The sequence below is a fragment of the Podarcis erhardii genome (assembly GCF_964252035.2).
Source record: "Podarcis erhardii genome assembly, chromosome: 13".
Lineage (NCBI taxonomy): Eukaryota > Metazoa > Chordata > Lepidosauria > Squamata > Lacertidae > Podarcis > Podarcis erhardii.
In genome coordinates this window covers 41,244,136-41,364,680 of record NC_138502.1, presented here as the reverse complement: position 1 = coordinate 41,364,680, position 120,545 = coordinate 41,244,136, and the positions used below count along the sequence as shown (strand labels likewise).

Below are 120,545 nucleotides of genomic sequence, written 5' to 3'. Positions count from 1 at the left end.
CCATTGACTTTGGGGACTGGGAACTTTTAACTGACCAAAACAGCAAGATGAAAATGCGAGCAGGACTTGAAATAAGAGCAACACTGTTTAATTATTAAGATAGGTTAAAATGGATGTGTTGAATAGCACAGGAGAAATATGCAGCATTCAAAGTTAAACAATACTTTATAAATTTATGTAGGGATATTTGGGAGTATATTACATTGCATTTTTATATCTTATTTTCTTTCTTTCTTTATATGCATCTTTGTTCTCACTTCCCCTCTCCCCCCCCCCTTTGCATCACTTTATTTCTTTATAATTGCAATTATTTTGATTAAAATATATTTTTTAAAGAGGGTAAGTATGGAAACCATAGGAGGGGAGGCCAGGAAGTCAACAGATAAAGTAACATGGTTTATGTTACAATTTGTAATTTTTTTGTGAAAAATAAATAAGGTTTTTGTTTTTAAAAAAGAAAAATAGACCCAAAGTTTTGACTTGGCCATCCTGGGGAAACCAATGGGGAAGCAAGGTTGGCTGGAGGGTTAATGCAGTGAAAGCTTCTATCCTAGTATCTAGGTGCAAACAAAGCCTAATACAGTGGCACCTTGGGTTAAGTACTTAATTCGTTCTGGAGTTCCATTCTTAACCTGAAACTGTTCTTAACCTGAAGCACCACTTTAGCTAATGGGGCCTCCTGCTGCTGCTGCGCCGCCGGAACACGAATTCTGTTCTCATCCTGAAGCAAAGTTCTTAACCTGAAGCACTATTTCTGGGTTAGCAGAGTCTGTAACCTGAAGCATCTGTAACCTGAAGCGTCTGTAACCCGAGGTACCACTGTATCTAGGTGCAAACAAAGCCTAATAGCCTGAAGACAGCACAGTCTTCATTCCAAGGAAACTGAACCCGGGGTAAGCACAGGTACCCCTAGAGACTGGGATGTTCACAAGAGTCCTTTTTCACCATACTGCCCCATTTCCTCATATGACGAACAGCAGGTGCTCCATCTGTTTATCTCCAAATGGCTCTTGCCTGCAACCTCTTATTGTGGGGTCTCAGCAAAAGCCGCAGAGGCCTGTTCTTCTCCTGTTTTTTTGGTTAGCCTTGATGCCATTTTGCTTCTGTACAAAGAGCTGCCTGCTTTAGAATTTGTGAGCCACAAATATGTGAAGACCAGATAACGTTGCTAAGCAATTTTCAAGGAAACCTCCCTCTGCCAGGCAACTCTCCCCTTCAAGCTCTCTGGGGAGGGTGTCCTGTTTTGATCAGTGCAAGGAACCTTGAAAGGGGGAAAGGGAGGGGGATGGCTATAAAAAGTATGAAAAAAGCCCGCTCTGTTTTACTCAGCTGAATAAACAAGTGATTATGGGAATCTCCTCTGTCTACGGCATTTATTTGATTTTCAGTGACCCAGGCAGCTTGGGCCCGATTAGCGGACCCCAACAATATGGACAAGACAAGATCCTGGGTATAGGGACTCATGAGCCAATGTAAATTATAAGAGAGTGGTCTCAGCCAAAGCCTCCCGTTCTGTTAAGGTGGATCGAAAAGGTTGGATCACCCCATCAATTTGCATTTCTTAGTGCAGAAAGTATTGATCTGATGTGTAGAGATCTTTCCTATTCTAATTAATTCAAGAGAGTTCTGAGAGCTTCTCTGTGTTAAGGGAAAAAAATCCGGGGTGAGAGACTACTCAACAGCCCAGCTCGTCAGGGTGGAAATCCCCTGCAGGTCTATGCGGTCAGTAAAAGAAGGAAATTCCAGCCAAGTAATTTGGAGCAAAACAGTGGTCAGTAGACTATGATCTTTACTGTTGTGCAGCAGGTCCCCACAGGAGTAAGAACCCCGAGCTTGAGGTGACATCTTCTTTTAAAACTTCCCTCTTTCCCCCAGAATACGCTTGGAGCAGCATCATTGATACATCATCACTACATAACTAGCATGTCACAAATGGGGAGGGGTATACAAGGGTTAAGGAGGGTTAAACCATAGAGCCTAGGGCTTGCTGATCAGAAGGTTGGCGGTTCGAATCCCTGCGACGGGTGAGCTCCCATTGCTCGGTCCCTGCTCCTGCCAACCCAGCAGTTCGAAAGCATGTCAAAGTGCAAGTAGATAAATAGGTAAAGAAAGGGACCCCTGGGACACGGGTGGCGCTGTGGGTTAAACCACAGAGCCTAGGACTTGCCGATCAGAAGGTCGGAGGTTCAAATCCCCGCAACAGCGTGAGCGTCAAAGTGCAAGTAAATAAACAGGTACCGCTCCGGCGGGAAGGTAAATGGCGTTTCCGTGTGCTGCTCTGGTTCGCCAGGAGCAGCTTAATCATGCTGACCACATGACCTGGAAGCTGTATGCTGGCTCCCTCGGCCAATAAAGCGAGATGAGCACCACAACCCCAGAGTCGTCTGCGACACTGGTCCCTTTGAAAAGGTAAAGGGACCCCTGACCATTAGGTCCAGTCATGGCCGACTCTGGGGTTGCGGCGCTCATCTCGCTTTATTGGCCAAGGGAGCCAGCATACAGCTTCCAGGTCATGTGGTCAGCATGATTAAGCTGCTCCTGGCGAACCAGAGCAGCACACGGAAACACCGTTTACCTTCCTGCTGGAGCGCTACCTATTTATCTACTTGCACTTTGACGCTCACCCCGTTGCGGGGATTTGAACCGCCGACCTTCTGATCGGCAAGTCCTAGGCTCTGTGGTTTAACCCACAGCGCCACCCGTGTCCCAGGGGTCCCTTTCTTTACCTTAACCTTTATACAAGGGTTACACAAGTTCAACATTAGGTCACTTTATCAGACACCTTTCGCAACACCTCTTAAGTACCCATATCCAAAAGAACGATAAAACTCTTTACATATCCTTGCCCTCATGATTTGTCTGGAGATGGGCATTCAGACCACCTGACTTGCTAAACTGCCTCTGCGGATGTCCTGTATGTGTTCTCACACTTTGGGAATTATGGTGGGATGCCCTGTTCCAGCTGCCTACGTGACTTCCTGCTTCTTGGTTCGTGGAGGGAGGTGGAGCCCAAATTCACCTTTCTTTAAGGGTTAAAATGGCATTGGAATGAGGAGAGTCGGTTGGTTGGTGGATGGATGGATGGATGAAGTATGGATTTTCTACGAATATATAAAGCTAGGTATCTTGAGCTGTCAAGTCAAAAGAATACCTTCAGGCATTATATCTGCAACACTGTAAAAACTTTAAAGATGTCATTTCTGTAACAGCTAAGTAAAAGAAACAAGAAGAAGATTCATGATGATTATTCCTTCAGAGAAGCTGAGTACAGCTGGCTTAAAATAGTTCTCTTATCTCTTCTTCAAGGATATGCCGACTATACTGTAGTAAGAGGTCAGAAGGAGCCTGGGTTTCACTTTCTCTCTCTCTTCCTTCTGGTGTGGTGTTCTGTACATAGTATGCTTAGTGTTAAGGTTTAGACTTATTATAAGTTATTGTAAGTTTAAGTCTGCTGCAACTGGATCTTTTATGGACCGTGCCAATCCTGAATGTATTGGATTTGTGACCATTATGCTTATTTGCCTTCAGTAGCAGTAAAGCTCTGCTGGATGAAATATTAATTGCCTCTGGTCTATTTTTTGGGAATTCTGCAACGTGTTTAAGTTTTTACTCTGCTAACTATACATTGGGATTCTACTCTGGATCACTATTGAGTAGAGTTCCATGACACACCCTGCCCCACAAAAAGATATGGCAGAGCTAGGAAGATCATACACAATAACTCCAGTAAGATGTGCACCAGCAGTTAGTACTTGCAGGAGGTTGGGGAAAGAGAATGACCATCCTTGCCCTCCCTGATAGTCGCCTTTTGCTGCTGCCAGCCTCCTCTGGGAGTACTATTTTTATTGATTGAATGGTTCCTTGAATTTATATACCGCCCTATACCTGAAGGCAGTGGAAGACAGGAGTGCCTGGTGTGCTCTGGTCCATGGGGCCACAAAGAGTTGGACACGACCAAACAACTAAACAACAACATACCCAGAGGTCTCAGGCAGTTCACAGAAAAGAGAAACATAAAAACGCAACATATATAATCAAAATAAAACAACAACCCAATAACACCTCCCCCCCCCAGAAACAGCTGTATGCTGTCTACCACCTGTCCTCTATGAACTATATTTAAGCAAGGATCGGAGCAAGGACAATTGCCAGAAACTGCATTGGCCCTTGAACTCTTGTTTTGCTATACATATTTCATATGCTATACATATGAAATATGTTGTACATACTTCATACTTCAGCCTAGATTGTTCGTTTATATCCACTGCATTTTTTCTAAAAAAATTGTTTAGGGGGTACTCTCATTTTGATTCAAGAAAACCACCATTTTATAGTTCAAACCGGGGAAAATAAATATAATAATTGTACAAAAGTACAAAGATTCACAAAATGTTAGAGGTAAAAAGAACACAGTTTATATTCATGCTGCGTCTGCAAAATCGTTAATTTTTGCCGGGTTGTGGTGGTGTTGTTGTTTTGGAACTTCATCTTCTGCATGTTGATATATTTCCGACGTATTCCAATGTTTTCGGGGCCGTAAGCCGCTTTGGCACAGCAGATCGCGGGGAAAGCGGCGGATAAGTCAAGCGACCCATCGACAGAGAAGCCGACCCATGGAATCCTAGAGGCGCCGCTGTAGGGGATGATGCGGAACTCGCCCACGGGGCCTCCCAGCGCCGCTCTACCCTTCCGGCGTGCTTTTTATGGTCGCGGCGGCTTCCGCTTCCGGCGTAAACACTTAAAGGCAGGTGTCTGAGGCGGCGCCGCTCTTAGGAACGGAGTCGGCGGCTCCTGCTGCGTCGTGGAGATGTCGGACTCAGACAGTGAGGAGGACGAGGGCGGCGAGAGCCGGGCGGCGCCCTTCTCCCTGGCCGGCTTCCTCTTCGGCAACATCAACGAGCAGGGCCAGCTCGAGGGCGAGGGGCTCCTCGACCAGGTAGGGGGGCGCTTCTCGGGGGTGGGGGCTTACTGGCCCGGGGGGGGCAGGGGACGAAGGGGGGGCTGGCTAGCTAGCCGTGTCAAGGTAACGGGGGAGGGAGTGGGGCGGGGCGCGGGGCACAGTGGGAGGGGCCGGGTTGAAAGGGGGAGGGGGACACCTGTCAAGCTGGGTCGAATTGGAATGGGGGCGGGACAAGGGGGGGCACGGGGGAAAGGTAGGGGCGGGGGACTGGCTAGTCGGGTCGTGGTGGACGGGGGAGGGGGGGCTGGCCACACGGGTGGAGGTGGGAGGGGGGTGCAGGACCGCAAGCTGGAGGAGAGACGGGAAGGGGAGCGGTGGGCTGCCCAGCCATGGAGACGGAGGGGGGGCGAGGGCTGCCCAGACGGGGGAGCAGGGGGCTGCCAAGCCATGGGGGGGGCTAGGGCTGTGCAGACGGGGGGCAGGGTTGCCCAGCCATGGGGAGGGGGAGGGCTGTGCAGACAGGAGGCGGGGGGGGGGCGGGTTGCCCAGCCATGGGTAGGGGGGTGAGGGCTGTACAGATGGGGACCCGAGGGCTGCCCAGACCGGGGGAGCAGGGGGCTGCCAAGCTATGGAGGGGCTGTTGCCCAGCCATGCTGGTGAGGGCTGCCCAGGGTTGTTGCCCAGCCATGGTGAGGGCTGTCCAGATGGGGAGCGAGGGGCTGCCCAGCCATCGGGGTTGGGGCAAGGGCTGCCCAGACAGGGTGAGGGCTGCCCAGCCATGGGGACGGGCCCCGAGGGCTGCCTGACGGTGGAGCAGGGGGCTGCCAAGCCATGGGGGGGGGGCTAGGGCTGTGCAGGGGGGGAGGGGCTGCCCAGCCATGGGGATGGGGGAGGGTTCTGGGTCAAGCTGGAGCAGGGAAGAGAAGATGGAGGGAGGGAGGAGGGGAAGGGAGGCAGCAGAGAAGGGATGGGGGAGTTCGCACATGTGGGGTAGAGTGATCCTTAGATAAACTGGTCTCAAACTATTCAGGGCTTTATGCCAACAGAGTAACACTTTGAACCTGTTTGGATGCTTCCAAGGGAACGGGGGCAACTTGCAAGCCCCCAGCTGGCTCCAGCCCACTGGCCAGTAGCCAATGATCTCCTGTCCTTGGCTCAGCATGAAACAGCGATCCACAGCTTCAGAAGACTTCAGAAGTTGGAGCACGCTCTAATCAGCAGTATCATAACAGACCCTGGCCTGGTAGCACATGGGCAACTAGTGCAGATCTCTGAGCAAGGCACAGCGGTTTGAGTTAGAGCATCTACTTTGTATGAGGAAGGTCACAGTATGGTCTTAAGGTTCTTTCCCTCCGCTTCCAGCCAAATCCTATTTTCTTTCTGTCCACCCCCAGGAGTCAAAAAAACATTTGGCCGGACTTGGGGCATTGGGTTTGGGGAGCCTCATAACAGAAATCACAGCCAGTGAAGATGATGCTTCTGAGTCAGACGGAGCCCAGTTGGATGAGGAAGGTAGGAGAACGTTTTTGTCTTAGGACTGGGACAGAATAGCTCTCTCCAGGCTGGTGCCTTTTGTATGTTGTTGGGAGCCCCATTAGCTCCAGCTGATGGCCAGTGGTCAAGGATGATGGTACTTGTGGTGCAACAACTTACTGAGGGCACTAGTTTGGGAAAGGCTAGGATATAAGGGCTTTGCTCTCTCAGGGATCAAGGCTGACTCCTGTTTCTGTATTTAAAAAGAGGTGCAGCTGGTTAATTCAGTGTTCTGGCATTGCTTACTCAGGGTTTGCAAGTAATGGCTGAACTTAGTAGCAAAGCAGTAGCCTCTACAAGCCGCCTGTAAAGTCCAGCACCACCATGATAGCACAATATTTTATTTTAATTTGGATACCACTCTTCATCCATAGATCTCAGGGTGGTTCAAACATAAAAATACAAAATAAAAGCACAACATACACAATAAAACAAGAACAAAAAAACCGACAAACCAATGAACCCCCTTCAACCTCTCCCACAACCCTATGTAAAAGTTGTATAAGATGTTAATCTGCCAAAGGCCTGGTTGAAGAAGAACGCTTTCACGTGGTGCTTAAAGGTGTATAATGAAGGCACCAGGTAAGCCTCCATGAGGAGAGCCTTCTACAGGCAGAGACCAACTGCAGAAGAAAGGTTTGTTCTTGTGTTGGTACCCTCCTGACCTTGTGTGGAGGAGGCATACCTAGAAGGGCCTCCATCAAGGTCTGGGTATGTTCTCAAGGTCTGGGTACGTTCGTATGGAGACAGATCGTCCTTGAGGTATTGTGGCCCTGAGCCATTTTTTAAAAGATGATCTTTAATATTACATTTTAGAAGGAAGAAGGGAAGTCAGCTCTTGAGAGCAAGAATAAATCTAAAATCTAAAAAGGTCCTGAGCCATTTAAGGCTTTATAGATCAAAACCAGCACTTTGAATTGGGCCTGGAAACTAACTGGCAGTCAGTGCAGTGGGGCCAGAATTGGCATTATACACTGAAACCCGTATTGCCCTGGTGAGCAATATTATTCTTGAATGTGGGTGCGGAAGCTGGGATAGAAAAACGGCGTGGCCTGTTGGGTCTGTAATTTTTCTGTGTTCTTCCCTGTTCCTCTCCCTGCCGCCAGGCTGGGTTAAGAGCACCGAGGACGCTGTCGATTATTCTGACATCACCGAAGTGGCCGAAGATGAGAGCCGCAGGTACCGGCAGGCAATGGGCAACCTTCAGCCAGTTCAGAGGGCAGGTAGGTGGTGGCAACAGCTGCTTTCCTTTGTCACAACTGATCTTTCACCTCTTCAACTGGTCCTTGCTAACCTGACACTCGCCCTGGCTCCCTGTTGCTCTTTTTGTTTAGCATCCTGTGTATGGGGTGTTAGGGGAAGGGTAGTACCTCTGGTAGATGGGCTACCAGGATGACCAGCCCCATCTGCTCCTCACCTCCGTCTTCAGCATGTGCAGAAACCATTGGGCCCACTATTGTTCTTGTCCTCTCAATCTGCCGGAGCTTGTTTTTGCATGCATGGGAAGTCCCTAACCAACCAGGGGTTTGAGACCTGTCGGCTACCCTTGCCTGGTGTAGCTGGCCAGTTGAAACCAATTCCAGCGTGTGGCTGCTGTCACATGCTGCCACATTCCCTTTGTTTTTGAATTTACTGTGCACCCATCTGGGAATTTTATATTAACAGAACATAGGAAGCTGCCTTATATTGATTCAGATCCCTGGTACATCTGGTTCAAATGATACGCGGGTGGCACTGTGATCTAAACCATCAAGCCTCTTGGGCTTGCTGATCTTAAGGTCAACAGTTCGAATCCACATGTTGGGGTGAGCTCCTGTCACTTTGTCCCAGCTCCTGCCAACCTAAGCATACCAGTGCAAGTAGATAAATAGGTACCTGCTGCGGTGGAAAGGTAAACGATGTTTCCATGCACTTGTCACGGTGTCCTGTTGCACCACAAGTGGTTTTGTCATTTTGGCCATATGCCCCAGAAAAACAGTCTGCAGACAAACGCCAGCTTCCTCGGCTTGAAAGCAGAGATGAGTGCTGCACCCCATAGTTGAATTTGACTGGACTTAACTGTCCAGAGTAAACTTTTACCTTTTTTACCATCTAGTTCAGATGGTGGGAATAGAAGATCTGTTTGGATGATGGAGGGTGCCTGGATCTTCTTGGAATGTTTAATCCTGGTGGTTTTTAACAAGGACAATAAACTGAAGTTGTGATGTGATGGAAGGGCTGCCCACCACTCCGTTCTTTTCTTCCTTTCTTTAGATGATGACGATGATGATTATGATGCTGACTCCGAAGATATTGACTCCAAGCTGATGCCTCCCCCGCCACCACCTCCAGGGCCAATGAGAAAAGAGGACGAAAAGGATGCAACTGCTTCTGGTGAGTAGGTACTCCTGGGAAGTGCCTGTGAGCCCTGCAGGGCCCAGGGGTGAGCAGTATCATAGGCTTGTAGAATTGGAAGGGAACCCGAGGGTCATTTAGTCCAACCCCCTGCAATGCAGAAATCTTTGGCCCAACTCGGGCTCAAACCCATGACCCCGAGATTAAGAGTCTCATGCTCTACCCACTGAGCTGTCCCAGGTCTGAAACAAAACACAATGAAAAATAGTGGGTGGAATTCAGTGTAGCAATACCTCTTGTTCTGTTAGCATAAGGATTTTTGCTTGTGTCATGTAACTCCCCCCATGTGCACCCCACACCCAGTCTGTTCTGGAGGGGCTACATCGGCAGAGGAGAGGGGTAGGATGTTCCATTGCACAAGCAGAAATCCTTGCGCTGGCAGAACATTCACACAGTGCCACTTTGGATACAACCCTAATCTGGGATTTCCCTTTTGCCTTGCTGCCTCAGCTGAAATGTGGTTTTATTTTGATGTACTTTTTTCTGGCTTGCAGTTTTTCACTTTAAAGTGCTTTCAGCTTTGTGAATAGGCAGTATGCAAATGTGCTTCATTTATTCAATAACCGTAGAATCTACCGGAAGTAGGAGAATTGGATCTTGGAATTTAAAACTCCCTGAGTGCGGAGTCCATGGAGTTTTTGATGTGTCCAGGAGGATTTTCTTGGCGTCTCTTCCCCTCCCACTCACTTGACCCTTTTTAAAATGCAAGTTGAGAATTTCAAGAAATACTGCACTTTTGTCTTTGATGCCTGGAATAAGGCATGTGACCCATAAAGCTTTCTGTCATGTTGAGGTTAGGAAGTAGAGTCTTTCTTTCTTTCTTTCTTTCTTTCTTTCTTTCTTTCTTTCTTTCTTTCTGAGAGGTACTCTCTTCCAGGGTCTGAAGACAACGATGGTATCATCCTTCCATCCATCATTGCACCTTCATCCGCTGCCTTGGAGAAGAATGACTTCAGCAGCTCTTCGGATTCTGAATCTGAGTCAGGGTCCCAGGACTCACGGAAGGCAGAGTCCAGCGACAGAAGTCTTACGCTGCCACTTGCAGGGATAATGCAGCAGGATACCACCAAGCAGCTGCCAAGTGTCACGGATCTGTTCCCCGAGTTCAGACCAGGCAAGGTAGGGCTTGAAGGTTGACACTCTGCAGAAAGGGGGGCGGGGAGGACTGAGTGAAAGGCCATGCTTTGTGCTAAAAGGATGGAGGGCTCCCCCTGTGCTCTTTCCTTTATTTTATGTCATATAAGTTAGTGGGCTATTTTCTCGGGTTGATGAGCCCCATGTAGGAGAAAGAAAACTCTGATCCTAAACCTCCACTGCCCTACACAAATCTGGGGTGGATTTGCTAACATGGTTGGATGGAACATTGTACACCTCCTTCCAGCAACTCCTGCAGCCATACTGGTGCCAGATGTATTGCTCTGCATTCCTTTGGCTCACATCAGCGAGGCTTGTTGTCTGGGCAAAAAGGTAAAATAACAAAATTGAGGAAAAAAATCACAGCCATACTTAAAAGCATAAAGGTGACCGACTCTGGGGTTGCGGCGCTCATCTTGCTTTATTGGCCAAGGGAGCGTACAGCTTCCAGGTCATGTGGCCAGCAGGACTAAGTCGCTTTTGGCAAACCAGAGCAGCGCACGGAAACGCAGGTTACCTTCCCGCCCGAGCGGTACCTATTTATCTACTTGCACTTTGACATGCTTTCGAACTGCTAGGTTGGCAGGAGCAGGGACCGAGCAACGGGAGCTCACCCCGTCGCGGGGATTCGAACCGCCGACCTTCTGATCAGCAAGTCCTAGGTTCTGTTGTTTAACCCACAGCGCCACCCACATCCCTACTTAAAAACATAGAGGATTAAATGCTAAAACAAATGAATTGTGATGTTTAATACAGCTTCACTAGGTGATGACAACATTGGTCGCTGGGAACCCACAAAAGCGGAGTTCACAGGCATATGTTACCCAGGCTTCTGTCGAGGCATAGCCTCATCTGAGATTTTCACATGTGTAGGAATCAAGTCTTATAATCAGCAGGATTGCAATCTGGAAACCAACCAATGGCCTTATCAGAAGAGCAAACGTAACATCATAGGAACAGGCTTGAATAGCAAATTCAAATATTTATCTGTCAGTTTCAGCAGATTCCTTCACACCTCATTACAGACATTTCTGCTCTTTTACAACACCCTTTCACTCAATATTTTCTTCGCACTTGCTTTTACTGCCAGTAAGCTAGCTTTCAGAAGGTGCATCAATGTATTTATCCATCACAGGGGCACTTTTTTGTTGAGGGGATTGCAGCTCTTCCCACCCCACCAAAAAACTGCCCTTCCCTGCTACTGAAAATGCTGCCCCACTGCAGTTAGGCTTGGAAAAAGCCTCCTATTTTATAGCGGTTTTTCATGCCTGGTTGTGGCGGGGCAAAGGTTACATTGACAGAATGGATGTTTGTGTCCGTGGGTGTAGAGGAGTTATCTGAATAAATAACACTGCGTGTCCCCCACAAGCTGAGGAGGCTCCCCCACTCGTCCTGGTCTAGCATCCCCATCTGCAGAGGGCTGCCTCTCCAGTGACCCAGAGATGTGAACTTGCCTTGGACACAGCTGAGTGACCAGAGGCCAGTCGCTTGCGCCTCCCAACCTTTCCTCCACTCTGCCAGTGTGGTGTAGTGGTTAAGAGCAGGAGACTCGTAATCTGGTGAACCGGGTTCGCGTCTCCGCTCCTCCACATGCAGCTGCTGGGTGACCTTGGGCCAGTCACACTTCTTTGAAGTCTCTCAGCCTCATTCACCTCAGAGTGTTTGTTGTGGGGGAGGAAGGGAAAGGAGAATGTTAGCCGCTTTGAGACTCCTTTGGGTAGTGATATATCGGGATATCAAATCCAAACTCCTCCTCCTCTTCCTCTTCTTCTTCTTCTTCTTCTTCTTCTTCTTCTTCTTCTGTGTCTCCCCTTAGGTGCTGCGCTTCCTGCGCCTCTTTGGCCCTGGGAAAAACATCCCATCGGTCTGGCGCAGCGCCCGCAGGAAGCGCAAGAAGAAGCACCGGGAAGTCACTCCGGAAGTGCAGATCCTGGATGGAGAAGCTGCGGTCGAGACAATTGTGGAAGAGAAATCTCCCTGGGAGTACGAATATGCCCCGCCTCCTCCTCCGGAGCAGTGCCTTTCAGACGACGAGGTGAGTCTTCAGGAGCAGAGAGGATGATGGAAGCGGGGTGGGGTGTCACGTCACATGGCTTTGTTCCTCCAAGAGAGGAACAAAGAGACTCCAAGAGAGAGGGCGGGGCTTCCTCTCTGCCTTGCAGTAGACTGTCCCCCTGCCGACAACAGCTGGATATAGTAACAAGGCAGGGTAGTGGTGGTGGGAAGACAGTGAGTGGTCTGAGGGAGCAGATTGGTAGGAGGAGATGTTGGAAGCTGAAGAGGCAACAGGGTTTAGTGAGCAGGAAGAGTCTGTGGCAGAGAGCATCCCAGAATCAGAGGCAGAGGTGGAGGCTGGAGAAGATAAGGCTAAGAGGCAGAGATGAGGCAGGCTGCTGAAGATGCCAAGGGGGGGGGGGAGTCTCTCCCTCCTGCTGTGACCAGCCCCCGCCCCCGGTCTCCCAGAACCCATAAGGTGAAGCAGAGATAAGTTGGAGAAGTATCAGGTTGCTTGGAAAGGACCCGGGGTAGGAAGGGCCTTAGAGAGCAGTGGGAAGGCTGGAACCTTCAGTCTTCACAACTGCCTCATGGGGGCAAGACCTACTGGGAAGAGTTGCTGTTCTCACTGGGTCTGAGCTGCTTAGTTTCTTTGAATAAAGAGCTAACTTCACGGGCACCTTGTTAGTTATTTCTGACCTGCACCTGACACCTGCCTTGACATCATCTCAGGATGATCCCAGTTCCGTCTCCCTTGACCCTCCAACACCCTCTTGTGCTCCAGATCACCATGATGGCACCGGTGGAGTCCAAGTTCTCCCAGTCTACAGGAGATGCGGACAAGGTGGCCGACACCAGGCCCAAGGTGGCTGAATGGCGCTACGGGCCTGCCCAGCTCTGGTATGACATGTTGGGCGTTCCTGAGGATGGCAGCGGCTTCGACTATGGCTTCAAGATGAAAGAGCGCAAAGAGGAGGAGGAGAAGGAGGAGGTAGTGAGTTGGGGGAAAGGCTTGAATTTGTCTCTCCGGAGGCAGGAGGACGGGGCCTTCCTGCCAGTGCCTTGGCAGTTTTTAAAATTTCTTTGTGTAAAGTTTTATTATTATCATTTCATATTATAATGCGTATAAAACAGAGAACAATTATAACCATGAAAAAAAATTAAAAGATGGAAAAACAGAACTACAGTGGTGCCCCGCAAGACGAACGCCTCGCAAGACAGAAAACCCGCTAGACGAAAGGGTTTTCCATTTTGGAGGCGTTTCGCAAAACGAATTTCCCTATGGGCTTGCTTCGCAAGACGAAATGTCTTGCGAGTTCCTGCAGGTTTTTTCCCCCTTTTCCTAAGCCGCTAAGCCGCTTATCAGCTGATCCGCTGATAAGCCGCTTATCAGCTGATCCGCTAAAAGCCGCTAAACCGCTAATAGCGCTAATCCGCTAAGCTGTCAATGGGCTTGCTTCGCAAGACGAAAAAACCGCTATACGAAGAGCCTCACGGAACGGATTAATTTCGTCTTGCGAGGCACCACTGTACAAAACAAACTTACAATGACCACATGAGTTAAAACAACAAAGTTCAAGTAAAGACTTATCAACGTTCTCAGATAATGAAGTTTTGTCAGGCTTATGACAAGGGTCGGCTTGAAAATGACAGTTCCGCTCAGTGCTATTTTTCTGTAAAAAGAGGAGCTGGAACTCATCATTTATACCTCCCTCATTCTCTTTGGAATGGCAATGGCACCCACATGAGAGGTGCTGGAATTGAGTTGAAAAAAAGGTTTGATTTTGCTCTGTATGTCATAAAAGAACGCCAAATATATTAAAAGTGCCTGGAGGTTCTAGTCCTTGTGGAAATCTCAAATTATGTACAGTTTTCTCCATTACTGCTGTATTGCGGAATGTGTGGTACCAGGTGTCCAGTGCAAGGTTTGGGGCAGTTTCCCATTGAGTTGCAATTTGTGCTGCCAGGATCGTATACAAGACCAATTCTTTTGGCCATATATCTGCATTGGCATCGTCTAATATATTCAGCGACATTCATTTTGGACAGCAGGCTAGTTTCCATAGTACAGTGGTGCCTCGCAAGACGAAATTAATTCGTTCCGCAAGTTTTTTCTTCTTGCGAGTTTTTCGTCTTGCGAAGCACGGTTTCCCATAGGAATGCATTGAAAATCAATCAATGCGTTCCTATGGAGACCGTCCGGGGACAGAGGGGAAGCGCGTCTTCCCTGCTGTCCCCGGACCTCTTTTGAAGCAAGGGGCGGCGGGGAGATCACTTCTCCCCGTTGCCTGCCCCGCAATCTCCGGGGACAGAGGGGAAGGTGCGTGTTTTAAAGCAAGGGAAGGGGCGCGCGCGCCTTCCCCTCTGTCCCCGGAGATTGTGGGGCTGGCAACGGGGAGAAGTGATCTCCCCGCCGCCCCTTGCTTCAAAAGAGGTCCGGGGACAGCAGGGAAGACGCGCTGCGCTTCCCCACTATCCCCGGAGCTTGCGGGGCAAGCTTCGTTTTGCGAAGCAAGCCCATAGGGAGATGCGTCTTGCGAAGCGGCTAAGAAAACGAAAAACTCCTTCGTCTAGCGAGTTTTTCGTCTTCCGAGGCGTTCGTCTTGCGGGGCACCACTGTAGTAATCATCATTTCGTTTGAAACCCTTGACACTTTTCTGTTCTGCCCTTGCAGAGTGCTGTGGTGGAGAAGGATGCGCTTCTGGCAGACGAGCACTTCCTCATGGTGACCCAGCTGCAGTGGGAGGATGACGTGATCTGGAACGGGGAGGACATCAAGCACAAGGGGACCAAGACGCAGCGGGCTAGTCTGGCTGGCTGGCTGCCCTCCAGCATGACCAGAAATGCTACTGCTTACAACGCCCAGCAAGGTGAGCTCAGCAGGCAGCTGGGCCAACACGGGCCATAGTTCAGTGTCAGAGCACTTGCCTTGCATGCAAAAGGTCCCAGGTTCTGTCCCTGGGCAGGTGTGAAGGACTCCCTGGTCCTGAATGGGGCAACTCTGCCCCTGAAGAACCAGGTGTGCAGCCTGGGAGTCATTTTGGACTCACAGCTGTCCATGGAAATGCAGGTCAATTCTGTGTCCAGGGCGGCTGTCTACCAGCTCCATCAGGTACGCAGGCTGAGACCCTACCTGCCCACGGACTGTCTCGCCAGAGTGGTGCATGCTCTAGTTATCTCCCGCTTGGACTACTGCAATGCGCTCTACGTGGGGCAACCTTTGAAGGTGACCCAGAAACTACAGCTAATCCAGAATGTGGCAGCTTGACTGGTGACTGGAAGTGGCCACCGAGACCATATAACACTGGTCCTAAAAGACCTACCATTGGCTCCCAGTACTCCATCCCCATCGTTCAGCCCGGACACTGAGGTCCAGGTTTGAGGACCTTCTGGTGGTTCCCTCACTGCAAGGTGAAGGTACAGGGAACCAGGCAGAGGGCCTATTCGGTAGTGGCACCCTCCCTTTGGAATGCCCTCCCATCAGAAATAAACAACTATCTGATTTTTAGAAGACATCTGAAGGCAGCCCTGTTTAGGAAAGTTTTTAATGTTTGATGTACTATTGTGTTTTTAATATCATGTTGGGAGCCGCCCAGAGTGGCTGGGGAAACCCAGCCAGATGGGCACGGTATAAATAATATTTTTTATTATCCCTGGCATCTCCAGGTATGGCCAGGAAATACTGCCGGAAAGCCCAGAATACTGCTGCCAGTCAGTCTACTCAATACTGAGCTTGATGGACCAGTGGTCTGACTCAAGATATGGCAACTTCCAGATAATTATGTGTCCCCAAATGCTGCTGACTTTTTTTGTTACTCTCTTGATAATGGAATTATTATTATTACTGTTACTCCTTTTACATATGCCTCAAGGTGATCTGTAGGCATACAATAAGAACGGCTAAAAATGGTTTTAAAAATACTACAGCTTTAAAAGCAATGCCAAATGAATACAGCAGAGACCCTTCATCTTGCTGCAAAAGTTTATTGAAACGAAAATGTCAACAGTTTGTTTTTAATGCCTGGTTTTATTGGGACGTGGGTGGCGCTGTGGGTTAAACCACAGAGCCTAGGACTTGCCGATCAGAAGGTCGGTGGTTTGAATCCCTGTGACGGGGTGAGCTCCCGTTGCTCGGTCCCTGCTCCTGCCAACCTAGCAGTTTGAAAGCACGTCAAAGTGCAAGTAGATAAATAGGTACCACTGCGGCGGGAAGGTAAACGGCGTTTCCGTGCGCTGCTCTGGTTCGCCAGAAGTGGCTTAGTCATGCTGGCCACATGACCCGGAAGCTGTACGCCGGCTCCCCTTGCCAATAAAGCGAGATGAGCACCGCAACCCCAGAGTTGGCCATGACTGGACCTAATGGTCAGGGGTCCCTTTACCTTTACTGGTATATTTAACAAATATGCTGTGTTACATGAATGGCGCAGAGGTTTTTGCTGATTCACTTGGCATTTAAAGATCTTGTCGAGGAAATAAATGAGAATTGCCCTGGAACCTTTCTTAGCCAGCTGCCGGTTGGTTTCAGCAGAGGCTCCCTGACATTACCAATGCCCTCTTGCTTCTGTCTCCAGGGCTGAACCGCAGTGGGTCCCTGCTCAATTTGCCTGTCCCTATGATGCAGAAGCCCAGCATGTCCGGAGTCATGGGCCTTGCCAAGTGCAAAGAGAAACAGCTCCCTGAGCAGCAAGGTAAGGAGGAGAGGAGGCTTGTGGCTCACAGTGAGGAGATGGTATGTGTAGGTCAGCAAAAAGGGAACTGGTGATAATTACCTGGCAGACTCTGGGTCTGATGTATCGGCTGCAGCCCTGCCCAAACATTAAACTTAAGGTTTCTTCAGAGGAGAAGCGGCACCCCACAACAGATCTCTACACCACCCGTGACCCTGAAGAGCTGTTGAATCCTGGCATCCCTGCCCCAGGACCAGAGATCCCCACACCTGGGTTCCTAGCTGGCTTTCTGATTCCACCCTCGCCCATCTCTCCCAGCAGCACGGGAGAGTAGTGAGCCAGGCAGGAGCTTCAGAGAACACAAGACTACTCAGGCGGCTTTAAAAAGGGATGATGATGATGATGAATTTTGTATACTGCCCTTCATATGTCTCAGGGCAGTTCACAATTTAAAACATAAACATAAACGGTGCGAAACATTCTCTGGCCAAATTCAGGCACTTGCTTCTGCTTTCGCTCAGAGCATGCAAGTCTTTCTTAAGTAGCCCCAGCGAAGCTGGGGATGGGACGACCCAATTCTTAACAGAGATAAGTGAAATCCCAAATAATACTGGGAGCCGAGGAGCACGCATTGCAGCAACATAATCCTATGTATGTCTAATTAGCAGCATGTTCTGTTAAATTCTGTGGGACTTAACTCCAAGGTAAGAATGTATAGAATCATAACCTCAATCTCTCTTGTCACTGCGTTCACCCACTAGTGGCTGCATGACCTACTTTCATCAATTAGTTGGTTAAGTATAATAATTTTATTGACCATTAAGGTAAATGTGCACAGGATTCGACAAATCTATGGAGGGTTAGATTGTCAAAGGCTCCTAACCCAGATGGTTATGTTCACCATTGGAGGCAGTATTCTTCTGAATACCCGTTGCTGGAAACAGCAGCAGAGGGGCTTGCTGCTGTGCTCATGTCCTGCTTGTGGACTTCTGGTTGGCCACTGTGAGAATACAATATGGGACTAGATGAGCCGTTGGCCTGGTCTAGAAGGGCTTTTCATAGGAGGCCTTGAGAGAGCAGTGCCTTGGCATTGAGTGGCTTAAAGTCCAGCGTGCCTTAAGTTAGCAGGTGGCGCAGTCGGTGCAAATGGGAGCACTTGAGCCCTATGGGTTTCCAGGAAAAAGATGGCAAGGGTGTGCTCTGGTGAGGAACAAGCAGAAGTAGGGAATTCTACTCATATATGGAATTCTATTCATATATTGATCCAGAGTTGAGTCCCAATGTATAGTTAACAAACTTTAACATGTTGCAGGATCCCCACAAAATAAACCAGAGGCAATTGTATTTCATCCAGCAGAGCTTAACTGCTACTGAATGGGGAGGGGTATACAAGGGTTAAGGAGGGATGCGGGTGGCGTTGTGGGTTAAACCACAGAGCCCTAGGACTTGCCGATCAGAAGGTTGGCGGTTCAAATCCCTGCAATGGGGTGAGCTCCTGTTGCTTGGTCCCTGCTCCTGCCAACCTAGCAGTTCGAAAGCACGTCAGTGCAAGTAGATAAATAGGTACCGCTCTGGCAGGAAGGTAAACGGCATTTCCGTGCGCTGCTCTGGTTCGCCAGAAGTGGCTTAGTCATGCTGGCCACGTGACCCGGAAGTTGTACGCCGGCTCCCTCAGCCAGTAAAGCGAGATGAATGCCGCAACCCCAGAATCGTCCGCGACTGGACCTAATGGTCAGGGGTCCCTTTACGTTTACCTATGTCTTGCGGACGGTGCAAAAACCTTGTGTTAAACGAGCAGCATTGATTCTACACAAGATCTCCACCTGGAGCCATTCTCCATTGACAACGTGCTCTTTCTCCTTGTCTCGTAATGGCAGAGTCTGGAGTTGGTCTCTTCTGGTGCTACTCTGTGGGGTGGGGTCTGCCTTTTGGAGAGGGTGGCAGGCCTCATTTGGGGGAAGAGGAACTTGACGGTATCCTAGTACTCCAGAAATAGAGAGATGTGTCGTATGTTGTGTTGTTGCAGCATCTCTGGATGAAGACAAGCCGTGGTATTCTATTTTCCCCATTGACAACGAAGAGCTGGTTTATGGCCGCTGGGAGGACAACATCATCTGGGATGACGAGGCGATGGAGAAAGTCTTGACCCCACCCGTTCTGACCCTTGACCCAAATGATGAAAATATAATCCTGGGTATGTCCACAGAACCGTAGTGCTTTCCCTTTGGGCCTACTAGTGGTTGACGAGAAAAGATCTCTGGCTTTCTGAAGCATGGTGATTTTGTAACTGGGCTTGAAGGTGAAAAATTCAGGTGGGCTGGGGGAAATTTTTTCCTAACCAACCACCTGTCCAAGGGCGGTGAAGCTTGTGCTTTTGCTGTCTCCCAGGAAACTACCTCGCCTAATGAATTCTGGGAATTGTAGTTAATATGAGGAGCCTGAGGATCTCTTACAGAACTTTCAGTAAACTGTAATTGCCAAGGTTCTTTTGCAGCAACCATGACAGTTAACTGCCTCCCGCCCCCCGCCCCCCCTTATTTAAATTTGCATTGTAGCTATTTCTATACTGAAATGAGCAGTGGGGCTTAAATTGCAGAAGTAGGGAGTGAGGTAACCTGTTATGTAAAAGATCCCATAGGGAGGAACCATTGCCTCAGGTTTAAAAATCCCCATAATCTCTGACTGTTTTAAGTTTAATGGCAATTTTTAAAAAATCAGTCAGGCCATTTAAAAAATAATTTTGCAAATGTAACAGAATAAAAATATTGTTAGCTGGTATTAAAAGAGAGAATATTCTATCAATCTCGGCTTAAAATCATAGGTTACTATAAATAGTTTCATGTCCTAAAAATTATGATTATAATCCCTGCATTCAAATGGGCCTCTTTTATGTATTTTTTTCTGAAATGGAAATATCCTTTTAAATTACGTTTGTGGCTAAAAACTCGTTTGCTTTATAAAAACAGGTGCAATACATTCGTTTGACTGTGTTGACATTTATGTCAAAGTGTTACTTAAGAGAAAAATAAAGAGCCTCGCTATCTCTGAGCTAATCAGGTGCTCAAATGAAAGGTTAGATAACAAGGTCCATAAGAGAATAATACATGGTAAATAAATCTACCACAGAAATTAAAGCCATTGCATGTTGACCATTTGTGTAAGCTTCTAGTCTAGCACTGAGCAGGATATTGACTGCTTAGCACACTCTCAAAGAAGCACAATACTGTCCCCCACTGGCATCAGCTGCCTCCAGAACAGAGGAGCTGACAGACAGCTAAAATGGACAGTACTTTTATCTTCCAGCAGTGTAACACTGTCACAGACATGGAGATGACAAAGACACCTGGCCACCACTGGAGTTTTCTTGTATTTGAAGTGGTGCTGGGGATATCTGCAGGCAAGCAGTCAGAGTCCATTCTCTTGTATGTTCCTTCCTAGAAATTCCTGATGAGAAGGAAGAGATGACGTTGAACTCTCCTTCCAAAGAGAGCAAGAAAGAGTCTTCCCTAAAGAAGAGCCGGATTCTCCTGGGCAAGACAGGAGTCATTAAGGAAGAGACTCAGCAGGTTTGTGGGAATGGCTCAGGTCCCCCTCCCCCACACATAAGAATGATGAACAGTAGACAAATTCCGACTCTTGCTTCCCTGTCTTGCAACTCTAGAATATGTCTCAACCGGAGGTGAAGGATCCCTGGAACCTCTCAAATGACGAATTTTACTATCCAAAGCAGCAGGGGCTTCGTGGAACCTTTGGAGGCAACATCATCCAGGTTAGAAACCAGTAGGGGCAACTCTCTCCAGCTCTGTGTGTGCATTTAAGTATGCAAAATGCAATCTCCTGTAGAATTCCATCATTCTGAGAACCACGTGCCATTGAATGGTGTTCCTTGCCTTCGTCGTACGACAAGGCGCCCTGTGCAGGTATAGCTGGTGACTCAGCTTTCGGTTGGAAGTTTGCAGGCCCTCTTCCCAAAGCTCTGCATGCTATAGAAAGCAGCAGGTCCGTGGTACCTAACACCAAGAAAACTAGCGCTAATATGCCCAGGAACCTCACCAAAATGCTGGAGAGGGTGCACCTCCACAGGCACATACCTCCACATGTGGTGGGAGTGCCCCAAAATCCAACTATTCTGGACAACAGCCATACAAGAAATAAGTAAAATAACCAAGCAAGTACTAGAAATCACCCCAGAATTGACCTTACTAAACATCTTCCAAGACAATAATGCCCACTTTCACCACAAAGAACTCATAACCCACCTACTTTCAGCAGCCAGAAGCATCATAGCTTCTGGAGAGACCTGTCAGGAGTAAGCAGGGACCAGTGGTACCAAATAGTATGGGAAACAGCCCTACTAGAAAAATTAACCAATAAACTGAAACTGACACGGGGACAAATAGAAGAAGACGACTTCACCCCGGTATGGCTCACTTTTATCACATACACAGCCCAACAAGACAATGACAAAAATCCACCAACAGCATACAAATCAATATGGCTAACCTGATCCAAAACACCCACCCACCCCACTCACACATGAAAACAAAGATCACCACAGCCCAACCACAAAGGAATAACCACACCCTAGGCCAACCCCAACCTCTCTCACCACCAAAGGAACACAAGTGAACAGCACAATCAATGCTGACACCAAACCCTACATATAGTAAGTAAAATAGAAACATCGCCACCTGACCCCACCCCTGCCCATCTCTCCCCCCCCACCTCTTTCCCTCTTTTCTTCCTAATGTCTCAACAAATGAAACTGATTTGTAAAAATGTTACATGGGGGGGGGGAATACGAGAGAGAGACATTGCAAACACTTTTGTAAATCAAGAAAATCTTTAAGAATAATAATAATAAAAAGATAGCAGCAGGTCCTTTGGGCGGACACATCCCTCAGCCCCTTCTCTTCCTGTGACCCAGGATTTCCCTGTTCTGGGATTTGGAGGTGTCCCTGTGGATGGCGGTAATGTGCGTTCTGATTTTTGTGCCCCTTGAGTGCCCGCGCACATGTGCTTTTTTTTGCCTCGGTGCAGCACTCAATCCCTGCGGTGGAGCTCCGGCAGCCCTTCTTCCCCACCCACATGGGCCCCATGAAGTTGCGCCAGGCTCACCGGCCTCCCCTGAAGAAATACTCCTTTGGGACCCTTTCCCAGCCTGGCCCTCATCCGGTGCAGCCGCTGCTGAAGCACATAAAGAAGAAAGCCAAGGTGAGGCCCTCTCACTTCCTGGTTCTGCTTTGACAGCTGCCACCTTGGCTGCTCTTCACTTTGAGGGCCTTCCCTGCTCTTCCTGGGATCCGTTGGGGTTTCCGTTGTCTTTTGCTCTCTTGATAACCACCTCCTTTTCTCTGCGCCCTTGGCTGCTCTTCAGCTTTGAGGGGCTTCCCTGCTTTTCCTGGGATCCGTTGGGGTTTCCGTTGTCTTTTGCTCTCTTGATAACCACCTCTTTTTCTCTGCGCCCTTGGCTGCTCTTCACTTTGAGGGGCTTCCCTGCTCTTCCTGGGATCCGTTGGGGTTTCCGTTGTCTTTTGCTCTCTTGATAACCACCTTTTCTCTGCGCCCTTGGCTGCTCTTCACTTTGAGGGGCTTCCCTGCTCTTCCTGGGATCCGCCGCTTGGCGTGTGGGTTTCCGTTGTCTTTTGCTCCCTTGACAAAACTCCTCCTTGCTCCGTGCCCAGATGAGAGAACAGGAGCGGCAAGCCTCTGGCGGCGGGGAGATGTTCTTCATGCGCACCCCAGCCGACCTCACTGGCAAGGACGGCGACCTCATCCTGGCTGAGTACAGTGAGGAGAACGCCCCCTTGATGATGCAGGTCGGCATGGCAACCAAGATCAAGAACTACTACAAGCGGGTGAGTGCGCTGGGGTTTGGCTGCCGGGGTTTTCAGCTTCTGCAGTCTGAACCTGCCCTTCTGACTAACCCTGTCTTCCTTCCTGGCAGAAACCGGGCAAGGATCCTGGTGCCCCAGACTGTAAATATGGAGAGACGGTGTACTGCCACACCTCCCCTTTCTTGGGCTCTCTTCATCCGGGCCAGCTGCTCCAGGTGAGAGATCTGACTTTTACAGGGGGGATCAGGATGGAGTTGGTGTGTGTCTGCCATCTCTCTTTCCTAATGAAGGCATTTTGTGTGCAGCAGCAATATTAATTCATAGAATCATAGGGCTGCAGAGTTGGAAGGGTCCACGAGGGTTGTCTAGTCCAAACTCCTGCAATGCAGGAATCTCATAATAATAATTTTTTTAAAAACTAAAACTAAAAATAAAAAAATATTTTAATTAAATTTTAATTAAATTACTTTAAATTAAATATATTATTATTATTATTATTTATACCCTGCCCATCTGGCTGGGTTTTTCCAGCCACTTGGGGCAGCTCCCAACAGAATATTAAAAACACGATAAAACATCAAACATTGAAAACTTCCCTAAACAGGGCTGCCTTCAGATGTCTGCTAAAAGTCAGATAGTTGTTTATTTCCTTGACATCTGATGGGAGGGCATTCCACAGGGCGGGTGCCACTACTGAGAAGGCCCTCTGCCTGGTTCCCTGTAGCTTCACTTCTCGCAGGGAGAGAATCGCCAGAAGGCCCTCAGAGCTGGAGATTGGTGAACGATGGGGGTGGAGACGCTCCTTTATACTGGGCTGAGACTGTTTTGCCCAGTGTGGGGCTTGAACCCACAACCCTGCGATTTAAGAGCCTCATGCAGTACCAACGAAGCCATCTCAAATTCATTTGCTTATTTATTGCAATATTAATAATCCACATTTCCTGAAAGTATAACGAGAGCAGTATGCAACATACAAGTTTATAATAAAATCAGGGAGAGTGCCAGGCAAAAACTTCATTTTAAAAAATAAATAAATTGGCAAATACTGATAGGTTAAAAATAAATAAATGTAAAGTCCTGTCTAAACAATGCAGCTTTCGGAAGACCCCTAAATGAGGCAGGAGTGTTTACTGCCAGGTCGCTCAGATGCTTTCACGAAGCCTTGGCCCTGGCAAGTAAAGTTGTGATGGACACTCCGTTATGGCTAGGGAGCTTGTGTCTTGTGCATGGTTGCTTCTTACCCAAGGTACCAGCAGAGGATGGAGGCTGGGGGTGGGAAAACAACTTGATTAAGGCATTTCAGTTCATGGCAGACTCGTCCTTGGGCTGCATTCATTACCCCACCTGCCAAACATATGCAGGCAAGCAACCAGTTCTTCCGCTTTCTATTTTTTTTGGACACCAGTCACCTTTGGGGAATGGAAAATGACTTGCTGTGTGTGTTGCAAGCTTCAGACTCTGACGTATAAATATTTTTGTGGTGCTTGCCCATCTCGGAGCCTGTTGTGTTATCTTGACTGTTTCTTGGGCTTGGTGGATAATCCCAATGCATCTCAAGGACTAAAACTGGCCTGTAAGGTTATTCCAGATTTCTTTTCTTCCTCTGACTGCTTTTGCAGTTGACCAAAAGGTGGCCCCTTTTTCTTCCGCTAGGCATTTGAAAACAACCTCTTCCGGGCTCCGATCTACCTTCACAAGATGCCTGAAACAGACTTCTTAGTTATCCGGACGCGACAAGCTTATTACATCCGGGAGCTGGTGGATATCTTTGTGGTTGGACAAGAATGTCCTCTCTTTGAAGTTCCTGGACCCAACTCTAAACGGGCCAATACTCACATCCGAGACTTTCTACAGGTTTGTTTTTTTGTGGTTTGTGTAAATAATCTCTGCGGCAAGCTCAGGGAAGAGGAAAAAATATTTTTAGCAAGTTGCTTAGCACATACAATGGTGTTGTCTCAGCTGTTGCACATGGGCCCGTGCAAAAGGGCACCTTAAAAAAGGTCTTCATATTTGAGATCAGAAAGGGATCAGCTCAGGTTGGCTAGTAACCTCAGAGTTCTTGTCCTCTCTTGCAGTTTGGTTCACTTGTTAGAGACTACTGTTGTTGTCTTAAAAAAGTCATTAGGTAAAGGTAAAGGGAGCCCTGATCATTAGGTCCAGTTGTGACCGACTCTAGGGTTGTGGCGCTCATCTCGTTTTACTGGCAGAGGGAGCCGGGATACAGCTTCTGGATCATGTGGTCAGCACGACTAAGCTGCTTCTGGCGAACCAGAGCAGCGCACGGAAACACTGTTTACCTTCCTGCCGGAGTGGTACCTATTTATCTACTTGCACTTTGACGTGCTTTTGAACTGCTAAGTGGGCAGGAGCAGGGACCAAGCAATGGGAGCTCACCCTGTCGCAGGGATTCGAACTGCTGATCTTCTGATCAGCAAGTCCTAGGCTCTGTAGTTTAACCCACAGCGCCACCCACGTCCCTTAAAAAAAAAAAGTCATTAGTATTTTCCAAAAAAACAAACAATCAAATTGAGCAAATCAAATCAAAAGGTCCTGCACAACATAGAGAAACCCCAGCTGGCCAGTTTGGGCCTTGGTGGGCAGAGAGGAGCACCGGGCTGGGCCTTCCGCTCCTGCTCCTCCCCCTCCCGTGACAGCTTGCCCCTGCTTGTAACTCATACTGTTCCTTGGGCTTCCTTGCCAGGTCTTCATATATCGCCTGTTCTGGAAGAGCAGAGACCGGCCCCGAAGGATCCGCATGGAGGATATTAAGAAGGCCTTTCCTTCCCACTCGGAGAGCAGCATCCGCAAGCGGCTGAAGCTCTGCGCAGACTTCAAGCGCACAGGTAGGCTTTGCTCACTTCGCGGCGTCATGCAGGTGCCCCGTTCTGCCGAGGTGGCCAGTCGCTGAGCGTAGCATTGTTTTTCTGAGAATGGGCCACAGCTCGACGTTAGAGCACCTTCGTTGCCAGCGGAAGGTCCTGTGTTTTATCTCTGCCATCTCCAGTTAAAAGGGTCGGGCCATGAGTGCTGTAACTGGAATGCCTTCCGACACTTCCCACGTCTGAAATGTCGTCTGCTTGCTGGTCCTGCTCAAACCTCCTCCTTGCTCCTTGGGACTATGAGAGGAGGGAGGGAATATTTCCTAGCCTGGCTTATTTGGGACTCCTGCTTGTTTCAGGGATGGACTCAAACTGGTGGGTTCTAAAGCCAGATTTCCGACTACCCACTGAAGAGGAAATCAGAGCGATGGTGTCTCCGGAGCAGTGCTGTGCCTATTACAGCATGATCTCTGCCGAGCAGCGCTTGAAGGTGAGCCTATGCCTTTTGTGAATATCCCCAGTCCTTGTTGGTTGCTTGCTTTTGCGCTTTGCGAGGTATTTTGAGAACTGCAACGCCATCTTCCTCCTGGCAGTCTCCACCAGTGGGAGAATCATAAAGGCAAAGTACCGTACTTTTCTGTGTATAAGACTAGGTTTTTTTCTTTTCAAAATTATGCTAAAAAGTGGGGGTCGACTTATACATGGATAACGCATAGGGTTGACGTTTGATTGGTCGCTGCGTCAAGGACTGATGTTGATTGGGTGACGCTGTGGCAATTGGGCGGGCGATTGGCAGCTTCTGTCGGCAAGGGGACAGATGAGAGGCGGATTTTGCGCTGCATGCGGGTGAGCGATTTTTGGCAATCCCCCCTTAAAAAAGCTCAACAACTCAGAGCCATCTCCCCCCATTTTCTTAAAATAGGGCTGTCTTATTCATGGGGGTGTCATACACAGAAAAGTACAGTATATGTTGCAGAACCTGGTCAGTGGTGGTGTAGTGGTCAGAATTCAGACTAGGACCTGGGAGACGGGGGTTCAAATCCCCATCTCTTTTTTTTTAATTTTATTTTTTTAAAAATAATTTTTATTAACCGGCCAATCAAATCAAATCAAATCAAATCACATAAATTCCGAATTACAAAGCCGAATTTTAAATTTTGTTGAGGGAACCCATATTTCAAGATCCGAAGGGGGATTCTGATCATCTTCTTGCCACTGCGTTAATGTCCAAATCAGTCCAAACAAAGTTCATAATTCTATCCAGTCTTATCTTGCTGTTTTCACATCACATCTTGTTCATATATTTTCTCTTTTTTCTTTATGATCTCTTCTGATAGTCTCCTTAAGCCGATAAACACCAATAATAATCCCGTGTGAATTTTTCCGTTCCTCCGTTCCTCAAATCGAGATGGTTTCCATATATCATTGCCTTCATAGATAACAGCACTCTTTCCATCATTAATTACAGAACTGTCGTTCTTAAGTCCCACTGAGGAGTTTCACCCACAATATAAAAACAGCTCTATTTCTCTATTTCTTCTCTCAGACTTAAGTCCTCCGACAGAACTTCCCAATATGGCAACGGAATTTTTAACTGCGTCATTCCAAAGCCCTTATACATTCCACGCACTTCTTAAAACATGCTTTGGTTTGAAAGTTTATCTCCACACAGCCTTAAATCCACAGCTTAAGTCCTTAAAACGGCATTTCTGACTTGTGAGGGGGGGGGGATTCTTGTTTAATCACATAAAGGAAAGAAATGAAAGTTTTTTTCCCCTCCCCCATCAGTCCCTTTGCCATACCGAGTCTTGGCGTATCTTCTCATGATTTATACTTGTTCCTCCAACTCGTCTTGTTTTATCAGAGATCTCTTCTGTTAGCAGTCTTTACTCCCCCTTCTTCCTTGAGATATGTGCATTCGCTTCATCCAAATTGTTTCTTTTGAAGTTCTTGCAGCTAGTGGCGCGGATCAGAGACGGCGTCCAGGAGCGCCGAAATCCCACAGGAGGTGCCTAGTGCCCCCATCCCCACAAATTCGGGGGTGGTATAGGGCACAGCAGGCAAGGGCAGTCCCCCACCACAATCCTGGGGGGGGGTAGGGAGGCTATTTACTCCCATCACAGCCTCCAATTTACCTCGTGTGGGTCGGAGAGATGTTATTGTCAGCCATCTTCTGATGGTCCCTCCCTCAAATCCCCATCTCAGCCATGCAGCTCGCTAAGGTGACCTTGGGCCAGTCACTGCCTCTTATCCTAACCTTCCTCACAGGGCTGTTGTGAGCTCCTTGGGGGGGGGGGGGAAGTGGGATATAAATGCAGTAAACAAATAAACCTTAAACACATCCTAAATAAACAATACTGTATTGGCCTGAATATAATCTGCACCCGTAAGTAAGCCACACCCTTAAAATTTGGAGGCTTGGGAGCGGCGGGTGGGTGGGCTGGGCGCCGTTGCCTTATGCTCCTGGACTGCTTCCTGGGGGGTGGGAGTCGCGAATATAAGCCGCACTTGAACGTTTCATGATCGGAGTTTGGGGAAAAAGTGTGGCTTACATGCAGGCCAATACGGTAAATAAATTTCTTGTTAAGTTGACCAAACAGCGGGAGGCAGTGGAAGACAGGAGTGCCTGGCGTGCTCTGGTCCATGGGGTCACGAAGAGTCGGACACGACTAAACGACGATAACAACAGACTAGCCCAAGGGAGTAGATGATCCTGTGGCCTCAACTGTCCGCCCTGGAGCGTCATGGACTGACTAGATGCAAGAGGGTTGGCACTAGTTTGTGAGCCCCCAAAGGAAAGAGGGCTCAGAACTAGGGGAATGGTGGTGGGGTGACAATAAGTGGTCAGGGAGGAGGAGGTGTTGGAAACTTGAAGAGGCAAGTGAATTTAGTGAGAAGGAAGGTGGGGCAGAGAGCAGGTCAGAGACAGTTTGTTGAGGAGCGGGGCGAGAAGCAAAGTAGAGGCAAGCTGCTGAAGAAGCCAGGAAGTCTCCCCCTCCTGCTGCAACCAGCTTCTTTTCCTCCAGGTTTCCAAAACATGCAGAGAAATGAAAAGAACAGAGCAGAAATTGGTTGTACGCAGAGGCAGTTTGAGAAAGACGCTGGAGAGGAGGAGCCTTAGAGAGTGGTGGGAAGGCAGGGACTTTTAAGTCCTTGCGACTGCCTCATTGGATTAAGATCTGGGACTCAGCTAGATTGGCAAAGAAAAAGCGTTCTATATGCATTGTATATGTGATATAACACTGTGACACCAGATGGCGCTGTGGAGCCCCGCCTTTCCCTCCTGGATTTCCCTGTATGAGTTTACAACGCGTTTAACCAAATCGCCTCTTTGACGTGTCTGGATCCTGCCTTCCTGGGAAGAGTTGCTGGGATCACTGCACTGTTTTGGTTACTTTGAATGAAGAGTTAACTGCACCAACAGGGTGGGTTTTTAAAAGTGCTGGACCTACGCTTGACTCCAACTCCTGACATTCATCTGGCATATGGGGCTGTCCCACGTGACTCAGAAAATGGCTTCCTAACCCTCTCTTTCCTCAGGACGCAGGTTATGGAGAGAAGTCCTTCTTTGCCCCAGAAGAAGAAAACGAGGAGGACTTCCAGATGAAGATAGATGATGAGGTACCACTGGCAGTATCCAGGGTGCAATAGGGGCCTGCGGGTGCTAGGCCACTGGGGAAGTCGTAAATGTTCTCAGGTGGAGATAATATCTTCTCACGGCCTCGGCTGCCCAGGCATGGAGTGACATGGCTTCCCCTTGTCTTCCTCTCAGGTCCGCACAGCTCCCTGGAACACCACACGGGCCTTCATTGCAGCCATGAAGGGGAAGTGTCTCTTGGAAGTGACGGGAGTGGCAGACCCTACGGGATGTGGAGAAGGGTTCTCCTACGTGAAGATCCCAAACAAGCCAACGCAGCAGAAAGTAAGTGGAAGGGCCAGGTTAGAAAAGTGTGGAGTAAGGGCCCATGGTTGTGAGGCAGGTGCTTAGGAGACTCCTCTTTCTGTTGCTTCCTCCTCTTATTTGCCGGTAAGGAAGGGAGAAGAAGATGAGCTTTCCTATTCTGCCCCCTGAGGTAGTTAGGTGTTAGATTAGGTTCTGAGGGATGTGGGTGGCGCTGTGGGTTAAACCACAGAGCCTAGGACTTGCTGATCAGAAGGTCGGTGGTTCGAACGACGGGGTGAGCTCCCGTTGCTCGGTCCCTGCTCCTGCCAACCTAGCAGTTCGAAAGCACGTCAAAGTGCAAGTAGATAAATAGGTACCGCTCCAGCGGGAAGGTAAACGGTGTTTCCGTGCGCTGCTCTGGTTCGCCAGAAGCGGCTTAGTCATGCTGGCCACATGACCCGCAAGCTGTACGCCGGCTCCCTCAGCCAATAAAGCGAGATGAGCGCCGCAATCCCACAGTCGGTCACGACTGGACTTAATGATCAGGGGTCCCTTTACCTTTAAGATTAAGGAGGTGGCTGAGTTTCCATTGAAATGAGGCTGCATTTTAATTTTAATGTTTTAATGTATTTTTATCTTGTTTTAAGATGTATTTCAGTCAAATTGTTTTTACAGTGGTGCCTCGCAAGACGAAATTAATCCGTTCCGTGAGGCTCTTAGTATAGCGGTTTTTTCGTCTTGCGAAGCAAGCCCATTGACAGCTTAGCGGGTTAGCGCTATTAGCGGTTTAGCGGCTTTTAGCGGATCAGCTGATAAGCGGCTTAGCGGCTTAGGAAAAGGGGGAAAAAGGGGGGGGAACCCGCAGGAACTCGCAAGACATTTTGTCTTGCGAAGCAAGCCCATAGGGAAATTTGTTTTGCGAAGCGCCTCCAAAACGGAAAACCCTTTCGTCTAGCGGGTTTTCCATCTTGCGAGGCGTTTGTCTTGTGGGGCACCACTGTATATCGGTTGTTAGCCGCCCTGAGCCCGGTCTTGGCTGGGGAGGGTGGGGTATATATAAAATTTATTATTATTAGGCCTGAAGTACGTTTCCTTCCCCAAGCTCTTTGCCCAGGCCTGGGAAATGGGAGGGTAACTGTATGGGACTCTGACAGGAAGAATCCTGCTCTCCTCCTTCAAGCAGGACGACAAGGAGCCCCAGCCGGTGAAGAAGACGGTGACCGGGACGGACGCGGACCTGCGGCGCCTGTCGCTCAAAAATGCCAAGCAGCTTCTGCGCAAGTTTGGCGTTCCCGAGGAGGAGGTGAGTAGGCGCTGTCTCAGGCTTCTGCCCGGAGCCTCCCCTCTGTGGCCTCTTGCACTCAGCCAATCTCTCTCTGCAGATCAAGAAGCTCTCCCGCTGGGAGGTGATCGACGTCGTGCGTACCATGTCCACGGAGCAGGCTCGCTCGGGTGAAACCCCGATGAGCAAATTTGCCCGCGGGTCTCGCTTCTCCGTGGCGGAGCACCAGGAGAGGTACAAGGAGGAGTGCCAGCGCATCTTTGACCTGCAGAACAAGTGAGTTTCTTTGGCCTGTACCACGGGCATGGGACCTTTTCTGCCATGCTTCCCCTGCCCATCCCTCTACCAGTCAGTGTTGTTAGTTCTGAGATAGCTGGACCAGTGTCCTGACTATGAAACAGAAGAACCTTTATTTGCACCAATCACTAGCCACAGCAATAAAATAAAATGTACTGAAGATAGAGGTAAAAACTTAACTATGCAAAATACATTTTGGAGGTTTATATCAATAATCCAATAATAGATCTTATTCCAATTGCCGCCGCTAAAAACCTTGCAGTTTTTGCTGACGCCTGATCATCATCATCATCATTTTATTTGTATGCCGCCTTTCTACAGTTAAAAACAATGCTGAAGGCGGCTTACAACATGACAAGATTTAGTTAATTACAAAAGTCATAAACAATAAACAAACCACATAAAAAAATACACAACCAAATGGAAAACAATTTCTACATGAATAAAAATCTAAAACCAAGATTACAGCATTAGTATCACAGTTTAAAATGACATAGGGGAAAAATAACAGCAATTAAAAAAAAAAATGGAGCCCCCTCTGTCCAGCAGCAGTGGCAGCAGTCCTTTATGGAGCCCATCAGGCTCCGCCCTAGGCCAGGTGGTGAGTGGCAGGACTGGGGCCCTCAGGCGCTGAGCAGGCGGGTCCTCTCTTGGTCTGCTAAAGGAAAGGACCCAGTGGCAATGGTCAAGTGACCCGGCATGGACAATAATAGAGGGGTGATAACCCCACTCCTCAAATCTTTATGAAGAAGAAGAAGAAGAAGAAGAAGAAGAGGAGGAGGAGGAGTTTGGATTTGATATCCCGCCTTTCACTCCCTTTAAGGAGTCTCAAAGCGGCTAACATTCTCCTTTCCCTTCCTCCCCCCACAACAGACACTCTGTGAGGTGAGTGGGGCTGAGAGACTTCAGAGAAGTGTGACTAGCCCAAGGTCACCCAGCAGCTGCATGTGGAGGAGCGGAGACTCGAACCCGGTTCCCCAGATTAAGAGACTACCGCTCTTAACCACTACACCACACTGGCTCTCTGGTCCAGACCAGAAGCACATGAGCCACTGACTCAATACTGCCATGTCCACGTGGATATAACTGTTTTTCCAGTGGATTTTTTTGAAATCGACCCTCAAGTTCAGCCGAAGGCAGTATATTCATTCTTGCAAAAGTGAAGGTGCGCCTGTATTTTGGAATTGTTAAATTTTGCAAATTGGGTGCCAAAGTGTCTGTCCTGGCTATGCTTTAGGCAGCTTTTGCAGTCCTAGTGTGTGTAGGAGAGTCGCCAGGGCTCTGGGGTTGTGACTCCTTGAAAGCCGCTGTGATGTTTGTGCTTCCGCCCTCCTGTTTGTGGCTCGGCACCTTAACATGCTACAAACCCAAAGAGGTTGACCCCGGTGGTGGTTTTCTGCTTCAGGGTCCTCGAGTCTACGGAGATCTTATCCACGGACACCGACAGCAGCTCTGCGGAGGACAGCGACTTTGAGGAGATGGGGAAGAACATTGAGAACATGCTCCAGAACAAGAAGACCAGCTCTCAGCTGTCGCGGGAGAGGGAGGAGCAGGAGCGGAAGGAACTGCAGAGGATGCTGATGGGGGAGGACAGCATCAACGAGAAGGAGAGGGGAAAGAAAGACAGGAAGGACAAGAAAGGGCTCTGTGAGTGCCTGGCAGGGGCAGGAAGGTCCCCAGATAGGGGGCAGCTCTGGGATCCAGCTATAGTCTTAATGCAGCAGCAGCTGTGGCATTCCTGGTGTTCTTGGACTCCAACTCCCAGCATCCTTTGCCAGTGTGGCCCAACAGTCAGGGGTGATGGGAGTTGTGGTCCAGATATAAAGTAAAGGTAAAGGACCCCTGACAGTTAAGTCCAGTCGCGAACGACTCTGGGGTTGCGGCGCTCATCTCGCTTTACTGGCTGAGGAAGCCGACTTTTGTCCGCAGTTTTTCCGGGTCATGTGGCCAGCAGGACTAAGCCGCTTCTCGTGAACCAGAGCAGCACGCGGAGACGCCGTTTACCTTCCCACCGGGGCGGTACCTATTTATCTACTTTGCACTTTGACAAGCTTTCGAACTGCTAGGTTGGCAGGAGCAGGGACCGAGCAATAGGAGCTCACCCTGTCGCAGGGATTCGAACCGCCGACCTTCTGATCGGCAAGCCCTAGGTTCAGTGGTTTAGACCACAGCTCCACCCATGTCCAGATATAGCTATAGCTAGCGGTACCTCGGGTTAAGTACTTAATTCGTTCCAGAGGTCCGTTCTTAACGTGAAACTGTTCTTAACCTGAAGCACCACCTTAGCTAATGGGGCCTCCTGCTGCTGCTGCGTTGCCGGAACACGATTTCTGTTCCCATCCTGAAGCAAAGTTCTTAACCCGAGGTACTATTTCTGGGTTAGCGGAGTCTGTAACCTGAAGCGTATGTAACCCGAGGTACCACTGTATAGCGCGCGCTCTCTCTCTCTCGTGCATGTGTGTGTACACAGAGAAAGTAAACAAATGCCACATAACACTGGGATAGTCCAGAGGGCTTTTTCAGATGGTGGGCAGTGTATGAGGGACATAGCATTTAGGTCTTTGGGATTTAAGGCTTACACAGAAAAGGAACTTGGAAAGTGGGAACAGAACTGGGCACGAGCTGAAGGTGCACGTTGCTCAAAAGGTGCATGGTTTAATGGGGGTGGTGGTTCCTGGGTGCTCTCTCCTAAACGTCCATCCCCGAGACCTGCCTTTGCCCCTTCCCATTGGATATTGGAGACACTAGGCATTTCGGTTTCCGCATGGAGAGCTCACCGCCTTGGCTTGTCCCCTCGGCAACGCAGGACGTGTTTTTCCTTGCAGCCTCCACCCCTGGCAGCCTGGGAGGGTCTCACAAAGATGATGACACGGCTTCTGTGACCAGCCTGAACTCCTCCGCCACGGGCCGCCGCTTGAAAATCTACCGCACTTTCCGCGACGAGGATGGGAAGGAGTACGTGAGGTGCGAGACGGTCCGCAAGCCCGCAGTCATCGATGCCTACAGCAGGATACGGACAACCAAGGACGACGAGTTCATGTAAGGGCATTCCAGAGACGCTGCTTTCCTCTTGGGAGTGACATGTTGGTAGGGTGGGAATCTCCTTGCCAAAGGAGAGCGGCGAGAGGCCAGAAAACGTGCGGTGCATTTATATTTGTTCCTTTAAAAAAAGTTGCATCCTGCCTTCGTGCCTTTTTCTACGTGGAATTTTTTTTTAAAAATTACACATGGGTCGGATATAGCAAATAAGAAAATATGGAACTAGCACAAGGAGTTAGGCAGAGTGAATCAAATCGGGCAGCAGCCAGCGTTGTAGTCCAGAGGTGAGGAACCTGTGGCCCCATCAGATGTTGTTGGACTCCAAATCCCATCAGCCATAGTTGGCATAGCCAGTGGTCAAGAATGATGGGAGCTGTAGTCCAGCAACATCTGAAAAGCCCATATGCCTAGTTTTTGTTTATCTGTGTGTGCTTTAATGCTTAGTGGCCGGCCCTACCGTTAGGCCAGGGGAACCTGCGGTCATCTGGAAGCTGCTGGCTATACACAGCTCCCATCAGGGCTTGCCAGCAGAGCCAGTTGTCTGGGATGATGGGAGTTTAGAGTCCCGCAACATCAAAGTCCCTCGCCTTTGTGTTTCCAGCCGGAAGTTTGCCCTCTTTGACGAGCAGCACCGGGAGGAGATGCGGAAAGAGAGGCGCCGGATCCAGGAGCAGCTGCGGCGGCTCAAGCGAAACCAAGAGAAGGAGAAGCTGAAGGGTCCTCCTGAGAAGAAGCCCAAGAAGATGAAGGAGCGGACGGACCTTAAGGTAAGCTGTCTCTCTGGAAAACTTTGGCTGCCTCCGGCTCCTTCTCCTGTGGTCTTTAAATTTTAAAGTAATAGTCCAGCTGTTGTAGGGACGCAGGTGGTGCTGTGGGTTAAACCACAGAGCCTGGGACTTGCTGATCAGAAGGTCGGCGGTTCAAATCCCCGTGACAGGGTGAGTTCCCGTTGCTTGGTCCCTGCTCCTGCCAACCTAGCAGTTCGAAAGCACGTCAAAGTGCAAGTAGATAAATAGGTACCACTCCAGCGGGAAGGTAAACGGCGTTTCCATGCGCTGCTCTGGTTCGCCAGAAGCGGCTTAGTCATGCTGGCCACATGACCTGGAAGCTGTACGCCGGCTCCCTCGGCCAATAAAGCGAGATGAGCGCCGCAACCCCAGAGTTGGCCACGACTGGACCTAATGGTCAGGGGTCCCTTTACCTTAACCAGCTGTTGTGTTTGTGGAGGAAAAATAAGCATGCGTGGCAGCATCTCAGAAACCAGAGTGCGGGCCTTGGCAGGTGGTGCTACCCTCCTCCAAGTCTCGTAGAAGCAGCATAAATTCTGCAAGGCAGGAAATGTGTAGCCTAGCTTAACTCAGCCGTTGTTGAGAAACTTTGCTGAATTTAGATTGCATAGCTGCAGAATCCATATTTTTTTAAAAAAAATCCCAGAGTGGTAGCCATGCAGCTAAAAAAAAATTAGAAGCCTGTGGCACCTTAAAGACAAACACATTTTATTAAGGCATAAAATTTTGTGGGCTCAAACCCCCTTTGTCAGAAGCATTAGGTGAAAGTTGGCAGTAAGAAAGCAGAAAATTTAATAAGTTTCAACTCTAGTTTAACACAGACTAGTTTTTTGCATCTCCTTGCCATTCAGCTCCCACCTTAAAAGTCTCTCCTTTATCTACCTTCCAGCTAAGAACTCCATGCCACTGACAAGGTGAGCTTGAATCCACGAAAGATGACAGCATAATAAATTTGTTAGTCTTTAAGCGTGCCACAAGACTTTAATTTTTTTTAGCCACATGGCTACCTATCTGGGATTTCCTCCCCCTAAATCTGGATTCTGCAGCTATGCAACTTAGTATTTACACAATTTAGCTTTAAGCTGCTTCTGTGTTGCTGGTGGTGCAGTTGATGAAAGCCCTGCCTGTGTCCCTTGAGAACTCGCCCCCCCCCTTTTTTTTGCTTCTGGAGTCAAGCCTTCACCCCTTTGCTTTTGCTTGCAGTTAAAGTGTGGCGCTTGCGGTGCCATTGGCCACATGCGGACCAACAAATTCTGCCCCCTCTACTACCAAACCAACGCTCCGCCATCCAACCCCGTTGCCATGACGGAGGAGCAAGAGGAGGAGCTGGAGAAGACCGTCATCCCCAACGATAACGAGGAGCTGATCAAAGTGGAGGGGACCAAGATCGTCTTGGGGAAGCAGCTCATCGAGAGGTGAGAGGCGTTTGACATCATCTCATAGACATGGGAGCTCAGCATCATCTCACAGATAGGGGAGTCTGCCGGATTAGGGCCATGGCCCATCTGGTCCAGCATCCTAATTTCACAGTGGGGACCCAAAAGTCTGTGGGAAGCCCCCAAGAGCACTTCTCTCCTCCTCTGATCTTTAGCAACTAGCGTTCAGAAGCATTACTGGTCATAGCCATTGTGGTTGGTAGCCATTGACAGAGCATCACTGTCATATGGTCTCCTGTGTGAGCAAGTTCCATAGTTTAACTATGCGTTGCAGGAATAAGTGCCGAATCTTCCAACATTCAGCTTCATTGAATGGCCACAATTTCTAGTGTTACCAGAGAGGGAGAAATTTTTTCCTCTGTGCCAGTGGTTTTCAACCTTTTTGAGTCCACATCTCCCTTGACCAATCACATTCTTTCTGCGGCTCCCCTGTGGAAGCCACTCACCCTGGGGTTCCTTTGCAGTAAGTGGGGATTTCCCCGTTCTGCTTCTGCCCTGCTCCTTTCTGGCACCCTTTTGGGCACGCAGGTAACCACCCTAAATAGAATAACAGGGTTGTGTCCTGTGTTCATCATAATCCAGAGCAGACCCAAAGAATGAATATGCCTAACTTAGGCTTGTTAATTTTAGTGGATCTGCTCCAAGTAGTACTTAGTCAGAAGAGGTCTTTTAGATCATCCAGCTCAAGCATAGGCAAATTCAGCCCTCCGGATGTTTTGGGACTACAGTTCCCATCATCCCTGACCACGGGTCCTGTTAGCTAGGGATCATGGGAGTTTTAGGCCAAAAAAACCTGGAGGGTCTAGTTTGCCCATGCCTGATCTAGCTCAAACGTTTTGCTCAGCAATGAATCCGTAAACAGTAAAACCATGAAATGCTGTGACGCGCCATTCAGGAGCTTTGCAGAAAAGAAATGCCGTTGCCCAAAGATCATCAGTGAAGATGCCTCATGGGTCTGTTTGGCAAGGCTGTTGCCAGGGTGCAAGGCAGTTAACTAGCAAGGTAAAGTAAAGAGTCCAAAACACCCATAAAATAGCATAATCCTTTAAAAATAACCACGCAACAGCTCATAGCAAGTCACTAAACGTCAATTACTAAGAGCAGCAGGAGCAGCAACTGACGCACAAGGAAGAATTGGTAGCACCTTAAGGATACAGCAGGCTTCTTTGTGAGCTGACCCGTGGTGGGGTTACAGGTCTTCAACTTACAGCTCCTTTGACCCCAGACTAGACCCACTGAAAGAGTAAACGGGCTTTTTGCTGTGCTCTTTGTGGTCGACTCAGTCCCTCCCAGAGTGGCGGCTAGACGCACCAAAGGAAGAGGGGCTGCAAGCTACAGCTCGCGTCTCTCTCCTCTCTCCCTGCAGCGCGGATGAAGTTCGCAGGAAGTCTTTAGTGCTGAAGTTCCCGAAACAGCAGCTTCCACCGAAGAAGAAACGGCGCGTCGGGACCACAGTTCATTGCGACTACTTGAACGTGAGCCCTTCCCTGAGACTCGTGCTCCTTCCCCCTGCCCACGGTCTGCCTGGGAGACGGTTGCAGGGACAAGGACTTACTTCAAGCCTCGGTCAGAGGGCCAGTAGGCTGCAAGCTGGCCACAGCTAGAGGGTCATCCGTCCCCTAAAAAGCAGAGACCAGCTGAATGCTTGGCGATGCTCTTTGTCAAGATCTTTGTGCAAACCTTGGAAGGGTCTTTAATACGTCGCTTCTGTCTCTTTCAGCGGCCTCACAAATCGATCCACCGGCGTCGCACTGACCCCATGGTGACTCTGTCCTCTATCCTGGAAAGCATTATCAATGAGATGCGAGATCTTCCCAATGTAAGACCTCTTTCCCTGCGGGGTTTGATTTTGGCCTCTTCTGGTTGTATGTTGCGTGCAGAGACATCTTTGCTTCCAGATGTCAGGAGGACCAGCTATTATTATTATTATTATTATGTGAACAACAGAAAACCTGATTTATGAGATTTTTTGTACAGTGGTGCCCCGCAAGACGAACGCCTCGCAAGACGGAAAACCCACTAGACGAAAGGGTTTTCCGTTTTGGAGGCACTTCGCAAAACAAATTTCCCTATGGGCTTGCTTCGCAAGACGAAAATGTCTTGCGAGTTCCTGCGGGTTCCCCCCCCTTTTTCTAGGCCGCTAAGCCGCTTATCAGCTGATCTGCTAAGCCGCTAATAGCGGTAATCCGCTAAGCCGTCAATGGGCTTGCTTTGCAAGACAAAAAAACCGCTAGACAAAGAGAATCGCGGAACGGATTCTTTTCGTCTTGCGAGGCACCACTGTACAGGGTTTTGTAGGAGATTTTCTACAGGGTATCCTTTTCCAAACTGCCCTTTGTCCAAATATTGTAGGGTGGTTCACAACGTAAAAGTAGAAAATGAGAACACAAAATACATAAGAAAAACAACCGCCCTCGAAGGTGAAATGTGTAAAACATTTCTCATGGGGAGGATGCTTGCTTGTAATGGCTCAGGTAGCCTTTTGGGGGCAGGTGGGCTGTTTTCTGCCCTCTACCTGGTGAGCAGTGCTTTTAATGGGTTTTTAATGCTTTTATGTTGCTGTACCCAGAAAGTGGTGTGCAAAGATGCAAAAGGGAAGCTCACCTTCCTTTCGGGTTTTCCTCTGCTTCTCCCAGACATATCCCTTCCACCAGCCTGTTAACGGGAAGGTCGTCAAAGATTACTACAAGATCATCACTAAGCCAATGGACCTGCAGACCCTGCGAGAAAACGTCCGCAAACGCCTTTACCCATCCCGCGAAGAATTCCGGGAGCAGGTGGAGCTGATCGTGAAGAACAGTGCCACATACAATGGTGATGGCTAATTAGTTTTCATTTTTTAAAAAATGAAATAAACACTTCTCTTCTCCTGAGCTCCTTGCATGAAGTGTCCCAACCTTAAAATACCAGTCATGGCAACTGGGGCAGTGACCTGGTGCTCTTCCTGAGGAGACGAAGGGTGGCTTTTAATTTTCTAAGGCTGTCTGGTACCAAGGAAATTCCTTCTGATGCTCACCTGCTTTACGTTATAACCCATTTTATGCTTTAAAGTGCTTGTCCTAGCTTCATTAGGTGTCCAGCTATTTCCTTGACTGACAGCCTTACATATTTGTAGCTTGCCAGCATATTTCCTTCCTGCAATTTCCCGATTTTCCTCTTCTCTCAGTGTGGCTGATTCCCTTTCCTCTCCTTGTCCGATTTATCAGCAGGACCGGCACCTACCTTGCCTCGGGTGATTTTCAGTTAGAACTGAACTAGTCCTTCTGGACTGCTTAGGAAGAGCTGTGATACCTGCTCCTTTTCTCTGGTTCTGTGATCTCCCAGCAGTTTGCTTTGCCTGTTGCTTCTTAGTCTCCCTCCCACCAAAGGGCAGCCTTTGCCAATCTGATGCCCTCCCAGATCTTTTGGACTACAACTCCCATCAGTCCCAGACCTTACTGGCTTGAGCTGACGGGAGTTGCAGTTCCAAAACAGCTGGGGGATACCAGCTGGTTGCAAAAGGGGAGAGTCTGCTCCCTAAGACTCTTGATGAGTCTGAGTTAGCTCTCCGTGCCACTGGGAGATGTGACTAACCTAGCCATATGGAACCTTAAACTTGTGATTCTCCTTTCAACCTAGCAAGGCTCTCAAGGCAGCTCGCAACAGCGGCATCCCACAATAAATGTTTCTGTTTTGTGGGTAGTAAAAATCTGCCCTTATTCCCTTACGGGGGACACAAGAGCCCTTATAGAGTCCTTTGTAGGTACTCCATCGGTCGGAGAAAATATGAGGCCAACCAGAGAATATTGAGGAGCAAAGCAGCTTGTAAGCCTGATCTTTATTGAACTGTTGCAACAGGGTGCTCCCCTCACATGCAGGAGAGAGGAGGAGGACCCCGAACCAAGGTGTGCCTGCCTTTATTTGGATATTTAAAATTCCCTGCCCTAGAGCTCAAGACCACTCCTCCATACAACATACATACATCACAGAAAGGGTGTAACCCAAGACCACCCCCCACAAACACCAGACCTACATCACAGAAAAGGTGGTCTGCAACAGAAATTTGAATTACAGATAGGTAGCCGTGTTGGTCTGCCATAGTCAAAACAAAACAAATTCCTTCCAGTAGCACCTTAAAGACCAACTAAGTCAGTTCTTGGTATGAGCTTTCGTGTGCATGCACACTTCTTCTGAAGAAGTGCACACTGAAGAAGTGTGCATGCACACGAAAGCTCATACCAAGAACTGACTTAGTTGGTCTTTAAGGTGCTACTGGAAGGAAGAAATTTGAATGTTGTTGTTTTTCCTGTCTGCCAGGTTATCAGATAATGCCTTATCTGATTGCCTTTCCTGGTAGTCTGGCCATTCCTTTGAGATGGTGATTTCCCAATTCCTGAGACAATGGGAAGGCTCCCCCACCCCCTCCCTCCTTGCAGAGAAAACATTTGGTCAGTATGGGAGTCAAAATGGTTTCAGGGCGGTCTCCTGTGCTGCTCCAGACCTGTGGTCCACACATCTATGTATGCGCTTGGTTGGTACATTTATGAACGTTTATTATATATATATATTGTTGTTGTTGTTGTTTAGTCGTTTAGTCGTGTTCGACTCTTTGTGACCCCATGGACCAGAGCACGCCAGGCACTCCTGTCTTCCACTGCCTCCCACAGTTTGGTCAGGCTCATGCTGGTAGTTTCGAGAACACTGTCCAGCCATCTCATCCTCTGTCGTCCCCTTCTCCTTGTGCCCTCCATCTTTCCCAACATCAGGGTCTTTTCCAGGGAGTCTTCTCTTCTCATGAGGTGGCCAAAGTATTGGAGCCTCAGCTTCAGGATCTGTCCTTCCAGTGAGCACTCAGGGCTGATTGTGTGTGTGTGTGTGTGTGTATATATATATATATATATATATGTGGCCTTAAATTTTTTTATTCCATGTGTTTGCAGGCCCAAAGCACTCCTTGACCCAGATCTCTCAGTCGATGCTGGACCTCTGTGACCAAAAATTAAAAGAGGCAAGTCAGGGTGTGGAGGGAGGGAGGGATTGCTTGTGGTTTTGCAACCAACGCAGGACTGCTCACAGTGAAAGTCACTATCCAGAGGGAGACATTTCCGGTTCTACCTGGAAATGACCAGGATTGAACTCTGCCAGTGAGCTGTGGTCCTTTCTAGTGTCCAGCCGATTTTTTGAAGGGGGGGGGGCTATAAAGGAGTTGCTGTGAATCTGTGCGCATTTCTGTACCTTTGTGCCCTTTCAGAAGGAAGATAAACTGGCTCGTTTGGAAAAGGCAATTAACCCCCTGCTGGATGATGATGACCAAGTGGCCTTCTCCTTCATTCTGGACAACATTGTCACCCAGAAGATGATGGCTGTTCCTGATGTAGGTCTGCCCCTGGCATATTGTGGTGGTCCCCTTCTGTGGTTTCTAGCCAGTGGCATTCAGATGCATTGGTGCCTCCAGCTCTGGAAGGCAGAGCATAGCCATTCTGGCTAGTGGCCATCGCTAGACCTCCCCCCTATGAATTTGTCTAATTCTTTTTAAAGGCCTGGTGGCCATCTGTCTCCTGTGAGAGCAAGTTCCAACTACATGCTTCCCGTAGAAGTACTTTCATGCAATGGTGTTTTCATGCGCTCTGCTTTCCGCTGTGGTGTCCCATTGCGCCAGAAGCGGTTTAGTCCTGCCGGCCACTTGACCTGGGAAGCTGTCTGTGGATAAACGCCGGCTCCCTCGGCCTGAAAGCGAGATGAGCGCTGCACCCCATAGTTGCCTTTGACTGGACTTAACTGTTAATGGGTCCTTTACCTTTTGCCTTTTCTTCCAACATTCAGCTTCACCCAACGCCCTAGAGCTATGAGAGAGGGAGAAAGCCCTTTTTCTATCCACATTTCTACATGCTGTGCAAAATTTTATTTCAGGCTTCCTCAACCTCAGCCCTCCAGATGTTTTGAGACTACAATCCCCATCATCCCTGACCACTGGTCCTCCTAGCTAGGGATCATGGGAGTTGTAGGCCAAAAACAGCTGGAAGGCCAAGGTTGAGGAAGCCTGTTTTATTTTCTTTTATTATATATAAAAATTTCTATCATGCTACCTCTTACTTTCCTTTTTCTCTAAGCCAAAAAGTCTGGAGTATTCTTATCCCTGTATTTACTTGGGTTTGGCTAAAATGGTATAGCAGACTGCAAGCAAACCACCACAGGATTTGGGATTTGCTGGCAGGTGCAGGAAATGGTACGATTCCTTTAGGTTCAGCTAGGTGTTCTGCAAAAGCCTTCCAGTGTCTCTTGAAGATGCATGAAGCCCGCAGCTTGTGCCTATTTAATTTCTGTGCATTTGACTTTATGCGCTTGTCAATTTTTAAAAATCCCATAAAATAAAAGGGGGTGGGCATTCAGGAAAAAAGGCTTGTGTAGTTCTACTCACCATTGCATCCAGTGTTTCTGACTGTATGTGATTTTGGCTTTGGGCATGATTCCTGTAACACAGATCCCGCGTAAATTGCGGGCTTCCTGAACTGAATGCAGTTCACTCTGCAAATAGCGGCTTGCTCATCATCTCTCTTGCCCTCTTGCCACTTGCAGTCTTGGCCTTTCCACCATCCTGTAAACAAGAAATTCGTGCCAGATTATTACAAAGTCATTGTCAGCCCGATGGACTTAGAGACAATCCGGAAGGTGCGTACTGTGCTTTTATGTTTTACTGCCTTTTGTAAACCACTTAAGAGGTTCTCTTACGACTGAGCATCAGATAAGTTTTGTCGAATAAGATAAACAAACCCTTAGCAGCGAAGCAAAAGCCCAGGATGGCTGGCTGGCTATATTTTAAATCTTAAAGTACCGAGAATAGAAACTCAGTATGGAAATATATGGGCTGAGGGCGAAGTACAGTGGTACCTTGGTTCTCAAACTTAATCCGTTCCGGAAGTCCGCTCCAAAACCAAAGCGTTCCAAAACCAAGGTGCGCTTTCCCATAGAAAGTAATGCAAAATGGATTAATCCATTCTAGACTTTTAAAAACAACCCCTAAAACAGCAACTTAACATGAATTTTACTATCTAATGAGACCATTGATCCATAAAATGAAAGCAATGAACAATGTACTGCAGTCACACAATCAGTCACTCAGTAGCTGAACTGGGTTCCACACAGAAACAAAAAAGAGCCACAAAAACGGAAAATATATAACAAAAACAGACAGACCCCAGTGTAACACTCAAAACGGAAGTGTGGTACTCAGATTGGAAGCGTAACACTCACAACGGAGCACATTCTGCTTCCGAAAAAAGTTTGCAAACCAGAACACTTATTTCCAAGTTTGCAGTGTTTGGGTTCCAGGTTGTTTGAGTACCAAGGCACCACTGTAATTCTGTTTCCTTAGCCTCAGCCACCAGCTGCTGATTTGGGGGCCAAAAAGTCATGAGGAGAAATAAATAACCCAGAGACATGTGCTGCCTTTGGATATCTCTGGCTTGGGTCCTGTTGAGCGGGGGTGGGGGTGGGGCGTGATGGGGAGTAGCAGCTTCACATTTGAAAGGACCCCCAGAACGCTGAGATCCTACAACGGGGCGTGAGGAAAGAAGTGGCCCCTAGTTGGTCCGGAGGGGTAGAGGACATCTTGCAGGCCAGAATCAAAGACTTCACACGGACTCCTTAAAGTGCTACACTCCCGCCTTGCCTCCTCTCTGTTCATTCTAGAATATTTCCAAACACAAATACCAGAACCGAGAAGTCTTTCTGGATGACGTGAACCTGATCCTTGCCAACAGCATCAGATACAACGGTGAGCGACCCCTTTAGCTCTGTGCCGCATCCGTAGCCCGTTGACGCATGTTTGTGGAGAGTTTTCAGGGCGAGAGTTGAGCCTGACACCACATCTGCTCATGAAGACATGAATAAAAGTCTCTTTTCCTAAAACGTGGCTGGGTCCCTTGATGAAAGTTGCTTCTTCCTTCTGGGCGCTTTCCTGTTACTCTTCTTTAGCTCCTGGGGCCCAATCCTATTCTGCGAGTAGGCACAAACAGGACAGAGGAGGGATAATTTAATTTAAAGCCTCGGGGCTCTAATCTGTCTCCCCCAAAGCAATGTATTTTTCTGTCCTCCCAAGACCCCACCAATTTTGGCGACAGTAGCAAAAGCTTTAACTCCCTCCACTCAGCCTAGTGTCCTGGTGGGGATGTAATTTACTCTCCCCACGCCCCATCATCAGATTGATAATTTGATGCATGTCAAGGGGGGGTTAACCCCTTCCAGCCAGCTGTTGGCAGCAGCTGCATGCCTGGTGTGTGTGCAAGAGTGTGCAAAAGACCACATCCACTACAGGCAAACCGTCCCTGGAGGATTAGCAAGAAAGCCAAGAAACCTTAGCTGCCCCTGGAAGAGGGGACTGGTTTTACTTAAATCCCAAGGGCTATTTTAGCATGCTGTGGGGCAGGGCAGATTCAGGAGTCCTGCAGGGCCCAGAGCTCAAGGAGATGTTGTAAATTTTGGCTGGCTGGCTGGCTGAGACAAGTAGCTTCCCAGGAAAAGAGTCCTTGAAAGATATCACTCTCAGTTGCCACAGTTGCACACTGGCAAAGCTTTGGAAAGCTCTGGGTGTGTACAGTGGTACCCCTGGATGCGGACAGGATCCGTTCCGGAGCCCCGTTCGCATCCTGAAGCGAACGCAACCCACGTCTGCAGGGGTCACGATTCGCCGCGCCTGTGCATGCGCGTGGTGTCATTTTGAGCGTCTGCGCATGCGCGATCAGCGAAACCCGGAAGCAACGCGTTCTGTTACTTCCGGGCTGCTGCAGAGCACAACCCGAAAACGCTCAACCCGAAGCTACTTTAACCCAAGGTATGACTGTATCTCAAAAGCAGTACTTACCTGGATCTCTGCTTCCTTGAAATGAAGAGGGCCACATGGAACTAGTGGCTTTCTCCTGAGCTCAGGTATCAGCGGGTCAGCACTAAGGAGATGTGGTTTGTTCCTTTGTTTTTTCCCCATTTCAGGGCCTGACAGCCAATACACAAAAACAGCTCAGGAGATTGTGAACATCTGCTACCAGACGCTGGCAGAGGTAAGTGGCCCAGCAAGCTCAGTCTGCCAAGGACCGCTTTGAATTCTCGACAGCCTCCGCAAATGCTTCTCTCTCTCTGTTCGCTCCTTCAGTATGATGAGCACCTGACCCAGCTCGAGAGGGATATCTGCACTGCCAAAGAAGCAGCCTTAGAGGAGGCAGATCTGGAAAGCCTTGACCCGATGACCCCTGGGCCTTACACTCCCCAGGTGAGGCTCCACACCAAAGCTTTTTCCCAGGACCCCCTTCTGTTCTCAAATGCTATGGCCCTAGCATGGGGTGGGGCTGCAGCAGAAGATTGCACACGCTTGTGGAAAGGGTTTGTTTTATTAGATTTCTGAGCCACAGGCTTGGCCTAGTAGCACCGGGAGGCATCTGGTTGGGAAGGAGCCTTTCAGAGAGACTGTTGTTCAGCTAAACCAGTTCTCTCCAGCAGCTTAGACAGGGAGGAGTTTCTCCTATCACCTGCTCCTTTTTTAAACTGGAGAGGCCAGAGATTGAATCTGGAACTGGTGGCATGCAAAGCATGCTAAAGGTAAAGGGACCCCTGACCATTAGGTCCAGTCGTGGCCGATTCTGGGATTGGGGTGCTCATCTCGCTTTATTGGCCGAGGGAGCCGGCGTACAGCTTCCGGGTCATGTGGCCAGCATGACTAAGCCGCTTCTGGAAAACCAGAGCAGTGCGCGGAAACGGCGTTTACCTTCCCACCTGAGTGGTACCTATTTATCTACTTGTACTTCAACGTGCTTTTGAACTGCTAGGTTGGCAGGAGCGGGGACCGAGCAATGGGAGCTCACACCGTTGCGGGGATTCGAACCGCCGACCTTCTGATCGGCAAGTCCTAGGCTCTGTGATTTAACCCACAGCGCCACCCGCGTCCTGCAAAGCATGCTAGTGAGCTGCTATTCCTTTCACATTGCTCAATCCCTTTCATGTTGTTCAGTCTCTGGAATCCCACATTTTTAAAAAAGTGGTGGTGGGGCTCAGTAAGCAGCTGATGGGAAATATCTCGGCAGTAGGCCTGGGCGATATATAGATATATCAGATATACAGTGGTACCTATGTTTACAAACTTAATCCGTTCCTGAAGTCCGTTCTTAAACCGAAACCTTTCTTAAACCGAGGTGTGCTTAAAATGAGGCCTCCCGCTGCCGGTGCCCTTCCACCATTCAGATTCCTTTCTTAGACTGAGGTAAAGTTCTCAAACCGGGACGCTATTTCTGGTTTTGCGGAGTTCTTAAACAGGACTGTTAAACTGAGGTACCACTGTATTGCCCAGGACCGGAATGAGGGACTAACCTCGATGGCGGTTTCACTCAGCAGTATATCATTAGTGAAACCGCCGCCGCTCCTGAGTCCCTCCAGCGCTCAGTGTGCTGAGGGAGAAACAAACTGCAGCCAGGTGCTGGAGGCAGAGGGACTCGGGAGCCACGGCGGTTTCACCAGCGATATGCCACTGAGTGAAACTGCCGCTGTAGGTCCCTCGTGCCAGCTGAGAGGGAGAAACAGGGTGCCAATACAGCTTGTTTCTCCCTCCGCGTCTTTAAACTGTTTGGCTGAGGAGAGCGCAGCCGCCCTCGCCTCAGCCAAGCAGTTTTATGGAGCCGCCACCAGTTCGCACGAGCCATCGGCTGGGAGGGCCACCATTAAACTGCTCCCGCTCCCTCAGCTGTGCAAGCAGGAGAAGGATTTGGGCTCCCTCAGCTGGGGGGGGGGGCGTGGCAAGCAAGTGGCTTCTTTCTTCAAGGAGGAGGAGGTTGCTTGCCTGCCCCCTTCCTCTTGCCAGTGAAAGAGCTCTGCCAACCGAGCCCGTCAGGGCGCCCTCCATCTTGGGGAGTGGTCTGGCTTGCTCAGCTGTTGGGCGGGAGCCTCCCCTCACAGCTGAGCAGTGCGCTTGGGCCTGCTGCATTGCCCGCAACCTGCAAGGCACTGAGGTAAAAGAGCCTCAGGTCCTGCAGTGAGAGCTGCAACAGTTTCACTCGGCGCCTGAAGGACTGGGGCCAGTACAGCTCTTCTCAACACCAGTGTTTGGCTGGTGATACACCACGATGTTGAAAGCCTAATATTGCCCTGCCCTACTCTGCAACTAAGACCAGCTGGACACAGTGGTCTTGTACAGTGTTTCCCAAGTTAGGGTTTCCAGTTGTTTTTGGACTACAGTTCTCTCGCTAGCAAGACCCAGTGGTCAGGGATGATGGGAATTGTAGTCTGAAAACAGCTGGACACCTAAGGTTGGGAAACACTTGTCTAGATGGACAAATATTCTGACCTATTATTGTAAGTCAACTTCTGGTGTTATCCTGATGGGACTTTGAAGGTGGCTGGATCTCATGGGATTGGATTCAGCTAAACATTATGCTTGCAGGAGCTGGCACAGTAATCGCAAGCACCCTTGCACAAGGTCCATTTCTGTATCTTGGCCAAGCACAATAGAGGCTCTAATTTGCAATGGCCTAGCAGTCGTCCTCCTGCTTCCTTGCAGCACGGTCGAATTGGGTGTTGGGTTGACCAACAGATAGTGCATTGCAGGTTGAGTCGATTGCCCCATCCTCCTTTTGTCCTCTCTATTCTGCCCTCTTTTCCTCCTGACAAGGGTTGCTGCTGTCTCTTTCCTTCTACTGAACTCCATATAAGCTTTTTGTATCTGGAGCCAGATAGCATACAATCCCACAATACCTGCTTCCATAGCAGTAGGCTCCTATTTCATCCCCTGCCTGACCTTTGGACACTTCCCTGTGCGTGTTGCATATTGGAATCTGTTACCCGTTTCCCTATTGCTTCTGGGTTTTTCCCCGTGAGAAAGGGATGAAATCTCCAGCCAGTTTACTAGAGAGAGAACCACAGTCAGTAAAGGAGGGCAGGAGCCATTACCAAACAGCTAAGAAATTCTGATTTCTTCTTTTCAAACGTACTCCAGCCGCCAGATCTGTATGACACCAACACTTCTCTCAGCATGTCCCACGATGCCTCGGTCTACCAAGATGAGAGCATTCTGTCTGCTTTGGATATTCCCACAACCACCCCTGAGAAGCAGGGAATACAGGTCAGAAAAGTCTGGAAGCAAAGAGGGCAATATATATATATATTGGGAAAGGCAGGGGAGAGAGGGGTTATAGCTTTCCCTGTGGCAGAAGCCGCACGAAAAGTATGCAACAGGGCATGCGGTATCAAGATGGATATAATTTGGCATCATCGTTAATTCCTGGTCAAAGAAATGGGGACAGAGATGTGGGAGGAGGCTTTGTTGTAAAGATTTTCAATAAAAACCAGAATAGCTGGGACTTGTGGAGGAGGAAGCCCATTAGCTCCAAGATGCCTTGGGAAAGGGCTTGGTATTCTTTCTTATTTTATGAATGGACACAGAGAGTGGATAAAATAAAAGCCAATGGTTCACATGGCATAGAAGGGCCACTGTTTAGCCCTTATCCTTTTCAAGCAGAAACTGTGTCAAAGCAGTTCATAAAGCCAACAGCCCTTCTGGGCTAAGCACCAATATGCTATAGCAATACCAGGTGGCCAGTCCTCCTCTAGTTTTAGTGGAGTGTAAGAACTCGGCATGCCACAAATCTGGAGGAGGATTTATATTGTGGAGGTTCCTATCGCACGATGCCTGTATTGTAGGCAAATAGGGGAAGAGGCATTTATTGGAGATAAGGGATGGGACACATGCTCTGGGCCATTTAACTGGGGATAAATACGTTTCGTGTAGGTTTTTTAATGCGTTGGGCCTAAACGTGGCGTGATTTGTAGCAGGAGGGAAAAGAAAAGGGCAAGGGACTGTGTAAACACTAAGCATACGTTGCAGAAAAGTACAGGGCTGTGACAGAACTGTCTTCACCCATTTACCGGAGGATGTGCTGGCATGGCAGAAGCGGGGTATCAAGTTTGCAGCTGTGGGTTTTGAACCCCGGTTCCCCTACGAAATGGGTTTCTGCCATTGCAGGAAGGTGGCTCTCTGCTCTTGGGGAGAGAGAGGGCAGTGGAGGAAAGGACATGTTGTCCGCCAGCATCTTAAGAGGCCCTTTGCGCTTGTAGGCTTTTGTGACTTGGCTTGATACCCTGAGCAAGTCCTGGAGGTGCGAAGCCGTGGGGGAAGCGTAGGAAGGCATTTCAGAAGCAAGAGCTTAGGGAAGTGCCGCGAGTCCCGGGCGGGTCTTTCCCCTCGGCTGCGGCCTGCTTCCGAGTGCCTGTTCCCTTCCTCAACCGTGTTGTCTCTGTTCCCCACTCAGATGCGGCAGGGCCGAGGTAGGCTGGGCGAGGAAGACTCTGACGTAGATATTGAAGGGTTTGATGAGGATGAGGATGGGAAACCTAAGACTCCAGCCCCAGTGAGTATCTTTGATCCCATCCCTAGTTTGTGGGTTGAACTTCTGCCCTCGCGGCAGAAGCTGCGGCAGCTCAGGGCCCCTTCTGAGGGACGTCGGTAGCAGTGGTTGGAAACGCAAACCAGGGCCCATCGTTGTTCTTTAGAAAGAGACGGCCTTGCCGGTGAGGGACGTCCGCGGGTAGAGAGATGCCACACTCGGCAGGCGCTGGCAGCTGCCCTCCCATCTCTCTCTCTCTTTTTAACCACTGGCTGTTCTGCCCTGACAGGAAGTGGAAGATGGCGATGGAGACCTGGCCGACGAGGAAGAAGGCTCAGCGCAGCAGCCTCAGGCCAGCGTCCTTTACGAGGACTTGCTCATGTCAGACGGAGAGGACGATGACGGCAGCGACGAGGAAGGCGACAACCCTTTCATGTGTAAGTTGTCCCTCTTTACACAGCAGGGCCAAGTCAGGTGATGGGTCCATCTCTCTATATAAAGGTAAAGGGACCCCTGACCGTTAGGTCCAGTTGTGACCGACTCTGGGGTTGCGGTGCTCATCTCGCTTTATTGGCCGAGGGAGCTGGCGTACAGCTTCCAGGTCATGTGGCCAGCAGGACCCAAGCCACTTCTGGTGAAACCAGAGCAGCGCATGGAAACGGCGTTTACCTTCCCACCGGAGCAGTACCTATTTATCTACTTGCACTTTGACATGCTTTTGAACTGCTAGGTGGGCAGGAGCAGGGACTGAGCAATGGGCGCTCACCCCGTCGTGGGGATTTGAACCGGCGACCTTCTGATCGGCAAGCCCAAGAGGCTCTGTGGTTTAACCTACAGCGCCACCCGCGTCCCTATCTCTCTATATATCCTGAGCCTAATTGCTGTGCTGGTTGAGGGGCTTTGGGGGGGGGGGACAGAAAGGAGAGGAGGGATAACGCTCCCTGAAAATTGTCCTCGCTACACAACAACTAGGTTTGGGGGGGGAGTAGAAAAGGGGGCCAACAGTTATGCAGTGGGGGCTGGGGAAGAGCTCAGAGGAAAGGTGACTGAAATGAATTGTGGAGGGATGGAAATGCCCCCCCCCCCCAAAAACCTTTCAGCTTTGGCTCTGCCTGTTTGCCAATACAGTGGTATACCTCAGGTTACATACGCTTCAGGTTACAGACTCCGCAAACCCAGAAATAGTACCTCGGGTTAAGAACTTTGCTTCAAGATGAGAACAGAAATCGCACGGTGGCAGCGCGGCAGCAGGAGAAGGCCCCATTAGCTAAAGTGGTACTTTAGGTTAAGAACAGTTTCGGGTTAAGAACGGACCTCCAGAATGAATTAAGTTCTTAACCCGAGGTACCACTGTACACTCCCGCCGCCGGTGCCCTTCCACCATTTGGCTTCTGTTCGTAAAGCGAGGTAAAGTTTGCAAACCTGGACACTGCTTCCGGTTTTGCGGAGTTCGTAAACCAAATAGTTCGTAAACAGGGCTGTTCTTAAACGGAGGTACCACTGTATCTGCTTCCCTACCACTTTCCTTCACTGGAATATAGCCTTTGTCTTATTAATAAATTTGTATACCACCCTATACCCAGATGTCTTGGGGCAACTCACAATATAAAAACGCAAAATACACAATAAAAACAAAACCCACCTCAATAACCCAACCCTCCCCTCCCCAAGACATTTTAAAAGGGCTTTGGATTTCAATCTGCCAAAGGCCTGGCTAAAGAGGAATGTTTTTGCCAGGTGCCAAAAGGTGTATAATAAAGCCGTTTCCTTCCCCTGCCGAGGAGCTTGCATTTTGGGAAAGCCTTAGGATGCAAATGACATAACGTGGCATAAAGTTAGTATGCTTGAAGATTCATGCTGGCACGTGGACCACAGAAGACTGGTTACAAGTGAGTGTGGCTTCCAGGCTGGGGGAAAAAAAAAACTTCACCACTCCCGGTTTACCATATGACACTAACTCTGCCAGTAGTTAAGACAAAATAAAAAAAATCCTTCCAGTAGCACCTTAAAGACCAACTAAGTTAGTTCTAGGTATGAGCTTTCGTGTGCATGCACACTTCTTCAAAAAAATTTTAAAATTTTTTATTTTATTTTATTTTTGAATTTTTTTATTTTGAATTTTTTTTTATTTTTTATTTTTTTATTTTTTATTTTTTTATTTTGTCTTGACTATGGCAGACCAACACGGCTACCTATCTGTATCTGCCAGTGGTTGACTTTAGGGCTGGGCGATGTCTGGTTTTCGACATTGTGATATATCACTAGCTAAACATCACAATGTATCATGATATCTGAAATAAGGATGGAACTATGTAGAGGCAAATGGAGTCATGTCCCAGCAACTGCTTCTACTTAACGTATTGTTACAACTGTTACTTTATAGTATTTTTTTTAATTGGCACATTTCCTCTAAAATATGGAGGGAAGCTGTTTTGGGGAAGACACCAAACACTGACAGTGGTACCTTGGTTTACAAACTTAATCCGTTCCGGAAGTCCGTTCTTAAACCAAAGTGTTCTTAAACCAAGGCATGCTTTCCCATAGCAGTGAGGGACTCAATTTACAAATGGAACGCACTCAACAGGAAGCGGAACACATTTTGCTTCCAAGGCAAAGTTCACAAACCAAAACACCTACTTCTGGGTTTGTAGCATTCTTAATCCAAGTTGTTCATACACTAAGCTGTTCTTAAACCAAGGTACTGTATTTTCTTCTGCCAGTGGAGCTGGGTGGCAGGGCAGAAAAAGGAAGAAGACACAGACACTCGCATGCACACACACAGAAGGGGAGATGGGAGGAAAGAAGCTTCATGGTTTCCCCCCCAGTGTGATTCTTCTACATAGCGCAAACACACATTGTGATATGTGATTTGTTGCCGTGTCAAATCTTAGGGAACCAGTACCATGATGTGGACTTTGAACCAGTTTGGGGTGATATAGTGATGCATCATCGCCCAGCCCTAGTTGCCTTGTTGAACTGCAGAGTGTTTTTGAACTGCGGCTTAGCCAGAATGCTAAACTACTACTTCCGGGTTAGTGCCTCCAGCAATGGCGGAATTCCTCTGATCGGGAGGAACTTGCTCCGTGGAATTCAGGGTCTGGCCGCCACGGCGAAGGCAGAGACCCACTAAAAATCGCAGGCGGGAGAAGCCTGTGAACGTGGGATTCGGCTGGCACCTTTTGCGCCGCCTCCTACTCGCGGGGAGACCCGGTTTCGGGGATCCGGAGCGATGTGGGGTGAGCGGCGCGGTGCTTCGAATTGACTGCTTCTTTCACGGAGTGAAGCCACATTGCTGTTGCCGGAGAGTGCTGACTTTTTCCTGTGGACAATTTGATTGTAAACAACTACCCGTGAGTAGAACGGAAAATTGGATTTTTAAACGTCTTAATTTGGCACCGAAATGTGGAGGTTTCAAACAGGAAGTCCGCCTTCCCCTTTTGTAAATAGATTGAAGCAAAGAATTTGCAAGCTAAAGTCTTGGAAAGTCCTATGTAAAGGATTAAACTTCCATCGGCTAAAATCATTAAACCCCCCTTGGAGGCAGGAGAAGAGGGGGAAAATTTTGGATCGCGTAAGCCTGCAGGAGAGAGTGAAGAAAGTTGGATCACCACCGCTCTGAACCTGGAAATGGACTGCTAGTAAGACTGACGTTTTTGGGAAAGTTCATTGACTGTGACAGTTAGTTAAATAAGAGAAATACATTGCTTTCATTGTCTCCTTCTGCGTTTAAAAAGGAGTAAAAGTAGCTGAAAATTGAAACTAATTTTACTGCTTGAACTGTGCTTAAAAGGATTGATACAAACATAAATTGTTTCCCTCTAGAGGGAGCCTTTGAAATTGTTACAAGAGTTGGGCTGGTGGAATCTCCAGCTGCAAGAGAAAACCATGAGATTGACCTTGGATTGCTTGAGAATGTCGACAGAAGAAGCCTTAGTGATTGCACTATGCAAGATAAGTGAGTCATTGAAACAGCTCCACAAGAAGATGGATGTGATGAATATTAAAATTGATATTTTGGGACAAAAGGTGACTAATTTGGGACAAAAGGTGAACATCTACACAGAAACTATTCAGGAACCGATAAAGGAATCTACTTTGACATGCCAAATGGTGGAGAAAGTGAGGGAGAAAGTTGTAGTTGTTGAACCTAAAGTAATACAAGTGGAGAGGGAGAGAGCCCCAGCCTTACAGAGGCAATTTGATGATTACAAGTTGTTGCCCTCTATGATTGAATTTAGAAAGTCAGATTGGAACACTGCTTGGACTGGAGAAGGAAAGTTGGATAGATCACCTCATGCAGGGATTTATTGACCTTTGGGATCTGGACCTGGGTCAGGAGGAAATTGGAGTTGTGGGGACCTGCAGATTTGGAGGGACTTTGAAACACGTCCTGAAATCTTTTGGATTTTAGTTTTAACCACGGAGATGTGGATGACATGTCGAGAAGGAATAAAAACATTGTTAGGTTGGAGCTCCCCCGAGACCTACTCTTCAGCATCAAAGAAAGGAAATTAAGAACAAGATCAGCAGAAGACAAAGTAAACTGTATGTATAAATACGAAGAAGATTTGCAGAAGGGACCTGGAAAAGAGTTAAGAGCCTCGGACAGAAGATCACCAGGTTGATGGACTATATGGAATTGACGGAAATGACTGGCAGAATCCGAGACCAGGGAGAAGAGACAGTGGAAGAAGATTGGAAAAAGTTTAAAGTTTATTTATAGAAATAGGGTAAAATTAATGAGTGTTAGAAAAATGTTGGAATGAAATTATATGGCCTTAGTAGAAGTGATATAAGGAGTTAAGCATAAATAAGTATTATAGTATTAATGGAAATAAGGTTAAAATAAGTTAAGATATTTATATGACAGAAAATAGTGAAAGATGGAAAGGATTTGCTGAAACAATTAATAGAAGTGGAATACAAAAAGGGAGGTGAGAGGAAGTCGATGAAACAAGGGAATGAAAGATAAGGCATTGAAATGGTATGATGTATGTTTTTAAATTGTTTTTGTTCTGTTTTGTTTAGTTTAATGCGTTAATGTTGTGTGGTGTATTGTTTATGTATTGTATTGTATTGTTTTTTCTTTCTTTTGTTTTCTTCTTTTTTCTCCTTTTCTTTTTCTTCTTGTTTGTAAGGTTTAAAAGTAATAAATATTATTATTTTTTTAAAAAAAAGAATGCTAAACTACTGAGAAATTCAGGAAATCAGGCTTGGGTAACTGCAATGTGGCTACACTTTTCTTTGCCCAGCTATTCAGCTCAGTGAAAGCGGGAGCGATTCCGACGTGGAGTCCAGTGCCGTGAGACCCAAGCAGCCTCACGTTCTTCAGGAGAACACGCGAATGGGCATGGATAACGAAGAGAGCATGATGTCCTACGAGGGAGCTGGAGGAGAGACATCACATGCCCTGGAAGACAGCAATGCCAGGTATCCTTAGACAAGCGTGCTGTTGGAGGCAGTAAGCAAGTGCTTTGCTCTCACGGATGCCGGGTGCCAGTGCCCAGTTCAAACGACTCTTGTGCAAATGCTTACAAGGCCTGGGTCTCTCTGCTCTTTACTGCTCCTCTGTTGACTAATTCATTGCACTTCTGTGCCATCCATCCAACCAAGTTCTCTGGGCCGGCTGCTCAAACAAGAAAATGCTGAATGCAATTCACAGTTAAAATTCTAAAATCCAGGCAGGGGTTGGGGAGGGAAATCCAGCATAGCGGGAGAAAGCCCAGCAAAAACCCCAACCAGAACCATCAGAAAACACAGCAGCTAAAACAATGAGAGCAATTCCTTTTTTTCAATTGCTGTGATGCCGGAAGCAGATAAGCAACATCACCAAATGCTATCAAAACAATCCTTTAGTAGTAACTCTGGGATGCCATTCCATGGCTTCTTTTGTAGATGTGATTCATAGGCCTAGTTATGGGCAGGATCGCAGCCTTGCCTTGCCTTTTAAAATGTATTTGGAATAGTTATTAAATGTACATAAAATTACGAAGCATGGAGCATTAAACCTATGCATTGCTGTTTCAGCTGCCTTTGAAAAGTTTGTTCTGTCTCTAAAAGGCTTTTTAAATCAGAGTTCAGTCTCTGGGCTTCTGCCTGGAACACATACATAACCACATCTAGCACAACAACCCAAATGTTACAGTCTCGAGTGCTAGTTATGGCAGTATTGCTTGCAACAGAGCAGTGTTTCCCAAACTCAGGTCTCCAGCTGTTTTTGGACTACAGTTCCCATCATCCCTGCTAGCTAGGGATGATGGGCGTTGTAGTCCAACATCAGCTGGAGACCAAAGTTTGGGAAACCCTGCACCAGAGATGGCCACCAGCTTAGATGCTTTACGAAAAACAGGACAAGTCTATGTTCTGCCAGAGGCAGTCTGTTTCTGGATACCTGTTCAGAATTACAGGTGGTGAGGGGGCTATTATCCTCAAGCCCCACTTACGGGCTTCTCATGGGCATCTGACAGGCCACTCAAAATGGGATGCTGCACTAGACGGACCCTTGGCCTGATCCTGTGGCACTCCTGACGCTAAAAACATGCAGAAAAGCACCAAGTAAACGCTAATCTGCCAACTTTCGTGTTTCCCTTCACCGCATGGTTTCTCTTCTGTAAAGCGCACGGCAGGCACAATCAATAACAAAAGCATCACCGCGAAATTTCTCTCTTTCTGCAGTTACGGTAGCTACGAGGAACCAGACCCAAAATCCAACACCCGAGATACCAGCTTCAGCAGCATTGGGGGTTATGAGGTCTCGGAAGAGGAAGAGGAAGAGGAGGAGGACCAGAGGCGTGGCCCTAGTGTGTTAAGTCAGGTTCATCTGTCGGAGGATGAGGAAGATAGTGAAGACTTCCATTCCATCGCAGGAGACAGTGACCTGGATTCAGATGAATGAGCCCCTTTCCTGGGGATTGATAATTTGCACCCTGGACTCAAATGTAAAGATTTTTTGTTTGCATCCAAATGTGTCTCCTACTAAACTGGAGACACCTGTTTTGTTCCTTTTTTTATATAATTTGTTATTGTGTATAAAGGGGTGTGTGTACATATATAATAAAAAAAAATTACTAGCAACTGAATGAGGGCTGTTCTTTGTTCACACAAGCACTTATGACAAAAGTCTCCTTTTGCCAGCAAATGTTGTATATTTGCCGATAAGTGTTTTTTCCCCAGCCCGAACTCAGTTCCGACACCTCTCAGGTGGGCGCCATTGCCATTCTAAGAGAACAAGGGGAAGAGTTCATGTTCAGTTCGGACACCCTTTCCCCCCCGCTAGAAAAATAGCACTGGAGATAGTTTGTATTAATTTTTCCATTCCTGGCATTTTTGAAGAAAAATGTTGTAAGCTTTGGAGTTTAAAATGGCTGACTTGCACAACCCTTTTGTCCCACATGCTTTACCCCAAAATACCCTTTTGCTTCCAAGCAAAGATGTTATTGCTCACAGGCTTTGTTTATAGCTGAGCATATATAGCTGAATAACCTCATTTCTTGAAAGCATGGTCTGGGGGGGGGTGTCACCCCTCCTCTTCCCCTGCTCCAACCTTCCAAGCGCTCATCTGGTTGGAATGTGCCCGTGAAATGTTAAAATTGCACATGCTTGGACAATGGGGAGAAGGGCTGTGCATATACCGTATTTTTCGTTCCATAAGACGCACCTAGTTTTTAGAGGAGGAAAACAAGAAAAAAATATTCTGAACGAAACAGTGGATGTATGATTTTTGTGGTTCATGCTGTGGCCACAGAAATGATACGTGATTTGACGGTGAGTTTGGAGTAGCCCAGTGCAAAAATCCTTAGACTCCATGTGGATCCGTGCTTTGTAACCACATTTTTGCGCCATTGTGGCCCCGTGAAACAGTGGATGTGTGATTTTTTTGGTGCAGGCTGTAGCCATGGACATGCTATGTGATCTGATGGTGAATCTGGGGTGACCCAATGCAAAAATCCTGAGGATCCATGGGCTTTTACCTCCCCCCTCCCAGGCAGCCTCCTTTATCTCCCCTCCCAATCCCTTGCCGATCAGCTGCTCAGCGGCTTTGTTTCAACACCCCCTTCCCTCTTTCTAAAAAAAAAAAAAAAAAAAAAAAAAAACGATCTGCTTTTTGCCCCTGGACAATTCGGCTCCAGGGACCATGTATTCGCTCCATAAGATGCACAGACACTTCCCCTTACTTTTTAGGAGGAAACAGGTGCGTCTTATGGAGCGAAAAATACGGTACATGGTTTTATGTGGTTGGGTCATAGCTGCACAAACAAAGGTTAAGCGTTCATAAAAGTTGCACCCACTGCAGCTGCCCTCTTGATTTAAGGAAGTTAATTCAGGGTGAAAAAAGGACACAGGACTAGTTAATGAGGAATAGCTCGTCTCTAAGATGACGGGATTTTAAAAGATGGAACGAAAATATCCATCCATGTTGCTTTGGAGAATACTAGAGATGTGCTGTTCGGGAGTTTTCTTCTCCATTCAGCAGAAATCCAACATCATTAATTTCAACTCGTAGCTGACTATTAAACATTTCTATTGCAGTGACCCAAGGGTCAGTGCTTGGCCTGACCTGCAGCGCAGGTGAAACATCAGGTGGAATTGTGGGAACAGGGGCCTAAGATTCATGGGAGCAAAACAGGAGACCGCTTTTCAGAAATCATCTTTACTGTCTACACGACATACAAGTAAAGGCAAACATTGCTTCAACCATTTCCATGCCTTTAAAGCAGGCATGAATTTCTGGGCATCTTAATTCTCATTTTAAACTGACAGCCTTTATCCCCAATCCTTGAACACTCTTAAATAGTGTTTCGTTTTCAGAAAAACCATCCTTGAACTTTACAAGCACCTCTTACCTGTTGGAGATGGTGACCATCTGAAGCCAGAGATAGGAAATTTTTTTGGCTCCATGGTCCAGATCCCTATCGGGATCTGGCTTGTGGGCCAAATTTAAAAGGTGGGCAATCACTTGAGTTTACAAACGGCGTCAGGGGATGTGGTGCTTTGAAGTCCTGAAATTGGGGCTTCAAAGCACCAGTGGGCAGTGAGGCACTGCAGAAAGCAAGGTCCTCACCTCAGTTTTAACAGTGAAACCTGTTGTAGTCAAATAAACCTTTATGAGAGATTTGGATGAGGTGGTGTTAGGGCTAGGATTAAGAACTATACCTAAATAAAATGTACCTGAGATGTAAATGGTGTGTGTGTGTGTGTGTATACATTCAACTAGTTTCCTCTTCTTGGTTTAATGTGTTATTTTATACTTTCAGAACTGGAAGGGGAAAACAATTATAAAGAAGAAACGGAATAAACCCTCTCCCCGTCCCTATACTTTCATATTAAAGCTTTCAACAACACAGATATCGCTGCAACCATAGACAATGCATAGCTTTTTGGGTTTTTTTAAACCTGCATTTAAATGCTACCGGAAAGAGTATTGCACACTAAATTCATAACGCATTAAATGCCGCTTCAGGATAAGTACTGAAAATTGCTAATTCTGTTTTGTAGAGTACAACAAAATTTCAGTTCCACTTCTTCCCTAGTGCTTTGCTAAGAGATCTTGTGCCCATCATTCATTATTTCCGAACAAGCAATTAAAAGGGGGGCGGGGAAAGTAACCTGTAATTGAAACATAAAAGTGCACAACGGTTCAAATGAACGCAAAATTCATTAATTAGGAGAAGCTCAGAATCCCAGGATGGATTCATCCCAGAGCATCTCCTCCTCTGTTGGTCCACCGGCTTCCACCTTCTTTTTTTCCTTCTTGTGCTTCCTGCTCTCCTTCTCAGAAGATCCCTCTGTATTTCCTCTGTCTTTACCGTGCTTCGATTTCGACTCGGCACTTGAGTCGACATCATCTTTCTTTCTCTTTCTCTTCTCCCCGCCCTTTCCAAAGTTTGCATCTCCTTCGCAGCGCTGTTTTCTCTTAAACTTAGCAAGGGGTGGGCGGGGGTCGCCGTCTTCCTCTCCTGAACATTCTTTCTCCTTTCTGAGTGTCTTTGGCGACTTCTGGCTTCTCCTATGAAAGGCAGAGCTACTATCAGAAGATAGATGTTTGAAGCCATCAATGGATTCGGATGATGGGTTGCAATTGTCACTTTTGTAGGTGGCCAATGGAGATACCTGCTTTTCTAGGGAACCACCTGTGCTGTGCTGAGAAACGGGTGCATTTTCTAGTTTCGGCAGGTCTCTGTACCCTGGCGGCCAGTGGGACAATCTGCTTCTAGCAGAATACAAAGGTGGACATGTTTCTGAGAAAATACCAGAATACTGCTCTGGTGTGTTAGCGTTGCCAGAAAATTGATCCTGGTCAAATCCAAAGCCCCGTTCATGGCCATTCATGGCACCATACTCTTCCATTTGAAACTCTTCTTCTGGCTTTCTGAAGTGGGTCTTTGGTTCCAGCCCCCTTGCTTTTTGCACTTTAATATAATCTTCCAATTCATCTTGGAAGGAGCCGTATGTTTTCTTGGAGTTCGTTATTAGATTGGAAATCATGGTTTCTCTACAAGAATAAAAGGGAGAAGAGATACAATTGTGGCGGGAATGAGCAAAAATGACAACAACATGCTTTTTAACCAAACAATTTTAAAAAAATAATATTAAGTTTTCAACAAGAAAAAGATTACAGAACAGTAAAAGAAAAACACAAAAAATACAAAAATCAAAAATAAGCATAAAGAGAAAAAAGAAAAAAAGAAAATCCCTCTTTCTGATATCTTACCACTCATTTACTTATTTTCATGACTTCCTCACACCTCCCTTTTTTGTATTCCATTTAAAATTTTGTTCAGCAAATCCATACCCTCTTAATTTACCCTTAATTGTTTATCCTCACATATTATAGCTTCAAATTTTTGACTAATATCAATCCATTCTTACATGTTCTTATTTTGCCTTATTACTAGAACCACTTCATTTCATTCCAACGTCATTAACATTCAATAATTTTACAGTGTTTCTGTAGATAGATTTTAAATTTCTTCCAATCTTCTTCCACCAACTCTTCTCCCTGGTCTCGGATTCTGCCAGTCATTTCCGCCAATTCCATGTAGTCCATTACTTGCATCTGCCATTCTTCCAGGATGGGTAGGTCTTGTGTCTTCCAATGCTTTGCGATGAGTATTCTTGCTGCTGCTGTAGCGTACATAAAGAAAGTTCTATCCTTCTTTGGCACCAATTGGCCGACCATGCCCAGGAGAAAGGCCTCTGGTTTCTTCAGGAAAGTATATTTAAATACCTTTTTCATTTGATTATAGATCATCTCCCAGAAAGCCTTAATCCTTGGGCACGTCCACCAAAGGTGAAAGAATGTACCTTCAGTCTCTTTACATTTCCAACACTTGTTATACTTTTTAACCAAACAAATTGGCTGAAGTCAGAAAGAAAAAGTGCCTGTGGACCAAAATGTCAGCTGAATGATTTATAGGACTGCACAGAGATCACCACCCAGTCTTTCTGAGGCTCCAATGAAAACATTAGCACACACTTCCCACACTGAACTGTCAGTCTTGTTTGCGGGGGGGGGGGGAGGGGGAGAGAAAAATGCACAGCTGGGAAAACACTTACTTTATCTGATGCTTGTTTCCTTGCATGTGTGACTGGTACATTTCTATGGACGTGAGACTGACGCTGCATATGGGGCATATATACTTGCCCACTCCAACTGCTAAGAGAACAGAGGGCTGCAGGTTAAACAGATTGCAGTGGTGACAAGATAATTCTCATCTCATAAACTTTACTGCACTAGCCAAAGGCCATGGCATCATTCACGAAGGGAACAAAAAGAAAAGCAACAATAACCATAAGAACATAAGGAACTATAAATTCAACAGACCACGGGCGCGTCTCCTAGAAATTATTTGTTGCATACGATGGAATAGCAGGGGGTTCTCAGATAGAATGTGCCAGCTTAAATGTCCAAATCACCTCTGCAACTGACCGCTATTTTATCTAGTTCTTTTCTCCTGATCTTCTTAGCTGCCAACGCATATATAGTGCTACTTTATTAAGTTACGAAGTCATCAGTACAGCAGCCATTTCGCCCTTTCCACCCTGTTCAAGTGTGTTCCATTCGTAAGCAGGGGTTTTATAAATCGGTCTCTTGTTTCTACCGTATTTTTCGCTCTATAAGACGCACCAGACCACAAGACGCACCTAATTTTTGGAGGAGGAAAACAAGAAAAAAAATATTCTGAATCTCAGAAGCCAGAACAGCAAGAGGAATCGCTGTGCAGTGAAAGCAGCAATCCCTCTTGCTGTTCTGGCTTCTGGGATAGCTGCGCAGCCTGCATTCGCTTCACAAGACGCACACACATTTCCCCTTACTTTTTAGGAGGAAAAAGTGAGTCTTATAGAGCAAAAAATATGGTATATATAGCGGGCATTGCAGTAAATAGTGGTACAGGTCCTCTATGCAAGGTTGCCCACACAGACAAAGCCTCTCCTTGTACTGTACTTTGCTGTACTGACCATCCACCACCACCGAGGGCATCGATTGGAATCGTAATTCTGTAAGAGCGATTCTTAGAATGGCAAGTGGGAGCTTTGTCAGATACATTGCAGTGAAAATGACTCCCAAGGCATGCCCAAAACGTGTCCGAATTCCTTGCACCATCTTTCTCTGTCTATCAGTTCCGGGGGGGGGGGGAGGCCTTCCACTATCTGTGTGTAGAATTACAAAATTCACAATGCTCGGAAACCCTTCGTGAGCTAGGGTCTTCCCCTGCTGCCAAGACAGGCTCCGGCTGACTGAGTGGACGAGACCAATCGTGGGCCCAACAGTCAAGATGGCGGTTTCTGCATGTGCTGCAGAGGGAAGTGAGGGGCCAATGGGGCTTCTCAACCTGGGAAGGTAACCCATCTAGGAGATGGAAAATTCTGATCCGAAACCTCCGTTGCCTTGTGAGATATCTTCAGGAGAAGAAAAGGCTAAGGAGTAAATCATGGGTAGGCAAACCAAGGGCCTGGGGGCTGGATCTGGCCCAATCGCCTTCTCAATCTGGCCCGCGGACGGTCCAGGAATCAGCGTGTTTTTACATGAGTAGAATGTGTGCTTTTATTTAAAATGCATCTCTGGGTTATTTGTGGGGCATAGGAATTCGTTCATCCCCCCCCCCAAATAGTCCGGCCCCCCACAAGGTCTGAGGGACAGTGGACCGGCCCCCTGCTGAAAAAGTTTGCTGACCCCTGGTCAGTAAACCCTACACAAATCCGGAGTGGAGTTTGTAAGGTGGCTAAGACGGCACCTGGTACGTCTCCTTCCGGCAACTCCTGCAGCCAAGCTGGTGCCAAATGTATTGCTCTGCTTTCCTTTGGAACACACCAGCGGGGTGGTGGGTCTTGTCATCTTTCTTGCTGCTAGCAGAGTGACTGACTTCACCCTGGAGATGCACTAATGATTGTCAAAGCAGAAGTTGTGGAGGGAAATCACCCATTTCTCAAGTGCCTGGCGCCATACAGCTGAAAATGTTGATAAACGAGCACACAATTACATCATGGAGCTTTTTCTGGAATGGGTAATTTCTGACTGCAGGTAAGGGGAGGGCATTTCCGACTGGTAAATTTCTATGGATGTGAGACTGATGCTGCATATGGGGCATATATACTTGCCCACTCCAACTGCTAAAAGAACAGAGGGCTGCAGGTTGAACAGATTGCAATGAAAATGGCCCTAGGGCATGCCCAAAACGTGTCCGAATTCCTTGTGCCATATCTCTCTGCCCGCCAGTTCCTGGAAAAAGTCTTCCGCTGACAGCTGGATACGGTGTCGCACGTTCAGAGAATATTTTTTTTAATACAGTGGTACCTCAGGTTAAGTACTTAATTCGTTTTGGAGGTCCCTTCTTAACCTGAATCTAATCTTAACCTGAATCACCACTTTAGCTAATGGGGCCTCCTGTTGCTGCCGTGCCGCCGGAGCCCGATTTCTGTTCTCATCCTGAAGCAAAGTTCTTAACTTGAAGCACTATTTCTGGGTTAGCGGAGTCTGTAACCTGAAGCGTCTGTAACCCGAGGTACCACTGTACAGGGAAGCATTCCAAGAAAACATGGAATCCCCTCTGCCTCAAATGCTGCAGCAACAGCCACGAAGTCCCACGAGTCTGCTGACCACGCAGCTTGGTTCTGAGCCACGCTCAGCTGATACAAAAATGGACTGCGTCTCCCTGTGTCACCTGCTTACCATTGGCCTGGGATTCCGCAGTAACGGCCTCAGATCCCATCTCGCTCATCAGCTTCTTGCGCGCTTCGTTCCTTTTGTGCTTCTTGCCCACGTAGTGTTGGTGTGCCATAAGCGGGTTGTTGAAGGGCGCCGAGCAAAGCTTACAGAATTTATCCGGATCGTCTAGATCCAACTTGGTTTTACAGGATGGCGACGGGTCTTTCACATCAGTGTCCTGCGAGGCGTTTTCAACAGATGGCTCCGGCCGAGATGGAACCACAGAGGGACCTGGGAAATAAGTGCAAGGAAAGAAGGTCAGCTCTCCCCACAAAGCAGCCAGAGAAGACACGTATTGGCCCTGTAAGTCTTTCGGTTACGCTGATAGAATATATTCTGTGCAGCTCTTATGTATCAAGAAGGAATGCCCGACGTACAAATACCGTATTTTTCTCTCCATAAGACGCACCTGACCATAAGACACACCTAGTTTTTAGAGGGGGAAAGCAAGAAAAAAAATATTCTGTGCAGAGCATGTAAGCGGTTCTTGCTTTTCTTGCTTTAAACCCTTCCATCCCTCCTCCTGCTTCGCTGAGAAGCCAGCAGAGCAAGAGCGATAGCTGCGCAACGCCTCTTCTGCTGGCTTCCCAGCAAAAAATGAGGGACGAAAGGGAGCCCTTACAAATGGTGTAAGGACTGACATTATCCGAAACCAGGAAGAAGGGACATTGGATAAAATTAGAATGAGAATTTACTTTTATAAACTACTTTATTTTTGGAATTAGTGTAATACTAATGAAATATTAAAATGTGATGGAAAGAAACTAATTGGCTTTAGCAGAAAGGTAGGAAGGAGATAAGTTTAAATATGGTTTAAATTTTGAAATTTTAAGGTTTTGAAGGTGAAATAAGGTTAAAGAAGTTATTGGTAAACGGAATTGTAAAATTTTCAATGTTAATGATTTTGAAATGAAATGAAGTTCAAGTAATAAGGTAAAATAAGAACATGTAAGAATGGATTGACATTAGATGAAAATTTGAAGTTAGAACATATGACGATGAATTTAAGGGTAAATCAAGAGGGTATGAATTTGCTGTATTAATTTTTAAATGGAATACGAAAAAGGGAGGTGAGAGGAAGTCAGGAAAATAAGTAAATGATTGTAAGAAATTGAAAAAGGGATTTCTATTTTTTCTTCTTTTTCTTCTTTTTTATGTTAAACTTTTGGTTTTTTGTATTTTTTATTTTTTTGGGGGGGGGGTTCCCCCCTGTTAATTGTTATGTAACTTTTTTCTTGTTAAAATCTAATAAATATCATTTAAAAAAAAAAGAAAAGAAAGGTAGCCCTTACAAGGGAGCGCGGAGCAGAGTTTAGCAGCGGCTCTTGCTGGCTTTTCTGGGAGGTGGGGGAAGGGACAGAGGGCAGCCTTTAAAGAGCATGCGGCTCCAGCAAGAGCCTCCCACCTGCATTCGCTCTATAAGATGCACACACATTTCCCCTTACTTTTTAGGAGGGAAAAAGTGCATCTTATGGAGTGAAAAATACGGTATGCCTCATCCCATGTGCATCTATCTTTCTGGATGACAAATACACTTGGTGGTGAGCTGCTATAGGTGTAGCCTCCTGCAAGCGGCTGGTTGGCAGGCCTAAGTCAATACTTTCTCCCTTCCTTTTCCTGCACTGTGTGGAAAGACCAGGGGACAGGCAGAAGTGAACAAGGGATCAAAGAAGAAGGGAAATTTTGCTTTCCTTGTTCCTGTCAGGGACTGGACTGAGGAGGAATGGTGGAGACCCTCCCCCTTCCCCGCTGCACTTCCCAGAGAAGAGGGAGACAGTATAGATTTAGAACAGTGGTTTGCAGAAGGTCACAGTTCAGAGGCTGCAGAGGGGAGAAGCTGGGAAATGTTGGGAGAGGAGCAGGAGGGAGAAGAAGAACCAGGGGAGAGGCAGCTGATAGACTCAGTGTCTTTGGAAAGCATGCCAGATCCCACCCCACGCTCTCCCAGTTCCTGGCGAGCATAGGAGAGCAGAAAGCTCAGATCAGCCGGTGAAGAAGAAGAAGAAGAAGAAGAAGAAGAAGAAGAAGAAGAAGAATAGTAGTAGTGGTTTGGATTTGATATCCCGCTTTATCACTACCCAAAGGAGTCTCAAAGTGGTTAACATTCTCCTTTCCCTTCCTCCCCCGCAACAAACACTCTGTGAGGTGAGTGGGGCTGAGAGACTTCAAAGAAGTGTGACTGGCCCAAGGTCACCCAGCAGCTGCATGTGGAGGAGCGGAGATGCGAACCCGGTTCCCCAGATTACGAGTCCACTGCTCTTAACCACTACACCACACTGGCTCTGCAAGGATTAGGTATGATAGGAGAGACGGAGGGTATGGGACTTTACTCGGGGCAACGCCATCAGTGGAATGGAGAGGCACTTCTCAAAGCCTCTCTCTGGGAATACTGAATAAAGGGACTTGGTAAGAACTCTTCTTGTTATCTACTTCTTGGCTGCTCACAGTGGGAGGAACTGGATTCTCTGAAGCCTGACAGTCCCTTGGATTCAGCTAAAATGTTGCACCACTTTGCCCTGACAGAGGACAGAGTGGCCGGGGCAACCCAGCCAGATGGTTGGGGTATAACTAATAAAATTATTATTATTATTATTATTATTATTATTATTATTATTATTATTATTAAAAACCACTGGGTCTTCACCAGGTTCTGGCTGAGTGTTCTGCACAGGCTGTTGTGCCTGATCTTCCGACAGCCGTTTCAGCTTCTTGGTGTGAATCTTTCCCAGGTAGTGTGATTGAGCAACTATTGGGGACGTGAAGACCATGTTGCAAAGCCTGCAGTAGGTGTTTTCGTCCACATTTGGGTCCATCTGAAATCAAAGCGCGAAGACATTTAATCCACCAGTGCTAAACCGATGGGAAATTTCTGAGAGGAGAATGAGGGGGACAGAGAAAGGGAAAGGGAAAAGGAGAGAAACCGGCATATATGGTACAACAACAACAGGGTTTACGTCGCAGTTTGGGATTAAAAACATATTCCAGGTCTGAAAAGGTTTTGCTCTTAATCAGCAACTAGCCATATAGAGCAGGGTAGAAAAGAAGATCTAACTCCAGGCTGGATCCTGAGCTCCCCCACCCGGCTGGGCCATTCTGATAGGTGGCTAGGGACAACCACTTGCCAATCACCTGATTCCACCATGACGTCAGGTGAGCAACAAACTCCCTTTGGGTGGCAGATGCCACCCTGGGCAAGGATTATTTGCACTGCAAAGCTCCCTGCAATTCAAGCTTTTGATTCAAAGGAATAATCGGGAATGCACTTTCTAGGTATGCTCTTGATTCTTTCTTTGCACCAAAAACATTGGCACTTCCTGAATTTGGTAAAAAGGTAAAGGTAAAAGGACCCCTGACCATTACGTCCAGTTGTGGCTGACTCTGGGGTTGCGGCGCTCATCTCGCTTTATTGGCCGAGGGAGCCGGCATACAGCTTCCGGGTCATGACTGAGCCGCTTCTGGTGCAACCAGAGCAGCGCATGGAAATGCCGTTTACCTTCCCGCCGAAGCGGTACCTATTTATCTACTTGCACTCTGACATGCTTTCAAACTGCTAGGTGGGCAGGAGCAGGGACCGAGCAATGGGAGCTCACCCCGTCGTGGGGATTCGAACCGGCGACCTTCTGATCGGCAAGTCCTGGGCTCTGTGCTTTAACCCACAGCACCACCCGTGTCCCTCTTGAATTTGGTACCTTTGCCTTTTTGCCATGCACGGCATGCTCCTGGCTCTTCTTCACTTTAACCACAGCTTGAAATTTCCCATTTCTGATGGTGACAGGCATAGGAAAAGTGGTCACAGTTTCCCCAAAACTGGCTGTCGGCCCAATCTCTGATGCCTGCCAGGCTTATGCTGAGGATGAGATAACATTACCTGGAAATTCACATACTGTAACTTCTGTTTGCTGGGCTCCTGCCCATCCTTCTGTTCACTATTCATCTGTAAATAAAGCCGGACTTTCTGAGCGTGTCTTTTGCCCTGGAAAACAGAAGGACTGGTTTTATATCAGGATGCACCTTGGGGTTCTCTTTTGAGATAAAATGAGTAAGGCCTGGAATATACCGTTGAAAAAAACTTGGGGAACTGCAATGTTTACTAGAGAATTCCATAGCCAGAAGAATAACAAGAAGAATAAAATCCCTCTTGCATGCCAACATAATATGGACTTGTTAAGTATGATGGAAAAGTCCCATACCAGTGACTGTGATGATAAGAAGGGGTTAAGATCGGAACTATGATCTTGGGAGCAAACGCAGGAACAAAAGCAAAAGATTTTCTCTGGAGCAGCCAGAACATGGGAAGTCCCACTAAATTATTTAATTCAGAATATATACAGTGGTACCTCGGGTTACATACGCTTCAGGTTACATACGCTTCAGGTTACAGACTCCGCTAACCCAGAAATATTACCTTAGGTTAAGAACTTTGCTTCAGGATGAGAACAGAAATCATGTAGCAGCAGCGCAGCGGGAGTGGGAGGCCCCATTAGCTAAAGTGGTGCTTCAGGTTAAGAACAGTTTCAGGTTAAGAACAGACCTCCAGAACAAATTGAGTTCTTAACCTAAGGTACCACTGTAATTGGCCTTTTTATTTTTTATGTGACGTAGCATGATTTGATATGTTACTAATTGCAATGTTATTAATGAAAAATTAATAAACTTTTTTTTTAAAAAAGAGAGAATTCCTTAGCTGTGAGAGAATATTGTCCCCATTTCACAACAGCAGCAATTGCTTGCCAGCTTAACGTGCTTGCGGTTATCTCTAAAGCATTAAATAGCTTGACCCCAGATACTTACGAGACTGTCTCCTCCTCTGCCAGCCTGACTACTACCTAAGCTCTGCTAGAGAGTTTCTTCTTTGCATTGCAATAGTGGCCAAGGCATGGCTGGCAGGGATGCAGGATGGCTTGCAACTCTCATTACAGAAGCTATTCCGTATGAGCCCCATCAGAATGAATGGGAGCCACGGAAGAGCTCTTTGGTGGCCTAGCACAGCTCCCGCACCTTTCTTGTCTTGTTTGGTGCAGGGCTTCCCCAGGCAATGTGCCTGCAGAGGCTCAAGTGTCCACGCAGGACAAGGAGAAGGGAGAGAAGGAAGCATGGCAACACATGTTCAGAGGCTACTTGTCTCAGAACGCCCACAGCAGCTGATGCTAAAATGCTCAGGGGAAAACTTTAACAAGCTGGCTTAGAGAAGAGATTAAATCAAAGTGGCGCGGGATAAAGAAAAATGGATCCCATGCCTTTAATATGTTGGTTCACTGGCCAAAACAATGTTATTAGCAATAGATAAAGGTACCCCTGACCATTAGGTCCAGTCATGGCCGACTCTGGGGTTGCGGCGTTCATCTCGCTTTATTGGCCAAGCATGACTAAGCCGCTTCTGGCGAACCAGAGCAGTGCACGGAAACGCCGTTTACCTTCCCGCCGGAGCGGTACCTATTTATCTACTTGCACTTTGACGTGCTTTCCAACTGCTAGGTTGGCAGGAGCAGGGACCGAGCAACGGGAGCTCACCCCGTCACGGGGATTCGAACCGCCGACCTTCTGATCGGCAAGTCCTAGGCTCTGTGGTTTAACCCACAGCGCCACCTGCGTCCCAGTTATTAGCAATAAATCAAGACAAATATTTTACTTGGGTTGGGGTGTGCGTCTCAGGAAAATTAATAACTGTGGCCCTATATTAACATGTGTTCAGGACTAGGAGAAGCGACTGTGTTGCAGGACAGCACGAATATGCATCTTACATGGGATAATATCGTTACGGCTGTCAGGCAACGATGTAACCTGTTACTTGATCTTTTCCCAATGGGTAAAGATATGTCTTCAAAGGGCACAGATGGCTAGAACAGGTTTCTTCAATGAACAATTTTGGCTGGTGATTACAAGCTCATGGGGATTCTTAAGACTTACCAGCCAAGGGTGAAGTAGGGTGTTTGTGGGCAAGACTTGGATTGCAACCTACAGAGACAGGTCTGAGGTTTTGCAGGTGGCTTTGAGGAGACAGGCCCCCCCCATTATGCTGCCTATTTTTGGAGAAAACCCATTGGTTTTACTCTGCCTCTATCTATCTATCTATCTATCAGCTATCTATCATCTATATCTATCTATCATCTATATCTATCTATCATCCATATCTATCTATCTATCTATCTATCTATCTATCTATCTATCTATCTATCATCTATCATCTATCTATCTATCTATCTATCTATCTATCTATCTTTGTTTGTTTGTTTGTTTGTTTGTTTGTAAGTTGCTTTGGGCTGCCCTGGGCAAGATAAAAGCAACCAACAAATTTAATAAACAAATAAAATAAATGAACTGTTTCAAAGTGCAACACTCTATGTCTAGGTGTCTGCCTACTCAGTTTGAATATTTATAAATGAACAGATATTCTAAAAATGCTACAATTCTCTAGTGGACTTTCCTCCCAAGGAAATTGAGCCCGTACTGGCAAACACTGAATCGTCCTTTCCTAGAGGTTAAGGGTGGGGGTGCTGGAAACACAACTGAAATATTCCGCTCCAAAAGCTTACCTCATAGTGTGCAGCCCTTTGCGATTCAAACTGCAGTACAGCTCCACAAACTTTGCAGAAAGTGTCTGTGCACAGTTCTTTCCTTGTCACTTCATCCAAAGTATCATCTAAATGAATGATTAAGGATATAGCAGTCAATAAGCAGAGTAGTGATCTGATTACCTTTAGCGTTTAGCAGAGACTAATTCAGCCCATAATTTTGATCTTGGAACTGAGGGACTTTTTTACTGAGCATCCATCACAATTTGTTTGCACAAAGCTTGCAGGGAGGTTATATAACATCCTTCTGATTATTGAACACTCATCCTGATTTGCAGAGATGTCAGTGTTGGATTTACTTACAGTGGTGCCCCGCAAGACGGAAAACCCGCTAGACGAAATGGTTTTCCGTTTTGGAGGCGCTTCGCAAAACGAATTTCCCTATGGGCTTGCTTCGCAAGACGAAATGTCTTGTGAGTTCCTGCGGTCCCCCCCCCTTTCCCTAAGCCGCTAAACCGCTTATCAGCTGATCCGCTGATAAGCCGCTTATCAGCTGATCCGCTAAAAGCCGCTAAACCGCTAATAGCACTAATCCGCTGTCAATGGGCTTGCTTTGCAAGACGAAAAAACCACTATACGAAGAGCCTCACGGAACGGATTAATTTCATCTTGCAAGGCACCACTGTATAAGCTAAAGCTATAGCTTAGGGCCCCATTCTCTCGAGGGGCCCCAAAAACAAAATTAAAGAAAAAAACCTGGATGTACATTTCCAAAATATAAGATAGAAAACAAATAAAATAAAACCTACATACAGCTACAGTATTTTGTGTTGTGTAGGCTCCTATGATGTAAGTAATGGGCCCCGCCTGCTAGCCTGCTCCCTAAAATATCACTGGTTTGCTCATTTCTATATACACTTCTTCTTAATTGTATTTCAGTTCAACAATTACAGTACTTTGATAAAATACATATTTATTTTGTTACATGCAAATAGCTTTAGATACCTATTAGGTGCATAAATTACCATATAGCATATATTCAACACAAAAACAGTGACAATTTGTTGTTGACAAAGGACAGCTGAACATATAAAGGGCCCCATTACCTTCAGTAGCTTAGGGCCTCATCAAACCTAAATCCGGCCCTGAGAGAAATTAAGTCTTATCAAGGAATTGTTATCCCTCACTTTTCTTCCTACAAAGTCTGGGTTGTTTCTGTTGTTCTTTTGAGGGGGTGTGTGCATAAGTGACAAATCCACTTTAACCAAATCTGTTGGTCTGCGTGTTAATCCAAATGGCAAAATAGTTTGCATCTTGAAGAAGCCCTGTCTAATTCCTATAACACCAGGACTATAACATCCACCCTATTTTTTTTGTTTTTCTATTTTTCTACTTAATCCTCCAACCCCTGTTCTGCGTAGCATCTAGCTCAATTAAGAGACACACAGAACTCAAAAGTTTGGACAGGTTTGTGAGAGTTTGGTGTGTCTTATTAAAGGTATTGTCTGGTTGTGGGTTTTTCCTTACAGGCCAGCACAGCCTCAGGGGTTAATAAAGGCAGGCAGCTGCAGAGAGGACAAACCTTATGCTACGAAACCCATCACTTTTGGCATTTAGGAAATTGTAATGAATTTTAAGTGGTCCTTGGGCATTGTGGACAAAGTTCAAGCACGGTAAGGATTCCTGCTTCTCGAGGGCCATCTGAACTGGTCCTTGGAGATTTATGGCAAATTTTGCAATACAGGCAAATACTTGTCCCAATGGAGGAGATTGAATTAAACCAGCTGCTAGGGTTGGGGGACAGGTGCTTCTTAGATATGTGAAAAGTGATGTAAAGAAGCATGTACACTTATCTGCAATGTCTACATGTTAGGTGTTTGCTCTGGAAAACACTGGTGTGCTACTGGTATTTCCCAAAGAAATCATAAGGGATTGCATACAACTAAGAGTAGACCCAGTGAAATGAATGGGTGGACCTTTAGTCATAATACAGGTGGTGACCATTTTGTCCTTTCCTGGTCCTCAGACCCCACACATGTTGGCAGAGTGCATATAAGCACACATGCCCGTTTTGCCTTCTTCTGGGTCCAAAAGGACCCATGCGTTGGTGACCGTGTGTTAATTGGGCATGCCTAAAATGGTCCCCGCTTGTAATGTAGACTGTGGTGGCACAAGGGGAAAGGATTTGTTATCTGACAGTGGACTCCCTTCCACCTCGTACTATGAGAAGATCAGGCTATGATGTGTACAAAGTGGTCCATTTTCAAAGCACTGGGGAAAGGATGAAAAATTAAGACACACGGGAAGACAGAATTAGTGGGGAATGTGGAGGAATGTTGGAAGAAAACTTGATTTCATGTTTGGACACTTAACCGTAGACACGAAGAGCTCAGCAGCCAGAATGAAGTCAAGATTGTGTGAAAATGGGGCATTGTCAAGGCAATCCATTTGTGTTTTTGGTGGGGTTTTCTGTCTAACCATTCAGCAAATCCTAAGTCAGAAGATGCTGCTGATTAACAGAATGGCCGCTTCTGGCAGCCATCATTGTGTTGCCTGCCCCAGCTCCTCTCCTGCATGCTGTACCACGCAGAACACTTTTATATAAAAAAAGGAAAACCCACAGCAAGTGGAGGAAGAGAATGAACATGGGAACCAGTGGGGGGAGCAGTGTGTTTATGTGGGTTTCTGTCTTTTTTTTCTTTTTTAAAATAAATTTTATTCGTATTTTCCACACAACAACACAAAAGATATCGAAAAATAACAATACACAACACACAAAAATCAACATTCGAAAACGAAAGCAACAACAAAACAACAACAACAACAAATCCATATCTTACAAGTTAATAAGTAGGTACTTATTCTGCAAGGTTACGTATGAACATCCAAACACAGGGCAGAGTTGCAGAGTGGAATATTCAAGTGCCAATCTACAAATGCATATTCACATCAGATTAATTAAAAACTTTTTGATCGGTTGACAAGTTGGCCCTAACTAATTGGGCACTTAGGAAAGAAAAACATTTCAATGAAATAAACAGGGATCATCATTCCACTTCCCTTCTCACACAAGGGGCACATGTGGTGACATGTGGCATGCCTCATTTTAAAACAAAAATGCTTTAAGATTACTGTATTATTTGTATGCAAATTTATGCAGATTTTGTAAATACTCATGCCATGCTCCTGAGGCAATGGCCATGTTTAATTCCTTTAATTATTAAAACTTTAATTCAGCTTAGCATATTCTTCTTCACATCCACATTGGTCTGGTTTGAATACCATGGCAAACCATGGTTCAGCACAGAATTTTGCTTAATCGGTTGCCATTAATTTGATTTTAATTAATTTTTATAATGAAATATTTTTAGAATGTGTGATTATTTGATTGTTTGATTATTTGATTATTGTTAGCCGCCCTGAGCCCGGCTTCGGCTGGGGAGGGCGGGATATAAATAAAATTTATTATTATTATTATCATCATCATCATTATTATTATTATGAACAAGGTATTGGGAGCTTTGGTCTCATGTGGCCCTGTTCCCTTTCCAAAGCAACAAGATCAGAAACATTTGCTTCCATTGACGATTAACCACATTTTTAACATTACAGTGGTACCTCGGGTTACATACGCTTCAGGTTACAGACTCCGCTGACCCAGAAATAGTACCTCGGGTTAAGAACTTTGCTTCAGGAGGAGAACAGAAATCGTGCTCTGGCGGCAGCGGGAGGCCCCATTAGCTAAAGTGGTGCTTCAGGTTAAGAACAGTTTCAGGTTAAGAACGGACCTCCGGAACGAATGAAGTATGTAACCAGAGGTACCACTGTATGTCCAAACCCTAAAGGTTGCTTATAAACATACACATACGGATAATCTGCTTCCCCAGGCAGCTTTGACATTTAATGGATTTAAACTGGAGGTGGATGCGCAGGTCCAAGCTTGCCTCTGGTTAATTTCGAAAATACTGTATCCGAGATCTTTTTGCCCTTGTGTTACATGCGGCAGTGGAACCAAAATGGAAGGGTTGGGGGTTCTGAATACCAGTTATAGGGAGGACTATTGTCCTCAGACTTCTTACCTTCTTTCACCTTTGGTGGACCTGCCCAAAGATTAAGGCCTTTTGGGAAATGATTTATAATGAAATTAAGAAGGTACTTAAATGTATTTTTCACAAGAAACCAGAAGCATTTCTCTTGGGCATGGTCGGCCAATTGGTGTCAAGGAGGGATAAGATTTTTTTAATGTACGCCACCACAGCAGCAAGGATTCTTCTAGCATAGTATTGGAAGACACAAGAACTACCCACACTGGAAGAATGGCGGACGAAGGTGATCGACTTTATGGGATTGGCAGAAATGACGGGCAGAATCCGTGACCAAAAGAAAGAGACGGTGGAGGAAGATTGGAAGAAGTTTAAAGTATATCTTAAGAACTGTTACAAAATTGAGGAGTGCTAAAATGTTAAGGGGAAGGAAGATGCAGAATTACAGCTGAAATTGTTTGATGATTTAAGGTGAAATTGAGAAAGATAATAAGTTTAAATTTAATTGGCAAAAAGGGTTGCTGAAAAACTGTAAAATAAGGATGCAAAAAGGGTGAGGTATGGGGAAGTCCGAGAAAGGAGGTTTATGAAAATGAGGTTAAGAAACTATATTTGTGTGTTTGTTTGTATTTATTGATGTTTGTATGCTGTTGTTGTCTTGTCTTAAAATTGGAAAACTAATAAAAATTATTATATATATAAAAAAAATATTGCCCTCAGACTTCTAGGCTTCTTGTAGGCAGGATGCTGAACTCGAAGGGTCTTTGGTCTGATTCAGAAGGGCTCTCATTCTATACAATGCCCTGGTTGCTTTGCATTGCAGTCCTTAAGAGTCGTCAACAGGCTCATCACAGCTATCTGCCAATCACCCATTCCCACCACCCTTCTGAGTAATACCCCTCCCCACCTTCTCACTATATAGAAGGGTCTGGTGACTTCTGCTTCAGTGTATCTGAAGAAGTGTGCATGCACACGAAAGCTCATACCTAGGACTAACTTAGTTGGTCTTTAAGGTGCTACTGGAAGGAATTTTTTGTTTTGACTACGGCAGACCAACACGGCTACCTATCTGTAACTGGAACTGGTTGCTTTGAGTTAGCAGAGGATTACAAGACATTACTGCAATTGCAGGAGTCCTCACAAAAACTACGTCTCCCCAAATCCCCTAAACTTTGCACCCTAATGCTGTGTTACCTAGATTATGAAGACAACCTCTCCCCCCTCAGTCCTTCTTATGGCATGGCTGTTGCCTCTCCTGCTGCTTGAAGAGTAAAAGGTAGGAGGAATGTGTGTTTGGGGGGTCTGGGGAATAGCAGGTGCCAGGAAAACGAGCCCCTAATTCTTCCGCAGCTCAGATTCTCATATGGGATGGAGATTACACCCTGCAGCTCCAAAAACTCACCTCTCATTTGTGGTGGCCTTTTAAGAGCCTCCAAATTTAGTTTTCGAGCTTGGTTTGGAAAATCTTTGTCAACAACTCTAATGTAAGATCAAAAATGCTTTCCGTGCTTGGAGTGGATCCTGCTTTCGACCATGTTGTTTCCCTTTTACAGTGGTACCTCAGGTTAAGTACTTAATTCGTTCCGGAGGTCCGTACTTAACCTGAAACTGTTCTTAACCTGAAGCACCACTTTAGCTAATGGGGCCTCCTGCTGCTGCCGCGCCGCCGGAGCACGATTTCTGTTCTCATCCTGAAGCAAAGTTCTTAACCTGAAGCACTATTTCTGGGTTAGCGGAGTCTGTAACCTGAAGCGTATGTAACCTGAAGCTTATGTAACCCGAGGTACCACTGTATTTGGGTTGCAATCCGTTTCATTTTGCTTAGCTCCCGCTAGCTTTCTTCTAGTGTATATTTCTTATGAATATACCCCATGCGGTGAGAGCAGTTATTTACCACATCAGGGGGCCTTGCATATTTTTTTCCATACATGGGAAATGCCAGCTCTAGAAACACCGATGAAAAAGATTCGCTGTGTGAAATTGGTGCAAGAAAATAGTATTGGAGTGATTTTGCCATGACATAAGGCCTCAAATTTTTACTCGTCCTGCTTCCATATACTCATGTCCCACTATCTGTTCACAAAAAATTCCAGTCTAACATGTTAGCCAGCCATTTATTGTTGGTCCCGAGTAGAGACGGCAGGGTCTGCCTCCCACTGTTTGCCACGCTTTGCGCAAGTTCAGCAGCACACTAGCACCACTGCTGCAAGTTTCCTGGTGTCTAATGCGGAGTGAGAGAGTTGCTTCACATTAGGCATTCCTGCATTCCGTCTCATAATTTGAGCTTATGTTTATTGCCTGTCAAAGTGGCACAGTGGCATTTTGCTCAGGGCTTTGAGCCTATGAGTTGTCTCAAATGTCGCCACATATATAATTTGTGCACTGTAAGCATTTCAACTTGTTTTGAGCGGAGAATTGGTGGAGAGAGGAACTTGGGCAAGATAATGACTCCTTGACTCACTGTACAGGAAAATACATTTTCCTGCTCAAGAAGGGGCTTAAACCCTGTGGAAGAGCACATATTTTCCATGAATAAGTTCCTGGGCTCAATCCATGCCACTCCCAGCTAAACAATCTGAGTTAGAAGGTCTGAGAGTCCTATTTGCTGGAGAAGCTTGGAGAGTCACTACAGATCAGTGGGGTGACAATTTGTGGTGTGTATGAACCTGGACTTCTGCCAACCTAGCAGTTCGAAAGCACGTCAAAGTGCAAGTAGATAAATAGGTACCGCTCCTGCGGGACGGTAAACGGCATTTCCGTGCACTGCTCTGGTTTGCCAGAAGCGGCTTAGTCATGCTGGCCACATGACCTGGAAGCTGTACGCCGGCTCCCTTGACCAATAAAGCGAGATGAGCGCCACAACCCCAGAGTCGGTCAGGACTGGACCTAATGGTCAGGGGTCCCTTTACCTTTACTATGAACCTGGAAGAATGGCACACGACTCCGCTCTTAAAGCACAATCGTTCCCCTAGTATGCTGCTTTGTGCAGTTTAAACAGTCTTGAAAGAGAGAAATCGCCTGCTTACTAACCCCAAACAGAAGATTGTTCTGTTGGGAAATAACACATGGTTGGAACGAAACTTCAGGAAAGAACAGGCCTCCTCCTGCCTCCTTTTAACCTTACAACCACCTACAAGAAGGAATAATGGTGTTGTAGAGTAGGAAGGGACCCTGAGGGTCATCTAGTTCACCCCCCTGCAATGCAGGAATACTCAGAATGAAAGACTCTTTCTACCACAAATCAGAGTTACAGCCTATATCAGAGTGGTCCGACATGTGGCCTGGGGGCTGTAAGCAGCTCTCGAGGTGGTTTTTGTTGGCAACATTCAGGACTTCTTAAAGTGGCTTGAATAGCCGGCTTTTGTTGTTGCTGCTGTGAGGAACACACAAAAACAAGCAGTAGAAGTGCTTGTTGTGTCTCTCTCATTCTCTGCAATGCCAAATGGACCAATCCCCTCCCCCCCCAACCTCGCCCTGGGCTGCTCCGTGCAACCAAGTAATCATAACAATAATAATGTATTTAATACGAGAGAGGCATTTTCCCTACACTGGTATTGGGCAACTGGATAACTTTAGCCCTGTACATTATGCATTTACCCGGGAGAAAGTCTCAGTGAACTTAAAGGTATTTGCTTTTGAGTAGGAGCACATGAGGTTTGCCCTACATTTTGACCTGAGCAGGGCTTAATCCCAGGTCAGTGCGCACAGAGTTGCAGCCCGGTTCTACGGATTGTAGTGCAGCAACCTGATTCAGCGCATACTTACTCGGGAGTAGGTCTCATTATGCTTGGGAGTCCTTACCCTTAAATATATTAATTGCCTGTATTAAATAGTATTAACTACAGTGGTACCTTGGGTTACAGACGCTTCAGGTTACCGACTCCGCTAACCCAGAAAGAGTACCTCAGGTTAAGAACTTTGCTTCAGGATGAGAACAGAAACCGTGCGGCGGTGGCAAGAGGCCCTATTAGCTAAAGTGGTGCTTCAGGTTAAGAACAGTTTCAGGTTAAGAACGGACCTCCGGAACGAATTAAGTTCTTAACCCTAGGTACCACTGTATATTGTGAACACTTTAATTTGCAAGATGGAAATTTCATTCAGGGCGCAGCCCCTGGGTTCTATGTCAAAGTACTCTTGCGACCCACTTGGTCTGAGAGGTTGGACCACCGTGGCCTATATGAAATATTGGAAGAGTAGTCATGTCACACCTCCACTCACTTTAGGCCAAGTTACATTACAGTGTGTGGTTGGGTGAAACTTTTCAAAACATTAAATTGCAGGTGTGGGAAGGGGCTACCAGGACTGGCTCACTGCCTCCAAAGCCTATTTGGCACACATAAATCCGACCGGCACCAATGCAAACTTCCCTCCTATGTCAAACAGGATGAGGAAAGGGACTTTCATCAGGACTGCAGTGTACACCTTTGATGCATGAATGGGAGTCTATAGAAATTTTATTCATTGGTTCATAAAAAAACGCATGAAGGATCCACACTGTACTCATCTTCAAGACATTTTACTCACAAATGTTCAGCCTCAGTGTACCTGCCTAAATATTGATACATATCCCCAACCCCAATTGGAAAATGAACATATTTTCAGACGCAGATAACACCCTCATTATCCGTTTGAGATGAGCTATGAACATTCATCTACAAAGACCAGTATGGGAACGCAGATATTTCAAGAATCTCCAGCTTCGAATGGAAATGTATAAAGTGGTACCTCGGGTTACATACGCTTCAGGTTACCGACTCCGCTAACCCAGAAAGAGTACCTCAAGTTAAGAACTTTGCTTCAGGATGAGAACAGAAATCGTGCTGCGGCAGCGTGGTGGCAGCAGGAGGCCCCATTAGCTAAAGTGGTGCTTCAGGTTAAGAACAGTTTCAGGTTAAGAATGGACCTCTGGAATGAATTAAGTTTTTAACCCGAGGTACCACTGTACTCGGATTAACTGTAAAGGCAAAACACAGAGGCTCAAGCACACTGGATCCTGATGATACGTAAGCAGGAAGACTTGGTTCAAGGATAGCCAGCTTTGTGTTCTCTAGATGTCATGGACTCCAGCACCTAACCATATGTCAGGAGTGCTCTGATGGTGTTTCCTGCTCGGCAGGGGGTTGGACTCGATGGCCCTTGTGGTCTCTTCCAACTCTATGATTCTATGACCTATCAGTCTCAGGTCAGGAATAACATTCACAACATCTCACCACACTGGCTATCCCAGGACTAGCTCCATGTGCTCAAGGAAACATTAAGAATTTCTTCCCTACACAGCCAACAACTTTCACTGCATGGCAAACTGCAGGGAGTCTCAAAACCAGTTTGTAATACAGTGTGTATGTGAGATGGTTTAAAGGGGGAAAGCCAAAAATCCCTTGGTGCATGCAAACTCCCGGGGATGTTTAAAATTGCTCTCTGGAGCAAGTTACTTCATGAGAGAACTGTATTTGTTTAAATATGAATCTACTTGCAGCACAATCCTATGCAGGCCGACTCAAAACCCCCAGAATTCAATGGGGCGTGCCTATTGCTAAGTGTGAATAGCATAAGCCTTGCTCATCACTTCTCATTCCTCTTTAGCAGGGGTCAGAAACCTTTTGCAGCCGTAAGCCGGTCCACCATCCCACAAACCATGTGGAGGGCCGGACTATTTTTTTTTTTGGGGGGGGGGGATGAACGAATTCCTATGCCCCACAAATAACCCAGAGATGCATTTTAAATAAAAGCACACATTCTACTAATGTAAAAACACGTTGATTCCCGGACCATCCGTGGGCCAGATTGAGATTAGGTTGCCTACCCCTGCTCTTTAGGTATGAGCTCAACTGAAGAAAGAGAAGAGATGGAAAGGAACAAGTGGCAACTTTTATTATAGTGACAAAATTCTACTGCCCTTGTCTCTGTATGTTCATTGTTTTAAATAATGAGAACGGAAGTTAGAAATCAAAAAGAAAAAACTAAAAATCCATACTTAAAGGCCGTAGTGAAATCTGCTGGGATATGAACAAGGAATTATGACCTCACAAGCTGTGACAATCTGAGTGTGATTTTAAATGTCTCAATGAAGCACACACAAAGTCCAATCACTCAAAAGGAGAGGTACAAATTCTGACAATTATTTGGAATCTACACAAAACCTCTCTTGCCGTAAGTGGCATACATGTTTTCTGTAAGGCATCACACGTGTGATACAAATTAAGGTCCATCCATCTTCAAAGACCACATGAATAACGTAATGCCATAGATCAGCTGTTAAGGTGGCAGAGACATACCTCAGTGGCAGGGCATATGCCCTGCATGAATTTTTTTCCAAAGTTAATTCCAACTTGGATAGCAGGACGGGATATCAGAACCACTCCAAGCTAAAGCAGATACAGTGGTGCCCCACAAGACGAATGCCTCGCAAGACGGAAAACCCGCTAGACGAAAGGGTTTTCCGTTTTGGAGGTGCTTCGCAAAACAAATTTCCTATGGGCTTGCTTTGCAAGACGAAAATGTCTTGCGAGTTCCTGCGGGTTTCCCCCCCTTTCCCAAGCCGCTAAGCCGCTTATTCGCTTCTCTGCTAAAAGCCGCTAATAGCGCTAATCCGCTAATCCATCAATGGGCTTGCTTCGCAAGACGAAAAAACCACTAGACGAAGAGACTTGCGGAACGGATTCTTTTCGTCTTGCGAGGCACCACTGTACCACAAGGCTTTGATGAACCAAGTGTCTGATGTAGTATGAAGCAACATTATACGAAGACGTTGAGGGGAGGCTAATCAAATCTGCAGATGACACCAAAATGGGAGGGGCAGCCAATGCCACTGAAGACAGAATTGGGATTCAAAATGACCTGAACAGATTGGAGAACTGGGCCCAAACTAACAGAATGAATTTCAGTAGGGACAAATGTCAGGCTCAACACACAGGCGGGAAGAACCAGCTGCACAAATGTAAGATTGGGGACACCTGGGCTGCCGGTAGTACATGTGAAAAGGATCTAGGGGTCTTAGTAGACCAGAAGCTTAACATGAGTCAACAGTGTAATGCAATAGCAAAAAGAAAAGAAAAAAAAGGCTAATGCTATTCTAGGCTACATCGACAGAAGTCTAGTGTCCAAATCAAGGGAATTAATAGTACCAAGGGAATTAATAGTACCACTCTATCCTGCCTCGGTCAGACCGCACCTGGAATACTGTGTCCAGTTCTGGGTGCCATAATTTAAGAAGGATATTGACAAGCTGGAATGAGTGCAGAAGAGGGACACCAAGATGATCAAGAGTCCAGAAACGAAGCCTCATGAGGAACAATTGAGGAAGTTAGCTATATTTAGCCTGGATAAGAGGAGCTATATTTAGCCTGGATAAGAGGAGACTGAGAGGAGATATGATCGCCATCTTCTAATACAGTGGTGCCCCGCAAGACGAAAAACTAGCTAGACGAAAAACTCGCTAGACGAAAGTGTTTTCCGTTTTTTGAGTCGTTCCGCAAGACGAATTTCCCTATGGGCTTGCTTCGCAAGACAAAACGTCTTGCGAGTTCGTTTCCTTTTTCTTAAAGCCGCTAAGCCGCTAATAGCCGTGCTTCGCAAAACGAAAAAACCGCAAGACGAAGAGACTCGCGGAACAGATTAATTTCGTCTTGCAAGGCACCACTGTATCTAAAGGGCAGATGGAGCAAGCTTGTTTTCTCCTACATGGGAGGGCACGACCTGAACCAATTTATTCAAGTTATAAGAAAGGAGATTCTGATTAAATATCAGGAAGAACTTTCAGGTGGTAAGGGCTGCTCAACACTCAAAAGAGAGGTGGTGGACTCTCCTTGCAAGGTGGTTTCTAAGCAGAGGTTGGATGGCCATCTGTCATGGATGCTTTAGTTGAGATTCCTGCATTGGAGTAGATGACCCTCAGGATCCTTTTCAACTCTACAATTTTATGATTGTATATAGACCGAAATTTTTTTCTAACTCAAAGTGATGTGTTTTAAGATATTTTTCAAATGTTTGCTTTCTGAAGAGTTGGAGGTTTTTCTAGTTGGGGTTTTTTGTATGAGATTTAAGATTTCACTCACTGTTGCTGCATATTTTTCAGAGCCAGTAAAATGTTGTAGGGAGGAAATCTCTTGCCACTCATTCCTGGGAGGTGTTGCAAGTCTGATTCTCTATGAGGTGGTCTGCAAGTCTGGTTGTTAATGGATTTTTGGACAGTTTGCCTGCAATGTGCTTTGACTACTGTAGCCACCCTGTGGTATGAAGCGAGCAAGTTTTGGCTGCACAAAGGATTCTTAAAACATGGTGGTCTGTGTGGTCAGTACTTATGGGGGGAAAGTTATATTTCCCCATCTTTTCCATGTGTGTTGTCCATGAAGCCCATTGTGCCATTAGACCCCTGCCACACTACTGCATTCCTACAACATCACGATTGCTTGTTTTCAAACTGATGACTGCTGTTTGTCATTTATTATGGTGGGGTTTTTTTTGCCATAGAAGTCACTTTCAAGTGCTTACCAGAACTGTGTGGTACAAAGTCCAAACCAATAAATCCAACACAACGCCGCAGCAACTCTATATGCAAGAATGACACTAGAGCTGGCGCAGACCTTATTTTTTCCAAGTTCACCTAAGCAATTTACTACTTATCTGAGCAGATGATGTGCATGTGCAGCATAATATGACAGCAGTACACCTGAGCAGGACACACCTAACCCTTATTTTCCTTGTGTTCTCCCTTCAAAGTTTTTGTTTTGTTTGTAACACTACATCACTCACCAGGAGGTGGCTCACCTATTGAGTTGGTTCCCTGTCAACGTACCCCCATCCTGCCACCCTTTCAGCACCTGGCGCTGTGCTGGTTTTTACTCTAATTCAGCATGAGACTCTTACTAATCTCGGGGGTCACGGGCTCGAACCCCACAAAGGGCAAAAGATTCCTGCAGGGCAGGTGGCTGGACTAAGATGACTCTCGCCGTTCCAACACTTCGATTCTATGCATGTTTGAAATAGAAACTGCGTATAAACTCTACCAGGGACGCAGGTGGCGCTGTGGGTTAAACCACAGAGCCTAGGACTTGCTGATCAGAAGGTTGGTGTTTCGAATCCCTGCGATGGGGTGAGCTCCCGTTGCTCGGTCCCTGCTCCTGCCAACCTAGCAGTTCAAAAGCAAGTCAAAGTGCAAGTAGATAAATAGGTACCGCTCCAGCGGGAAGGTAAACGGCGTTTCCATGCGCTGCTTTGGTTCGCCCGAAGCGGCTTAGTCATGCTGGCTACATGACCCGGAAGCTGTACGCCGGCTCCCTCGGCCAATAAAGCGAGATGAGTGCTGCAACAGCCAGAGTCGGCCACGACTGGACTTAATGATCAGGGGTCCCTTTACCTTATAAACTCTACCAAAGTTTAATTGTGTGTGTGTTTTCAAGTATTCTCCCCTATTTTTTTTTCTTGTATTTTTTTTTATAAGCCGCCTTGAGTCCCAGTCAGGGGCAAAAGGCAGGGTATAAATAAATAATAATAATAATTGTATTTTTCTTAAAATAATAAGGTTCCTCTTCTAGCTGCTTCCTTTTCCCCAGAGCCTCACCACACCATTATCAGCCACTTTTGCTCTACCCCCCACTAAATCCTACAAAGCCCCCAATTTACCTGAAACACCCCCCCAGTCCCTGCCAGCTTCCTGTGCGTCACTTCCTCCTCCTCCCGCGCCCCTTCCTCTACCTAAGAGACGGGGTGGGAAGGGCCTTTCATTGCCGGCCACTCAGCTCACCACTCACCTGCTCTCTGGCCGCGGGGGGGTGGCGGCAGCGGGGGGGAGGGGGCGCCCCCTCCCCCCTCTGCCCTCTCCCGCCCCACAGCAGCAGCAGCAGTAGCAGCAGGTGCCGCCGCCGCCGCCATAGCTGAGGAAGCGGGCCCCGCCCACCCTCGGCGGCAAAGCCCTCGCGGGGGGAAGCGGTGAAGAGATGGCAGCCGCGACCCGGAAGCAGAAAGCGGCAGCGTCGGAAGCCGGAACTTCACGTCCGCAGCAGACGTCTCCTTTCGAACGGTTTTTTTTAAAAACCAGCTTAGCTCCGCCCCGCCAGCCCCGCGCTTTCCTGGTTGGCCTCCGAGGCCCCGTCAATCACGGCTCCGGTCCAATCAGGTGCTCTCTGTCCATTGGAATGTAAAAGCAGTCGGGATTGATTTGCAGTTGCGCTGAGGGGAGAGAGGGGGCGGGGTGCGCTTATGTATTTATTTATTATTATTTCTCTATTAAAATATATAGTCCGCTGTGTATTATAAAGATTTATCACAGTCAGCTTACAACAGTGTGTGTGTGTATATATATATATATATATATATATATATATATATATATATAAAATACAATGAAATAAGAAGTTAAAAAAAAGTTAAAAGCGAAAAATAATTTTAAAACATTTGAATACCACCCAGTGTCTGTGCGCTATTGTACCAAAAGGTGAATGGGTGAATGAAACACAAGACCTCTGTGGTGGTGGTGTTATTAGTTACAACTGTTATAGGAATTCTAAGGTCTCAAATAGAGAAGAAATGTTGATAATTGCACAAGGTAAACACACATACATAAGTATATAAACCACATGTCCAAAAGAGTACAGGAGGGCAATCCAAAAGCCATCTTGCTCTCCTAAAGACTCAATATTTCCTCTGCCTCCTTAATCCCCCTTGCCTGATAGCAATCAGGGGAAATTCCTGAAGGGATTCCTCTCCTATATCTATGAGCCTCCTTGGTATTAATTGTCATTGTTTGCCCAGATACTCTGCATTGAGGGATCCTGATTGTCTTATCAAATGCAAATGTTTTGTGTAAACTGTCTCTGGAACTATGCAAAACTTGCTAAATCCTCAAGAATATCACCCCTTGGCCTGCCTGAGCCACATTAACCCCACCTTATGTGTGATGAAATTTCTGACTTCTTGTAGCACAATGTCCTTCTCCACGCCAAAATAAAAACCCTTAAAGGAGAGGTTTTCTTCTGGTTTCGGGGTCTCTCTTGCCTCCTTGCCAGGAGGGGAGGGAACTCTGTTGCAACAGAAAAATAAAGATCAGCCTTGCTTTCACTTTATCCTGCCCTCCATCCATTCATCTCTGACCAATCATGGACTTAGGGGACTCAGTCCCTTGGGGAGCTGGGCAGCAAAAGCCAACCACCCCTATTTTTCTATATCACATCCAACTAACCAAAACCTCATACTCAGAAGTAGCTCAAGCTGGAGTGGAAAACATCCCATCCAGGTGGAAAAGGTTCAAGTGGCAATTTAAGTGGGGTGTACCTTTGCTGCAACCCCCGCCCCCCCCCCCGGTTGGGTTTTTGGGAGGGGGCTGCAAAAGCAATTCTAAAATACCAACTTTATGGACAATGTGCATGCACACAAACTTTGCTTTAAAATTCCACCAATGCATTTTTTAAGTGGCATTTTAAAAATTTCGATTGTCGTATGTGGAAAGGATCCTGTGATATATTTCAGGTTTAGAGGACCATTTGCCCACCCCCCAGGTTGCTGAACTACACTTCCTATAATCTCTGGAAACTGGTTGTTGGACGTTTGTTGGGGCTGGCGAGAGCAATGCTGTTTGGCAATGTATGGACCATCGATGACCAAAGGTTCCTCCACACTTGGTCTGCTGCTGCTAAGCATAACATTGCAGGGGTGTTGCAAATTGTTCCACCTTGTCCCAGTTCCAACATGCAGTGTTAACAGCGGACCACATTCCAGAGGTGCCCTAAGGACACAAGCCATTAATTTATCAGCTCCCTTGCCTGCACCTACAATAAATGGACTATATAGGAGGACTCTCCTAAGCAGGCATAGGCAAACTCGGCCCTCCAGATGTTTTGGGACTACAACTCCCATCATCCCTGACCACTGGTCCTGTTAGCTAGGGATGATGGGAGTTGTAGTCCCAAAACATCTGGAGGGCCAAGTTTGCCTATGCCTGCTCCTAAGTCTCTGTTTTGGTCACAGCCACAGCTCCTAAGTCTCTGATTGGTCACAGCCACACAAACCACACTTCAGTGTGCCAATAAGAACTGCATATCTGCATTTGTGCTTTATTGGGGACTTGGGTGGCGCTGTGGTCTAAACCAGGGGTCTGCAACCTTTAACACAAAAAGAGCCACTTGGACCCGTTTCCGAAGGAAAAAATCTGGGAGCCGCAAAACTCGTCATTATAAAAATAACTTTTTTGTCACTTTTTATTATTTCTTTCTTTGACCCCTCAGAATTACTCCTCCTCATAGAAATAAACGTTAAATTAACAAGTTACCTTTGTGTGTGTGTGTGTGTGTGTGTGTTCTTCACTCCCCTTCAAAACAGTGACCAGCGTACATGCCCCCTTTCAATGCAGTGACCAGCGTACATGCCCCTTACAATGTAGCAGGCGGGCGGGAAGGTGACGTCAGGACGGTGCGTGACTAACGCACGCACCGCCCCCATGCGACATCACAGCTAGTACAGCGCCCACCACAGTGGAGAGTGTGGCGGCGCACAATGCGCCTCCTCCCCTCGCTAGCATCCGCTCCGGAGCCGCAGCAAAGGTGTAAAAGAGCCACATGCGGCTCTGGAGCCGCGGGTTGCAGACCCCTGGTCTAAACCAATGAACCTCTTGGGCTTGCCAATCAGAATATTAGTGGTTCGAATGCCCATGACAGGGTGAGCTGCTGTAGCTCTGTCCCAGCTCCTTCCAACCAAGCAGTTCAAAAGCATACCAGTGCAAGTAGATAAATAGGTACTGCTGCGGCAGGAAGGTAAATGGCATTTCTGTGCACTCTGGTTTCTGTCACGGTGTTCCGTTGCGCCAGAAGCAGTTTAATCATGCTGGCCACATGACCGGGAAAGCTGTTTGTGGACAAATGCTGGCTCCCCCGGTCTGTAAGCGAGCTATATGCACCGCAACCCTATAGCCACCTTTGACTGGACTTAACCACCCAGGGGTCTTTTCCTTTAAAAAAAAAACACTTTTGTGGTTCATTAAATATATATATATATTTAAAGACCAATGTTCTTAATTAGAGTTAGAAAGAACATATTTTCTTCTCCCCTAGCTTACGTTTTTTGGGTGGAGTGGAGGTTTCTCCAATGTTTCATATGAATGCCTGGTATTTTTACTTTACAGGAAAGAAAAGGAGAGATTATATTGATTGCCAGATACTCTGCTCATCCAGGATGCCACTGATCTTTAGTGTGCTTGCGTTGGGTGTTTCCCAAATGTTCTGTATATGGCCGCTCCAGCACTTGAACTTCCCAATCAATATACTGATTTTCTTGCAGGGTGCCATTGACACTTCTTACCATTACAGTGGTACATTGGGTTACATATGCTTCAGGTTACAGATGCTTCAGGTTACAGACTCCGTTAATCCAGAAATAGTGCTTCAGGTTAAGAACTTTGCTTCAGGATGAGAACAGAAATTGTGCTTTGGTGGCGTGGCAGGAGCAGCAGGCCCCATTAGCTAAAGTGGTGCTTCAGGTTAAGAACAGTTTCAGGTTAAGAACGGACCTCCGGAACAAATTAAATACTTAACCCGAGGTACCACTGTATTTGATGGCACATTGCACACTTTTCAATTCATTTCTCCGTCACTTTACTTAACTGCAAAAGATCCATTTCGAAAAAATTGTGGATTTGTTCTGCTAGGGCAACAGAGCGTTTTAATGTAACCTACGTTTGCAATATGCTCTTGAATCCCTCCTATAAAGTAGGGGTAGTCTGGAAGCACCCTGGATTTACGGGAAAATAAATTTGAATCTGGCATTTTACCTCAAGGTGGCACTACACCCTAACGGGTGAATTGATTATCCTAGTTGCCATCACGATGTTACTTTAAAACTTGTTTGATGCCGAAATCCGTAGTAGAACAATACTTTTACTAAGGGCAATCAAAGCGTTACAAAATAGCTTGCAAGATGTTTAACATAAACCTTGCTGAAGAGTTCTCGATAACTTGAAAAACCTTGCCTGCTATTTTATGACATTTTGGTTGGCCTCGTAAAAGCACTGCCCTTCTTACTGGCCAACAAGTACCTTTTGCTTTTTCTAAGTAATTCTATAGAGTAGACTGACAGTGCAATCATGTGCATCTTTACTGTTGGAGAGGACCTGTGGGATTTCTGTTACCACCTCACATTTTGTAACCGAATATATTTTTTTCCACCCCCCTGCCCCCAATAACACCAGTTTCCCCAAAACAGCCATTACAGGCATAGCAATAAGAAGGGGAAAATTGGCAGCACAACTCATTTGGCAGGTTAAGAACACTGTGAATGTGAAACCTTTTAAATAAGTTTTTTTACAAAACAACAACAGCGCCAAAGTCAGTAACAAGAAAGAGCACAGCAGATGCAGAGGTAATTTGGCGTGCTTCACCTGTGCACACAATTGCCCATTTCCCAAATATGAAAATAAGATTGCAACTGGCAGACTTGGTTGTTCTAGAGGAATTTGCACATCACTTTGCGCTCAAGTCTACGGGAAATCCGCGGCTCTTTAATCTTCCAGACTGATTTTATCAGAGCTCTCCTTACCTAATGTGCACCTGGATGACTCAAAAGGTCAGGGGCTGAGGATCTGACGTGAGGAAATTTCACTGCAGAACATCCTCTGCTTCAGAGACTTGCAACATCTCCCCCTCCCCTTTCAATGCACAGACATGCTCTAAGGTCTCAGGCATCCGGGCATGAGCAGGCAAAGAAGGCAAAGAACCAGGGCTGAGGCCAATTCTTTTTTCTTTTTACCTGCATGATGGGGTTACTCATGAACAAGATGCAGTAAATTATCATCTTCTTCTTGTTGTTGTTTAGTCGTTTAGTCGTGTCTGACTCTTTGTGACCCCATGGACCAGAGCACGCCTGGCACTCCTGTCTTCCACTGCCTCCCGCAGTTTGGTCAAATTCATGCTGGTAGCTTTGAGAACACTGTCCAACCATCTCGTCCTCTGTCATCCCCTTCTCCTTGTGCCCTCCATCTTTCCTAACATCAGGGTCTTTTCCAGGGAGTCTTCTCCTCTCATGAGAAGGCCAAAGTATTGGAGCCTCAGCTTCAGGATCTGTCCTTCCAGTGAGCACTCAGGGTTGATTTCCTTCAGAATGGATAGGTTTGAACTTCTTGCAGCCCATGGGACTCTCAAGAGTCTCCTCCAGCACCATAATTCAAAAGCATCAGCCTTCTTTATGGTCTAGCTCTCACTTCCATACATCACTACTGGGAAAACCATAGCTTTAACTATATGGACCTTAACTATCATCTTAGCAGAGCAAATTAGATGGCATTTCTGTCTGAAATTTCAGTAGCAAGTAAGGAAGCCAATCTATGAGGATACTGTGGTCAATGAGATCGAAAGCTGAAGAGGGATCAAGAAGCAAGAACACAGATGCTCTCTGCCTGTCTCACACTCTGCAAACGTCATCCATCAGGGCGACCAAGGTCAACTCAGTACCATGGCCAGCACTGAACCCGGATTGAAATGGATGTAAATAATCTATCTCATCCAGGAATGCTTGTAGCTGTCCCAGCACCACAATCTCCACCACCCTCTCCCCAAAGCAGGTACCATATTTTTCGCTCTATAAGACGCAGCAGACCATAAGACACACCTAGTTTTTGGAGGAGGAAAACAAGAAAAAAATATTCTGAATACCAGAAGCCAGAACAGCAAGAGGGATCTGGCTTCTGGGATAGCCTCTTGCTGTTTTGGCTTATGGGATAGCCACACGCAGCCTCTCCTGGGCAGGGGGATAAAGGCCTGCCCAGAAGAGGCTGTGCTCGGCTAAGGCAGAAGCCAGGACAGCAAGCCGGATTGCTGCGCGGTGATCCCGCTTGCTGTCCTGGCTTATGGGATAGCCGCGCACAGCCTCTCCCGGGCAGCGGGAGGAAGGCTCCCCCAAGAGCTCCTCCTGCGCTCCATTTAAAGAGCCCTTCTCCCTCCTTGGGTAAAAGCCCCCAAGAGCCGCACACAAGCTCCACGTGGCTCTTTAAAGGGAGTGCTGAGCAGAGCCTCCCACCTGCATTTGCGCCATAAGACGCACACACATTTCCCCTTACTTTTTAGGAGGGGAAAAGTGTGTCTTATAGAGCAAAAAATACGGTATTTGTAACTGGTTGATAATTTTTCCAGTCTAAGGAGTCCGGAACCAGTTTCTTTAGGGGGGACTACACCACTGCCTCTTTTAAGGCAGCTGGGACCACCCCCTCTTGCATTGAAACATTAAGCATATTCTGGATGCAGCCATCAAGACCCCCCTCTGCTAGATTTAATAAGCCACACGGGACAGGGCTCAAGAGGACACATGGTTAAATGTCCTGCTGCCTGCACCTTGTCCATATCCAGTCGTCACAGAAGAACCCTCATTTGCCCCTTGGAGAGAAGCAGATGCCTCTCTTTGGTCTAATCCTTCTTCCTCTCCTTGCATCGCTTGCGGGAATCATTTCACAATATACAGGAAGCGGGCTCCGCTCCCCTCGCCACACACAAGCCCACACAAACAAACTTACACTGAGAGCAACCTGATATGCATTCACCAAATCACACACTGTCAGCTAAAGGATTGGAAGAAAACCATGGTCACCCGTTCAAGCGTTGCGTCATTGTTGGACGTGGAAATCTCAGATTCTCATGGGGGGGGGGAGTCTGCTTGTTAAGACCTTCAGTGCCATCTGAGCTAGGCTTCAATTTTAAGAAATACTTTGAGACAGCCATTTGCTATTTTATTCTTCTCTGTTGTTGTTTAGTCGTTTAGTCGTGTCCGACTCTTCGTGACCCCATGGACCAGAGCACGCCAGGCACTCCTGTCTTCCACCGCCTCCCGCAGTTTGGTCAAACTCATGCTGGTAGCTTCGAAGACACTATCCAACCATCTCGTCCTCTGCCGTCCCCTTCTCCTTGTGCCCTCCATCTTTCCCAACATCAGAGTCTTTTTCAGGGAGTCTTCTCTTCTCATGAGGTGGCCAAAGTATTGGAGCCTCAGCTTCAGGATCTGTCCTTCCAGTGAGCACTCAGGGCTGATTTCCTTCAGAATGGATAGGTTTGATCTTCTTGAAGTCCATGGGACTCTCAAGAGTCTCTTCCAACACCATAATTCAAAAGCATCAACTCTTTGGCGATCAGCCTTCTTTATGGTCCAGCTCTCACTTCCATATATCACTACTGGGAAAACCATAGCTTTAACTATACACTTCCGGGTTGGCGCCATCGTCGAATGGCGGACTCCCTCCGAGCCGGCGACGCGGGGACCCTCAAAAACCATGGGCGCAGAAGCCCATGGACCTGGTGACTCGGCGGGCACCGTTTGCGCCCCCCGACCCGCGAAGGAGCCTTCTTAAAGGCTACGGAGCGGGGGACGGGGGGTGGTGTGGTGCTATGAGTCCTCCGCTTCCCCTGCCGAGCAAAGCCGCATGCCATTCGACGGAGAGCGCTGACTTCTTCCATTGAAAATTTGGACTAAAAATAACAACCCGTGAGTAATTGGGAAATCGTATCTAAAAGGAAATAATTTTTTTTTAAAATTCGGAACGAGCAGGGGAGGTGCAAAAAGGAAGTCCGTCTCCCCCCTGTTGTAGATGATTTAAAGCAAGGATCTGACAACTAAGATCGAGAGAAGGGTCTGTTTTTTATTGATAAAAGCTATTAATTTCACGATGGGAAACTACAAGATTGTGCTGGAGGAGAAAAGTGGATTGTATGAGCTAAAGTGCAACCCCCCGGGAACCGGGAGTGATCCGTGAGAGAGCCTGGAGAGGAGATATAGAGATTTTGACAGCTGTCAAAGCAGCTGTCAAAGTTGGAGAATAAAAGGAGAACTTTGTTACGATGACTTTGCCGGTTAGATTCGTTACAATTTGGATATAAATTGTTGAAAACAAGGAATAACAAGTTAGTTTGACTTTTGGGTGTGATCTGGAAGGAAACTAAGTTACTGTAATCCCTCTAGAGGGAGCTTTGGGACACTACAAGAATCGTTGTAAGTGGAAAAATACTCGTGGAATTGAACAGGACTTTTTATCTCCTGGGAAAGCTGCAAAAACGAAACACTATTTTGTCTACAGAGGTCTCTACACTAAAGGAGACAATAGATTTATCTATTGAAGAACGGAAGGGACTTGATGCAAGTTTTTGTTCCTGAATAAATAAATAAAGCCTCTGTAGAGGAACTAGAAGCTTTTGGAATTAGAATGTTTTTGCAGCGGAACAGGAAAAGAAACCTGAGGAAAGTGAGGAAAGAGAACAACAAGAATTGGACTAAGCTGGAAGTGGGAGCATTTGGGACATCCAGACTTAAAAGGATTAAGAAACAAAATTTGAGTTTTACTCTTGAATACAGAGATCTGGATGGAAGAAAAATGGACCTTCTTGAGATAAAGCTTTTCCAAGATTGGGTGTTCGAAATTAAAGACTATTAAAAAGATGGCAAAGACTACTAAAAAGATGGCAAAGTGGAGCTGAGAGAGATTTGGACATGGATTTGGGGTCTCCAGGATGACAGTAGATAGATTGATGGACATTGGGGATCGAAACCGGGAAAGGGGGGAGGGAAATTCGGAATCCAAAGGGTGTAAAACTATATTCTGAACTGTGTTTTCTTTATTTTTTTTCCCGTTCTGTTCTGTGTATTAAAGAGGGGAGTTCGTGGAAGGGAACAGGGGTCGATCTTAGGGGGGGAAAAATTTTTAAGTTGAAGGACGGTGGAATTTAAAGGGAAAGTGGTCATACAAGAGGAATTAAATTGAATATTGGGCCAATTATAATAAGCTTAAAATTTGGGGTAAGAAGTTGTGGAACTAATTTAATGGAAATGGAATACAAGAGGGGGCGAGGTGGGGAAGTCCTGGAAAGATGTTAATGAAAGTAAGGCCTAAATGTAAATGTTTCTTTCTTTTTTTTTCTTTTTCTTTTATACTTTGGATTTTTCTGGAAATTCTAATAAACATGATTTTTTTTTAAAAAAATTAACTATATGGGCCTTTGTTGACAAGGTGATGTCTCTGCTTTTTAAGATGCTGTCTAGGTTTGTTGTTATATTCTTCTCTAAGCCTACCCAAAACTCAGGGCAAGCACCAGAATTGGGGAAGCGCTGGACAAAATATCTGCATGGAGGGATGGTGGGTCTGTCAATCATGGTTTTTCATTTTTCCACTCTTAACTTTGCGATTTTTTTTTTAAATAAAAAAGGTCATCATGAAAACCCATCAGTATTTAAGTGCTAATTTCTCCCAATATACACACATTTTAATGCCATTTTCTCCCCAAATTTAGGCCATTTCACCTAATATAATTCAGTTCTGTAGGTTCCTTTTCACCAATATATATGCATTTTAATGCATATTTCCCACCCTAGTACATGCATTTTTGAACACATTACATGGTTGGAGAACTGCATTGCAAAATTTGGAGAAGTGTGGTTTTGGAAGGATAGCCGCATTTCAGTTTGCACGTGAGGTGAAAATTCTGCAAAACTCATTATCAGTAAGGTCAGCTTCACATACATAAGGGTATGACCTGGTCACAAAACTGGCAAGAACCAATTTAGGAGGAATCAGTGAAAAACAGTTCCAGTGGTGCAGCGATAAAGACTTTAAAGCTGCCAACGTATTTGCAATGCTAAGCAGGGGTCAGTATGGTTTCAAACTGGATGGGGGACTGTTGAGATTCCTGCATTGCGATAGGTTGGACTAGATCTTGTGAAGTGAAGGACACGAGACAGGAGTTGATAATGCATGTGAGCTGTGCATAAGCAAGCTGCCAGCTAGCTTTGCAGAGGCTCTTTTTATTAGCACAATATGCTAAACCAGCCAGATACATTTTGGACTGTGCCCTTTACACATCTTCCAATCACGCGATCGTGGGGTGGTACAAAGTTATTTTGGCACCTGTTTCCACCGCGTCACTTTCCTTCTGAAAAATGTTTAAACGAAGGAAACAAAGGTCACAGATGGCATGGCAAACCACTAAGAGAGCAAAAGGTTAGATAGAGGGCATGATGTTCAGACAGCTGTGGCTTGTCTGCAGGCGGAAGTGTGCTTCACACCCGGCGGTCATTCCTTCAATTGTGTATAGGCAAACTTGGCCCTCCAGATGTTTTGGGACTACAACTCCCATGATCCCTAGCTAACAGGACCAGTGGTCAGGGATGATGGGAATTGTAGTCCCAAAACATCTAGACGGCTGAGTTTGCCTATGCCTGGACTAGATGAACCTTGGGGTCCCTTCCAACTCGCTGATTCTATGATTCTAGATCAGATGCAAGAAGGCCACTGCACATACAGGAAAAAACGAAGTGTTTTCAAGTACTATGCTTGGATGAAGAGATGATGAGGTGCCAGGGTGGCAGCAGGTGGTTGGCTAAGAGGTTGAAACAGCCAAGAAGTCTTATTTTTCCTAGACAGGGAGTGTTTTACTGGACTGCTCTCACAGACTCTTTTAGACTGCCATGTATTACCACATAAAATTCTGAGTAATTGGGAATCTGGTTTGAGTCTCTGTATTGAACCCCCCCCCCCAAAGGAATTTTCTCCCAGACACGTAATTTCAGGAAGTATGAATTAAGTAAGTTCACATTCAAATGAGAACCGAAGCAAATTTCTCCTCCATCTCTATCCCCAGGGCCTGTCCAATGTGAGCATATGAGGGGGTGGAGCATTACTGATCTGTTGCATGTCCATGCCTGCACTCCTTCGCTCTCAAGCGAGATGTCTGCAGGACCGTTTCCTTGCATTTGAAACTCTCCCTACCTTATGCCAGAGTCGCTGCCCAAATCAGTTGCAGCAGCGCTGACAATGTAGTCACTTCAAAGTTAGGCACTAAAACTTAGTATTTTGTTCCACGTCTAATTTTGTTGTAGGAAAGGGTTGACGTGTTTGAGGGAGAGTGGCCATCCTTACTTCATTCTTTGCGTAAAATGAATTTCTTCCTTTCACAGCCTGGTCGTGCCATGATTCTCTCTCTTTTTAATATATATATATAAATATTTATTTGGTTTTTCAGATTAAGCTTGGGCAGTGTGTATGGAGGTCCTGGGCTGCCCAAATAACAAGACTCACTGTTGTGGCCCAAAGGAAAGGAGATTAATACAGTACATTTAGCACCAGCTTGGCTGCAGGAATTGCTGGAAGGAGGAGTACAAGGCGCCACCCAACTACCTTAGGGACTCCCCTCCGAATTTGGGTAGGGTTTACTCCTTACCCTCTCTTCTTCCAAATATGTCTTGCAAGACAAGATTTGCCCTAAATTACAAATATGACGCTCTGTGATGCTTGTATGTTTTACTCCACTCCAGCACCAGATTCCCAGTCCAAACCAGTCTTTCATTCGCCACTGCTGCTGCTTTTATGGTGTCAATGCTGAGAGATCATGCTTTCAAATCAGGAGCCCAATTCTCCAAGTTTAATGCATACAGTGGTACCTCAGGTTAAGTACTTAATTTGTTCCAGAGGTCCGTTCTTAACCTGAAACTGTTCTTAACCTGAAGCACCACTTTAGCTAATGGGGCCTCCTGCTGCTGCCATACCGCCAGAGCACGATTTCTCTTCTCATCCTGAAGCAAAGTTCTTAACCCGAGGTACTATTTCTGGGTTAGTGGAGTCTGTAACCTGAAGCGTATCTAACCTGAAGCGTATGTAACCCGAGGTAAAGGTAAAGGGACCCCTGACCATTAGGTCCAGTCGTGGCCGACTCTGGGGTTGCGGCGCTCATCTCGCTTTATTGGCCAAGGGAGCCGGTGTACAGCTTCTGGGTCATGAGGCCAGCATGACTAAGCCGCTTCTGGCGAACCAGAGCAGCGCATGGAAACGCCATTTACCTTCCCACTAGAGCGGTACCTATTTATCTACTTGCACTTTGATGTGCTTTCGAACTGCTAGGTTGGCAGGAGCAGGGACCGTGCAACGGGAGCTCACCCCGTCGCAGGGATTTGAACTGCCGACCTTCTGATCAGCAAGTCCTGGGCTCTGTGGTTTAACCCACAGTGCCACCCACGTCCCGAGGTACCACTGTACAATTTAACACAACAACTTAGGTGCAAAAACGGTAGGGAAACCAGCCGTCAAATGACACTTCTGTTTCTCTCCCCCCCGATAGCACAAAGCACGTGTCATCTCTATTACAAAATCAGCATTATAGTTAAATATCCTGCAGCAATGACAACATGGCCACCTTCCAAGGCAAACCACAAGCTCTGAGACAGGTACATTTTTAAACACTCGACAATGAGGAAGGAACCTCCTCGCATCACAACTTGGAGGCTGCCGAGGTCTGACTCATTTTTACCTTAATTTCCTAGGAAATGACTTCTTGACACCACACCTGCCTGTGCGTATTCAGATACACAGCTCGGGGGCAGGGGGCAACATTCCCAGTTTTGAAAAAGTGTTTACTCATTCCTTTTTGTCTCTTCAGAGTCACTTGGCCTGTGCTGGACTGTGCCAGTGAATCTTACATTTAATTTTGGGTCTGTGCCAGTGCTTGTTGTTGCTGCTGTTTAGTCATTTAGTTATGTCTGACTCTTCGTGACCCCCTGGACCAGAGCACGCCAGGCTCTCCTGTCTTCTACTGCCTCCCGCAGTTTGGTCAAACTCATGCTGGTAGCTTTGAGAACACTGTCCAACCATCTCATCCTCTGTCATCCCCTTCTCCTTGTGCCATCCATCTTTCCCAACATCAGGGTCTTTTCCAGGGAGTCTTCTCTTCTCATGAGGTGGCCAAAGTATTGGAGCCTCAGCTTCAGGATCTGTCCTTCCAGGGAGCACTCGGGGCTGATTTCCTTAAGAATGGATAGGTTTGATCTTCTTGCAGTCCATGGGACTCTCAAGAGTCTCCTCCAGCACCATAATTCAAAAGCATCAATTCTTCGGCCAGTGCTATTTTTCTAGAAAAACATTTTCCTCAACTCACCACAAATGTCTCCATTGTCCTCTTATCATGGCAATGGCGTCCACCTGAGAGGTGCCGTAACTATGTTCCGGTGAGACATCTTAAGGCAGCCCTGTTCAGGGAAGTTTTTAATCTGTGATATTTTAGTGTATTTCTGTTTTTTATGGAAGCCGCCCAGAGTGGCTGGGGAAACCCAGCCAGATGGGCGGGGTACAAATAATAAATAATAATAATAATAATAATAATAATAATAATTATAGTTCTGACTGAAAAAAAAAGCCCTGGTTCTGTCCCTCCCAATGGGCAGAGTGAGGTGTTTGCCTCAGGTAGCTGGTACTTTCGAGCAAAGCGCAACAGTGTGGTGTTTGGAGGCCAGCTTGCCCTGTGCGCTCTTATGCAAGTTGTGTTGTCCCATTGCCAGTGTTCAGACTGAGATTCGGCTGGCCAGCTTCTGTAAGTGGGGGACCAGCTTCTGGCTAGCTTCTAAACACAGGGCAGAAAAACATATTGGGTTGGCCCTGACTTAAGGATGGGCAAATCTGTCACTTTTGGTTTCTCTCAATTTCTATTTTTTCCCCCTAGTCTTAAGTTCTCCTCGTCAATTTGTGGTTTTTCTATAAAATCCCCATGAAAATTCACCTCTGCGCAATTTTCTCGAAAAACCTTAAAGTACATATTTTTAGTGGTATTGCCTACTAGACACAGTTTTGCACAGGATATTTATACAGTGGTATCTCGGGTTACATACGCTTCAGGTTACATACGCTTCAGGTTACAGACTCCACTAACCCAGAAATAGTACCTCGGGTTAAGAACTTTGCTTCAGGATGATAACAGAAACCGTGCTCCAGCGGGGCGGTAGCAGCAGGAGGCCCCATTAGCTAAAGTGGTGCTTCAGGTTAAGAACAGTTTCAGGTTAAGAACGGACCTCAAGAACGAATTAAGTACTTAACCCAAGGTACCACTGTACTTCTCTTAATGTAATGAACTTCTGTATGCCATTTTTCAATAATATATGCATTTTAATGCACACTTTACCCTAATATCTGCAATTTTGTACACAGCACTTGTCTGGAGAACGGCATTGCAAATTTCAGAGAATCGTGAATTTAGAAGGGCAACCGTGTTTCAGTTTACACATTGTTTCAGAAACCTCATTGCGAGAAGTGAGGTTACAGGGAACCAGACAGAGGGCCTTCTCGGTAGTGGCGCCCGCCCTGTGGAATGCCCTCCCTTCAGATGTGAAGGAAATAAGCAGCTATCCTATCTTTAAAATAGGGAAGTTTTAAATATTTAACGCTGTATTGTTTTTAACACTTGATTGGGAGCCACCCAGAGTAGCTGGGGAAACTCAGCCAGATGGGCGGGCTATAAATAATAAATTATTATTATTATTATTATTATAAAGTTCAAATTCGGTTGATTTGCCTTTAAATGTGAAGTGAGCCTAATTTTCTCCCCGCCATCTTAGGACCCTGCCAGAGCCCTCACATCTCTTTCCCAAAGCTGGGCACCTCCTTACCCACAATGGCAAAGGCAGTGTGAGCGCTGGGCTGGAGGAACGCCAAATTTTGGCTTCACACAGGGCGCCATGGTACCCAAGACTGCCACGGATGTGATGCTAGGTTAGTGGTGTTCAAACTTCTTTCAAAAGAGGGCCAGATTTGATGAAGTGAAGGGTTGTGAGGGCCGGCCAAAGGGCCAACCGACCTTTTTTTTTAGGATTGAGGTTGTTGAGCTTTTTGATTAAACTGACTGGCAGGCCGGATTAGGCCCCCAGAACGGACTTTGGACATGCCTGTGCTAGGTCAACAGCGCTGTGGATAATCTTAAATGGCTCCAGGACCCAGCTAACAAGAACATTGGGGTGGGCAGGGCAAGGATCAGTACTGGTGGGGTAGGCATACCATGGCTCTGAGATCCTGGCACTGCCTGAAGATTGCCAGAATAGCCTTTGTGCGTTGCCAGGTGTGGACTGCCTATAAACAGGGCGGCAGTGAGAGGAATGTTTGTGGGTGTTATGCGGCAAAGCAAACAGGAACGGCTGCCAATTTTTGCTAACAAAGGCTCCCCGTGACACCTGGGAATCTGGCTTCCTTATCTCGCTGTCTATATATTGCGGCAGTTTAATTATTTGCTCAAGGAAACTATTCCTTTGTAGTCCTCATTAGTTCCTTCACGGGGCCAGTGTCACGGCCAAGTCAGAAAGGTCTCTAGGTAAACATGCAAGGAGGATTAACTTATTAAAACAGAATGGAAAAAGGAAGTATTCTGTATGTATTCAGCATGCTTGGAATGTCTCAACATGATCAGTGTAAGTTTTCCAGAGGCACCTAGTTAGCCACTGGGTGTCCTCAGGAGATTGTGGACTCTCCTTCCTTGGGGGTTTTTAAGCAGAGATTGGATGGCCGACTGTCATGGCTGCTTTAGCTGAGATTCCTGCATTGCAGAGGGTTGGTCTAGATGACCCTCAGGTCCCTTCCAACGCTAGAATTCTATGATTCTGTGATTCTATGACCTTTGATTGGATCCAACAGTAGTCCGAGCGGGAGATAACCAGTGCATATACCATTCTGGAGAGACAGTGAACAGGCATGTAGGGTTTCAGGTGGCGCTCTGCCCCGGACACAGAATTGACCCATGCCCCCATGGATGTTACATGCCCAGAAATTGAGTGATACCGACAAAAGAGGAATGACAAATGAAATTGTGGGAATATGCTGAACTGGAAGAGTTAGGAAGCAGAATTCGAGACCTAGAGAAGGACATTTTAAAGAAAGAATGGGGAAAATGTGTGGAGCACATGAAGAATTATTGTAAACACCTTAAAATGCGAGCAGGAATTTATCAATTATCAATTTATCAATATATCAATTTATCAATTAAACAAGTTGTGTCTGTCATTTAAATTCTACTCAGTTTTGATCCAGATTAGATTCCAATGTTTGGTTAGCAGAGTAAAAACTTAAACATGTTGCAGGATCCCCCAAAATAGACCAGAGGCAAGTTTAATAAAATGAAATAAGACTGAAGGTGAAAATAAAAGGGTAAAGGAGTATTTTGGATACGCAGTCGAATAGGGGAAGTTTGAACAAACCATGGAAGGTGGGGAAGGGAAGTCGTTGATAAAGGGATGATTTCAAAAATTATGTATTTGTCGTAAAATCGGAAACTAAAACAAAAATGTTTTTAAAAAGACTTGTGCCTCCATGGACAGCTGTGAGTCCAAAACAACTCGCAGGCTGCACACCTGGTCCTTTATGGGTACAGTTAGCCCATTGGTTGCACTGCACTGGCTCCCGGTGGAGTACAGGGTCAGGTTTAAGGTGCTGGTTTTGACCTTTAAAGTCCTATGCGGCCTAGGACCCATGTACCTACCTAACTGCCTCTTCTGGTATGCCCCGTGGAGGACCTTAAGGTCCACAAATGACAGCACCTTGGAGGTCCCAAGTTGCAAGGTGGTTAAATTGGTCTCAACTAGGGCCGGGGCCTTTTCAGTACTGGCCCCGACTTGGTGGAACACTCTGTCACAAGAGACTAGGGCCCTGCGGGACTTGACATCTTTCTGCAGGGCCTGCAAGACAGAGCTGCTCCACCTGGCCTTTGGTTTGGACTCAGTCTGACCCTTATGTCTTCCCTCCCCTTACGGTTTTGATCTGTGTTGACTACTTTTAAAATGAGGCTGCATTTTAAATTGCATTTTAATTTTTTTTCCTCTCCCCCCCCCTTATGTTTCTATTGTAATTTTACTGCTGTTAGTTTCCCTGAGCCGAGGAGGGCGGGGTATAAATAAAAATTATTATTATTATTATTATTAAGGACCAGGGAGTCCCCCACATTTGCCTGCCCCCTGTCCCCTAGAAACAGTACTTCTGTCTTGTCAGGATTGAACCCAACCGTGCAGGACTGTTTTAGAGGTTTGGGATCGGCCTCATAAACATCAGCCATTGGGGAAAGCCAACTCAGCGTAGTCGGCAGCCAAGAAACAATCAGCTGTGTAGCTGCGGCAACAGTCGGAGCACCCAGGAAGCAGGTGTGGTAAAATAACCCTGTGAGCCAAGCCCATGCTTCTTGCATCACTGCCGCTCAACTTTGTATCACCACCATGCTTACAAATGCATTGGTCACACACCTCCCCAACGCACCTTTCCTAGCATACAGAGAGGGCTGGTCTCAGCAAGTCCCATCCCTGTAATAAAACTGGGAGTCATGAGGCCAGGAATTCTGCAAATGACTAAGCTCACCAGAATGTGCTTGTAAGGCAAGAGTATTGACAGATGAGAGGGAGAGAGAGTCATTTCCTTAGGCAAACTGCACTTTTCACACCATTTCTTTGAAATCGGTCATCAAAAGCCGTTTATTACACATATCTTATGTCAACGTGGGCTGGAGAAAGCTTTCCATTTGAAAAGTGTGCCGCAGCTTCTGCAAGAATCAGGCTTCATCGAGGTGCTGTGGCATACAAATTTATTCAAAACAAAATTAAAAAATTCCTTCCAGTAGCACCTTAGAGACCAACGAAGTTTGTTATTGGTATGAGCTTTCGTGTGCATGCACACTTCTTCAGATACATGAGCACATAAAAACTCATGCCAATAACAAACTTAGTTGGTCTCTAACGCGGGTGGCGCTGTGGGTTAAACCACAGAGTCTACGACTTGCCGATCAGAAGGTCGGCGGTTCGAATACCAGTGACGGGGTGAGCTCCTGTTGCTCGGTCCCTGCTCCTGCCAACCTAGCAGTTCGAAAGCACGCCAGTGCAAGTAGATAAATAGGTACTGCTCCGGCGGGAAGGTAAACGTTTCCGTGCGCTGCTCTGGTTCGCCAGAAGTGGCTTAATCATGCTGGCCATATGACCCGGAAGTTGTATGCCGGCTCCCTCAGCCAATAAAGCGAGATGAGCGCCGCAACCCCAGAGTCGGCCACGACTGGACCTAATGGTCAGGGGTCCCTTTACCTGTTCCTTTAAGGTGCTACTGGAAGGATTTTTTTAATTTTGTTTCGACTACAGCAGACTAACATGGCTACCTACCTGTAATACAAGTTGTTGTTGTTATTATTATTAGTGTTTTCCCCCTAAAAACAATGTTTAGGGGTACTCTCATTTTGACAGGAAAATCACTGGGAAAGGGAAGGAAGCTGCCATTGGAGGTGGTAACAACAAAACTTACCAATTACCATGCTAGATTCCAACTCCTACTTCACGCATTAAATGCTCGCTTCCGTCTGAGACTCAGGGAACACCATGATAGGAAAGGAGGCCGCCATCAGGGGTAGCAACGGAACTGACAATTCACCATGCTAGAAAAGAAACTACCGTATTTTTCCGTGTATAAGACGCCCCCATGTATAAGATGACCGCTATTTTTTTTTAACCCAAAATTAAGAAATAAAGTTATTTAGCTTTTTTGGGGGGGTGGGAGATATCACTTCCGCCAATCGCTCCTCCGCTTGGCTGCCACTGCTGATTGCTTGCCACAGCCACTGCCGATTGCACACCTCGCCGCAGCCGCCAATCGCCTGCCCAATTGCCACAGCCGCAGCCAATCTCCAGCAGGCCTTGCTGCAGCCACCAATCACCTGCCCAATCAGCACTGCCAATCTCCTGCTTGCTGCTGCCATTGATCGCACGTCCCCCGTCTTCATTCACTATCTGTGTATTGTTGGGTAGCTGCTGGGGAGACAGGGGCATTTGACAGGCCCCAGCTGGCTCCAGCCACCGGCTGGCAGCTGGGCGAACTCCCGTTCCCCGAACAGCATCAATCAGCGACTCGAGCCTCCGAAATGTTCAGAAGCTGTGCACGCTCTTATCAGCAGAGTGAATAAATCCTCACAACAGAAGTGGCGGACAGAGACCTGTGTAAGCATTATTTACAGGCGTTTATTCAGCATAGTTCAGGAACAAAGGGAAAACATGTCTGCTTCCCTTCGTCTCCAGCAAAACAGCCAAAAGCGAAAGTAATATACAAACGGAAGTTCCCAGCAGACTGTGCTGGAAGTAAACAGGCATGTGACACACAACAGTCATGCCTGTTCCTTTTAAGGGGGAACGGAACTATATCCTAACATGTATAAGACAACACCCAATTTTTGCCTAATTTTTTTTTAGCAAAAAGCATCGTCTTATACATGGAAAAATATGGTGTGTGTGTTTTTTTTTTTTAAAAAAAAATTAGTTTCTTCTCCCGTTAGATTCACAAAACATTTAGGGGTATGTGTACCCCTGAGTCCCCCCAGAAAAAAGCACTGATTATTATTATTAATGTAGTTTTAATTCTACCAATGTTTTTTAAAAGATTGTTTTTTCTGTGTTTTTAGCAGTTCTTGGTTTATCTGTAAGCTGCCTTGAGTCCCATTAGGGGGAAAAGCAGGATACACACTCAGTCAATCAGCAGCGGTCATGAAAGTGTCAGTGTCAGCAGAACCCTCATCCTTGGGATTAGTTGCTCTTTGTGGCCCCTCAAGCAAGATCAGCCATTGGGGTCATTTGACGACACTCAGGCCAGCAGATGGAGCCCTTGAACCACAGAGTTGTGCTCACCAGACTTGCTGAACGCTATGGGTTCAGGAAGTCTCATTCTGGAACCTAGCTACTGGGAGACTGGGTCTGAGACTCCCAAGTTCTCGACAACAAGATTCCCCCCCCCCACCCGTGCATTGTACTGACTAAATTTACTTCAGTTACACTGTTGGTTGCAAAACATGTCTTAACTTTCTTATGGGTGTTTTGTTTTGGAAGGTTATTTATTTATTTATTCAAGTTAAACGCCGCCCTTTAGCCGAAAATCCCAGGGCGGTGCACAACATTAACAACATAATTTACATAGCATCGTAATAAAGGACAATAAACGATCACGGAAAATATCGCAATGATAGCCCCACCTCCACATTTAGAAAGCCATAGGTTGTTTAATGGCCAAAGGCCTAGGTAAAGAGGACTGTTTTCACCTGGTACCTGAAGACAGGTAGCAATGTGATGATGGGAGCGGCCGGGACAGAGAAGGGTCTCAGAGAACAAGTGCAGGGTACAGGCTGGTTTATATGGAGAGAGAAATTCATTCATTCAGCCTTTACTGGCATAATTTAGACAATAAAATCATCAGCAAAGAAAGGGGGGGGGGAACCCCATCCGTAAAACATTGGTAATCCACACATTTACTCTACAGCAAGACGATGGAGGAGAATGAGCCCTGAGACCCAGGTGGGTGGAAGCAATCTCTTGAGAGACAGTCCTTAACGTACTGAGGTTTTAAGCCATGTAAGGTGTTAAGTTGTGGGTGACCCTATCAGACGACACAGCGATTCTTCAAACAGCTCTTGTTTATTCACAGGCCAGAACAGAACTGAACTGAAGTGTTCAGCCAGCCTGCTTATTTAGAGAACACAACAGTAACCATTTTCTGTAACTATCCAATCACTGAATGTCACTTTCAATCCCTTATTTGCATATGTGGACCTTAGTGAAAACTATCTACAGTACCCCCTGCTGGCCCAGGGTGAGAACTTCAGTACATAACATAAGGCTTTATGGATTGGCACCAATACTTTGAATTTGTCCCGGAAACTAATTGGCAGCCAGTGCAGTCACACCAGGATTGGAGTTATATGCACAACTTGTCTTGCCCTGGTGAACAACCTGGCCGCTGAATTCTGCATGAGCTGAGTTTCTGAACCATCTTGAAAGGCGGCCTCACATATAACACCTTGCAGTAATCTAACCTAAAAGGTAAAGGGACCCCTGACCATTAGGTCCAGTCGTGGGTAGACCTTGGCTCAGGCATTGGGCGTTTATCCCTCCCCAGTCCTCAGCTGGGGATCTGGCGAACATCAGGGTTATCCAGTGTGTGTGGGGGGAGATGGGCCAGCTCTGGAGAACATATGTTCAAGCAGAGAGAGCCGAACCTGGTACACCGCCGTTGCAGGGGAGGGCAATGACGACCTCTCGGCGTACAGTCAAAGCCTCCCCTCAAAAACCCCTTTAACGGGGAACCCTGGTATCGCTGCCGCAAAGAGGAAGGGGGCGTGGGTCATCGCTGCACGCCCCCGCCATTCAGGAAGATAGACTAAAGGATTCCGCCCAAGGCCTGATACCGCCAAAGTTGTGACGTTTTGCTACGGGAAAAGCAAAACCTGCCAATGCAGGGGAATTCCTTTCCGGCCCTTCAACAGGGACCTTGACATAGCAGCGCCCGCATACCTGTGAAGAAAAGGTTAACCTGCAAAATTGCTGCGCAGTGAAAGCAGCAATCCCTATTGCTGTTCTGGCTTCTGTGATAGCTGCGCAGCCTGCATTCGCTCCATAAGACGCACACACATTTCCCCTTAATTTTTAGGAGGGAAAAAGTGAGTCTTTTAGAGCAAAAAATACGGTAAGTTTGAGAACCAAGGTACCACTGTATTGTGGGAGTGGATTGGGATGTGGTGAAAAGAAAGGATTAGAATTCATTGCTCCCTCTGGTTCTCTGAATCCAAATTTGTTCCCTCAAAGCTTCGTAGGCTTTCCCTGCCAATAAATGCTCACAATACATCAGAGAAATGTTTGGTTTTAGAATAATCTCCAGGAGGTTGCCTTAATTTCTTTAAGGTGACATTGGTTGGATCTATACACATCAAAGAAGTGTTTCAGTTAAACGCGTTGTAAACTTCATAAAGGGAAATCATGTTGATGACAGACAGGACTCCACAGTGTCCTGTGATGTCACAGTGTTATAACGCATATAAAACATATTTTTCTTTACTAATGTAGCTGAGTCCATAGTTAGCTGTCAGGGAACTGCCATCGGAGCCAGAGGGAGAGGGAGGGCTCCAGAGGGATTACGGAGAGCGTCCCAGGAGGGAGAGAAGCAGCCCGTCTTTTGGGGAGGGAAATCAGCGTAGCACCAGTGGAGAAGGGGGGCAGATGGGGGAATCGGCGAGGTGGCTCCATGACTCCTCGCCGGAGACCAGCGGGGAGAGCACGGGTCCTCCGCTGCCCACACCCTCCCTGCGCAGAAGGCTTCCGCGGAGGGAGAGTAGGCGGAGACTAGGCGTCAAAGAGCTTCTTTGCTGGAAGAAGTTCAAGAAACGCCCACTGACGGATTCTGCCAGCGACTGAGACAGCCACAGGTGAGTGGCTGTCCAGACAGAATAGGGTTCACCCAGGTAACTCAGCCAGGTGTGGTGACGACTTACGCACGAGCAACCCCTAGAACCATTACATTAGCGTTTATTTTATATATTTATTTCATAAAATGGATACACTGCTTGAGTGTAAAAAAAATGGAAAAACCCTCAAAGCAGTTTACAAAAAGATAAAACAATCACAACAAGAAAAAATTACGGCCGTACTTTAAAACATATGAAAGTTAAAATACTAAAGGAGATTAAAATTCCCTCAACGCCCTAAGCATCTTGGTAGACTTGTCTAAGCAAGAATGTTATGTGCCGAAAAGAGTACATTGAAGGCACCTGCTGGGTCTCAATAGGCAAGGAGTTCCAACGCTAAATGATCAAGTTCTTACAAATGCAGAATGCCTATTTATGTGGAACTTCTATTAGTGTCATTTCCGCTGAAATGGTTGAAATGGTTGAGTGTGGTAAGGTGATCTCGTAGGTAAACCAGTCGTAAGTTATGAAAAGCTCCATGAAAACAGCATTTTAAGAAGTTACCAGTGTTTGGGCAATTTCTTCTCTGTGCTTAATTGATGGCCTTGTAACCCAAATATGTTTCCCTTGCACCAATGCACAGCCATGTTTGAGGCACTGATGGTGATGAAATTATATGACTAAGTCATCTCTGACATAATGCTGCACGCTGCCCATAGTTAGCGGGCATTTTTTCCTTCTTCTTGACTCAATCGACTGCTTTGTGCAATTATAACAGCCCCACCAGTTTCAGTCTTTGGCCAAAACTAGGCATGGCAAATAAATACCCTTCGGTGTCCTGCGTTGCATCATTGGAAATCCGATAGCCATGTGATGCAATGTCATGTGATTCTAGTAGTAATTTTCCAGCTCCACTTGTTGTTTTCGAACTGGGGGTGAGGTTGGGGTGACCTAGCATACCATGCCTTAATGAGAACAATGCAGTCAGAAGTCAAGGCATTGCATTAGCATTTTATGTGACAATTGCAGATAAGTAATGCGAATCTGCCGGTAGGTAATTTTAATCACGAGATGAAACTAATGCACATCCGCAACCCACCTAAATTGAGGTTCTTCACTGCAATGGGCACGCCCACAAGATTGCAGTGTGCTGCCACAGAGGTACAGGAAGGCAGGAGAGTATTTGACTACTGTTGTGGCAACTGCCATGGTTATTACCAATGTGACAACTGGTGTAATTTCCATGCTCAAAAGCAGCACATCTCAGATGGTGAGGGTAATAACAGGGAAAAGCCAGCACCCTCATGACTTGCTCAAAAGCTTCTAGAAGTGTCTAAATGGGCACAAGATGTAGGTCATAACATTATGATGGAAGATTGGGAAAAATTATGGAAAACTGATTTAAAATTTACAGATTGTTCCCTATTGAAGGAGAATTACATGAAGATGATGTACAGATTGGCTCATGGTGCTGGAGGAGACTCTTGAGAGTCCCATGGAATGCAAGAAGGTCAAACCTATCCATTCTGAAGGAAATCAGCCCTGAGTGCTCACTGGAAGGACAGATCCTGAAGCTGAGGCTCCAATACTTTGGCCACCTCATGAGAAGAGAAGACTCCCTGGAAAAGACCCTGAGGTTGGGAAAGATGGAGGGCACAAGGAGAAGGGGACGACAGAGGACGAGATGGTTGGACAGTGTTCTCGAAGCTACCAGCATGAGTTTGAAAATTAGGCTCTGGGGGAAAGTTCCATTGTTTCTTCACCCCATCCTGGCCTTTCCCCTGTGGTTAGAGAGTGATAGTTTTTTCTCCAATAAAGCATAGTATTTCTGCAGCTTTCAAAAAATAGCCATGGTCTATGGACAGACTCCCACTTTTTCATGAAATTGTTGTCATGCAATCTATCTTGCCTCACCCTCGTTATGTTTGCCACTTTGACCATTTGTGCAATACCCCAGTTTTCGATCAGCCAATCAGTCTTCAAGCTTAGCTGTCTGTGACTTTTCCCAAACTTGTGCTTATAGTCAAATGAGCCGCTGTTCGTAGGTGGATAACCATTTCTTTGTCTTCTCGGACCACACCTTCTTCCACACACCCAAATAGCACTGTTAGTTTGTAGTTCACATCCCATGATTTTATTAATGTCTCTCCTAACCTTTGTTCCCAGTATGCCTTCATTCTAGGACCACAAAATATCTGATCGACACACCTGGATTTATTTCCAAATTGTAATAATTTGAATCAACCGCATAGCTAGTTGATGTTGGAATGTGACAGAATCTTGGGCATCCCACTAAACAGAAAAGGACTTTAGGATGCCCAAAAGAACCTCCCCTCGTTCTCTTCCTGCACCCACCATTCTGTTCTGGGTTCCCCCCAACGCTTTCAATGAGATTTGGGGAGGGTGTGGGCTGTGTGTAGGGAGAGGAGCATGAGGGGAAAATCCATTGCACAACCATATATCCTTGCACTAGAGGATTTATAGAATTGGATTCCACCTAGAATGTTTGGAACTGACTCTTGTATACATTGACTATTAGGTTATTTGTTTTGAAGGTGACTTTCCTATGTCTCTGTAAAGAGAGTAATCCCTAAACTATTTAGACTTCTCCTACCTGGGCAGTTAAAGGATGCGGGTGGCGCTGTGGGTAAAACCACAGAGCCTAGGGCTTGCTGATCAGAAGGTTGGCGGTTCGAATCCCCGCGACGGGGTGAGCTCCCGTTGCCCGGTCCCTGCTCCTGCCAACCTAGCAGTTTGAAAGCTTGTCAAAGTGCAAGTAGATAAATAGGTACCGCTCCGGTGGGAAGGTAAATGGCATTTCTGTGTGCTGCTCTGGTTTGCCAGAAGCGGCTTAGTCATGCTGGCCACATGACCTGGAAGCTGTACGCCGGCTCCCTCGGCCAATAAAGTGAGATGAGCGCCGCAACCCCAGAGTCGGCCACGACTGGACCTAATGGTCAGGGGTCCCGTTACCTTTACCTGGGCAGCTATCTTTCCACAAGGGCCGACATTGATGCCGAAATCCAGCATCGCCTGAGCTCTGTGAGTGCGGCTTTCTCCCGATTGAACTGCAGAGGGTTTGAGGACCAGGACATTTGCAGGGAAACCAAAATGCTTGTTTACAAAGCTATTGTACTACCAACCTTACTGGATGCTTGTGAAACATGGACCACTTATAAACGCCATCTCCAACTCCTTGAAAGCTTCCATCACGGTGTCTCCAGAAATTTTTATGAATCACTTGGGAAGACAGGCGAATTAATACCAGTGTACTGGAAGAAGCAAAGATCACTAGTGTTGAGGTGATGATTCTTCAACATCTGCTTCGTTGGATTTGTCATGTTGTGTGGATGCCTGATGATCGTCTTCCAAAGCAACTACTCTATTCCGAACTTAAAAATGGAAAGCATAATGCTGGTGGTCAACAAAAGAGGTTTAAAGACTGTCTCAAGGCAAATTTTAAAAAATGTAGTATAAACACCAACAATTGGGAAACACTTGCCTGCGAGCGCTCCAATTGGAGAATAGCCTTTACAAAAGGTGTCATGAGCTTTGAAGACACTCGAACTCAGGACGCAAGGGAGAAACATGCTAAGAGGAAGGCACACTTGACAAATCCACACCATGATCAACTCCCACCCAGAAACCAATGTCCCCACTGTGGAAGGACGTGTGGATCCAGAATTGGCCTTTACAGTCACTTACAATCACTTACAGGGTCATTGTTAAAACCGTGTTTATGGAAGACGATCTTATTCGGCTACGAGTGATTGCCAAAGAGAAGAAAGAGAGACTATTTATGTTTCATCTTCAGTGAATGGCACAGTGTGGGCTGTTAATGGCTTTGCTGCGTTAAATAAAATAGGAAACGGAACATGACAGAGTAGTAGTCGCGGAGCATTCCTGAGTGTCAACCCACTTGCAGTGCAGTAATGCAATGGGTGCTTAGTCACTGTGGAACAATTATCCCCACTTACCTTTTGCTCTGTGGGATGCAGGTGGCGCTGTGGGTTAAATAACAGAGCCTAGGGCTTGCCGATCAGAAGGTTGGCGGTTCGAATCCCCGTGACGGGGTGAGCTTCCATTGCTCGGTCCCTGCTCCTGCCAACTTAGCAGTTCGAAAGCACGTCAAAGTGCAAGTAGATAAATAGGTACTGCTCCAGCGGGAAGGTAAACGGCGTTTCCGTGCGCTGCTCTGGTTCTCCAGAAGCGGCTTAGTCATGCTGGCCACATGACCCGGAAGCTGTACGCCGGCTCCCTTGGCCAATAAAGTGAGATGAGCGCCGCAACCCCAGAGTCGGCCACGACTGGACCTAATGGTCAGGGATCCCTTTACCTTTACCTTTTGCTCTGCTCTTTCCAGGCAGAGAGCAGTGCTTTAAGGTTCCTTGTCTGTGGGGGATTGTGTGTGTGTGTGTTTCGCCCCAAGCTTTACTTCACTTTGCCAAACCTCTATGCGCCATCATAAAAGATCCATATAGAGAATTTTAAAATATATACAAATAAACATATAGAATAAGAGAACAAGAAGAACATGCGTTTAAAGAAGATGGGGAAATGTTTATTGAATATATGGGAAATAATTGTATACAGCTGAAAAGGCTGGCAGCATTGAGATAAATTCAACAGTGTAAACAAGTTTTGATGGATGCAATAATGGAATCCTGAATGATATAGGTTGCTTACCCCTGTAATGTGTTCTTAACCTGTGACCTGATTCCTCTGCTTATTGCAACTGGTTGCTATATTTATTTTAGAGGCGTGGGCCAGTCGCTACAGAGCTCAGAGGATCACATGCAGACATTTAATATCCACCAGGAAAAAAAAAAAAGAGAGAACTTTCCTTACTTCTTCAAACAAGAAGGGACACAATGTTTGCCAACACCTAGCGAGAAATGAAACTCCTTGTGGCCTTGGAATGTGCCTGATTTCAACACGACAACCTGAGCTTGTAGGAACTTGCTGGTTCTCTCTCCCCCCCCCCCCGCCGCCATGCCCTGAAATCTGGAAATGTTTATGTCTAAGAGTAGCATCTTCCACCTGTTGACTCAGAAGTCAGTTCCACTGTGTCCAGTGGGGCTTACTCCCAGGAAAACCTTCCCCCTCAAAGGCCTTGGGAACCACTGGGGGAAATGTGATGAAGATGATGATGCCATTTGGAGCCATGTGGGGAAAGTTGGTAACAATGATGCCTCACCACTGGGCTGCTCTCCAACAAATTTAGAACAACTTCTAAATGTGGTGTGACAGAAGAAACAAGAAAGGGTTGCTATATCCTTCCATCATCATCATCATCATCATCATTTATTATTATTTGTACCCCTCCCATCTGGCTGGGTTTCCCCAGCCACTCTGGACAGCTCCCAACAGAATATTAAAAACACAATAAAACATTAAACATTAAAAACTTCCCTTAACAGGACTGTCTTCAGATGTCTTCTAAAAGTTAGATAGTTGTTTATTTCCTTGACATCTGACAGAAGGGCGTTCCACAGGGCGGGCGCCACTACCAAGAAGGCCCTCTGCCTGGTTCCCTGTCACCTCATTTCTCGCAGTGAGGGAACCGCCAGAAGGCCCTTGGAGTTGGACCTTGGTGAACGATGGGGGTGGAGACGATCCTTTATACTGGGATGAGGCCGTTTTGCCCAGTGTGGGAGTTAGATGGACAGGGTACAAATATTATCAATCCCAGATGCTGCAATCAGTATGCAATCAACACAACCCACCCCAATAATAATAATAGATTTATTGGAAAACAAAACTCCAAGGTGGTTGTCACCAATGGAAGCAAAAGCTTTGAAAAAGCTTAATATGGAGACCAAATGGCCAAAATACTGGGAAATTCTGGAACAAGAGGGAGATAAACTGAAATTGCAGAGTTTTGAGAAACTGAAAAACAAAGTGCGAGATTGGCTTCATTACTATCAGATAATGGAAGTATACAAATTGGATAAGAAAATTGGATTCCAGGTGGAAAAATCGAAATTAGAAACAGAATTGTTAGAACCTAAAACTAAAATTTTGTCAAGGATGTATAACTTGCTGTTGAAATGGAATACTCAGGATGAAACGGTGAAGTCTGTTATGATTAAATGGGTACAAGATGTTGGACATAATATTATGTTTGCTGACTGGGAACAGTTGTGGACCACAGGTATGAAATTTACGGCATGTAATGCCCTAAGAGAGAATATTATGAAAATGATATACAGGTGATACATGACCCCAGTCAAGCTTGCAAAAATTTATCATTTGCCCGATAACAAATGTTGGAAATGTAAAGAGACTGAAGGAACATTCTTTCACCTTTGGTGGACGTGCCCAAGGATCAAGGTTTTCTGGGAAATGATCTATAATGAAATGAAAAAGGTATTTAAATATACCTTCCTGAAGAAACCAGAGGCCTTTCTCCTGGGCATGGTCGGCCAATTGGTGCCAAAGAAGGACAGAACTTTTTTTTATGTATGCCACAACAGCAGGAAGAATACTTATTGCAAAATTTTGGAAGACACAAGATCTACTCACTCTGGAAGAATGGCAGATGAAGGTGATGGACTATATGGGACTGGCAGAAATGACCGGCAGAATCCGAGACCAGGGAAAAGAGTCGGCGGAAGAAGACTGGAAGAAATTTAAAGACTACTTACAGAAATATTGTAAAATTAATGAATGTTAGAATGATGTTGGACAGAAACTAAGTGGTTTCCAGCTGTAATGCTTAAGAGACATAAAAAAAAAATGGTTTAGAAACAAGTAAAAAGTACAGTGGTGCCCCGCAAGACGAACGCCTCGCAAGACGGAAAACCCACTAGACGAAAGGGTTTTCCGTTTTGGAGGCGCTTCGCAAAACAAATTTCCCTATGGGCTTGCTTCACAAGACGAAATGTCTTGCGAGTTCCTGTGGGTTTTTTCCCCCTTCCCCCCTCCCCCCCCTTTTCCTAAGCCGCTAAGCCGCTTATCAGCTGATCCGCTAAAAGCTGCTAAACCGCTAATAGCGCTAATCCGCTAAGCTGTCAATGGGCTTGCTTTGCAAGACGAAAAAACCGCTATACAAAGAGCCTCACGGAACGGATTAATTTCGTCTTGCGAGGCACCACTGTAATGGTTAGGATTTGCTGAACTAACAACTCGAATTGGAATACAAGAAAGGGAGGTATGAGGAGGTCTGGAAAATAAGTTAAAAGAAAATTAGTTATGGAAATTTTGTTTGTTTTTAAATGTTTTTATTTTTGTATATTTGCTATTTTTTTCTCTTTTTTATTCTTACATTGTATTATCTTTGAAAACTTTAATAAATATAATAATAATAATAATAATAATAATAATAATAATAATAATAATAATTTATTACTTATACCCCACCCATCTGGCCAGGCCTCCCTAGCCACACTGAGCAGCTTCCAACAGAATATTAAAAACACAGTAAAACATTGTACATTAAAAACTTCCATAGATGTCTTCTAAAAGTCTGGTAGTTGTTTATTTCCTTGACATCTGATGGAAGGGCGCCACCACCGAGAAGGCCCTCTGTAACCTCACTTCTCACAGTGAGGGAACCGCGGAGGTCTTTCAAGAACGGTGTTAAGTGGTATATATAGGCTCCTCTCGGATAGCTGCTCCAACTACCAGCAGAGCACAGCCAGTGGTGGTAGTAGAGCTTCAAAAAGCAGCAACACTTCAGCAGTGTTCCTTAATGAGAACAGCCTTATCATACCCTCCAAGTGTCCTGATTTTCCAGGGGACAGTCCTGGAATTAAGAAAGCCATCCTGGCTTCTGATTTGATCTTGGAATGACCCTATCTCCGCTGCAAGCGCCGCCACAAGCTATGGGAGGAGGATGAGCCGGCGTTTGTCCTGAGAGGTGGCAGCAGCTGCAAGGGAGCACCCCATTGCCTCTCCATGGCCATTGCTTCTGGCTTCCACCCTTGGGTGGGTGAGGATGAAGAGGGAAGGCTGCTGCCGAGACCCAGCCCCACATGACACGCTGGCTCTGAGGGGCAGGCAAAGGGCAGGGGCACCCTGGGTGGGAAGAAAGAGGGAGTGGAGCTCAAGGAGTCTTGATTCTTAAAAAAATAAATAAATAGTGACTCAGGGCAAGAGATGTAGGACTCAATATAATGTTGGAAGATTGGGAAAGGCTGTGGAAGAAAGGGGTTAAGTTTACTGCATGTACTGTATTAAAAGAAAATATTATGAAAATGATGTATAAAGGTAAAGGTAAAGGTACCCCTGCCCGTACGGGCCAGTCTTGACAGACTCTGGGGTTGGTGTGCCCATCTCACTCTAGAGGCCGGGGGCCAGCGCTGTCCGGAGACACTTCCGGGTCACGTGGCCAGCGTGACAAAGCTGCATCTGGCGAGCCAGCGCAGCACACGGAAACGCCGTTTACCTTCCCGCCAGTAAGCGGTCCCTATTTATCTACTTGCACCCGGGGGTGCTTTCGAACTGCTAGGTTGGCAGGCGCTGGGACCGAGCAGCGGGAGCGCACCCCGCCGCGGGGATTCGAACCGCTGACCTTTCGATTCGCAAGCCCTAGGTGCTGAGGCTTTTACCCACAGCGCCACCCGCGTCCCTGAAAATGATGTATAGATGGTACTTAACCCAGTGAAATTAGCAAAGATCTATCATACTAACGATAATCTATGTTGGAAATGTAAAGAAAAAGAAGGTACTTTTTTCATATGTGGTGGACATGTCCCAAGGTGAAAGACTTCTGGGAAAAGATTTATAATGAACTGAAAAAAATGTTGAAAAATACATTTGTTAAGAAACCAGAGGCCTTTCTACTTGGAATACTAGGACTGGAATTGCCCCCAAAAGATGCTAGACTGTTTGTGTATGCCACTACAGTGGCAAGAATTTTATTAGCCCAAAATTGGAAATTGCAAGAAATATCAAGAATAGAAGAATGGCAGATGGAGATGTTGGACTTTTTGGAGCTGGCCGACCTGACTGGAAGAATCCGAGACCAGAAACAAGAGAAGACACAAGAGGATTGGAAGAAATTTAAAGAATATTTAGCTAAATATTGTAATATAAGATAAATAGAAAATCCTTGGAAGTAACAAATAGGCTTAGGGATAGAATAAGAATATGGGGTAGTAAATATTAAGGATTAGAATATTAATAAAGGAGAAGAGGTTAGTAAATGAAAGGAGTTAATATTATTAGAAATATGAACTTGGAGAACTGTTATAAAGGTGATATAATGAAATTCAGTTAGAGGGGATTCGAGGAAGTCAGTTATCAATGTTAAGAGAATTAGGTATTTGAAGAAATAATTTTTCTATGTGTTTAATTTTATTGTATTGCAGTGTGTGTGTTTTTTGTTATGTCATTTTGTGATAAAAGTGGAAAATCAATAAAAAAAATTTGAAAAAAAGAAAAAAAAATACTTTGTGTGTCCATGTCTAATCTTGCTCCTTTATTTATTGGTGTGTGCTTTTCTTTTTGTCAATCTACCAAAGAACAAAATCAAATCAAATCAGGATTAAGGGTTTTCTTGGGACATTGGAGGGTGTTTGTGCAACCGTTGGTGTCGTGGTGGCAGCACTCACCCTTCTTCTGAAAGGAAATGCTTTGCAGGGGAGCATGCAGCAAAAATGAGGGGTAGAGGAGGGTCAGTTGAGGGCGGGGGGAGAATGAGAAATGTCCCATTTTCATCTGAGGAGTGTTGGGACATATGGACTGTCGGAATCTCCACTCGGCCAAGCTGATAAAGCTCATCTTCCGGCAGAGTCCTTTGGAATCGCCCTCTGATGAATAATTAACGACCTGTGCCTTTGATGAGGCTCCAAGGCACGTTCCCGCATCCAGCAGAGTTTCCAGCACAGGAAAGAGATGAGAGGTTTGGGCTACATTGCTATGCTTTATTTCCAAGCTACATAGACAGAAAAGACATCCTCTCTCTGTGAAAGCAGAGAGCAACTGAACAAAGGAACAAAGGAACAGGGAACCACTAATGTCACATCCCGTCTCCCATCCCGTGAGACTTCCAACAGCCTGGAAGGTCTCTGGAATGTAAACAGAGTCCTTTGACTCCAAGCAGCTGCTCAGTGGCAAACAGAAACTAACATGGACATGGTGACATGGTTTACACAATGCCATTCGCGTCATTCCCAAGGGCAGTAGAGTGGGCTGGTGACCACTTCAGCTACACCCACTGAAGTTCTCTCTTTTATGCACCTATTAAAGGTGTCAGAATTCTGCCTTCTTTCTCATATGAGCTAAGACTCACTGCCTCATCTAGTCCAGCATCCTCTTTGCATAGCTGTCAACTTACAGACTTGATAATAAGGGACCAGCAGCCTCAAAAATAAGGGATCAGCAGTCAAAATAAGGGATTTTGCTTGGCTTATACATAAATCCGCCACTGATAGAGCCATGCTGCTTTGGCTGCCACTGACTGTGTTTTGCAGGGGGTTGGGCTACATGATACTTAGGGTCTACAACTCTGACCAAAGAAGGGTGGCAGACAAAACTGATGAACGGCGTCGAGATGACAAAGCTTACAGGCAGAATTAGAAACCAGGAAGAGGACCTTTTTAACAAAAAATGGGGAAAGTTTATAATTTATTTGAAAAGCTATTGTCAAGAGTTACATACATTGGTAGGATTGCCAGAAAACTTGTAGTAAAAATTTGAACTATGGATGGACAAATGATTTATAACAATAGAGTTATGAAAGGGATGCAGAGGGGGAAATCACAACATTAAGATGCTGCACTGGTTGGAGGGGATGCTAAGCAGCACGTCGGGGCTGCTGCCGTCCTGGCGCGAGGAGTTCCATTTGGTCTTACCCACCCGAGAGAGAGGGAGGGAGGGAGAGAGACTCTTGCCCACGCCACCCGCGAGCCCGGCATGAAGCGGTTGCAGCGCTGCCACGGCCACTGAAGCACCGCCCTTCTGCGTCCCTCCCCATTCCCTCCTCTTCCTCCTCCCTCAGGCCACCTCCTCAGCCGCCGCCGCCACCTCCAGCTTCCCCTGGCAGCGCGGCGGAAGCCCACCGCCACCCGTCTCCTCACAATGCACCCCTGAGAGGAAAAAGGGAGAGACAGAAATGCGGCAGTTTGTGCGCGCACTCTCTCGAGGCGGAGGACCCCGAGCCGCTGCTTCCCTCCCAAGCCGGGTGAGCATGAAACCTGGGAAATTTAAGGGACATCATCAATAAGGGGCAGCAGCAGGACACAGCGCTGGGATAAGGAGTTTCCCGCCAAATAAGGGACGGTTGACAGCTATGCCTCTTTGTGGGCTCCCTGTAAGTATCTGATTAGCCACTGTGAGAGTCGGTTCCTGATGAGACTTGGGCCTGATGCAGCCGGGCTTGTCTTGTGCTTATATGGGGGAAAAGGTGGCTGCCTATCACAACAGAGGCATATACTGTATATATATAATTATGTTAACTTTTGCTGCCTTCCAGATGTTTTGGACTACAACTCCGATCAGGCCTGGCCAGTAATACACCTAAAACATCTGGAGGGCACCGGTTTGGCGAAGGTTGCACTGCATGTAGTCACACTAACACTTGGAAATCAAAACAAAACAAATTCCTTCCAGTAGCACCTTAAAGACCAACTAAGTCAGTTCTTGGTATGAGCTTTCGTGTGCATGCATACTTCTTCAGATACACTGGTATCTGAAAAAAAATACACTGGTATCTGAAAAAACTTGGAAATCAGATTGTTTGGCCAACCCCAAGAGTTTCCCAGAAACAATTCCCGAAAGAAAGGGAAAAACCCTCCCACAGCCTCAAGACAATCTCAGTTTTTGGAATGACATCCCATTGTTTAATTTCCGGTTATGCAGATTTGAGAGGCTACCCTGGCAACACCCTCTCGGCTGCAATAGAAAAGGGTGTGAGAATTAAGTTCATAGAAAACACATGACTGACCCTTTTCCCATGCCAAATATCTCCCAAGCAAATTGAGGGTGGTGTAGGTCTATAGATAAGATATATACATGCCCAAATAAGCTCTCGAAGCAGAATAAGCCGGAATACCTCCTCTGACTTTGCCACTCCTTTTCATGATGTGGGGATGGAGGCTGCGAACAGGGACAAAGCGTACGGCAAAATTAGTGTGGACACAAATTGGGAGGAGGGTGGTTTATCCACCATCAGGTTCGGTTGTTTGTTGAGCATGCAGCTCAACCCAATGTGCAAGATAAACGTCATGCAATAGAAACCACTACAAAGAAATGATTGTGCAGTATATTGGGGACGTCAAGCAACTTTGGGATATATCTTCTTCTTCTTCTTCTTCTTCTTCTTCTTCTTCTTCTTCTTCTTCTTCCTCTTCCTCTTCCTCTTCCTCTTCCTCTTCCTCTTCCTCTTCCAATGTGTGTACAGTGGTACCTCGGGTTACATACGCTTCAGGTTACATACGCTTCAGGTTACAGACTCCGCTAACCCAGAAATAGTGCTTCAGGTTAAGAACTTTGCTTCAGGATGAGAACAGAAATCGTTCTCCGGTGGCACAGCAGCAGCAGGAGGCCCCATTAGCTAAAGTGGTGCTTCAGGTTAAGAACAGTTTCAGGTTAAGAATGGACCTCCGGAACGAATTAAGTACTTAACCAGAGGTACCACTGTTTTGTCCATCATCTGAATATCCCAGGGTGGTTCACCGTAGAAAAATACAAAATGAGAACATAAAATATGTCATAAAACAAAAACAAACCAATAACCCCTCCTCCATTTTAAAAGCCACAGAAAAGTCTTATCGACAGACCCGATGGTTACCCCATGGTAGGAATGTGCTATTTTAGATTTGAAGGGCTTGTGACAGCTTCTAGAATCAGCTGGGGAGACAGCGTGGGATTTCCACACACCTGGGGGAAGGTTTAAACCTTCTCTTCCTCATATAATGAGGTGGTGGCTGGTGCCAATGGTCACATGTGCCCCCCAGGGGATCCCCTGTTCTAAAGCCGGGGGGGGGGGGAGTTATAGTCAAGGTGTCAGTATCAGCAGCTAAGAGTGGTGGACTCGTAATCTGGTGAACCGGATTCGCGTCTCCGCTCCTCCACATGCAGCTGCTGGGTGACTTTGGGCTACTCACACTTCTCTGAAGTCTCTCAGCCTTCAGAGTGCTTGTTGTGGTGGAGGAAGGGAAAGGAGATTGTTAGCTGCTTTGAGACTCCTTCAGGGGAGTAAAAGGCGGGATATCGTCCAAACTCCTCCTTCTCCTCTTCTTCTTCTTCAAAGAAAAAGGACAACTTGCAGATTTGTTTCGATCCCAGTACTGTTAATAATAACATACATTGTCTAATTAAGGGGACACAGATGACACTGTGGTCTAAATCACTGAGCCTCTTGGGCTTGCTGATCAGAAGGCTGGCCGTTCAAATCCCCACAACGGAGTGAGCTCCCGTTGCTCTGTCCCAGCTCCTGCCATCCTAGCAGTTCGAAAGCACACCAGTGCAAGTAGATAAATAGGTGCCGCTTTGGAAGGAAGGTAAATGGTGTTTCCATGCGTTCTGGCTTCCATCACGGTGTTCCATTGCACCAAAAGCGGTTTAGTCCTGCTGGCCACATGACCCAAAAAGCTGTCCATGGACAAACGCCGGCTCCCTCGGCCTGAAAGCGAGATGAGCGCCGCAACCCCATAGTCGCCTTTGACTGGACTTAACAGTCCAGGGGTCCTTTACCTTTTAATTTTATTTTACATTGTCTAATTCCATTCCAAAACACTTCGATGAATGCTATTATCCATGTTTTAATACTCCGTTGCTCCTAGCAGGTGTAGGTTGCCCACGATTCTGCTTTTAACGCTTTGACGACTCTCATCTTAAATACCCCCCCCCGCTATATGTAAGCTATAGAAGCTGTGATATGTTGCTAGTAGCAATATTCTTAACTTTCTTAACTTTCTTAACTTAACTTTAATATTCTTAACTTTCAACAAAATAATAATAATAATAATAATAATAATAATAATAATAATAATACATACAGTGGTACCTCAGGTTAAGTACTTAATTCATTCCGGAGGTCCATTTTTAACCTGAAACTGTTCTTAACCTGAAGCACCACTTTAGCTAATGGGGCCTCCTGCTGCTGCCACGCCGCCGGAGCACAATTTCTGTTCTCATCCTGAAGCAAAGTTCTTAACTTGAAGCACTATTTCTGGGTTAGCGGAGTCTGTAACCTGAAGCGTATGTAACCTGAGGTACCACTGTACATACATACATATTGCTCCCTCACTTGCCACATGAAAGTATTTGGGCTCATGTTCGCATCTTTGTGAACATAGGTGTGCACAGAACACATTATTAAATTGTTTAACATGCACATATGAACTCTCCTTAAAGGCAGGGGGATATTAACTCCCTGCCCTCTCAGACTCCTTCTCCAAGATCTTGAAGCTGAGCCAGGGTCCTTTGTGTTCAGCCACAAGAGAAGGGATTTATACAGTATGTAGTTAGTTTAAGATGCTGCTCTGTTGTGATTCTCTGATACAGACTAGCTTAGCTGGGTGCCTTAGATCTGAGTCTAATGCACAAGAAAAAA

The 120,545-nt window shown here is 46.5% G+C and overlaps 2 protein-coding genes across 7 annotated transcripts; one reads left to right on the top strand and one right to left on the bottom strand.

Moving 5' to 3' along the window:
• The first annotated feature begins 4,731 nt into the window (after positions 1 to 4,731).
• Positions 4,732 to 56,420, top strand: LOC309327930 (transcription initiation factor TFIID subunit 1). 6 transcript variants are annotated; one of them, XM_081837555.1, is made up of 40 exons: positions 4,732 to 4,936; positions 6,295 to 6,412; positions 7,540 to 7,656; positions 8,687 to 8,806; positions 9,705 to 9,946; positions 11,778 to 11,996; positions 12,741 to 12,947; positions 14,631 to 14,826; positions 16,528 to 16,644; positions 18,650 to 18,817; positions 20,062 to 20,189; positions 20,285 to 20,392; positions 21,664 to 21,837; positions 22,308 to 22,481; positions 22,571 to 22,675; positions 24,114 to 24,314; positions 25,162 to 25,303; positions 25,639 to 25,769; positions 28,820 to 28,900; positions 29,052 to 29,201; positions 30,346 to 30,465; positions 30,545 to 30,720; positions 32,147 to 32,388; positions 33,567 to 33,780; positions 34,382 to 34,547; positions 35,772 to 35,983; positions 37,371 to 37,479; positions 37,725 to 37,823; positions 38,641 to 38,818; positions 40,924 to 40,991; positions 41,235 to 41,357; positions 42,560 to 42,652; positions 43,673 to 43,757; positions 44,969 to 45,036; positions 45,129 to 45,245; positions 47,955 to 48,080; positions 49,267 to 49,365; positions 49,631 to 49,778; positions 54,594 to 54,771; positions 56,017 to 56,420. In XM_081837555.1, the coding sequence occupies exons 1-40, from the start codon at positions 4,808 to 4,810 to the stop codon at positions 56,234 to 56,236; spliced, it is 5,868 nt and encodes a 1,955-aa protein (XP_081693681.1). In that variant the 5' UTR covers positions 4,732 to 4,807; the 3' UTR covers positions 56,237 to 56,420. The 6 variants fall into 6 exon arrangements, with proteins under 6 accessions (XP_081693681.1, XP_081693679.1, XP_081693680.1 ...); XM_081837553.1 differs by having other exon boundaries at positions 30,343 to 30,465; XM_081837554.1 differs by having other exon boundaries at positions 12,741 to 12,950.
• Positions 56,421 to 57,975: 1,555 nt separating this feature from the next.
• KRCC1 (lysine rich coiled-coil 1) lies at positions 57,976 to 84,016 on the bottom strand. Its single transcript, XM_081837929.1, has 7 exons — positions 83,852 to 84,016; positions 70,081 to 70,187; positions 67,416 to 67,520; positions 66,192 to 66,360; positions 63,512 to 63,778; positions 60,898 to 60,997; positions 57,976 to 59,833 (listed from the first exon to the last, which is right to left on the bottom strand). Exons 1-7 carry the CDS (start codon positions 83,970 to 83,972, stop codon positions 59,014 to 59,016), a joined length of 1,689 nt encoding a protein of 562 aa, XP_081694055.1. The 5' UTR covers positions 83,973 to 84,016; the 3' UTR covers positions 57,976 to 59,013.
• Positions 84,017 to 120,545: the final 36,529 nt, after the last annotated feature.

Excerpts from the sequence above, each read along its gene's own strand:
- LOC309327930 (XM_081837552.1), top strand. The coding sequence starts at position 4,808 with ATGTCGGACTCAGACAGTGAGGAGGACGAGGGCGGCGAGAGCCGGGCG. Across the intron at positions 20,393-21,663 it reads TTGGAGGCAACATCATCCAG|CACTCAATCCCTGCGGTGGA; the intron begins GTTAGAAACCAG and ends GCCTCGGTGCAG. Across the intron at positions 25,304-25,638 it reads CGCAGACTTCAAGCGCACAG|GGATGGACTCAAACTGGTGG; the intron begins GTAGGCTTTGCT and ends TGCTTGTTTCAG.
- KRCC1 (XM_081837929.1), bottom strand. The coding sequence starts at position 83,972 with ATGGCGGCGGCGGCGGCACCTGCTGCTACTGCTGCTGCTGCTGTGGGG. Across the intron at positions 63,779-66,191 it reads GAACACTCAGCCAGAACCTG|GTCCCTCTGTGGTTCCATCT; the intron begins GTGAAGACCCAG and ends CTTATTTCCCAG. Across the intron at positions 60,998-63,511 it reads TGCGGAATCCCAGGCCAATG|CAGTTGGAGTGGGCAAGTAT; the intron begins GTAAGCAGGTGA and ends CTGTTCTCTTAG.